General features: G+C 41.5%; 1 protein-coding gene across 1 annotated transcript; it reads right to left on the bottom strand.

Moving 5' to 3' along the window:
• Positions 1 to 17,936: 17,936 nt before the first annotated feature.
• On the bottom strand, positions 17,937 to 83,571 carry cacng3 (calcium voltage-gated channel auxiliary subunit gamma 3). Its single transcript, XM_004071908.4, has 4 exons — positions 81,897 to 83,571; positions 48,818 to 48,901; positions 25,717 to 25,857; positions 17,937 to 22,471 (listed from the first exon to the last, which is right to left on the bottom strand). Exons 1-4 carry the CDS (start codon positions 82,111 to 82,113, stop codon positions 21,966 to 21,968), a joined length of 948 nt encoding a protein of 315 aa, XP_004071956.1. The 5' UTR covers positions 82,114 to 83,571; the 3' UTR covers positions 17,937 to 21,965.
• Between the last annotated feature and the right edge of the window lie 46,979 nt (positions 83,572 to 130,550).

The raw sequence follows: 130,550 nt of genomic DNA, 5'->3' as shown, positions 1-130,550 counted from the left end.
GTGGCTAAACGCTCTACCTCCAACCGTACTTTTACTAATTCTAGGAACCACAAGCAGTCCTGCATTTTGCGAGCGAAGTGTTCTCATTGGATGGTAAGGGACTATGAGGTCCTTAATATAGGATGGGGCCATTCCATGTAAGGCCTTATAGGTTAACAGGAGGATCTTGAACTTGATTCTGGAATCAACTGGGAGCCAATGGAGCGAAACTAACACAGGAGTGATGCGATCTCTTCTGCTAATTCCTGCTAACAATCTTGCTGCTGCGTTCTGAACAAGCTGGAGACTTCTTAAGGAACTCTTAGGACACGCTGCTAACAAGGAATAGCAAATATTCCGCAGGTGAAAAAAGGCAGTTCTACACGCCTGAGATATGTGAGCCTTAAATGATAAATCCTGGTCAAATAAATCCCCAAGGTTTCTAACTGTGGAATTGGGGGCTATACTTATGCCATCCAGGGAGACTATCTGAGAAGACAGAACCTCTCTTTTGTTTTTAGGACCTAGTATAATGACCTCAGTTTTTTCTGGGTTCAAGAGGAGGTAATTAATTGTCATCCAGGTCTTGATGTCACTGATGCAGGCATTCAGTTTCTCTATCTGGTCATTCTGGTCAGGCTTCATGGATAAATACAACTGGGTATCGACGGCATAACAATGAAAATTAATGCTGTGTTTCTTGATTATGTTTCCTGGGGGTAGCATATAAAGCGTAAACAGGATCGGTCCCAAGACTGAGCCCTGTGGGACTCCATTGTTGACTCGAGTGCACTGAGAGGAATGGCCATTTACATTACAAACTGATACCAATTGGACAGATAGGATTTAAACCACTGGAGAGCAGATCCTCTGATCCCTATGTCTTGCTCTGGTCTATGGAGTAAAATACCGTGGTCGATAGTGTCAAAGGCTGCACTGAGGTCCAACAGGACCAGAATAGAAAGTAGACCCTTTTTCTGAGGCCAATAACAAGTCATTAGAGACTCTAACTAGTGCAGTTTCCGTACTGTGGTGAGGTCTAAACCCCGACTGAAAGTCTTCAAAGTGGCTGTTGTCCTGTAGGTGGCAGTAAAGCTGCTTAACTACAACTCTTTCTAGGATTTTAGAAATAAAGGGGAGGTTTTATATCGTTCTATAGTTGGCCAAGATGCTAGGATCCAAACTGGGCTTTTTCAGAAGAGGTTTAACAACTGCATGTTTAAAAGACTGTGACACGTAACCCGTTTCCAGAGAGGCATTTATCATTGTTAATATGGTGATCATTAATTAGGGGAAAAGTTTCTTTAAAAAGTCTAGTGGGAATTGGGTCTAACAGACACGTTGAGGATTTGGAGGACGTAATAATTGATGTTATTTCCGCTTGATCCACAGCAGTGAAGCAGTCTAATGTTACGGAGGTTTCTATGGATGCCTCCATTTCTACCGCTTCAGCCTGTTCTGGGCTGATAGTAGGAATAACTTGATTTAACTTATGTCTAATATTTGAGATTTTACTATCGAAAAATGTAAGAAAATCATCAGAGCTGAGAGAAACAGGAACATGTGGTTCTACTGAGCTCTGACTGCGAGTTAATTTAGCAATAGTGCTAAAAAGAAATCTTGGGTTGTTTCCATTCTCTGATATTAAGGTTGAATAGTACTGGCTTCTAGCTCTACGCAGAGCTTTTTTATAATTTAATAGGCTATGTTTCCAGATATCCAGAGACTGCTCTGAACCGGAGCGGCGCCATTCTCTTTCCAACTTACGGGTTTCTTGTTTAAGAGAACGAGTTTCAGCGTTAAACCATGGTGCTACTCGGTTTTGTCTGAAGAACTTGGGTTTCAAGGGGGCAACAACATCGAGTGTACTCCTGAGGGCTTGTAAGGCATCATTAACAAAGCGGTCATTTATACTAGGACTGATGCTATGGGAGCTGGACTCAGAGTATTTTCTCAGAATATCACTAAGTACTGGCTGAACTGTGTGTTTAAACTCAGACACAGAACGGTCAGTTAAGGTTCTTCTAAGCTGTTTCTTATTCACTGGGGCAGAAGGATGTTCCAGTGTAAACTGGAAGGTAATCATAAAGTGATCAGAAATGATGGGGTTAAGAGGAAAGACACTCAGCTGGCTGATCTCTATACCATGGGTTAGAACAAGGTCCAGGGTGTGCTTATGACAGTGAGTGGGTTCATTCACACTTTGGGTGAAACCAACATCATCTAATAAAGCTGCAAAAGCCTTTCCTAGGCAGTCACTGGGGTCATCAACATGAATATTAAAATCCCCTAATATTATAATTTGATCAGAATCTAAGACAATAGTCGATATGCTTCCCTTTCGGCTTTTCCCATCAGGGGTCGCCACAGCGATCAAGTCGCACGGTAAACTTGGCAATGTTTTATGCCGGATGCCCTTCCTGACGCAACCCTCTCAAAGCGACCGGGCTTGGGACCGGCACAGAAGTAGAGAAGGGAACAGGGAGCAGCCCGGAGTTGAACCCTGGTTTCACGGACGGAAGGCACCGCAAACCAGCACGAGCTAAACCAGCTCCGCTAGAAAGAAGAGCGGCACCGTCCCGAGTGGGATGGACGCAGTCTCTCCGCATGAGACCGGGCTTCCCCCAAAACGCGCTCCAGTTATCCACAAAACCAACGCCGTTTTCAGGGCACCATCTAGAAAGCCAGCGGTTAAATGATGAAAAGCGGCTGTACATTTCATCACTGACTAAGTTCGGCAGGGGACCAGAGAAAATTACAGTGTCGGACATCGTCTTAGCCAGTTTACACACCGAAGTTACGTTTAACTTAACCACCTCTGATTGTCTCCGTCGGGCATCATTACCGCCTGCGTGAATCACGACTCGACGGAACCTGGACTTACTCTGAGCTAACATCCTAAGGTTCCCCTCGATGTCACCAACTCTGGCCCCCGGATAACACCTGACTGTAGCCGCTGGGAGCTCCACGTTTCTAACTTCAGAAGAGCCTATAACCAGAGTTGAGGGTTCAGCGGGTGTGTCGCTGAGGGAGGAGAACCTATTACTAACGTGGAGTCTCGGGTGCTCTAAATCTTTGCGTTTAGCACTATGTTTCCTCCCAACCGGTACAAACCCCTGACTGTCTCCCGGCTGTTGGGAGGGCGCTGGCGTGCTAACTAAGTTAGCCCTGGTAGCGCGCCCCGCGCTACGATTAACGACCTGCTTAGCCAGCTTAGCTTCCACTGTGCGGAGCCGCGCTTCCAACTGCTCCAGCCTGGCCTCCAAGTCTAACACAAGACTACACTTAACACACCTACCGCTATCTTCACTAAAGGAGGCAGGATCATCACTAAACATATGGCACATGGGGCAGGAGAGAGGAGGAGAGGCGGAAAGAGTGGTGGCCATGCTAGGTTCTAAGCTAAGGCTAGCGGTGTTTAGGTAAAGAGAAGTGGTTTATTTAGCAAAAATAGAAAGTGAACAGCAAGCGGTTTAACAGTGGTGTATTCGCTAATAAAAGGTACTAGATGTGAATATTAACCCAGATAACCCTTAGAGTAAGCAATAGTAGTCAGGCTAATGCCAAACAAGAGGACAGCAGTCAGACACGACTAGTACTGGGAATAGCTCACCCGGAAATGACGTCACAGCATTAAGTATTATTATTAAGTATTAAGTAGCATTACATTAAGTAGAGAGACGAACGGAAGACTGTGTTTAATACACCCTTAGGTCATTTTGAATACCTGGTTTTGCCGTTTGGGCAAACTAATGTTCCAGCTGTCTTCCGACATATGGTTAACAACATGCTCAGAGACTTTCTTAACCACTTTGTTTTTATCTAGACAACATCTTAATCTATCCTCATGATCCAGCCCAACATGAAACACATGTTCGTCGCGTTCTGGTACGGTTATTGGAAAATCAACAATCGGTCCAGCATAATCTCCAACGGTGCAGACGCTTCTTGTGTCAGACCAGGCAGGGCTGGTCTCCTTCAGACTAAGGAGAGCAATCGCTGAATTGTAGTCTTACACAGGGTTGTGGCACCTACCTATCAACCCGGACAAAGGTTTTGGCTCTCGTCACGGAATTTCGCCCTCCAGTCCTCATCCCATAAACTTGCTCCTCGATTCATCTGCCCACATGTCATCGATAAGTTCATCAATCCCTCCTATGTTTGCTTCCGCCTGCTGGCAGCCCTTTGTATCCACCCTTCATTCCATGTCTCCCAGATCAAGCCGGTCAAGGAAAGCCCTCTCTGCACGCAGTCTCCTGCACCCCCTCCCGCCCACATCGTAGATGGCGCCCCCACCTTAACTGATAGCCGGGTATTGGTAGTCCGGTGTCGTGGTTGGGGATGTCAGTTCCTGGGGGAGTTGGAGGGGTATGCCCCTGAGGAGCGGTCTTGGATCTCCCATTTCCTCATCTTGGACCCTTACCTGATCATGAACTTCTACTGACAGGCGTCAGAATGGGCCCAGTCTCTCTCTCAATGAAGATCACTACCAGTCTAAATCCGATTCGTATCCGATTTACTTCCACATATGAGTGAGGCCTGAATCCGATCTGAGAAAATAGGAATCCATGCGGTTTTTTGCTGCTTACACGTTCACCGGTCATATCCGATCTGTGCAACATGAGAGGAAAAAATCGGAATTGGGTCACTTAAACCAGTGTTTTTCATCTAGTGTGCCGTGGGAGATGGACAAGTGTGCCATGAAAAATTGCCCTCATAAACTGATCTAAAAACATTTCCCATCTCCAGGACATCAGCTCTGTGTTCATCCAAACAGACCCTAAAAACACTGAGAAATTAGGAATATGAAAGATCGTAAAATACTTTTTTCTTTGTGTTTATTTGATTCTATTAAAGACATTTTGATAAGAATGACGGTACCGCGAGCTAGCTGCAACTAAAGCAGTTTGTGGAAAAGTCCCGCGCCTTAAACTGTCTCCGCCAATCATTCTTGAAGGCTTAATCACATGTCATCAGTCTGACCAATCAGAAGTGGTTAAAGTTTTAACTTCCTTGTTCAGATTCTGCTCAAAGAGTCGCTCAGTTCTTACAAAAATATGAGCCAAAGCTCGTCTTTAGCGGTGTAGCTTTCCACAGAATCTGGTCTCAGACCGTGGAACAAGTGAACAAAACCATGAAGCTCAGAGACGCTAGTCTTTCTGCCTTTTTGGGGCAGTTATCACACTACATCTCCCATGATGCATTGGGTTAAAATGACAGCGCCACAGCGTACAGAGTTGTCCTTGTTAAACGCCTTGAAACCATGACGAACACACAGTTTGTAAATCTTCTAACTTAACTTTTATTACATCTTTTAGAAAAAACAGCTGCAAATTCCGGCTTTTCTGCCACAATTATCACAAAATTTTTTTTGTTTTTCTTAGACGGGTTTGCCGCGGGATTTTTGTCAAGGTTAAGGTTCTAGTTAATGATTAAAGTGTGCCGTGGCTCAAAAAAAGTTGAAAAACACTGACTTAAACCATGCAGTGTAAATGCTGCCTTAGGGAGATAAAACTGCCACAGCCAAAAAAGGTTTTGCATGCGTTGTGTGTCATCTCACTTTTTTTCTATCTTTGATTTTGCTGACATTAGTTTCAGTTTAGCGTGACAAGGCTGCCATCAAACAGAAACACGCAATTAAAGCCGTATTATTTTCCATAACACACTCCTCTCCCTACAATACAACAGCAAGTATTGTACTTGTGTTTATTTCAAGGAAAGTGTCCACCCTTAATACACACATCAAATGCAGCTTAGCCAGAGTTTACAGAGTTAACCCTGGAGGTCAGATATCCCCTCCACACACACAGGCAGCTCTCTCTCATCTCACACACACACACACACACACTATCTGTCTATCTCACTCTTTTCTCTGCCTCTCTCTGATACACACAGATAAGATAAAAGATAAATTTTATCTGCTGACATTACATTAACAGGCCTGTGTGTGATCTGTGAATCCTGCGGAGCAAATTATTGGTAAAAAGTTTGATTTTCTTTAAGATCTGTTTGTTAAAACAAAACAATAAAAGATTTAAAACATATTATTTTATGCTGCTCAAGTGTTTGGGATTAGATTAACAGCAATAATAAGAAAAAGAATAATGGCTCACCAAGGTAGACTTGATGTATTTAGCAGAAGAAGCATTTTTAACTTTTATGTTAATTTTCACAGTGTCTTATGTTTAAGAACTCGTGAGCGTTTGTCCAAAGTTAAAAAAAAATTCTCATGAAAAAAATTCTATTTTCTCTTAATATAATATAATTGATTAAAATTTTATAAGGGGTGGCCGTGGAGCAGCGGTAGGGCGGTTGACCCATGATCAAAGGTTTACAGGTTCGATTCCAGCCTTGCAGGCCCATGAGTCAATGTGTCCTTGGGCAAGACACACAACCCCACCTTGCCTCTGGGGGAGGTTGGCGCCAGTGTTCCACAGCGGACCCACCACCAGTGTGTGAAAGTATATGTGACTGGGTGAATGGGTCTGTGACTGCAAAGCGCTTTGGGAGTTGAAGGTAGAAAACCGCTATGTAAGAATACACAATAGTATTAATAAACAATAAAACAATAGTTGAGATAAAAATCTTAAAAAAGTGTTACTTCCGGCTGGACGGAATCGGAGCTCAGACGTTTTAAACACGCTGGTCACTATACTGACATAAATAAATACAAAACTCGTCTTATTTTAGCTGCTTTGCTGCTCCTTCTGGGTTTTACTCTGAGAGAAACGGCCAGGATGGTTGAAAACGGAGGAATCCCGTACGAATAGAACTGACACAAAGTCCATGCCTGCCTCCAAGCACTGTCAATATGAAACAGAGACACCCGATTGGTTAGAATCCAGACCAGGGGTGGCAAACAAGTTTGACACAGAGAGGTGAATGTTTTCACTGTGAGAGTCAAAGAGCCACACCACACATGACCTGCCAAGACGTACACCCACAAACACAAACACGCAATTAAAGCCGTATTATTTTCCATAACACACTCCTCTCCCTACAATACAACAGCAAGTATTGTACTTGTGTTTATTTCAAGGAAAGTGTCCACCCTTAATACACACATCAAATGCAGCTTAGGCAGAGTTTACAGAGTTAACCCTGGAGGTCAGATACCCCCTCCACACACACAGGCAGCTCTCTCTCATCTCACACACACACACACACACACACTATCTGTCTATCTCACTCTTTTCTCCGCCTCTCTCTGATACACACAACTACTCAGTGACGTGCGGTGAGATTGATGGCTGGTGAGTCTGAAGTCCGATTTATGATTATAAAAACGGAATATTTCACTATTCATCCAATAGCATTTAACTGGTAATTTCTTTGTATCTCAACATTCCTCTTTTAATGACCCTTGCACCAACAAATACTCAAACATCTGGACAGAGCATCCTTCTGGTGTCTAAGTAATTCATATTCACAATAAACACAGTAAATACATTACATTTCAGATGTGTGTAGCATCGATTTAATTTTGATCTTCAGTAAAAATGTTTTACTTTTCTAACTTTTCTTTCTTTCTTATTATAAACTAATGATTAAAGTGTGCCGTGGCTCAAAAAAAGTTGAAAAACACTGACTTAAACCATGCAGTGTAAATGCTGCCTTAGGGAGATAAAACTGCCACAGCCAAAAAAGGTTTTGCATGCGTTGTGTGTCATCTCACTTTTTTTCTATCTTTGATTTTGCTGACATTAGTTTCAGTTTAGCGTGACAAGGCTGCCATCAAACAGCTGCTGATTGGTCCAGATTCTAACCAATTAAATTGCCACATTTATCTAACATGGTGTCTGCTACCGAGGCTCAGAAGCTGAACCAGCTCTTTTTATCCTCAATTTTGTCTCTTTGGATAAAGACATTTTTATTTTTTATCATTTTAACAATAGTTCATACTTTTTATTTCTTTTTTAGCATTGATTAATTTTTATTAAGTCAGATTTGTGAATTTATGGCTGGTCAGATACTGAAACTGTAAAATAAAAGATAAATTTTATCTGCTGACATTACATTAACAGGCCTGTGTGTGATCTGTGAATCCTGCGGAGCAAATTATTGGTAAAAAGTTTGATTTTCTTTAAGATCTGTTTGTTAAAACAAAACAATAAAAGATTTAAAACATATTATTTTATGCTGCTCAAGTGTTTGGGATTAGATTAACAGCAATAATAAGAAAAAGAATAATGGCTCACCAAGGTAGACTTGATGTATTTAGCAGAAGAAGCATTTTTAACTTTTATGTTAATTTTCACAGTGTCTTATGTTTAAGAACTCGTGAGCGTTTGTCCAAAGTTAAAAAAAAATTCTGCTCTGTCCAGATGTTTAAGTAATTCATATTCGCAATAAACACAGTAAATACATTACATTTCAGATGTGTGTAGCATCGATTTAATTTTGATCTTCAGTAAAAATGTTTTACTTTTCTAACTTTTCTTTCTTTCTTTTTATAAACTAATGATTGCCTTTTGGCATGAAAAATTGATCATTGATGGAATATTAAACTATTCACACAAGCATGCTCAGTCAGGTGTGTTTTCCAAACTACATCTCAGAATTTCTTACCTTGCTGGAGTGATGGGATAATGATCTCAGTGGGATTTCTCTTGTTTCTAGTAATCCTCTGCAGATCAGGTTCATATTCAGTCGTAGCCTCTCTGCTCAGTTCCTTTACGTGTGTGTCGGTCAGAATGGACCGATGCCTTGATTTCACATGTTTTAAGGTAATATACAGGGACTCTCAAACATATATTGAGGAGAACATCGACAGCAGCTTGAGAGTGGCTCTTTTACACATGGGTATTTTTCCGTTCTCCAAAACGTAACAGGGCCTTCTTTCAAAAGAGACTTCAGCTCAATCATCTCCGGTTCGCCTGCTGCCTCATCAGTGACAAGCGGGGATCTCAGGCAGTCAGTCTCTGCATTAAGGGATCGATGAGAAAAGTGATCTGCGGTCGTTTCTGCTGCAGGTCCTCAAACCGCAAAGTAAAGTTTCCGTCCAGGAAGCAGTGTCACGTTCTGTGCTATATTCATTTGGATTGCAGCCTTCTGCTGTGAGCTCCGCAAAGAAGGAAAGTGGGACAGATTGCCGTTTTGAATGTGCACTTTGAAAAGCTTCAACTTGTTAATACAGGAGACAATTTATGTCAGATCAGGAAGAGTTTTTAATTTTCCCCGTTTTGTTCTTTTCTGCCATGAACAATTTTACTGCTTCCAAAAGCTCATAATAATAAACATAGTGACTTGCCATTCCATTCATTAAAAAAGTAAGAATCTTCCCATTTTTCCAGAAACGTCCTGTGTTTATCTTTATACTCTGAATTTCGCCATTTTGACCAAGAGCCGCATGCTTATTGGGCGAGAACCGTACGCAGCTCGAGAGCCGCGTGTTTGCCACCTCTGATCTAGACCAATCAGCAGCTGTTTGATGGCAGCTTTGTCACGCTAAACTGATGTCAGCAAAATCAAAGATAGGAAAAAAGTGAGATGTGAAACAACGCATGCGAATATGTGTTTTGCAAACGTAAAAAAAGTTTTTGAAAGCAAAAAGAAATAATTGAAAATCAAATATTTAATATTTTCATTTGTAACTTAGAAAGTTTTGTGTGCAACGTAGTGGCAGAAATATCACTCCATAACAGTCTTGTGCTGAAAGAGCTGGTCAGTCCCTCTACAGTTTTACCGATTAACTGGCGGGGTGCACTTGACTTGCTATCACTAATTTTATTACTCTTTAGCCGTGGTGTCACACTCTCTTGGATCACCATCGCCCCCTTCCTTGAGGCACGCATACTGCGACTAAATGGGTCACAAAGAGGCACCAATGTAATCAGATAGTTGGCGAGAAATAAAAAAAGGAAATGATTACAAATAAAGCATCTTTATTGATGATAAAAAACCGAAACGGTAAAAAGCATACGTCAGCTGCAGCTCTGTCACAAGAACAGGCAGGTGGCTGGATCCAAATGCAGCCGGTAAATTAGTCCAGCTAAAAGTCCACAAAGCTAAATCAGGTTCAGGCAGACAGGAGTCGATAATGGGCATTAGAGGAGAGACGGGGTGGTCAAAATCCAGGCGAGAGTCGGGGCAGGCAAACAGAGTCAGAAACAGGGTCAAGGCCCAAATATAATGCTCTGTAAGGAAGGCAGAATGGCACAAACAATACTTTGCACTAAGGCCGCATTTACACTGCATGGTTCAAGTGACCCAATTCCAATTTTTTCCTCTCATGTGGCACAGATCGGATATGACCGGTGAACGTGTAAGCAGGAAAAAAGCGCATGGATTCCGTTTTTCTCAGATCGGATTCAGGCCTCACTCATATGTGGAAATGAATCAGATACGAATCTGATACATGGATTTGCGTGTGCCGTGTAAGCACACATATTCCCCAGTAAATGCGAGTCGTACGTCAGTGACGTCAACTCAGGACACCACCAACTGAGATCACATGACTTATTAAGGTGCTTTTGTGCGCTGATTTTCCTTGTGGAGGACAGCTGGAGCCCCATCAGCGTGTTACCCTTATCCTCAGGCTTCAGACCGTAGTCGGAAACCGCTGTTATTTCCTGTCCGGTCCCGGTCGGGACACAAACGGTAACTAATCAAGCGGGACACTGTTCCTCTGGAACAGGCTAGAAGCCGTTTATTCCTTTGCTTGGATCAAACTGTTAGGACAGCACAACATCTGCAAACATTTCCTCATACAAAACTCATAAACCGGCCGAGCAACCCTTCTTTTTCCTCTCCCACGCATCCCCTCAGGAGCGCCAAAGGCAACGCCTCCTTCCATCGCTACGTAGCTTCCATGACGACCGCAGTCACACAAAAGTCAGAAGGAGGTCCACGGATGGCGGAAATGCTGCTACGTAGTCCTCAGAACGTCTACGCTTGATAGTTTCAGCATTGTATAGTGTAAATGCAAAAATCGGATACGGGTCACTTTTAAAAGATGATGTAAGCGGGCCGTCAAAAAAAATCGGATATAGTCAGAAAATCGGATTTGGGCATCAAAACCTGCAGTGTAAATGCAGCTTAAGTGTGGTTCAGTGGAGTGCTTAAGTAGACTGCAAGTTATTGAGTTGAATGAGAGTCATGCTGGGGGTTGCTGGGAGATGAAGTGCATTCAGGACTCTGGAGATGGTTCCCGCTGGTTAAAAGAGGGGGAGATAGAGTTCTGACTTCTGACAAGCTCAGTCACTGTGTGCGGCGCAGTCTGGACGCAGGAGACTGCTTTGTTGTGCATTTAAACAGAAAAATGTGCAAATTCGCGACTATTTTTTTACCAAAAAAACGTTGAAGATCGACAGAAAAAAATAATCATAGAACAGTCATGTTTAAAAATTTATATTTGATTGTTATTTTTACTTTCAAAAAGTATAGTCATTTCATTTAATGTATGTGTGTTTTGTTGGTATGGCATAGCCTCACCTCCCTTACCTGACTGCATATCACTGGTATAGTCATAAGTCAAAATTTCAAAAGAATATAGCCATAAAATAATGAGAAAAAAGTCAAAATTTAAGAGAAAACTGTCGTACAATTATTATTGTTGTTACATTGTACCTTTCTCCATGTTTAAAATCATTAACCAGGTTGCTGTTAAGTTGGAGATTACTTCCACCCCTGTTTCATGTCAGCAAACTCAAACTGCCTTCCAGATGAGGAGTTCAATATGTGGTTGACTGGAAGGGATCGCCAATGGGTGCCTGAACACCACAAAAGCTTAATTGATCAGTTCCACCGTGCTTTCACTGATCTGCCTTAATCTCCCTCTGGTAGCCGGACCTTGTGAGGGGGGTAATGTGGTGATTTGCTGGTTTGGTTTTTATAATTGCTCATTTTTCTTTTCTTTTGTTTCTGTAAAGGCAGGCTGACTCCACCCATTCTCCCGGTGACTCCTGGAGTAGTCACAGCTGCCTGCAATTTGTAAATCAGCCCTGTCTGCATTTAAGAAACTCTCTTTGAGCCCTTGGTGTTGGCTTGTCTTGTGTGGTTTCCAGACTTTGCTTTAATGTGCTTGTGGTTTGTCCCTGCAGCTGGGTTTCCTCCTGCTTGCTTAAATGTGACAGGAACAGGATTGCTTTAAATGAACAATTTATATTTTAATGGGGGGACATTCAATTGAAAGAAAAAGTCTGTTGAATGATTCATTTTAATTGAAAAAAAAACAGTCTGTATTTGCACAACACATCATACACAACCACAAAGCACAATGAAGCACACAAGAAATTAATCACAGTGGATTTTAAAAGGGGATTCTTTATTTTCTAGTTATTATACTGTATATAATACTCTCCATAAATGTCATCATATTCATACCATGTAAGGAAAAGTGTGCTTTTGTTCACAGCATGTTGTCCATGTCAGACTGCCGTTGTTCTGAGTTTTACATCACAAAGTGTACAGTGAAACTGGCTGGCAGTTATCTGTGTGTGTTTGTGTGCATGAAGTGCAGTTGGTGTTCACGTGGACAGAAGAGACATGTCTACATGCAAGCATATGCATTCGGAGATGGTACTGAGGGTGGAGGAGGACGTAAAAGCTGCAACCACTCGTCAACCACGCTTTCAACTGAAGCATTCTTTCACCCACACTTGGGGGGGTTGGTTGGGCGTGTAAGTGTCTGTGTGTGTGTTTGTGGGGGGGGGTTCTCAAGAAAAAAGTTCAAGAAAGTCCATATTAGACTGGAGGCGCTCGTTTTTTACTTTCAATCCTCGGGCAACACAATCCCCAATGTGGCGACACCCAGAGCAACGTCTGTTTCCTGTTAGTCTCATTTCCCATTGAAGAGTTTTATCTTTAAGCGAAACTGCTACAATGCCTGCTGGACACGTTCCCTTGAAAAAAACGCTACTAGGCCAATGCTACATGTGCAACGCACCTCATAGTATTTTAAATTGTTGCAAAACACCAAACAACTGGCCAACCGAGGAATACAAATGCAAGTGACTCGTCTCCTGAGTTTGTTTGTTTTCTAACAGTCCTCAAATCGTATTCGAATGGACAAAGTCAGTTTTCAGTCGTATGCCACTGAAGTACTAAACTTGAGATGTTTGTTAGGTGGCTAAGCCTCTCATACGCAGGGCAGCCCTGATTTTCCATGTAGTCCATAGGTGAGAACACCAAGGTCAGATACAAAAAAGTTTAATGTGGTGATCACTCATCCAGAAATCTGACCAGGAAAGTTTAGGATAAATTGGTATGAAAATTCAGCTTCGGGAAAGTGTGTACTCAGTTGCTTGCCCTGACCTTATGTTCGTTTTTAGACACAGATAAAATCTGCAACGTGGGAGCAAGCAAAGTACTAAGATTTCCTCCTGAATTTTTTCAACAAATTTCCTTTTGTGTCTCACAGGGAGCCCCTCCTGTTGAGTTACATGACCATCCGACCACAAAGGTTACTGCTAAATCAGGTGATTCAACAATGTGTCTTTACCACTTTGATGCACAGCAACTCCAAACTGCCATAAATTGTCCAAAACATCTGGAATGTGATGAAACAATAAGATTGGATCTTCAAGATTAACATTACCCATCCAGATGGATGACTTTTGAATCCCGTTAATGAAGGAAGACACATTTCGACCCCGTTCGGAAACACATTTCTGTACGATAGATTTAAATCTGTAAAAAGAAATTTCTCCAAAGCTTCCTTTTTGTATTCCATTATTCTTTCTTCTTCAACCATGAAACAGCTACTTTGGTTTCACCTCAAACAATAAATAGAATGGATGTTTTTTTGGTAAATCCATTGACTAATCAGAGAGGTTTTAAGTTTTAAATGTATCATTAGACTTGTAATGCATATGTGGATTTCTTAAAACTTAACTTAACTTAAATAAATGGCAATGGATAATTATGCATATTTTCTCATATTGACTCATAGAAAAATAATTATAATTCACTGAAAACACAGAATAATGTATTTTCCAAAATTGTATTTGTTCTGATTTCTATGCAAATATGCACAACATTTCACCCGATCTTTTTTCTAAATGATTCACTTAAGATTTCAAGATTCCAGCTGCTGATGCTTTAAATTATGCAAGGTATACGTTGCCAAATCTCACCATTTGGTGGATTTTTGATGTTTATGTTAAAATATACACAGAAAAAGCTTAAATGTAGAAATTAGCACCGAATTTGGAATGAAATACAAGTAACCAATATTTCATAGCTGAAATAATTACAGAATTACTTGCTACCTTTAGTTGTTCATATATAGATGTTTTTATGTATCTTAAAGTTTTATTCAATATTTATTCATTTTATTTTACTTTACTAATATTTTTTTAAATACCTTCTTTGCCACACTCATATCAAGTACTCTCAAGGCACACTTTAAAGCCTTGATATAATTGTGTTTATCTTTTTCTGAAGTTATCTGAGAGGTACACAATGCTCTGTCAACATGTCTGACTTTTTCTTACGAGTTTCAAACAAATTTGGGTGTTTATGTAAATATGCTAACACGACAAATGTATGGCGGTGTGGGGCTGGGCATTTTTTCCTTGTTATCATCTAGGTTAGGACTTTGTAAATATGTTAAAATGGCTAATGTGTTGTAGTGTCAGGCTGTTTTTTTCTACGTAGTACCAACAAGGTTAGGAGATTTTGTAATTGTTGTAACCCTTGTGCTATCCTAGGCAGTTTAACATTGGTAGTTGGGTCATCTAGACCCGCTAGACAGTGCGCTAAACCTTTTTTCTTCAATGATTTGTGATCTTCACTGGTGTCGATGGATTACAGGAAATCTGTCCACCTTTGTCATGGTAGGGAGAACACATCAATGTAAGGGTGGGGTCATCTAAGATAGCACAAGGGTTAAAGCAGTCTTGGACTTCAGTGCACCATGTATGACATAGGTTTTAAAACAGACCATTCATTGACGGTGTGCCATATAGGGCGGAAAATAGGTAATATGTTTAAACAGTTCTGTAAATGTTTTGGAAAAAAGAAGGAAAATACATGCTGAGCATACATTTTTACATTAAAAACATTATAAAAGAACAAATTCTGCAAAACTAGCTAAAGAAAAAGAGTTGTGTAACTTTGTTTGGCTGTTTTCTGCTGAGGGAATGGTTGAGACGATTAGTTCTAAAACTTATCCCAATGTAACCGCCTCAGGTTGTGGGAATGCAGCGGAGATTTTTCCAGGAGGCCTCATGGCTGATCTTGGAACTGTCTGAAGGACAGGCACTTAGGGGCATGGGTGAGGAGATACCAGCTGTACACACCACACACAGACATGTAAACACGCACAAACATGCTAGCACGAGTATCCTTCCTCACACAGTAGCCATTTATGTCTCGGCTCGGTTGACTAAAATTCAATTTCTGCTGATCGTCCGTGTATGATTGGCTGGCTCAGGATATTTCCCAATGAGGATCAAAACAACCGGGACATGTTTTAGTCTTTTTTACACAGTGATTTCTTTCCTTCTGGCACAACAAAGGGCACCGTTGAGGTTGTGAGCATGTGCTTGTATATGCATGTTTGACCATTCATGCAAAAATAATCTTCCCTGTTATTGTTTTCGTGTCTATATTTCACAATTCAAATCAAAATTCCCAGCGACCTTGTTGTGTCATTGTGTGTTTCCTAGCGGTGACTGTCCTGCCTCTTGCACCGGTTGGATGTTTTTTTTCCACGAGAGATCCCCTGTCTCTGCGATGTGTTCCTCCGCACAGAGGCTTCCAGTGTGATCTAAACAACCTAACAACTACATCAAAGTAGATGATAAAACTAGAATCATAAATGGGAAACACGAGCAGTCCTGCATCTCATCTCTGCTCGTGATCAGTCCCGTATTCCAGAAGAATACAGTCATAAGTATAATATGGCAGAGTTTGTCTCTCCACAATGGCACCTTTAGAATACTAATACTACAATATTTGTTGATATTTGAGTATCAAAGGTCATTGGTGGACATCCCTAAAGAGCACCCTGCTCTTTAAGAGTAAACATCAAAACAGCTCAGGCTTAGGATCCCAACAAACCTGTAAGGCGTCTTTAATGTGCCAGTCCCTATGAGTCATAGAGATGCGGGTGCTTTTTAAGAGCTGATTTGAGATATATTGCAGCTGCTGGAAGCAAATGAATGTGGCATGCATGGATTTAATGGTTAAAGCTGGCATGGCACATGGATGGCAGTTCTGACCCTAAGGGCCTAATGGACCTGTGTAGCTAAAAAAAGAAGAAAAACCTACATTTGAGTATGTGAATGTGCAATTTAATAAGGAAGCTAACCTTTCCAATATAATTAATTTTTTAATAACTCTTTCTTTGCACATAATGCAATTTTTTAAAATATCTAATTAATCTAAATTTAAGTGATCTAGTCTGAGGCAAACAGAAGAGCGCAGGTTAGGTCAACCTCCTAGTCCTTTCCACATCCCTTTCGCATCTCAGCTCTTGGCTTTATAAAACAGTTGTTTCCGTGCAAAAGTTTCTTCCCTCCCTCCAACATTACACCTTCTTAACGACATTGCCGGAGTGTTGAGCATGAAAAGCCCTTGTGTGCTCCCGCTCTTTAAAAATTAAAAGCCCTGGCTCGCGAGAGAAAATGCACCCCCTTTTTCGTCCTTCTTGCTTCGCTTCACAGCTTTACAGATGCGCATGCAGTAGTTAGCTTACAGAGTTAATATTTACAGATTGAACACAGCACAAGCAAGTCCATAGAGATACCAGCTGTCCTTTTAGGTTCCTGCTTTTGGTGGAAAAACTACAGGAGTTAAAAGAGCAGCATCCTATAAGAAGCAGTTTTGCTCAGACTGAGATCATTTCTTATTTATCAACAGTCATGAATGTCAAAACAAGGCAAGAAGGTATCAGCTCGGCATTGTTTTTCTTTTTAAACGTTTGTTTCTTTTTTCAAAAAGAATTCGCTGGTGGCTTTGTGAGAAAACAAAAAAGTATCTTCACCTTCTTTGGGTTTCACTCGTTCAATGTCCGAGAAAAACGATTATGGGAAGAATGATGTGAAACTTTCTAGTAATGTTCTTCAACCAGCTCCTCTTCTTTGCATTTTCATGGATTTTTCTCATTATATCACAGCTCCCACCTTCATATGAGGGCTATGAAAAACAAAAAACAATCTCAGTTTATTTCAAAAGCTTGAATTTGAGTTAATTTAGCTCCAACAACAGGAAGTTAAATTGGATTTTAATTAAAATATTATTTATAACAAAAAAGAAACTAAAATATATTTATTTAATGTGATGAATGTTTGAATATCAACAGGCTGCTTTTTTATTTTGTTAAAATAATTGCCTTTTACATTTATAGAAATTAGACATTTTTGTTCTAGATTGGGAGCCGGTTTAGCTCGTGCTGGTTTGCGGCGCCTTCCGTCCGTGAAACCAGGGATCGACTCCGGGCTGCTCCCTGTTCCCTTCTCTACCTCTGCCGGTTCCAAGCCCGGTTTGAGAAGGTTGCGTCAGGAAGGGCATCCGGCGTAAAAAAAAACATTGCCAAATCTACCATGCGACTCGTTCGCTGTGGCGACCCCTGATGGGAGAAGCTGAAAGTGGAAGAAGAGACATTTTTGTTCTAGAATAGGACATTTTAAATAAATTCCCAATTGTTATTTGAAATGTAAACATGTTTTACTGTTAAAAGGACAAACACAACTTTTTTTTACAATTTAGAAAAAGTTTTTAGCAAAAGAAAATTACTGGGCAGTTGGCAATATTTTGGGGAAAAAAACAAACCTTTTTTTTCTGTTGTGGTTCCAACCAATGGATTCTCATTTTTAAAATAAAATTCCTAAAAAGTCACTGTTTTTTATGTCGAAATAAACCAACTTAGTTGGTTGTTTTTCATTCAAACTAAAGAATTAAGAAAAATTATTGTTGATTTATTTTTTTGACTAGTTATTTTTTTCGTGTTTTTCACTGCAGTTTTTTTTCTTAGAGGTTTACTGGTTATCACAAAACAGGCAGACAGCTAGTTCCAATGGCAGAATGTTTATTAGCTCAGCTTAAAGTCCACAAAGCCAAATCAGGGTCTGGCAGCAGGGGTCAATTATGAGCATGGGAGCATCAGAGACAGGACTGGTGTAGTCAATATCCAGGCGAGATTCGGGGCAGGTGGCAGGCAAACACAGTCAGAGACAAAATAGGGTCAGGAAATCAGAAGATCAGGTCTGGTTAGTGATGGGTCTGGCAACACCGATGCGTCGGCTCACGTGTCAAGCTCATAAAGTGAAACCCCGTGTGAGTGCGCGTATCACTTCGGGGGAAGTCACATGACCAAAACAGCCACTGTGTCGGTGTGTCACAGATGAGCCAAACAAAGAAGCGCATCTACCAGCAGTGTTGCCAGATTATGCGGTTTTCCACCCAATTGAGTGGGTTTGATTTTTATTTTGATGAGAAAATTTGTTTTGGGAGGTTTTCGCGTCAATTTAGTGGGTTTTATCCCGTTTTATTATGAGTCTCTAAGCTATCTTTTATTTTGAAAAATTAACGGCTCTTCTTGGCTACATTACTGTCACTTGGTTGCTAAATTAGTCCAGCGGTGAGTTTAACAGTGTAGGGGGAAAAAGAAAATGTTTTATGCCTCGGAAGCGCGCCCAGCTCCCAGCTGTCCAACGATTCTCGCGCTCGTGCGCCCCGTTTTCCCCACCACCTTTGTTTGACGTTTCATTTTACTGAGTCTTTCCCAAAGGTGTGGAATGTGGTGTTTTTATTGAGGTTTCTGGAATTGTTTAATAGTTTTAATAGTGTTTTTGGCTTTTTGTTTCTCCTATTCCTCTCGGTTTCCCGCTTAATCTAGCAGAAAACAATTCCATTTCAATCTGACTCTTATTTGAAATTAATCATTTTATGTTTTGCAGGTTCAACGTCGCATTCTTTCAGCAGAACTGTCAAACTTAAAAGCACCTCTTCAATGCTGGGGCATTATAGAGCAAGACATGGGAATGAGGAAGTACATTGACAAATATTGTGTTTAGATGAAATGTAATAAGTATATCAGCAGAGGTTCTTAACTTGGTGTGCTGAAATGATGCCCCATCACTAGTTCTGGATATAACACTCAGTAATCCAGGCAGTTGCACAAACAGTACTTTGCACAGAGTGAGGCTCATCGCAGTGCATAAGTATACTGTGAGTGATTGCAAATGAAAGTCAGGTGTGTGGCATCCAGAAACTGTGTCCTGGGGTTGCTGGGTGATGTAGTGTGTTTAGAACTCTGGAGATGGTTCCCGCCATTGACTGCATTCTGACTTCTGAAACTTGTGTTGGTGGATGTTAAATTATTTCAGTTCAAATTTGAAAAAATATTTGATGATTATTGATCTGCTAAGGTTCACTTTTTCAATTTTTACAATTAAAACTTTTCATCTTTTGCTCATAATATTGCAATTTATAATCTTTTATTATACTTAACGAAAAAATTAAATGGAAAATTTTCAAATAAGTCAGAGTTCATCAGTATTTCTTAATTTAGCTTTAAAGTTTGCAGAGCCCTGCTTCATATACTTGTGCACACTTATATGCACGATAGCCAGTTTTGGTAAAAAAGAAAAAAAACAAAAAAAGTAATTTTTGCCTTTTTTTAAATATAATCTTTAATTGTGCATCTTCTAATTTTCAAAATTTTACATAGCGGTGAAATAAAATTTGAAAATCCTGTGAAAGTTGTAGCAGTTATGTAATGACATATTTATCTCACTGCTCTGTATGACTACTGAAGGAAACTATTCTACATTTTCCGCACCATTTAATAGTACATTTTCCAGTGTACCACACAAAAAATGCACGTTGCCAAGATTATTGCAGGAATTCTCTGCACCTGCATAGAACACCTTAAGAAATAGATGCTGCGACATGAGCCAATCAAATAGGAGCCTAACTATCTGAGTGTCACCTTCTGTTCAGGCTCATGCTCTGCATGTGTGTTAATATTTCTGCAGAGACAGTATAGATGATAGGTGGAGCAAATGCTTTGAATGTTGTTAATGTATTTTTCCACTCCACTTTCCACTTATCTTTCAACTGTGTGACAAGGTCAAACGGATAGTTGCAGAGATGTGCTCTTAGACTGGAGTGAGCATTTTTGTCCATTTTATTTCTGCAGCCTAACGTTTGACAGTCATTCTGACAAGCAAAGACAACTTTGTATTAAATTCATCTAAAACATAATCATCAAGAGGTAGTGGGCAAACAGGAATAGTCCACCTTCTAGATTTTGTTGAGTGTATTTTCTTTTTTTGGCACCACCTTTCACAGTACAGTATTCACAGGTAAGCGGTCTCTCCTCCGTACCCTAAACCATCATCACAGCTTAGCGGTCACTTCTCCATACCCTAAACCTTCAGGAAACCTTGGTCTTGAAGTGACACCAATGGAAGACAGGACCTAAATCTGGCTGGTTATCCAATGGGGGGTGGGGTGGAAGGATGAGCGAAGGTGTGGGGGTGGGTGCAGGATGAGATGAAGCCACAGACGTGGAAGGCGAAAGGTGATTCGTGAAAGCTGAAAGCTATATAGATCATCCTCTCAAGTTTCAGATAAAAAGTAACAGAATCTGGAAAAAGAGACCCCCCCCCCCAGTTTTAAGGAAGCACCAATGCATCAGACATTACTGCCTCAAAGTGATTGATCAGTTTTGCCTTGTCTCATGTTAAGTCAGAACCTCCACCAGGTCAAGTCTAAAGCGGGATACACATCAGCCGTTTGACACGAGAACAAGAACGCACTGTGTACACGCTGGAAAAGCCTTATTATTCTTTTTCTACTGTTTGCAACCACATGTCAGCCACTTATAACTGAAAGAGGCTCGGAGCGATATGTTAAAGTGGTGTAAATCTTTCAATGGAAACAGTTCAGGTCATTGCTTGCGTCTTTGCAATGGTGGATATGGATTACCAATATTTTAGAAGAATGACCTCTTTATTTGAGAAAAAAACAACAACAACACAGATATCGTCAGCCTCGTTGGTGTGTCTGCGTTCACCAGGTAAACCAAATCCATACCTCACCACCAAATCTAAATCCCTGATTGGTCAAAGTTTGACCTTTTGATCTGGTTTAACTTTCATTGGCCAAGCGTTTTGTACACTGAGCCTGAAAACAGTCATTATAATGTGCGTAGCTATGCATAAACAGGAGACTATTGAGCCTGAAATGCTCGTTTAAGCATGTTTACATATACTTTTCATTGGAAGTTGGCGTTGGATTGCGTGTTGCAGAGGGCGATGTGAGCCTAGCTTGAGGTTTGACAGGTGGAGGTAAAATCTTATAAGGAATGAGCTTCATTTTCAGTTCAGAGATGAAAATCAGCATGAAAGCCAACTATATATACAACAAATATTGGAAAAATGATAACTAGTGCCCCAAACTTGATAAATTCCTCACCATAGTGGCTCCTAACCTATGTTAAGGTGGTTAACTTCCTCACTTTTAAAAAGTATTGTAATCAGAGAGTCAGCATGAAGATCTAAGGCTGTTACCTTCATTGATCAAACTCTGCTGCTAGCAAAAAAAAGTCAATAGTAGAGAAGTCAAAAGACCACAAATCACACAAAATATGCCGTCTCTCTTGTCTTCTCCTCACATTTTTTCTTTTTTTTTCTTTTTTAGAAGAAGTTGACCCAACGACAAACCACTCACAATATGCTCTTTTTAAATTTATTTTTTTGGTTAGTCTTTTTGCTCCTTATGAAAAAGTCATAAATATTAATTTTTACACCTAATGTGCCATCTTACATAGGGAGTTACGGCTACAGCTACAGTAATATGTGATAGTGGAGTTGGGAACAACTTCTCCTTCAAAGCAAAGCCTGCAACACACACTTAAACTCACACAGGGCTCAGGATTCACAGTTCAAAGGCTAAAAGTTCACAGTTGTGGTTTGTCAGACGTCTTCCCGCACCCCATAACCCTGCCCCAATTTTTAATTGCATCCCCACAGATTTTTCCTTCATCTTCATCTTTGCTACTCTAACTGGGTGATATCTACAGCCAGAACCTCTCAGACGGGTGTGGTCCTCCGGTTGGGGTCCTTGTTGTAGTCTTTGGCAAGTGTGCTGCTCTGAAGGAACTCCCGCTCAGAGTTGAGCAGCCCTCCCATGCACGCTTTGGTGCCTGCGTTACCAGCTTCCCGTGGGTTCAGCGTGTACATTGGCATCTCCGAGGCAGCCGGCCCCGTGTAGCCCCCTTTGCCCAGTGGTGACACATCTCGGCTGGGGGCCTCAGAGGAGCGGAAACTGGAGCGGCGCCGGAAGCGGTAGCGATAGGAAGGAATGCGGCTAAAGGCAGACTTCTTGATGAGCTCAGTACGGGACTTGGCCCGCAGTTTGCGGTGCTTCTCTATGAACATGTGCACAGCCAGAACGCCCACCATTTCTGCCATAATGAATGAGAGGGCCCCAAAGTAGAAAGACCAGCCATAGGAGTAGGACTTCTTACTGTCACTTTGACCTGGATCCCCGGAATTTGCTGAGATGTAGACAATAATTCCAATAATGTTGCTAAGGCCTAGAAAAGAGAAGCAGAAAACAAATCAAACAGAAAACTCCCATACGTGGTTCATAGGAAGTTAATTTTTCTGAATGTTTTCTTTTTTGCACACTATTTTGAAGACTTCAAGAAAGTTTTCAAATGTATTTGACTGCATTTAATCCCTATTTCCCAGTTTGTCTCAAGTCAACAACTACAGCAGCTGAACAGCATTGTCAACCAGATTGATGCTGCTTGTTCCATATTGTTGGTGTAGAACAGGGGTCGGGAACCTTTTTGGCCAAGAGAGCCATAAACGCCACATATTTTTAAATGTAATTTCGAAAGAGCCATACAATAATGTTGTGTCCCTTTCCCACACTGAGGCACGGAGACTTAACCTCTTTTAAGGTTCTTTATTCTGGTGACTGCAGACCGCAACAAACGCCGTACAATTAATTCAGCAACTCCTGAATCTCTCCCGCCGAGACGAGAGAGCTTCTCCCAACTTTATATTCTCTCACTGCCGCATCAGCCCTCCTATTTCCTTATTCGGCCCATAGCTGAACCCCATTGGTCCAAACTCCCTAACAACAGGCTGAGCGACAGAACTGATGGCCAATCAGATCTCTGCTTGATGCGTTCCATGAACTCCAGAACTTTTAACGCGGCTTAGTCACCCAGTCCAAGTCAGACCGCGACAATATGTTTAAAACTAAATATACAAGTGAATGTGTGCATTTGATGTAATTTCAACATTTTTAAAGTACAATAAGTCTGGGGATTCTTTTTAATAACATCATTATGCTGTTGTTAATAAATGATGAGTATTTCTCGTGGTAGTTTTGCTGATGGTCTAGTCTGGTTGATACGTGGTGAGTTTCTGCTTTACGCAGGTGTTGAGACTTTAAACGTGATCTTAGGTCGGAATGTTCTTTAGATGTGAGACAGACATGGAACCAAACACACACTCACACGCTGCAGTGAGTGACGGACAGCGGGTTTTTTACTATCCCTGCGCGATTCACCTGTTGCCTGTCCCCCCACCCCCACCCTCTGCTTTCTTCCTCACACATCCCGTCCCCGAAACTGCGCGCTCTTCCTCAAAGACGGGAGCGCGCAGTTTTAGGCACGGCAATTCACAGGTTTCCGGCTGGTACAAACTCTGTGAAATAATAGATAATAGTAAACTGATAGTTTTCTCTCCAAGCACCGCTACTACTCCGCGCCTCTGGCATCGCATCGCGCCCGGGAAGGACTGGTCTAATGAAAAAAAAAAAAAAAGTATAATTAAGGATTTGTCTGCAAGCCACATGTGGCCATCAAAAGAGCCATATATGGCTCGCGAGCCATAGGTTCCCGACCCCTGGTGTAGAATAAGGAGTTATGCAGGGTGGTAGAATTCACACACAAAAAAACGTTTTCAAAACAAATTAGTGTCTGATTATTGAGGCAAACAATTACCAATTTGGTCACATCTCAGTTATTAGCAATTATAATAATATAATGTTGGTAACCTTCGTGTCAGCATTCATGAGATTTATTATGCACGAGCACTAAGCCTCACTGTCTTTACTAGTCAATTTACTGCATTTTTATTGAAGAATTCATTATTTTATCCTTGTGCTATCTTATGCAGTCCAGATGACCCCACCCTCACATTGACGTGTTATCCTGAACATGACAAAGGTGGATAAAGTTGAAGAGGATTTCATGTAACCCATGGACACCAGTGAAGATCACAAATCATTGAAGAAAAAAGGTTCATCACACTATCTTGTGGGGTCCAGATGACCCCACTCCCAATGTTAAAGTACCTTGAATAGGACAAGGGTTATTACGGAGCCCGTGTCCTGACATTAAAAAATTAAAACATATCTCGTTTCCAAAGATTATTATCTTGTTCACACAAATTAATATCTTGTTCGCACGAAATACTATTCTGTTCCCACAAGATGATATTGCGTTCCCTCAAATGATTAACTCATGCAAACGAAATAATTAATTTGTGCGAACGCAATTATTATTCACGTCATAAGTAATTCATAAAAACGGATATGGTCTCCGCAAAAGCCGCTTTCAGCGGTAACTTCGATCATTCTTGCTTTTATTTTTACCCCTATTGAATGCTCACAGAAACACGGAAGCAGCGGCAAAAAGCAAGATGCAGCAAGATGGACGGAGAGTGTACCAGGATGTGAATGACGTGATTACCGATGCTTTTTGCTTTTTAAAATAAATAAATCTGATCTCTAAACATCCTCCATGTCTTCAATGCAATGTAATAAGACACACACAGACAGAAATGTGAAGGTATCTGCTGTAAATCTATGACGTAAATAACAGGATGAATGATCAGCTAGTTAGTTAGCATGTTGCCTACTAGCCTTCGAATATAAAATGACTGCTAAAGAGTATGTTAATAAAAGACAAGTCCTGAATATTATTATTCCTATTCAACCCTGCTGGCTGTGTCTACCGGCCAGTCAGCTGCCTGAATGCCGGCATGACAAGCAAAAGAGCTCCGAGGAGGAGCTATAGGAGCTATGTCCGGTGAATCGTATGGCAAAGCAGCAAGCCTAGGTATCATAAATCTTATGATATTTTCTTATAGTCTTTGAGACAATAATAAATTTATCATTCTTGTTTTTCTTTTTCCTTTCTTGAATGAATGTGGGTCACAGAGACACGGAAGTTACCGCTGAAAGCGGCTTTTGCGGCCGAACGGAGACCATATCCGTTTTTATGAATGACTTATGACGTGAATAATTATTGCGTTTGCACGAATTAAATATTTCTTTCGCACGAGTTAATCATTTTGAGGGAACGCAATATTAGCTTGTGGGAACGGAATATAATCTTGTGGGAAGGAAATAGTATTTTGTGCGAACAAGATATTAATTTGTGGGAACAAGATATCAATCTGCAGGGAACAAGATATATTTTAACTTTTTAATGTCAGGAAACAGGCTTCGTAGGTTATTGAGTTCCTATTCCAAAATGTTTTCAACCAGACTACAAATAGATCTAAAACACATTGTGTGCTCATAAACGTTAAATTAAATCCTGACAATCAGACATATCTTAGTATGTTTTCTTTCTGAAAGTAAATTATTTTGTTTTCTTAAATACACTAAATATATGACATTAAAGCAAAACGATCGCTCGCAAAAGAAAACATGGGGAAATATCGTCCAACAAATGACTTTTTGATGCAAAAGAGAGACAACAGTGCTGTTCCTTGACTCAAGAGAGAAGAGAATTAACTCAAAGCAATGACTAACCTGCAGATACAAAGAAGATTCCTGCACTAAGGATGACATTGTGTCTGCTCCTGTAAAACTCACTGGCAGCCACACAGAGCCCCCCCAGAAAGAGCAGGCCCACACTCATGATGGGAAAGATGCTGGAGGCACGCACCGCACCTAGTTTAGGAGGAAAAAAAAGCAGAAAAAGTGCATTTTCAATCCACATTTTAAGTGTTGTTTTGCTTCTCAGTTCAAGCAACATGTCAGTTTTTAGGAAATTTTTGGAAGCAGCTGACATTTTTCCTTAAACAATATTTTAACTCTTTATCTCCAAATTTAAATTCTAAAAAGAGAAACTAAAAGTGAAAGGATTAGTTCACATTAACACACAGATGATATGTCCTGGCCTGGGTGGGCACTGTGGCACTGATGGCCAGCTGACTCCTGGTATGAAGAGTTTCCTAACATACTTTTTCTTTACAGCAGAACCAAGCTTTAAGTCTCTTTTACAAGTTACTTTTATTAGAAGTATTCATTGTGTGAAGGGTTATTGTATGTAAGTGTTAACGGATGGGGGGGGGGGGGGGGGGGTAAAGTGTTGATTGTTTTATTTGAATTTCTCTCTGTTCTTGTTTTCAATTGTAAAGCACTTCGAGCTGCGTAAAGTATGACAAACGCTTTTTGATTTAAAAACGTTAGATTTATTTTGATTTAACAAGCTTCTCTTTCTGCAAGTCCAGGCTGGAAAATGTGTTTTTGTCCTTTATCTCCACTTTTCGATTTTGTTATGGTCTGCCGCAGTCTTGAACTGCAAGGGCCATATTTTTTACACAATCCTTCTTTCTTATTACGCCTTTTGGTGGAGGGGCTCGCGCAGCTACAACCTACTTCCGGTGGCTAACCTGACTCCCGGATATTAAATGAAGCTGCTTTAACCATAGGCTATAGCAGGCAAATACAATATGCTAATGTCATCAGCCGTTTTATTCAAGCTTACGTGCGCTTTTTATCAACGTGGCACAACAAAAAGGCGCTTCGAACGTGCAGTTTTTATGCGCTAGAACGTTGTTTTGGACGTATGGTTGTATGCAATAAAATGCTTTTCAAACCAGGCTGGGGACAACACAAGCCGGCTTCATTGGCATGCTACTTTTGAAACATGCGTAAAGAGTGCAGTTTTTGATGGACCTTGTTAAAGGTCCTTGTAGCAAATGGTTTCATCTGTTTATTTATTTATTTTTTTAACTTGTCCTGTCCAACAGCTGGACAGGCAGATGAGAACTGAGGGCCTCTTGTGTTGGACATATTTTACTTTAACAATAGGGGTTATTAATCTTCAGACAAACCAAAGGTATGTCTGAATAAACCGCTTTTGTAATTGAGGCCAAACTTTATTAATTTCAATCATGTTTGAAAATCTTTGGTGTTGGACCGGACGGAAAAGGAAAGAAGGGAAGAAGAGAGAGGGATGTTAGAGGGGGGGGTAAGACCATGAAGCAGCATTGAGCAGCAGGTTTACTGGTTGTTTATCGTTATGGTACAGTTCAAATGTAGTACAAAAAGGGCGGGGCCTGTCCACACACTCACTCAAATGTTATCAACACACCTGCTGGCTGAAAAAATGCCCACATGTCAACATGTACACAAAACCGATAGTGTTCACACACGCATACTTATGCCTTTAAACCAACTAGTGTGAAATATTTCATTCATTCAATCATGCAAACTATTAATGCAAAGGTGAGCTAACACCTGTGCTCAGGTGAGTGTTTATGTTTTCCTAAAATGGACGGTGGAATGTGAAAAGAAGGAAGGAGAGTGCCCAGCCATCCCCACCCCAAGACCCCCGCCGCAGCAGCAGCGGCAGCCGGAACCCCCCAACGCCACACGGCAGCAGGCAGGGAACAACCGCCCCCCGGGTGACCAAATCTGCCACCCAGGCCAGGGGCAGCAGGACCGCCGCGAGGCCCCCAGAGCCAGAGAGCAGGGAGGCACGGGGGGTGAGAGAGCGCCGCCCCAGCCCAACCAGGAGAGCGGCCCCCCCCGCCGTGGCGGGAGAGCCCAATGCAGGGCCCCACCCGAGAAGGGCGCCAACAGCCCCAGACGAGCAGCCCATCACCACCCAGGAGTTCTGGGCATCCCCCCGCCCCAACCCCAGGTACGAGCCAGGACCCCCCAAGGAAGACCCGCTCCGCACTCCAGGCAGCCACCCACCCGGCCCACGGTTGGTCCAGGGAGGAGCAAGGCAGGGGCCAGCCGCCCCCGCCCAGGAGGGGAGCACCCCGGGGAAAAAGGGGCCCACCAGGGGTGTTGTAAACTTGGCCCGACCAGGCTCAGCCACAGTTGGAGGCTTCATCTGTTTATAAGCTTGACAGCTTTCCTACGTGCATAATTTCAAACATTTGATTGAAAGGGCAAATACATTTTATTTCATATTGGTACATTTTATTTGTAATTTCAAGTTTTGGCAAATGCTATTTTGATTTACTACTGAAAGCTAGTAAATTGTTTATTTTTGATTAAGTTGCATCTTATAATATTATTACAGTTAAAGGTTGTGACATCACCACATTGAAATAAAATGAAATGAATGAATGAAATGTGCAAAGGAAAAAAAGTCAATTGCTCGAGGGGAGAACAAAGTGTAAAAAAAGAAAAAAAAAAGAAATGAAATGCTGTAAATACACTGCCTATAAATGAATATGCATGGCGTCACTATTGAAAGTATGTGTGATTGGGTAACATGGCAATGGGGAGGAGACCAAAAAAAGTTTTGAATGGAGCTGAATGAGAGGAGCTGGAGAAGAGATAAGGGGCGTTCTGGCGACAAACGCGGAAAGTCTACAGCAGCATCAGTTGTATATCTCTTTCATCACCTGCCTAATTTTGGAATGATAGTGGGAGACACATCGCTTGCTTCCTTCGGCCTGTCAGAACAGTTTCAGCAAGGACAGGATTTCCCAGAGGTTGTTCAGGACGCGAGGAGCGCACCTAAGGACACGTCATCGTCATAAAGCCTGGTAGCGGTTAGACCGACCCTAATTCTTTTTCTTTCTTGGTATATATTTTTGAAAGTCATGGTACTATGTGAAGATTGGGACTTCCTTTAATTTTTGCTGGATTTTAATTTTTTGGAACGGAATCCTATTTTTGTGGACATCAGCGGACTGTAAATATTATTGACTGCGGGACTCGGATTTTGGGAAAATGGGAAATTTTACGAGGTTGAATAATATGTTGTATTGCATTCTGACCAATAGAAAGGTTTTTTTCTTTTTCTTTCTCAAAGGTGAAATTCTGTTTTTTTCAGTTAAATAATACTAAGAGCATTCTGCTTCACCTGCAGGGATCGACTGTTGTGTGGTATTTTCTTGCATGAATGTTTTCTTTTGTTGTTTGGTTTTTGACATGGTGAGTAACGTCCTTTGGTAATGTAACAATTCAATTTTTTTTGAGCGTTACAAGGTAACATAGACGTTGCATGTAATTTAATTGTCTGGCTGTTAGATATCAAGGGCAGACATTTAGCCAACTGTTTTAGTGACAAGTTAATTTAATTAATCAACATTTAGTATGACTGAAAAAAGACTGATCCATGTTCAACCTGAGCCCAGTGCCGACTTTCAGATCAATTCTGATGAAGAACAAGTTACATATCCTGAAGCCCAACACCAACTTTTTTCTTAATTACGGAGAAGCAAAGAGGTCAAAACTCTTGCAGAGAAGAGCATTAATAGGTTTCAGCAGAAGTTCAACTACATTTTTTTAAAAATGGAAAACACATGCAAAAATCATCTAAGCAGTTACTGTCAAAATCAGAACCCTGAACTAAAGAACTGCTAAATAATGCTGCAGGCCTTTCTGCAGATGTTCAGCAAGCATACAATGACACGCCAGCTCACAGCTCCTGATCAAGAAACACGTCCCAAAGTGGATTTTTGTGTGGAGATCTCTAAGTTTATTGTATCCAAAGCAGGAAGTTACATGGAAGGAAAGGCCACAGATGAGGACCAAGAATGGCCAGATATAGGATCTCTCTTTAAGTCAACTATAAGTATGTCGCGCACCTCTTAACATTCCAGCAAATCATCTGTAAAACACCAAGAAGCACTGGCAAACGCAGCCGCAAACCAAGCTGTTTTAAGGGTTTAGGTAGGAATGAGAAATTGAACAAATAGAAATTGAAAGACTTGAAGTTGAAGTTAGGAAAAGAGCAGCAGAGCAAGAAGCCTTAGTCAGAAGATTTCATTTAGAAAAAGAAGCAGAAGAACTTAAACTGAGAATGCAAAGAGAAGAAGGTGGAACCAATCTTATAGCTAAACAAGAGCAAGAATATATAGCTGTCACGGTGCCTGTCAGTTCACCTCCCCCTCACACAGCTCTCCTGCTCTACTGATTGAAACCAGCTGACCTTCATCTCCTCATCACCCTGGCAGCCTTCATAAGGGAGCTTCTCACCAGTATCCAGCGCCAGTCCGTTATACTCACTCCGGTGGTTATGCCTGGCCTTTTAGTCTTTGCTCTAGTTACCAAGTTCATGTTACTTCCCTCGTCTTGTACTCACCTTCAGGTTTCATCCATTGGTCACGCTGGTTCCTCGCTCCACGCAGATTACGCCGTCCTCGGCGTCCACGCCCCGCCGTATGGAGTTATTTCAGTCTCAATAATCAGAAATGCACACAACCGGTTTTACAAATACACACGCTCCGATTCACAAATGTCATTTTATGCAAACGTGAAAAATAAATTCGGAAATACACACCCTGTGTTTCACAAACACACACATTGTGTTTCACAAATGCACACTAAATGTTTTACAAATGCACAATAAGTGTTTCTCACAAATGTGCACACTGTTTTTCACAAAAACATTTTAGAAATTCACAATAAATGTATCAGAAATGCACAGTAAGTGCTTCACAAACGTGATTTTTAGGTACACATGTGATGTGAACTCACAGATCATTCGAATTGCAGAATGTGCATTCAAAATCCCGTTCTCGTTTGTGAATCTCCCCGTGTGTGTGAGAGATTTTTCTACGGTGAATATTGAGACTCATCTGACGGAGCGGGTCGACTAATCTCACCATTGGCTAGTGAATCTGTCAATCAAACTCATCGGCAAAGCAGGCGGGTTCGCTTTTAGCCAATCGAATGGCCCCTTACACTTTCTCTACGCTTTCTGCAGGTGGCAAAAGCCCCGCCCATATTTGATTCTGTACCAGTCGGTCGTTAGCGTGTTAGCCTTAGCATGGCTTGTCGGTTTATTTGCCTTCGGTTGTCAAAAATTACTGGCTTGTGCAACTATTCAGTGGACCTGGGAGCAAGGCAACAGTGGTTGAATGCAGTTGACAGAATCCATCCAACTCCGTACTGGTCATGAGATTTACAATCGACGTTTCACTCGGGATTGTTTGTACGTTATTCTCTTAGCTTTCATGCTAGCCTCATTTCAACACTCAGACACGGTTCCCTTCGGTCTTGATCATCTGAAGGTGGAGGAGAAAAATCTTTAACTTCTACAGTATGTTCTGTGGAGAAACTGGCATCACTTTGCTCCGTACCACGCAGTGGGACTACATTACCTCAAGTTCATCTCACTGTCAATCACAGATACCCAACACACCTCCCCTGCTCAGCCCGAAGTCACTTTGCTGGACCTTAATTTTATTTTTTTAATAACTCAAATGTCAATGATTTTATATTGTAACCATATACATATACACCTCTTGGCCAGGTCACCCTTGCAAAAAAGATCCTCATCTTTCTGGGTTTTATAACTGGTTAAATACTACACAACAAAAGATGGTCATAGAACAACAAAGTGCAAACATTCACCCTTTATTGCAGAGTAAAATTCAGTGAAAACATGGACAGATTAAAACATCAAAATTTAAGCAAATGTGGGATCTCTACTGATTTGAATTTTATTTAAACTGGAACTAATTTTCATAACTTCCTTACATACAATGAAGTCCCTTGAACAATACAGCAGTATTGATTTGAACTTTGTCTTCCTCCCCTCAGTCTCTCTTCTTCTGTATGTAATTATGTCGCCTAAATTAAGTTCTAAACAAACGGGACAGTAAAGATGTAGGTCCACTCCCAAACGGTCTGAATTCCACAATGGATTGATGTCGTCTTGCAGTTCCAACATTTGTGGACCCAAAAGAGGACTGTCCCATACCGGGACATTGATCCCAGGATGAGGTTCAGCCATGGATCCACTCTCCTCCCATTCAATCTCTGGAACCAGCATACCCTGACAAAAAAAAAAAAAAGATACTGTTTATGAACAGCACTGTTTTTTTTAATGTTTTAGATTATGTAGGAACAGAGACCCACTAATAATGACTTATATTGTTTCTAGCAGGCAGACCTCATATCTCCATAACTGTTTTTAATTTGCAAATAAGTGACTCTTAAAGTAGTGACATTAGTACAGCTGATGGCTCATAATGCCATGCATTGTGATGCATTTTGAACTTGCAGATGTGCTATTCTTCCTACTTGATTTAAAAAACCACACAATTTAGGGAAATAGTTTGCACCACACAACAATACTTTTCATTCATTTTTGATGAAAATTCCTTGTAGTCATTGTGATTTCATCATACTGTTCTTGATACTTTCCACTTTAGTCGAACTGCACGCAAATCAGTTGTCCAGTACAGTGAGATTAAATAAAGCAGGGTTTTTCAACCAGTGTGTGTGCCGCGGCACACTAGTGTGCCGTGGGAGATGGTCAAGTGTGCCGTGGGGAATTGCCCTACTTCACTGATCTAAAAACATTTCCCACCTCCAGGAAATCAGCTCTTTGTTCATCCAAACAGGCACTGATAAAACACTGAGTAGTTAGGAATATGAAAGATCTTAAAATGACTTTTTCTTTGTGTTTATTTAATTCTATAAAATACATTTTGATAAGGTTGACAGTACCGTGATTTAGCTGCAGCTATAACCTTGTAAGGAACAGTCCCGCCCCTTTAACTGTCTCCGCCAATCATTCTTGAAGGCTTAATCACATGTCATCAGTCTGACCAATCAGAAGTGGTTAAAGTCTTCACTTCCTTGTTCTTAATTCTGCTGATAAAGTCGCTCAGTTATAATTCCGGTGTCAGATTCCAGTGTCAGACCGTGGAACAAGTGAACAAAGGTTGAAAAACACTGAAATAAAGCATTTACCCGGGGATCAGAAACAGGGTTCTGGGTCAAGCCCAACTGCCACAGCTGATTTGGTGTCATGCTTTGCTCCGTCCTGATTGGATCGGTGTCCCACGCGTCACTAAAGACATCCAAACTGGCCTGAATGCGTGGTAGGAAAATATAGTGGCAGCAGAACACGTGATGTTACTGATATTGAGCAAGTCTTGGTCCTCAGGAGAGTGCAGGATGTTGTAATATAAACCAGTAACAGTCATGAAGACATCACACCAGAGGGGCTCAATCCTGTATTTGGAAAAAAGCAAAAAGAAATATTATATTGTCAGATTTATTTTTAATACATCATTCACTTTTATGTATATATTAAAGCGTCTAAAACTAGGTTCAACTCACCGTTGATTGTGTGTACACTTTTGCTGCAATGAAGCTGTTTGTGTCAGTTCTACGTTCTGTGAGCATTAACTCGGCTATGCCCGCATGTTCTCCTCCGTGATCTCCTCTCACCCTGACAATAAAATGAAAATCATGTCTCAAACACATAATTACAAATGCATCGCCAATATGGTACACATCAATTTAAAATGTAATGTTCTTATGTATGATGCCAATAAGTAGAATTTCTAGGTTAGATAAATTGCAGGAGTGGGTTACATGTATCACTGGGGGAAAAAAATCGAGGCGTGAGAGACTGTTGAGGGGAGGTAAAATGTTATTCATGAGGGGAAAGAGTTTTAGAGTTGCCTTTGTTTTCAGAGGAGTCTAAAAAAAGTTATTTTATTTTTGTACAAATAACCAAGTACTTATACTGCCTGATATGTGAATGAAAGATTTCTTTATGAATAACATGAATACCTCAGAGGTAAGCCATAAACGTTCACAAGCGTCACTGAAGAAGGCCAAGTCTGCACAGTTGTTGTCTGCCATCTTCAGGTGCAGGATCTATGGAATACAAGTACAAATACTTTCAACTGACAGATATTTACAGGGGCAAAAATGCTAAATTCCCAATTGACAGGTAAAACAGTAATACAATAGGATGATAAAATATGAAATAGAATAGAATAGAAAGGTATTTAGGATGTCACGCTTCAGCAATTCCTAGAGAATAAATAAAAACACGACAAACATGGATTAGTTCATTTAGCTGTCTGAGATTAAATTACATAATTTTCAAATATTAGAAAGGGGAATTTTTAAAAACACTCTTGCTATGATAACTTGAGCTTGTAGTAAAGAACAGCTTTAAAAAAATCAGAGACAAGACTCTGATCACAGGAAGCCTGTGTGTAATACTTACAGTAACTTCTACTCTAATCACTGTTGACAGCAGATTTCTCCCGTCCGCCCTTTCTGTGACTACTTATCGACTACAAAACAGCCTAAAAACATAATGTTCGGGATTCTTGTCATTTCGTCATTGGAAGTAAAGATACGGGGAATTTAGTGGCTGTCACTCTGACACAATCTCACAGGGCTTTTCAGCACAATACGGGTTCTAACGTTAGAAACTTAATGAGGCTTCTTTCATTCAACAGTGGATTCATGTATGTTATATTTAAAAAATGCCGTTTTCATGAATGTCATATGAATTAACTTTGTTGCACATATCCACCCCGTCTTAAAGTCTGGGTTGTGAAAAGACTGTGTCTAACTTTAACCCGGATGGATCGTGTTTACATAAAGGCAGCACACGGAACAGCTAACTTACTAGCTAGTTAGCATAGCATCAGTTTTTAAACAAATCCCCGTCTCCAAATCAATACTTTTTATTAAACTTTCTGTGCTGCTGTAAATCCGGCATGTTTTTCCCCAGTTCCTTATGAATCATGTCAAGAACCTACAGATTGGCTGTATATCTAGCTTGAACCGACGCGCTAGCTTAAACTTCCCTCACACTCACAGGGCAGGCAGACACAATTTGAGTCGAAAGCCGGCTAGTTTCGAGGCCCCTGGTTGGCTGTAGTTACTCGTGTTGTGTGAAGAGCTGGTATGCCAAGTGTAAAACTTGACAAAACCATCATAAGTCCTCCCCCGCTTTCATAAAAAATATGACCGAACAGGCTAAGCTAAGCTAATTTTGCGGTGGGGGTACTCTGCAAACGACTCGGCTGAAATGTTCATAAAGCATTCACACATGTCACTTGGCTAAGGAGACCGCTTCAACTTAGTATTCAATAACATTACAGGACGTACAACGAGGGAATAATAATCAATTAAGTGCATTACTTACGGGCTGAGACTGATCCCGTTCGGAAGACCTCTCCGCCATGTTTGCCGCCCGCGTCCTCCCAACTGCTGTGCTGAACAGCTCCCTCCCTCGTCAGTTGAAAGTGAGGAGTGTAAGGGGCCATTCGATTGGCTAAAAGCAAACCCGCCTGCTTTGCCGATGAGTTTGATTGACAGATTCACTAGCCAATGGTGAGATTAGTCGACCCGCTCCGTCAGATGAGTCTCAATATTCACCGTAGAAAAATCTCTCACACACACGGGGAGATTCACAAACGAGAACAGGATTTTGAATGCACATTCTGCAATTCGAATGATCTGTGAGTTCACATCACATGTGTACCTAAAAATCACGTTTGTGAAGCACTTACTGTGCATTTCTGATACATTTATTGTGAATTCCTAAAATGTTTTTGTGAAAAACAGTGTGCACATTTGTGAGAAACACTTATTGTGCATTTGTAAAACATTTAGTGTGCATTTGTGAAACACAATGTGTGTGTTTGTGAAACACAGGGTGTGTATTTCCGAATTTATTTTTCACGTTTGAATAAAATGACATTTGTGAATCGGAGCGTGTGTATTTGTAAAACCGGTTGTGTGCATTTCTGATTATTGAGACTGAAATAACTCCATAGCGCCTCAAGCTGGTCCTGCCGTCCTCAGCGCCCACGCCTCGCTGCCTCTGGTTCCACGGTCCGACGCATCCTCGCGTCTCCTCTCTCTGGCTCAGCTGTCCTCAGCTATACCAGCTCTAAGGACTTCTGGATCACTCCACGAAGGAACTGACTATCACATTCAACTAATAACCTTATTTTACTTTGGTAAAATAAACCATTGTCAAGCACTTCCCTGTAGCGAGTAACTTCCGGGTTTCAGCATCTGGGTCTGCTACATCTACATCATGACAGAACGGACTGGCCATTATCCAGACCCAGCTGACCCGGAAGAACTCCGCTTTGCCGTAAACCAACACGGACTATTTTTAGAACTCCTGTATAGTACCATCTCTCGCGTCACCACCGTTCAAGAAGATCTGCTTTGCCGGCTGAACAGCATTTCCCAAGCCCTGGTTGAGCTAACCAGTCAGCAGCCGGCTAATGCTACTCCTCACCCCCCACCTTCCGGAGCCGGGAGTTCTAATCAGACCACCACCTCAGAAACTCAAGAGAACATTTGTTTACAACCTGAACCATTCCAAGGTGACATTAACTCATGCAGAGGGTTCCTCTTACAATGCCAATTAATTTTTCATCAGGCCCCGCGGTATTACCAAGCTGACCACTGTAAAATTACGCTTATTGTCAATTCCCTCAGGGGTAAAGCACTTCAATGGGCCCAGGCTTATCTGACTGCTAACCCTGTTTTTCAAGTTTCCTACGAATGCTTCATTGGGGAGTTTCGACTGGTTTTTGACCAGTCGAGTAGCGAGTTACTTCCGGGTTTCAGCATCTGGGTCTGCTACGTCTACATCATGACAATAGCCCTGCAAAGATCACTCGAGGAAAGGAAAAGAAAGTTGCAGTACTTAGAAAAGGTGAATGGTCTATGTGCAGCTCAAGCAAGAATGGAACTGTATGACCAAATTAGTGTTACGGAAGAAGAGCACAACACAGACAGTCACACAAGACAAAGCCTTCACACATTTAAGTTTTTCACCATTGCAAAAATATTCTACCTCAAATGTTGCAACCACACCTCCAAATGATGGTACAGCAGAACTTGTAAAAGCGTTAGCAGGTGCACTAAATGCTAGTTGTATACCTGTTTCTGAACCACCAATCTTTAGTGGAGATCCATTAATATATAGTGATCGGAAGCTCTCCTTTCACACATTATTGACCAAAAGAACATTCCAGATAAAGAGAAGATATTTCACCTTCGTAGATATGTAAGCGGCCAGCTAAGAGTGCACTGGATGGATACTTCTTGCACGGAGTTGTCAGCTTATGTTGCTGCATGGAAAGTATTTGATAAAAGATACAGGAACCCATTCACTATTGCAAAGGCCTATAGAGACAAGCTTCATGCGTGGACCAAAATTACATCGAGAGACAGCATTGAACTCAGAGACTATGCCGAATTCCTACGCAGTTGTGAAGAAGCCATGGTCCATATTAAGGCATTGGGATTCTTCAAGGACTGTAATGAGAACAGAAAGATCCTTTCCAAGTCACCAGGTTGGCTCACTGCAAGCTGGAACCGCAAGGTAATTGAAATTGAAGAAGAAACTAGCAAGTTTCCAACTTTTTGCCAGTTTGTCTCATTCCTAACAAGAGAAGCAAAGATTGCTTGTAATCCTGTTATGTCGTTGCAAGTCACAAAACCAAAGGGAGTCCGGCAGTTCAGAAAGATTGAAGACTACAAAACAAAGAAACATTGGCGCTAAAACATTGGCTACAGCAACTTTAACTTGTATGTTTTGCAAGAAACTCAAACATTCCAGAACTGCAGGAGCTTTCTGGAAAAGACTGTTGCAGACAAAGTCAAGTTCATTCAAACAGAAAAGCTGTGTTTTGGTTGCCTTAGGCCCGGCCATTAGTCAAAAGGCTGTTACTACAGAAGCATCTGGAAGAGGTGCAAAAGCTTCCTACTTGCCTACATGAAGATCACAGCAAGGAAGAACACAGACCACCGCAAGACGAGACAAACTCAAGTAATTAAAGGCCAAACCAGAAAAATCCAGCTCAAGCCCAAAAAATGACAACAATAGCTACAACAAACGTCAAGAAGGCAACATAAAAACAGCAGCAATGATTCCTCACAAAGATCACACTCCAAAAAATGAGATGGCAAGGGCTTGGCCACATCATAAACATCAAGCAGAAATTGCTCCTTTGCAGGAATGTGAAGTATGTCTGTTTATTGGGTATAAATGCTCTCAAGCACTACTCCAGAGAGAAATTGTGTCAGGTGAAGAAGATAAACCTTATGCTCAACGTACTGATCTTGGCTGGAGCATCGTTGACCAAAGCAATCCATGCTAGAATTGTGGAGATGACATTGGTGTCAGTCATCGCATTGTCGTGGGGAAGGTTATTCCAGATCCCAAACCTGGGGGGTATTCCAGGAAGCATGTTTAAACTAGCCTGACTTTAATCCTGAACTCTGGCTGAAATCCGCATGAACTTGCTTACTCTGGGTATGTCTGTTCCAGAAGACCGGATATGGGTTGGTGTAATTACGCTCGACTTGATAACCCTGGGTTAACGCACGTGCACAGCAGGTACGTAAAGACATTCTCAATGGATCGCCGATTTCTGGAGTCACCATGAAAACGCGTGGAGAAAAAAAAAGAAACCGCGACACTTGAGACGGAAGTGAGACGGAATCTGAGATTTTAATGACGGCGTATAAAGATTATACGTACATCAAAAAAGTAACACGGCTGCATCATCAAAAAAAAAAGAGTTTCTGCTTGGAGAAAAACAACAGACAAAGTAAACGCACAAGTTTCTGATCTTGTTTCCATTTTCCTTGTGATGCATAATTAAATATACAAATAATTTAGTTTAAAGTATTCAACCTAATTTCTTACGTCTATAAAACTCAATAATTGTTTATACAACTCATATTTACGTATTTATCTAACTAAATGTCACATTTCTCCAATAATCTATTTTCCATCTTAATTACTTATATTTCTTGAACTCTCATATGTCTAGGTTTGAGCCGGCAAATATGCTCATTTTTATAAAAATAAAAAGGATCACGGAGTGCAAAAATTTATTAAAGAATTTTCCATCATTGTCATTATAGTACAAACTGGTAGAGGTGCTATATAAACTCATCATCCTCTCCTTCACTCTCACTCATGGTGCAGAGACGTAAGCATAGTAGGACAAAAGAACTCGGCAAAACACATTAAAACAGCTAAACAACTAAACACATTCTATCAAAAAGCCACACTTAAACCCAAATCCGTCCAGACAGGCAAAGGGAATGATCCCTTGCGGTGCCGATCTAACAGCAGCACCAAAGTTACACCTACTTAATTGAATTAATTTGAATGAAAGGAAAACAACTGTCTGAAAACTACGTGTTATTTTTAAGGTGACCTAACAAAAAAAATTATTTATCTTAACTTAAGCAAATAATTAAGTTAAAGTAAAAAAGTTTATTTTTCCAACATCCATATGTGGTCTTATCACCTTCTCACGGTGGAAAAAGTATTATCTGAGCTTCTTCATACACTAAATGGACACGCCATGCTGCTTCACTTCACTGAAAACAAACTAAGCTTCAACTAAACCTGCTCCGGACCAGGTTATGTTCAGAGCAAGAGTTGCCATGGCAACTTGACCTACCCTGAAACATACCTCTGTTTCTGGAACCGAAAGCTGAGGTTAACAACTTCCTTAGCCTCAAACTTATCGTGGGAGCAAGCATAACCTGCTTCCTGGAATACCCCCCTGGTCTTCAGAGCAATGTCCACTTCATAAACAAAACCAAAGTAATAGATGTTACTTCTTCAGAGATTATTAAAGCACTGGAGTTAGATTTTCCTGAAAGGAAAATTGATGACAATCCTATGTCTCGAGATGATTTCTAGTTTCTCTCAAAACTCAAAGAAAGTAAAATAAATAAATAAAAAAAAAAAAAAAAAAAAAAAACTCAAAGAAAGGCATCCAACAGAATGAAAATGGTCACTATGAAATGCCACTGCCATTTCCTGATGAAAGAACCACGCAACTTGTGAATGTCTGAGAGCCAATAAATACTCTATTATTAACTGTTTTCTGTACAAAATTTACTTATAAAACTCTCATTCAAATAAAATAAAATATGTAAATAAAAAAATCAATAAGTACATAAATCAGTAATACATTTCTGTTTATTCAGTCTTATATATTTACTGTTTTCTGACTTAAACGTCCTTATTAACAAAGTTCTGTTAACGGTGTTGAATTATAACTATTAAACACAAAATAAGACTCCAATTTTACAGTTCTGTAACCTCTATCAATGGGTTCTTCTGAACACGGCTTTTCTTGTCTACTTCTTACTGCTGGACACTTGGCAGCACTTCCTCCTATACAGCTGAGACCCTTAGTGTGGTTGAAGATGCTTGTCAGTAAATCTGGACTGTATTTGGACTTATTGAAATTGAAGGTGGAGAAGTTGAGAGAGTATGTGCTCCCAATTTTGAGTCTGTGTTGAATGTTTTTGTTTTTAAGTTTACTCTTTAAACCACAAATAAGTAAAGGAGAAACAAAATTCAGCAACCATTTTTTGATTTTCTTTCTTATGACTTTTTGCACATTTAAACCGCGGTCACAAGTCATTGTAGAGCAGCCGGTCACCCACTCCTATATTTTCATAGTTGCGCTCAAACTGTGGTTCGTAAAAGAACTGGCGTTGTTCACTGGAGATCAGAACAATTGTTACTGATACCTGAGATAAGACAAAGGCTCCAAAACAGATGGAAATTCATGTTTGAGACAACAAATAGGTGTAGCAAAGATGCACAATAAGCGTGTTTGAGATCACCCAGGTGGACGCAATGCTGCGCAGATCACCTGGTGTGTTACATGTTTTTGCTCCAACATCACCTATCGATCATCACAAAAATATCACAAGAAAGGGGCGGGAGCAAGGCACCAACCTGCGCAAACGCAGCTGGAAATTTAGTACTGCACTGACTGAAAGCTGCCCCGATGACTACAAAACAATGCATAATGGGAAACGTGTCCTGAAGGTTTTTGTAGTTGAGTGATCAATTAAAATCATTTAAAATACTTATTGATAAAAAGAGGCTACATACATTACAAACATTAAAATAAATATAAAAGACATAATAACATAGATCATACTAAGCGGGACAGGCATATTACAACTAAATTGAATGGTAAGGACAACTCCAACTTCCTGTTCTCCTTCAGTCTCGCAGCAGCTCCGCCTTCATCTCAACCCCCCGCCTGCAGCCCCCCTGGTCTCCCCAACGATCCAGGCGTGGCGCTGGTTCATCTCAAACACGTCTATCTTTGCATTTTCCACACGTATTTTTAGTGTGTCTCAGACTAAATCTTGTTTTGATCGCATGTTTTTACTGTTAAAGCCCTGTTAGCTGTCACGCATGTAGGCGTGGGACATTCATTCTCCGCAGCGACCCATCTCCTGGGGGAGCGGTGGGCTGCAGTCACAGCCGCGCTTGGGAACCGCTTGTTTGGGGTTAATACCCTGCCGTGCGTAACCGTAACCGTAACCGTAACCGTAACCTCAACCTCAACCTCAACCTTCCTCCGGGTCTGTGCGACCCAGAAACAAGTTCAGCACGGGCTGCATGTATTTAGAAACTTACGAGCGAATAATTACATTCTAAAAAGGAAAGTAAGAAAGTCCTAAATGTGGGCGGGGAGGGGGCTGTCAGGTTTCCCTAAACATTAAACTTTCATATTAAGGCGGGGGCCACAAAATATCATCTTGGGGGCTGCAAATAGCCCGCTGGCCGCGAGTTTGAGGCCCCTGGCTTAAAGGGTCCGGAGAAGAGATTAAGAACGGGCAAAGCATACTATGGTGACTTCGTTCAGTTTATGGATGACATCATCTCTCGTGGTGATGCAGAAAAGGTCCCCTAAAGAAGAGTTGGGCAACAGTCCTGCATAGTAAATTACACATCACGGGGTACCAGGCAAAATCAGAGTGGTATTTGACTGTTCAGCCAAGTATCAAGACGCATCCCTTAACGACTAACTGTTATCAGGGCCTGACTTGACAAATAGATTGGTGGGCGTTCTCTGTCACTTTTGGAAGGGGTCGATTGCATTCATGTGTGATATCCAGCGAATGTTTCACCAACTCTATGTTAAAGGAGAAGACCAGGACTACCTGCGTTTCTTATGGTGAGAGTAAGAAATCCTGGACACAACACCGTCGGTTTATAGAATGAAAGTCTACTTGTTTGGCACCTTGCACAAGTTTGTCCTTGTACAAGGACAAACTCAGTTCGCCTATTCTGTAACATAATTAAGCAAAAATGCAAAGAAGGGATTGTAGAAGAAGAAGAAGGAAAAGAACTTTAAGTTAAGAAATGTTAAATGAAAATATGTAGAGCCCGAGCAGATCTTGACGTTACGTAGTTTGTCCAAGTGGGGTTACCATAGTGTGACGTCATCATTAGTGTCAGGCGCCGAACAGTTTTTGTACCTACACAGTCATCAAGGCGCAGCTTTAACAGCGGGAGCTGAAACAGAGAGTCTCTCTGGGATGATCTCATTAACTCAAAAATGGAAACATCATTACCATGTTGAACTCTTTAAAATAAATAAACCTGATCTATCAACATTCTCCGTGTCTTCCATGCATTGTAAGTGAGAAAAACACAGAAACCGCTCCATGTAGCATCAGGCTAAAAACATTAGCTGGTAGCTCCTCACACACACGGCCTGATACAACACTGTTTGTCGGTTGGGCTCACAACGCAGTACAAGAGTGAGCCCTGCGTCATCCCCCCTTGAAATGCTGACTGGGTTTGAATTATGCAACACTTTTTTCACTGTGTATGTGAAAATGAAAATGCAGTTCCCTCTTTGCATTTTTTTTAATTATGTCACAGAATGTGCAATGTTAAAGTAGAAAATGAAAAGCATTTTGAAGGATTGATTTTTAATTGTATTTTTGAGTCAATTGATGCATGTAGTTACATTGTGAAAATGAAAAAGCATTTCTATTAATCCATTTTAATTGTCAAATTAGATATTTCTAATTGAATTCTGCTTTACATTTACTAGAGAACATTTGAAAATGAAATGTCAAATGTAATTTTCTTTATCATTTTTATTAAGTGACAGAATGAGTGGTGTTGAAGAAGAAAAAAAAAAAGCGGTTTGGCGGATTGCTTTTCATTTTAATTTTAATTTTGATGTTTTATTTATTTATTTATTCAATTGATATTTGTGTCTCTATGTCAATCCCCCCCCCCCCCCCCCCACACACACACACACACACACTCCAAACTCCCAGGCTTCCTGGTGAAATGTTAGGTGTAAAAATGGATAGTGGTCATGCTCCAGCATGGACTGGTACCGTTGCTAGATTTTTTAAGTCATGAAAAAAAAAACTATGTACAAATGCTAAAGGAACACATGTTTGAGTCCACACCTGACTGTGGCTCAGAACGTGTTTAAGCCTTTTCTGCTGCAGAAAATAACAGACGAATGCAGAGAGAAATGTCCAAAAACCTGACAGTTGGAGAGTCACACTGACATATGTGGAGCAAAGATGACCAGAAAGCCCTCACGTGCTTACATAATGTGATAAGACATCTAAGGCTTGTTTTTTCCAGCAGACAGTCTTTCATGCAGCTGAGTTTTATCTTAAGTTACTCAGCTTTTTACAAATATTAAAAGAAATCAGCTGAAACTGAGTTTGCTTTTATTCACTGAATCATATTTCTGCCTATTCGGTTAGCTGGAGCCCCTCTGCACACAAGACCCGCCCCATGTGTCCAACATCCCTAGGCTGTATGGAATGCCGGTCACTAGGTTTCCTGCTCCCCATTGGCTGGTATGGCTTCCATCATGTGGTCTAACTGGCTGCCTTAGGGGAATGTTACTCTGTGCTTAGTGGAGCAACAACAACACAGGCGAAGTCTGAATCCATTTTCTCTTTTCCTCCATTGTTGTTGTCCCCCTCCTATTACATATTTACTGCTTTTTTACAGAACAAAATCAGAAAGAGCTTCTTTCTTCTGCTTTACAAGTGATTCCAGTATTTGCTGTTTTTGTTCTGGCCCATTTTAGCAAGCCTAAATGTGGTGTGTTTCAGATGAGAACAGGCTTGCAAGGTCAGACTGAATGATCCAGCAAAGGCAGGAGGCCCGGCACCCCACACTCCACCCCATCTTGGCTCATCTTCACTAAAGATAATAATGGTTAACACACAGTGAGGACATAGTGATAAGATCTCTCACAGTGATTGTAGTTTTTCTTTTCACAACTTGCCCCTGCTGTTCCACAACTTTGTTTATATGCAATTTTTTGTAATCTTATATAATCATTTTTGTGGACTTTTCTTAAGTGATAGAAAAGGTTTGTGTTGTTAGCATCAAGAACTTGCCTTCTTGCATTGTTTGCATATTGCCTTCTTCTGCTCCACGTCGAATGTCTTGAATACAAAATGCCGCCAAATCACAAATGCACCCCTCTTTTTGCTAAAGTGCTTTTTCTTGGGCTGCCTGCATGAGTGTATCTGTCTGTTTCGACTAGGAGCGTTGGGAAAAATTGTTTTAGCAATATATTGCTATAGTTCATTTGGCAATTCAAAATGCTGTCAGGACGACCTGCCTCGCCGGACAGCGCGGCCTCCCGGCTGTCCTCCAGACTCATTGTCTCGGCCGCGCCCCTGTGCTCGGCCCGGCCTCCATCGATTCTGTTGCCGGTCAAAGTTCGTCCTTGGTTGATTTTTGGAACCTTGGTGTGGTTCCTTAAGGGGGGGGGGGGGGGGGGGTACTGTCATTGTCTGGGTGTCTTTGCCTTAGTTTTTGCTTCTTTTTGTTTCTGTCATGTTTGAGTTCTATTTCCTGTTTTATTTTGAAAGGTTTCCTGTTATGTCATGGTTTTGATTTTTACTTCCCTGGTCCCAATCTCCCCTGATCATGAACATGTGTGTCTTGTCAGTCCTGTTTGTATTTAAGTCTTGTCTCTGCCTTCCTCTTGTGCTAGTCCATACCATCTCTTCCCTGACTGTCATCTGCCCTGTTTTCCTGTTTAGCCCACAGATAGTTTAGTTTTATTTCCCTGCTCTGCACTGCTTTTTGTTAGTTAATAAACACCTTGCCCTGGAACTGCGTGCATCCCGTCTATGCTTTTTGGGTCCTACATGCTCACCAGCCCTCCCTACCTGACACATAATCACACTTTATTGTTTCCGGAAAGAATTAATGTTTTGTTTTGTTTTCCCTTTATTTTTGAAGCACCGTTCCTGAACCATTTAAAAGTACTGGAGAAGCTACATTAAGCAATGTTGAAAATAAACAGCCCTTTATTTCCTCAATTATTCTTTTAGAACCTTATTGGTTAAAGCACATTTATTCCATCTTTTTTCTTATACTGGAATCTATTTTGTTGTGGAAATCAGACATTGTTGACCGTTCCCAATATATTTCAAGTTACCAAAGTAAAAGCAGTATGAATGAGTAAGTCATACTTTGAAAAAAAAAAGAAAATATCTTCCTATGCAATATCAGGATACGTATTGTATCGTGGGACGCGTATCGAGATAAGCATCGTATCCCCAGACTCTTGCCAATACACACTACTAGTTTCGACTCCTGAGATTCAGCTTCAAGTTGCTGCATGTCGGTGCAAGGGATACATTTTCTGAATCATCATGTCAGGGAGGTATTCCAGAAAGCTGGTTATGCTAGCTCCCAGGGTAAGTTTGAGGGTAAAGAAGTGTACAACCACCCTTTTCGGTTCCAAAAACAGAGGTATGTTTCAGGGTATGCTTAGTTCCCCTGCACCTCATGCTCTGAACATAACCTGGTCTGGAGTAGGTTTAGTTGAAGGTTAGTTTGTTTTCAGAGAGGTGAAGGAGCATGGCATGTCCATTTGAAGATGATTTAGTGGATGAAAAAGCTCAGATAATACTTTTTCCACCATGAGAGGGTGATAAGACCACGTTTGGATGTTGGAAAGATAAAACTTTTTACTTTGATCTAACTTCATTATTTGCTTTAGTTAAGATAAATCAATTCTTTTTAGTTAAGTCAGCTTAAAAATAACACGTAGTTATCAGACATTTATTTTACTTTCATTTACATTAATTCAATTAAGTAGGTGTAACTTTGGTGCTGCTGTTAGATCGGCACCGCAAGGAATTGTGGGATACCATTCCCTTTGCCAGAATGGACAGATTTGGGTTTAAGTGTGGGTTTTTGACCAAATGTGTTTAGTTGTTTAGATGTTTTACTGTGTTTTGCCGAGTTATTTGTCCTACTATGTTTAAATCTTTCTACACCATGAGTGAGAGGAAGGGAGAGGATGATGAGTTTATATAGCACCCCTACTGTGAGGTGGTGTAATAATAAATTCAGGGATATGGTATATGGTTACTTGACTCAAATCTGTTTTGTTTCATTCATTTTATTGTTATAAAAATGACTATATCTGCAGGCTCAAACTTAGACATATGAGAGTTCAAGAATTAAAATAAATTAAGATGGAAAAACTTTAATTGAATTGGAGTAATATTACATTTAGTTAGATAAATATGTAAATTTGAGTTGTAAAAAAATTATTGTTAGATCAGGGGTCGGGAACCTATGGCTCGCGAACCATATATGGCTCTTTTGATGGTCACATGTGGCTCGCAGACAAATCTTTAATTATACTTTTTTTTTTTTCATTAGACCAGTCCTTGTCTGGCGCGATGCAGTGCCAGAGGCGTTGGTTCTTGGAGAACAAAATCTACGCCAGCACTATCAGTTACTATTATCTATTATTTCACAGAGTTTGTACCAGCCGGAAACCTGTGAATTGACGTGCCTAGAACTGCGCGCTCCCGTCTCTGAGAAAGAGCGCGCAGTTGCGGGGACGGGATGTTAGAGGAAGAAAGCAGAGGGTGGGGGGGCACGGCCAGTAAGGTGAACCACGCAGGGATTGTAAAAATGTAAAACCCGCTGCCCGTCACTCACTGCAGCGTGTGAGTGTGTGTTTGGCTCCGTATCTGCATGTGAGCAGTCTTTGTCACATCCACAGAACATTCAGACCAACCCACGATCACGTTTAAAGTCTCAACGCCTGCATGAAGCAGAAACTCACCATGTATCAACCAGACTAGACCATCAGCAAAACCACCACGAGAAATACTCATCATTTATTAGCAACAGAATAACAATGTTATTAAAAAGAATCCACAGACTTATTGTACCTTAAAAATGTTGAAATTACATCAAATGCAAACATTCATTTGTATATTTAGTTTTAAACATATCGTTGCTTACTGACTTGGACTGGGTGGTTGGGCCGCGTTAAAATTTCTGGAGTTCATTAAACGCATCAAGCAGAGATCTGATTGGCTCTCAGTTCTGTCGCTCAGGCGGTTGTTAGGTAGTTTGGACCAATGGGGTTCAGCTATGGGCCGAATAAGGGAAATGGGAGGGCTGGAGCGGCAGTGAGCGAATATAAAGTTGGGAGAAGCGCTCTCGTCTCGGTGGGAGAGATTCAGGAGTTGCTAAATTAATTGTACGGCGTTCGTCTACAGTAACCAGAATGAAGAATCTTAAGAGAGGCTAAGTCTCAGTGCCTCAGTGTGGGAAAGGGACGCTACATTATTGTATGGCTCTTTCGAAATTACATTTAAAAATATGTGGCGTTTATGGCTCTCTTGGCCAAAAAGGTTCCCGACCCCTGAGTTAGATAGACGTAAGAAATTAGGTTGAATAAATTTAACTCAATTACTTGTTACCAACTGAATTAATTTAAGTTGGATAATTATATTTATATGTATATATTTATATTATATTATATTTATATGCTTCAAAATGAAAATAAGATCAGAAACTCATGCTTTTACTTTGTTAACGTTTACATGCGTTTACTTAATACGTTCTTTTTCTCCAAGCAGAAACTCTTTCTTTTGCTGATGCAGCCGTATTACTTATTTGATGGACGTATAATCTTTATACGCCGTCATTAAAATCTCTGACTCCGTCTCACTGAAGTATATCGCTCTCTTTTTATCTCCACGCGTTTCCATGGTGACTCCGCAAATCGGCCATCTATTGAGAATATTTATGTACTTGCTGTGCACGCGCATTAATCCAGGGTTGCCAAGTCGAGTGTAATTAGGCTAACTCATATTCGGTCTTTTGGAACCGACATACCCAGAGTACGCAAGTTCAGGCGGATTTCAGCCAGAGTTCAGGGTTAAAGTCAGGGTAGTTTAAAAATGCTTTGTTGCAGGGCCACACTCTCGCACACTAACATTCACACCTATGGGCAATTTAGAGTCACCCAATAATCTCTGAAGAATACGTTCAGGCTGTGGGAGAAAACTGAAGTGCCTGGAGAAAATGCACACACTCATAAGAAGGACATGTAATCTCCACACAAAAGGGAACCAGCTGAGTTTCTAACCAGGGCCTTCTCAATACATGGCAAGAGCCCTAATCACTACTCCACTGCGCAATCTAGCTTGAAAAACCAATTAAAAAAATTTATGTCATATATCAATTTTTTTCCCTTCTCCGCTTCTGTGCCGGTCCAAGCCCGGATAAATTGAGAGGGTTGCGTCAGGAAGGGTATTCGGCGTAAAACATTGCCAAGTTAACCATGCGACTCGTCCTCAAAGGAGAGGTTGTTTCGCTGTGGCGACCCCTTGATGGGAAAAGCCGAAAGAGACAGATGTAATATATCAATTTTCAATATGCCCCAAAATGACTAAACCAATGAGTCTTTTTGTTTCTTTTTTACCTTTGGGATGTTACAATAACAACATATGATGCAGATTATTTTTTAATTATTTTATATTTATTTAATAATACCTTGAAGAATGTGACATCAATTCAACTCAGCAATGATTTTTATTCTGTAACAATGGAGAAGTTTTCCTGAGATTGTAAAGTAAAAATTTTTACTCAAGGGAAATTAATTTGCTGATATTGAAATATTTAGATGGATAAATTGTGCTATACTGTGATTTTTGTCTGTAAAATCATATGTAGTCGTAAAAATCACAATTTTTTTGCTTGGCTGCAAAATTGGCATGAGAAGTCAGTAAAAACGCGAAAGGATAAGTGACTTACGGAGGAGATACTCTGCGGCATCTGCTTCATAGTCGGCATCTTCTGGAAAATGGTCAATCTTCTTACAAACGCCTCTGAAGGTTCCTGCAAAACAAAAGCATCAGTCGGTTACCATCATTCTTTCTCCATTACACCAAATTCATCTTAAAGGTTTCTTTGGCAACTTGCTGTTTTTTCGTAGGTTGTAATTCATTGTAATTCTATACCCATTTGAATAGACATTTAGCAATGAAGTCTACATGTAAATAGATGAGTATTTTTATCATTTTGTTCCCTTTTTTCCTTGGTAAAATAATGGAACAAAATTATAAAAATTTCGACTTTTTGATTTCACTGGTCAGCCCACTGACAGCATGAGTTTGAGCATAAATTTACTCAATTCCACGTAGTATGACAGTTAAAACGTAGGTAAGCCCAATATTTGCTAAATCCAATATTTTATATCTTTTATATTAATATTTTGTTTTTCTAAACTCCTCATGGAACCGTCTCTTTCCAATCTATACCAACGTTTTCATTTTTTCAACCTTAAATAGCTTTACAAATGTAAATCTTTTTGTGCATCTGTTTTTCTCAAAACATTTTAGTTTATCTCTGTCATATCTAAATAATGTCTTAATATGTAATTAAAGCAAAACAAGGCAGAACAGCCAAAAGGAGATCCAAGAAGGTTACATCCTCTGGGGAATTATTAAAATAAAATGCCTAACCTGAGCTCATTGCAACACACGGATACAATTATTTTAATCAGAAATGTAGTAAAAACTAATTTCAAATCAGTTATCGTGTTTAAGATGCTAATAGATATCTAACTAGAAAAGCCTATTTGGAAAATAAAATACGATTTCGATAGCTTGTAGCATATACATGTAGTAGGGCTGTCTGATTAGTTTCAATTTACAGTTAAAAGTTTGCGATTTATTTGATGTATGTTTATATCCTCTCATTTCCATTTAAATTTTTATTTTGTTGTTTGGTTATAGAAAACAAAATTTTACAAATTGTAAACATAAATTTGAAGTTAAAAAAAAGTCAATCTTTGAACGTCATTTATAAGGCGCACTGAACTATAAGGTGCATTGAGACGAAAAGGTCAGAGATGCTGTAAGTTCATTAGTCAGACTTTAATTGCATTCACCAAAATGGAAAAGATCCTTCTCAATTGCTTTGGCTCATTTGTTGAAGCAGACCGGACATTCTCAACACTCTTGGTGCTTTTGTCAAAATAATGTGGATGGTTCGGCACAACACCATGGTTCACCTGCAAAAGCTCATATCTCTCCCAAAACAATTCACTCATGTGTCAAAACTAAATTTCCTTCTCATTTAAACAGTCAGTGCCCCTAAAATACTTTGTCCCTTTGGCATTGTGTAAGCACTGCAAGTCAAAATGATTAGATGTTTTGTCACAATAGCAAAGGACCATTGAAATATCCCTCATGTCCACCTTTCAGTCTTAGCTCAGTCCTTCATTGACAATGGTAACTGTACTGTTTTTCTATAGCTAACAGAATACAATTTTGTATAAAACTGAAAAAAAGAAAAAAGATTTTAGAGTAAGAGTTGCCTCTTAGGTTTACAGTAACAGCACACATTGCACTCATACTGCCAAGGAAATTCTAACCATTATCATTCACACAAAAAAAGTAACTTTCATATATAAGAGTAAAAAAAAATGTATACAGCATAATATACTTTATAATTTAAACACAAACAAAAAACAATGAAAATTATCTGCAGCCTACAGTGCTGTAAATAATGCTTGAGTTTCACAACTAAGAGTTCTTCACTGGTCGCTGTCCTCACCCTCCTTCTCCTGGCCATCGTCCTCACCCTGCTGGCCATCACGCTGCTGTCTGTCTGGCCACAGATTCTCGTCCACATCACAGCGTATATTCTCCCTTGCGATTCAACGAGGGTTGAATCAACTGATCAACTGATCTCCTGTAATATCCTCACACGCAGCATCCATTGCAAGGAGCAGGGACTTCTGATCTTGAGCCCGATGCTCATACACTCTCCACCTCCAAGCGGAGAAAAACTCCTCAATAGGATTGAGAAAAGGAGAGTAAGGTGGTAGGAACCCTATAAACATTCTTGGATGAGTAGTGAACAAGCCCCTGATGAGCGGGCCACAGTGGAAATTCACATTGTCCCATACAATAACATATAGTGGTAGGTGAGACCCTACGAGATCTCTCTCAGTTTCAGGGATGAAATCCAAATGAAGGCGGTCTAAGAAGATGAGGAGCTTCTGTGTATTGTATTGCCAAGACTGGGGATGTGAGTGGCCACACCACGCTCAGATATGGCAGCACACATAGTTTTATTGCCCCCTCGCTGGCCTGGGACATCCTCCTTCCAGATTTTAAAGCGCACTGTTTTAAAAAAAAAAACTTATTAAGGCTTTCAAGTGTGCCATGTAGTTCAGAAAATACAGTATTACTATAACCACAGCTAAAGGAACAGCAAAAAGAAACAAGAGTGTGTGGCACAAGAGTGTTTTTGTATCTGTACATTATGTGACCTCATTAAATTTAATAGTGAAATGAGGACACTGAACAAGAATGTCTAATATATATGAGAACATGACAGCATATAAAATCCCCGCTAGAGTAGGGCTGCATGATATGAGGAAAACTTGCAATATGCGATATGAGTATGATATAATTCGCGGTATATAAACAAATAGCAAAACAATCAAAAACATAATTCCCATTTCATTGCAACAGTTTAAGAATTTCACTTCAAATGACCTTCGTTGACATAGGAGGGGAACATAAAAGGTCTCCATCTGATTGGTTAACAACGTTAAAGGGTCCATACGATTGGTCAAATGCATAAAGGGATTTATTTTATTAGTTAAATACTCCAAAAGATTGTTCAAACAGATTTAAGGTAACCATTTATTGCAATTTTTGCTGTCTTCTGCGATGTGCATACTGCAAGGCGTGATCTCGCGATAACGATAAATTTGTGGTATATTGTGCAGGCTAGAATGAGAGGGATGGGCTGTAAACATTCAAGTTTCATGTGGAAAACGTGAAACACATAGATGCTGCTGAAAGAACAGGCAGCCATTTAACCACACGCATCCCAAATTCAAATTGAATCCAGCCTATTCAAATGATACATGAATATCTTCAAACATGCATGTGTGTAGTCGCTTGTATTGACTAGGATGCAGTCTCTTACGATCATGCTGTGTGCCATGAAGAGTGACTCATCCTCATTTACGCACACACATTTCCCGGCGTGCCTGGCGTTCAAAGCTTTTCATGGCCTGTTTTGTGTGCCATGAGCATGTGTGACCAAGCCGAATGAAGCTTCCATCCCAATATTCTGTCCCATTCTGACTTAGTCATCACCATGGGGGCCATGAAAGAGAGCAGTATTGAGAGAGGGGGAGCTCAGAGAGGCAAACCAAGACGGAGAAAATGCTGGCTGAAAGAGGTTTGGGAGTTAAACTCCTGAGAGAATTAGAGAGCTTCATCAAGCTCATCTTAAATGGTAGCCTCCAGAATTCTGCCAACTTTTCGGGGGGAAATTTTGATTCAAAAAGTGATCATTTTATTGTGTTTCAACCAAGGTTATTATAGTTAACGAAAACGAACGAAAAAACTAAAACTAAAACTGAAAAAACATTTTCGTTAACTGAAATAAAAATAAAAACGAGAGTTTTTAAAAAAACGAAAACTAACTAAAACTGTTTGTTGTGTGTATAAAACGAACTGAAACTAACTAATATTAACCCCAAAAAATCCTTCGTTTTCGTCTTTGTTAATACATAAGTCTTTTGGGTTGAAATAAAATCTATACTTCACGCTGCTAGTTTTACTGTGTATTTGATCCCTACGGCATCACGTTGTCTGTGACGTCACATGATGTCTGTCAGACACTGCCGGCTAGCGTGGTCATAGACATTTACATGAGCGTGATGGCTGCATTAAAAGTTGGGAGAAAGCGGGAGAGTCCTATTTGGGACTTTTTTGACTATGACAGCGTCGAAAACAAAAGTAAGTGCCTTGTAGTCGAAGCAGGAGACAAAATTTGTGGAACGCTCCTCAAAGGGAAAAACCCTACAAATCTAAAAGTACATTTAAAAAGCCCACACAAAAACGCAAATCAACAGTACCTAGACAAGCTAGCCTGTTGCCCACCCTCCCCCGAAAAAGAAGCGAGAGCAGGTAACGTTAACACGAGAAAGGAACCTAATACGGCATCCATAATGGACTGTTTTTACCGCCGACCAAATAGCTGCTGGCTAGTAAATACGCATGAACATCAAAAACGAGAAGATGCTTTGGTCTTCTTTCTCTTTCGGCTTTTCCCATCAGGGGTCGCCACAGCGAATCATCCTTTTCCACCTCACTCTATCATGAACATCTTCTACCCTAACATTAGCCAACTTCATGTCCTCTGTCAAGACATCCATGTATCTCCTCTTTGGCCGTCCTCTTGCCCTCCTGCCAGGCAGCTCCATCTCCAACATCCTTCTACCAATATATCCACTATCCCTCCTCTGAACATGTCCAAACCATCTCAGTCTGGCTTCTCTGACTTTGTCCCTAACACAGGCAACATGAGCCGTCCCTCTGATGTACTCGTTCCTTATCCTGTCTAACCTGGTCACTCCTAAGGAGAACCTCAACATCTTCATCTCCGCTACCTCCATCTCAGCCTCTTGTCTCTGTCTCACTGCTACCGTCTCTAACCCATAGAGCAGAGCTGGTCTCACCACTGTCTTGTACACCTTTCCTTTGAGTCTTGCTGACACTCTTCTGTCACACAACACTCCTGACACTTTCCTCCACCCGCTCCAACCTGCCTGCACTTGCCTCTTCACCTCTTTTCCACACTCCCCATCACACTGAACTGTTGACCCCAAGTACTTAAACTCCTGCACCTTCTTCACCTCAGCCCCCTGTAACCTAACGCTTCTACCTTGATCCCTCTCGTTCAGACACATGTATTCTGTCTTACTATGACTGACCTTCATGCCTCTTCTTTCCAGAGCAAACCTCCACCTCTTAATTTTTAGAACAATGTAGGTCAGCAGTTTCTTAAGTGTTGTATAAAATAAAATGTATTCTTAAAAAAATGAGTTAAAATGTTAAAATAAAAAAAACTTTAAAAATATAAAATATATGCTTATTAGCAACAGTTATGCATTTGCTGAGGCATATTATCAAAGTCAGCTTTTACGAAATTGAAATTACGTTACTTTTAGACCCAGGGTGTATACAGCAGATAACAAAAACAACAAAAGGGATACAAATGTACAATAAATACAAATTGTTTTGGTAAAAGATTATAGTACAAACACTATACACAAATGACGGCACATAGTTCTTAGAGTTCAAATCAGCGTCATGCATTATGCTGCGTTTGCTGATTTTATATATATATATATATATATATATATATATATATATATATATATATATATATATATATATATATAGTTGTGAAATGTTTTACAACTTTTTGTGAAGCTTTATGATACATTATAAACATCCAAAACTAAATTATATAAAGTAAATAACAAATAATTATGTGAATTGTTGTTGGTAAAATAAAATCCAAAATAATTAACAAATGTATCAATATTAGGCTGATTTACCAATTATTTTAGTGCTTAAAAACTGCCGAAATTCACAGATATAAGCACAAAGGGACAGTTTTACTTGTAATTGTAAACTTGTTTTAAGATTACTTGTGCAGCCCTAGTAATCACTATGATTTGTAAAATGACCGTCCATTGTACTACACTTTTTTACTATACATTGTACTATTTGTACATTTTACAATTTATGTTTATATTAACTAATTATTTGTTTTCTCATCCTTCTTTGCAAAGAACTTGACCTGCCAGATGATGGGGAGAACAGGTTCCAGAGGATGCCATGCTTTGCCCACACCCTTCAACTCGCATTGAAAGATGCCATGAAGCACCCAAATGCTGATTCACTCATAACAAGAGCAAGACACCTTGTAAGTGCTGTAATGCTTCATTTGCCACTGATGATTTCCTCAATCAAAAAGTGTGGCAAAACTCTGGTCCGGGATTGTAGCACACGCTGGAACAGCACGTTTGATATGCTGAGAAGACTGCTGGAGATTAGAGCTGAACTAAATCAAGTACTTGAGGAGTTGAGCATTGACACCCTTCTCACAAGCGACTGGACTAAGCTTGAGAAATTGGTCAAGCTACTTGAGCCCTTTGCCATTCACACAGACCAACTTCAGAATGACAGCCAGTCACTCTCACAAGTAGTGCCATGTCTGCTCAACCTTGAGGCACACCTGATGACCACTACTACTGGAAAGCAGTTAGCACAAGTTCTGCTGAAGTCTTTGCGAGAACGTTTTTCTTCCATTCTTAGTCCTTTTTCCCCACAGTTTGATGCTACACCAGCAGCAGCCTGCCTAATGGATCCAAGCGTTTCACTGGTTCTTCAAATACCAGACACAGTGCCACTAGAGAGGGCAGCTCGGTCTTTTGTGCAAAAACTGGCTACTGCTCAGAATAACCCCACTGCTTCTCAGGATGATGTTGCCACTGCAACGGCCAGTCAAACAGCAACAAGATCCCCTCCGACTATCCTACAGAAATATCGCTTTCTTGCATCCAGGATGGAGGTAAATGCGTCATTGACAAATCAGCCTGATGTGACCAGTAGTCTGTTGACTGAAATAAATAAGTATGTTGAGGATGTCAAACACGGTGTCTTTAATGAGACACCAGCATCTTACACCCTGCAGTGCTGGATTGTTTCATGGACCTCTTTGCACAGCCTACACCTTGGGTCTTGTCTGGTGTGGTAGATCTGAGCCTCTATCGGCCTGGTGCTCAGGGCTTGCTCCTGAGCTGCCAGGATGAGTGCTTCAGTGCTGTCCTGTAGGCCAGCCCTTTCTAGCTATTGATAGGACTTCTTGACTTCAGCCACTTCAGTTATGGTCCGGTGGTACATCCCATGCAGAGACTTGACTTCCCATGAGGATCTGTCCTCCAGCACCATATCTTCTGCTCTCAACTGCCTGAGACATTCACTGAGCACACTGTCAGTAGGCTCCTTGAGCTTGATATGTTCATGGATCTTTGATGTTTCATCTTGTATAGTGGCTTCCACGCTCACTAGTCCTTGGCGTCCTTCCTGGCAGCTAGCATACAGTCTCAGGGTGCTGGATTTGGTATGGAACCCTCCATGTATGGTGAGGAGCTTTTGTGTTTTAACATCTGTGGTCTGTATCTCTTCCTTTGGCCATCTTATTATTCCTGAAGGGTATCTGATAACTGACAGTGCGTAGCTGTTTATTGCCTAGGTCATGTTCTTGCCATTGAGCTGGCTTCTCGGAACTTGCCTTACTCGTTGGAGGTATTTGGCTGTTGCAGCTTTCCTTGTTGCCTATTCCAGGTTGCCATTTGCCTGTGTAATTCCAAGGTACTTGTAACTGTCCTCAATGTCTGCTATTGTTCATTCTGGGAGTGAGACCCCTCCTGTGTGGACTACCTTGCCTCTCTTTGTCACTATCTGGCTCCATTTCTCAAGCCCGAATGACATCACGATATCAGTAATGTAGATCCTGGTGGTGAGGATCAGGGAGTCAATGTCACACTCGCTCTTAGCATGAAGCTTGATGTCATCCATGTAGAGGAGGTGACTGATGTTGGCCCCATTTTTGAGTCAGTATCCATTGCCAGTCTTGTTAATAATTTGGCTAAAGGGGTTCAGACCTAACAGCAGTGGGGACAGAGCGTCACCTTGGTATATCCCACAATTGATGGACACTTGTGCCAGTGGCTTGCCCTTGGCTGCAACAGTGGTTTTACACGTCTTTAAGGCTCATGTGTGGCATTGAGTCATAGGCTCTCTTGTAGTAAATCGAGGCTGTGCACAGGTTGGTATGTCGTGACTTACAGTCTTGAGCGACTGTTCTGTCGACCAGGAGTTGGTGTTTGGCTCCTCTGGAATCTCTACCAATGCCCTTCTGTGCGTGTCTCATGTATTGATCCAAATGCCTATTTATCTTGGTTGCAATGACACCTGACATGAGCCTCCATGTTGTAGCGAGACAGGTTATTGGCTGGTAGTTGGTTGGGACGGCACCCTTTGCGGGTTCCTTCTGGATTCAGGATTGTTCGCCCTTCCATTAACCTTTATGGGTGAGTCCCATCTCGTAGCAACTGGTTTACTTGTGCTGCCAGGCACTCGTGGAGTGCAGACAGTTTCTTTAGCCAGTAGCCAGTATCATTTCAGGGCCCAGTGCTGTCCAGTCCTTCATATCTGAGACTCTTTCTTGGATGTCTGCCATAGTGATGGTTACTGGGTTCTGTTCAGGGAGGTTGCTATGTTCTTTTCTCAGAGAGACCGGGCACTGGGCATTGCTGTTATATGCCGTCTCTTTCTCCCATGTACCTTTCCAGTACTGTTCAGTTTCCAGCCTTGGTGGGTCTGCTCGGCTATTTTGACCCTGCCACTGAGCGTACACTTTCGCAGGTTGCAGAGAATGTAAAGTAAATGGACAAAAAAATAAAATAGAATAAAATATATAGAGAAGTAAGAGCTCTGTCTCTTCCTCTGATCACAGGCAGGAGCCGTCCCCAGAGTTCTAGCCACTCTACAGCTCCCGGCAACCCCTTCCTGGATGGCGCACACCTGACTCTCACTTATTCAATCAACCACAGCGTACTTAGGCAATGCACTGAGTGAAGCTCAGTATGAAGAATTGTTTTAGCGACTCTGCCTTCATTACAGAGCTTTGTATTTGAACATGATCTTCTGTTTCCTGACCCTGTTTCTGACTCAGTTTCCTGCCCTGACTCTTGCCTGGATCTTGACTACCCCGTCTCGCCACTGATGCCTGCCTGACCCTGATTTAGCGTTGTGGTCTTTTAGCTGAGCTAATAAACCTGCTGCATTTGGATCCAGCCATCTGCCTGTTCTTGTAACATTATTAAGGATCAGTTGGTTTTTAAAAAAAACAGTTCTTGTGAATCCAATTTTTTTTTTTTTTTGCCTATTGATAAAACATTCAAAACTAAATCATATATCATCTGAGACTACTCCAGAAACTATTTTGGTGTTTTCCTAACTTTGTGCAACAGTAAAAATCCTTCTAAAACCTTTATACATTTTTAAACAAATTATCGTTTTTTTATACACAAATTAATAACTGTTTTCCTCACTTCATGGCTTTTCAGTACAGCTTTATGTCAGGTCTGAACACTAAATTAACGTTAGATAAGTGTGAAATATATTAACTATTAAATGGAAAGTGAGGACATATAAAAGAAGATGTCAACAATGTATTAAAAAAATATTTTTCTATTCGGGCGAATGCTCGATTCTGATTGGCTGCTGACATTTTGCTTTACCTCAAAAAAAAAAAAAAAAGCAACTTACACTCTGAAAAAAAAGGTAAAAACTTCCCTGTCTAATAACTAAATTAACTTCAAAAAAGTTATCCATTCAACTTTGTAGAAGTTAGATGGGTACAGTGCTGTGGGAAAGTATAAACTGAGTAAGAAATCAAGTATTTTTAGAAAATCTTCAAGGGAAATATCCCTGAAATCATATTTTTCTCTCGCAAACCACAGTCTGAAAACATGCTTCATAGGTTAATTTAACCCTTGTGCTATCTTAGATGACCCCTCCCTTACATTGACGTATTCTCCCTACCATGACAAAGGTGGATAAAGGTGGAAAGATTTTATGTAATCCATGGACACTAGTGAGGTTCACAAATCATTGAAGAAAAAAGGTTCAGCGCACCGTCTAATGGGTCTAGATGACCCAACTCCCAATGTTAAAGTGCCTAGGACAGCACAAGGGTTACAGAATTACAGCAAAGAGCCAACCAGGAGAACAGAGAGGCATACATTTAAACACACAAATAACATTTATCAGCAGTAATTTGCCTCATAAAGGACAGCATTGCCTGAGGGAAACTGTAGTTACCATCACAGCGAGGAATGAAGCAAATGGGGGCCAGAGTCCAGCATGCAAATTGTTGTTACATTGTATTTTTGTGAGCAGGCCTACTTCATGTGAGTCATGTGATTTACCATTTTGTTGTTGTTGATGTTTCTTTTTTTTTGGTCCTGTGTGCCACTTCTGTCACTTATGTTTGAATAATTCTGAACGTAAAGCATGACAAACCCTTTTTGGTTTTGTTTGGCGCATGAATGTTGTTCCCTTACAACAACACTGCTGGGGGGGGTTGCCTCAAAACAAGTTTAAAAAACAAACACAAACAACACTGTGGGCTCATGAGGGGCCATGAGAGGTTTGTCCTCGTTCGTGACTTTCAAACACATAGACACTATAAGCACCAGGACATCATCCTAACAGAATAAAGGAGGAAGAACAGGAAAACCAGTTACTGTAGAAACATAGAAGAAGCCTTTAGAGCAGTCATGAATTGCTCTTCTTGAAATGTCTAAACATAAGGTATGAAAAAACTCATTTGGAGCACGTCCAGTAAGGACCTTCTAGAGCTGAAATCAAAAGGGTATTCACATTGTTTGTTCAGCCTAAATCTTAAGTAGATAATGAAGAGATGAAATTCACCATCACATTTATAATGGATTATAAATGAATAAACGAACTTCTGGAACCAGATTGTAAATTAACCCTTTTACTACCAGAGATTTCACCAGCAACATGGAATAACACATGCTCTTTGAACTACCATAACTTTTCGACTGTTTGTCCAATTAGCGTAATTTAAATAGATTCAAAAGCAGAGGGAAGCAGCTATGCACTGATATGAAAAAAAAGTTTGTTTATCTTAATCGCTCAAACACTCTGCTCCTGTTCAAGTGTTGCATTTATGTGCAGCACTGCAAGTTTCTACAACATAAACCAGGTTGAACTGTGACCAATCAGGGACTCAGATTTGGTAGTGACGTATAGATGGCTTTCCTTTAAATTCATAAAAAGTACCAACTGTTTGAAATTTGATCATAGAAGACAAAATGAATAATTGTGGTTTGTGGCCAGCCTGAATTATATAAAATTAAATCAAACTTTATTTATATAGCACTATTCCTATGAAGGCACAACACCAAGTCTTACACTTATCTGAATTGAGCTGTGTAAGAAAAAGCTTAGAGCAATATTCGCAAGATTTTCACCACTTTGACATTTCGCACCAAGCATTTTCCAACTGTAGATGGCGGCTTGTGTTACTATCAAGTAGTGACAGTCTATTGTGAACATCATGGGGCAAATTTTCCAGAAAGTGCATTTAGCATCACATGTCCGTTGTGAACACCATAACACCTGAGCTTTAGTTCCAGTATTTACAATCTTTTAACTACCATTACTCTTCAACCATTTACACAACTAATGTAATTCCAGTAGATTTTAAAGCAAAGAAAAGCAGCCTTGCATTTATATGCAACACTTCAAACACGCATAATGGTGCAAAGCCGAAATAAAAAGTAGTTTTTCTCACTTCAGGATTAGCTGATTCACGTTGCGTTAACGGTTGAAAAGCTATCGTAGGCTTGGTTTACATCATCAAGTTGCTGTGAGTCTTATGCTATCTACCTGTATTCGTTATCTCCATGTACCTCCACCATTTGCTGCTGGACTTCAACTCGTTGTGATGAAACTACAACTCTACATAGTTCTAAAGTCCGATAAAAATTATTACTCTTCCTATGCTCCACCTTTCTGAGCCTTATCTGTACTGCCACCTTCAATAAATCTTTGTTAGCTATTCACTTAATACTGTGTTTTATGGGTTTTGGCGCTTACCAAGCGTTCAGTCACTACATGCTTATTTGATTTATTCTACAATCATATTGGTTTCTAATGCTAAAGAAAACACAAGCAACTGCTGTTGGTGTCTTATTTGGGAAGAGGAACACTTTCGTGTGGTTCAAGGGGTTAGGGTTATAAATGAGCAGTCAAACATTTTAAAACAAAATGGTTATACCTTCTGCATAACAAATGCAGGGAGAGTGAAGGGGCAGCAGAAAGGGAAGCTGAAAAAGCAGAGCAAATTGGAGAGCTTGTTTCTTCAGAGCACCTCTGACAGCTCTGTCTGAAGGACTGTGCTACTTCCTCTCTCCACGTCTTTCCCTCTTTCTCATATTACCTCTTTGCAAAAGGAGGAGAGAAAGAGAGCAAGGAGCTAGTTTCCACGGTGATGCCTGATGAAAGGAAACGAGGAAGGTTCTGCACGGATGCACACCTCTTCTCTTTGTCCCCCCCCCCCCCCCCCCCCTTCAAGCCAGTCCTCCCACACTTTCATCTCTGTGTTTTGATTAAACCTCCTTTTCTCCATCCAGGTCTTCCCAATACCGTCACAAAACATTAATTCAGTTCAGCTGTGAGAAGACACATGTCTGGACAGAGACATTACACATATGAGGTTTAGTTTTTGCCATCTATCCAACCCAGCTACTAGTTTTTGTCAAATTGAAATCTGTGAAAATTATTGTTCTTTTCTATAAATACATTTTAGTTTATTTTAAAAGCTCTCTGCCAAATATCTGAGGAGCCAGTGTAAATCCCTTTGAATCCCACTGAGGCCTCACTCAAAACTGGTGGATATGGGCAGCCTGGAGGTGAAATAATAGGCAAACCTGTACAAAGCACGCAGATGGAATGCCCCTGGAAATAATTAGGTCATAGACCACTCCTCCGTCGGTGCAAATGTTCATGGCCATTTTTTCTACAGGCAATGCAACAGGTTTTAGCAAACACAACATGCAAGTAAGGTGGAAGTAGGTGAGATCATTCATTTTTTTCAACACCTCCCAGGATCAAGGAGCCTATTAGTGCTGTTCAATGATAAGTATGCCCTCCTTGCGTGCAACCTGTCTGTTAGAATTTAGGAAATTAGACAATCTGAGTTTTTGTGGGCATCCTACAAGGGTCCCACAGACACTTAAACACCTTGTGCAGCATTTGTGCGGGGTCAGTAAAGGGCCAGCACTCGCACCATACTAACAACTACAGTGTGGCTGTACCACACAGTCACCCATACATCAAATATTTCAGAATACACTTACCACATGCACAACAATCGTGCGTTCCATTTTCAAATTTTCCTTTTAGGTGGTCGTACAAGCCTCAAGGGAACTTCAAGACACAGCTACACTCCCCTTAAGATGTATCTGCTTCTTTCTATGACCCTCCACAAGCCCGGACAACCCAAAAACCTGCATGTGGGTGTGTGCATATGGGTCAAGCCCCCTCCATGTGACTAAGGCTTTAAATGCAAAAACAGAAATCTGTTGTTTTTATGTTAAGGGTTTATTGTTGTATTTTATAGATTGAATGTATGATGCCTCAAATGAGAAACTAAATGGCCATTGTAGAATAAATAATGTGACATAATGGAGGATTTTAAACCCCATTACAATCAGTAAGAAAAAACTTAAAACATAAAAAGATTTTCCATCCATTCATTTTCTGAACCTGATTAACTCCCGCTGCAGCCTCATTACCTTAAAAGAGATTAAATACTGAATCACTCCCCAGGCGAGACCCTCCCCTGGCACCCCTCCCCCCCCACATTAGAGTCACAACTGAATTTTGTTGCACTGAACTGAATTAAACAGCCATGTTCAATTGCAATTAAAATTGAGAAGTGGATACAAAAGACATCTTAAACAATCAAACATATTAATCTTTACTTCAGAGAAGAAAAATCAGCACATGCTTGTTGTCTTTAATACTATGATTGGAACATTTTTAGCTATGACTGGTTAAATTATGTTTTTTTGGTTGTAGTAAATGGTAAATATTTATGTACCTACAAGTTTATGAAAATTCCATTGCCTAATTACCCGACATGATACACAAAACATTATTACAAAAACTATGTAAAGCTATTAAATGAATTAACTCAGTGGGGGGGGGGGGGGGGGGGGATTATACAAGCTCGCTTCTTCCATTTCAAGCAATAAATCAAGCTCTACTTGACTTTAGTTAATGATCACTATATTTAAATAAGCAAATGTGATTTTTTTTTTAATTTATTTTGTTTTTTTATCTATGCATTTCATCATTTCTGTAATGAGTTTGAGAAATCAGTGTAAATTCTTCATCGCTTTGACTATAATGCTTGAAATCAATCAATCAATCAATCAATCAATCAATCAATCAATCATTGATAATACTGAAGTGATTGGCTGGAGACAGAGAGCCGCTGTCTGCCACCGGACCGGCATAGCAATCTCAGGCAGCGGGACAAACTATGGCGGGCAGCAGAGCTTGTTTGATTGTTATGCCAGCATCCGGGCAGGTAGCTGGTTGGCAGACAGAGAATATGGGGAAGCAGCCAGCTCGGGCCTCCTGAATCCTATAATATTTTTCTTAATATCATCAGACAATAATAAATAGATCCCCTAGTTTGATTCTTGTTTTTATTTTTCCCCTCTTGAATTAATGTAAAGACACGGAAGTAGCGGCGGAAAGCTACTTTTGCGCCAGGACGTAGTGTGCACCGGGAGAGACTGTGAATGAAACCACACATGGAGACGGGATAACCGATGCTTTTGTAGAGCTTTTTAAAATAAATAAATCTGGTTTCTAAGCATCCTCTGTGTCTTGTCATAAGACATACACAGACAGAAATGTGAAGGTATCTGCTGTAAATCCAAGTATTGTTCACATCCGTGTTTATGAATGACTTCTCACGTAAATTATTTCGTGGGAACGAGTTAATGTATTTGTGGAAACCAAATATTACTACGTGAGAACAAATTAATTATTTTTTACCCATGTCAGGTCACAGGCTCCGTAGAGACAAATGATTATTAAAGTCATGACTAATCAGAAGTTTTTTGTCTCATTAGTAGATTGTAGAGGAATGCTGCATAACCACCACAGCTCATTCAACATTTATGAAGTAATTATACAATAAAACCTAAGTGAGTTATACATGAGTGATGACATACTAAGGGTTGCCACTAATGTTACATACAGCTGTTAGTGGTGCCCTCCTCCCCCGTTCATTCGTCACTTAATTTGGGAGAGGTTGAAGTGATTCCCTCCACCCCTCCCGTTTTTCTTCATACACCTTTCCAGCACTTTCTTGGTCGACAGGAGCACATGCAGCTACTGGGGGTGCCAAATCACTGGTTTCAGGCCGTTCCAAACACCGTGACAAGTGCAGGATTACAGGATTAAATCCAGAGCAAACTATGCGGACTCAGTCCGAATTTATTGAATTTTCAAGTATAAATACATCCCAACTTAATTAATTTAAAATGCTTTCAACATAATACAAAAACTTTCCATTGGATGCTACAAATTTTGCATTGAAAAGCAAACCATTTTAATCAAGACAACCATGCATTTTGAATTATTCAACCTGTGAGCCCCATTAAGGTGAGATTATGTTGTTGTCCAAACAGTCACCAGTTTTCAAACTACAAGTTTCATCCTTCATCCCAGCATACAGACCTCTGGCAGATTCTTATGGAACTATAGACTAAAGATTACAAATCTGGAATTGGTGTCTGCTGAACTAACATTAAAATATATCAAAAACAGACCAACTCTCCCTGATACACATATACTTCTTTCTCTTTCGGCTTTTCCCATCAGGGGTCGCCACAGCGAATCATCGTTTTCCACCTCACTCTGTCATGGACATCTTCTACCCTAACATTAGCCAACTTCATGTCCTCTGTTAAGACATCCATATATCTCCTCTTTGGCCGTCCTCTTGCCCTCCTGCCAGGCAGCTCCATCTCCAACATCCTTCTACCAATATATCCACTGTCCCTCCTCTGAACATGTCCAAACCATCTCAGTCTGGCTTCTCTGACTTTGTCCCTAACACAGGCAACATGAGCCGTCCCTCTGATGTACTCGTTCCTTATCCTGTCTAACCTGGTCACTCCTAAGGAGAACCTCAACATCTTCATCTCCGCTACCTCCATCTCAGCCTCTTGTCTCTGTCTCACTGCTACCGTCTCTAACCCATAGAGCAGAGCTGGTCTCACCACTGTCTTGTACACCTTTCCTTTGAGTCTTGCTGACACTCTTCTGTCACACAACACTCCTGACACTTTCCTCCAACCGCTCCAACCTGCCTGCACTCGCCTCTTCACCTCTTTTCCACACTCCCCATCACACTGAACTGTTGACCCCAAGTACTTAAACTCCTGCACCTTCTTCACCTCAGCCCCCTGTAACCTAACGCTTCTACCTTGATCCCTCTCGTTCAGACACATGTATTCTGTCTTACTACGACTGACCTTCATGCCTCTTCTTTCCAGAGCAAACCTCCACCTCTCTAGCTGTTCCTCCACCTGCTCTCTACTCTCACTGCAAATTACGATGTCATCCGCAAACATCATTGTCCAGGGAGATTCCTGTCTTACCTCGTCTGTCAGCCTGTCCATCAGCATAGCAAACAAAAAAGGACTCAAAGCTGATCCTTGGTGTAGTCCCACCTCCACCTTGAACTCCTCTGTCTGACCTACAGCACATCTCACCACCGTCATACTTCTCTCATACATGTCCTGAACTACTCTGACATACTTCTCTGCCACTCCAGACGACCTCATACAGTACCACAGCTCCTCCCTCGGCACCCTGTCATACGCCTTCTCTAAATCTACGAACACACAATGCAGCTCCTTCTGACCATCTCTGTACTTTTCCATCAACATTCTCAAAGCAAAAATGGCATCAGTGGTGCTCTTACGGGGCATGAAACCATACTGCTGCTCACAAATCTCCACCTCTTTCCTAAGCCTGGCTTCCACTACTCTTTCCCACCGCTTCATTGTGTGGCTCATCAACTTTATTCCTCTATAGTTGCTGCAGTTCTGCGTGTCACCCTTGTTCTTAAAGATCGGGACCAGAACGCTTCTCCTCCATTCCTCAGGCATCTTCTCACTCTCTAGAATCCTATTGAACAAACTCGTTAGAAATTCCACTGCTGTCTCTCCTAAGCACTTCCATACCTCCACAGGTAGGTCATCAGGACCAACGGCCTTTCCGCTCTTCATCCTTTTCAGAGCCTTTCTAACCTCATCCTTTCCAATCTCTGCTACTTCCTGCTCCACAACAACCACATCTTCCTCCCTTCTTTCCCTGTCATTTTCCTCGTTCGTCAGCTCCTCAAAATACTCCTTCCATCTTTTCTGTACACTCTCCTGGGTTGTTAGCACCTTTCCATCTCTGTCCTTAATCACCCTTATCTGTTGCACGTCCTTCCCATCTCTGTCTCTCTGTCTGGCTAGCCTGTACAAGTCCTTCTCTCCTTCCTTTGTGTCTAGCCTGTCATATAGCTCATCGTAAGCTTTCTGTTTGGCCTTTGCCACCTCTCTCTTCACTCTACGCTGCGCTTCCTTGTACTCCTGTCTACCTTCCTCAGTCCTTTCTACATCCCACTTCCTTTTAGCCAACCTCTTCCTCTGGACGCATTCCTGTACTTCCTCATTCCACCACCAAGTCTCTTTACCATCTTTCCTCTTTCCAGATGACACACCTAGCACCTTCCTACCTGTTTCCCTTATAATCTCTGCTGTAGTTTCCCAGTCATCTGGAAGCTCATCCTGACCACCCAGGACCTGTCTCAACTTCTGCCTAAATTCCTCACAAGTTTCTTCATTCTGTAGCTTCCACCACTTGGTCTTCTTTTCTGTTTTCCCTCTCTTTTTCTTCCTGACCTCCAGAGTCATCTTACACACCACCATGCGGTGCTGTCTGGCTACACTCTCTCCTACCACCACTTTCCAGTCAATAGCCTCTCTCAAATGACCTCGTCTGCATAGGATCTAGTCCACCTGAGTACTCCTACCTCCACTTCTGTATGTCACTCTATGTTCCTCTCTCTTCTGGAAGTAAGTGTTGACTACCGCCATTTCCATCCTCTTTGCAAAGTCCACCACCATCTGTCCCTCCAGATTCCTTTCCTTCACACCAAACCTGCCCATCACCTCCTCATCACCTCTGTTGCCCTCACCAACATGCCCATTAAAGTCTGCTCCAATAACAACTCTCTCTCCTCTGGGGATGCTCTCTATGACCTCATCCAACTCACTCCAGAATCTCTCCTTCACTTCTAACTCACAGCCAACCTGTGGCGCATACCCACTGACTACATTCACCATCACCCCTTCAATTTCTAACTTTAGGCTCATCATCCTGTCTGAGACTCTTTTCACCTCTAGAACACTGTTTACAAACTCCCCCTTCAGAATCACTCCTACCCCATTTCTCTTCCTATCAACACCATGATAGAACAGTTTGTATCCTCCTCCAATACTACGTGCCTTGCTGCCCTTCCACCTTGTCTCCTGCACACACAGTACATCTACCTTCCTTCTCTCCATCATGTCTGCCAGCTCTCTGCCTTTCCCTGTCATTGTGCCAACGTTAAGAGTCCCTATTCTCAAACCTATGTTCCTGCCTTTTCCCTTCTCTCTCTGGCCACGGACCCTTCTGCCTCCCCTCTTTCTTCGACCAACAGTAGTCAAATTTCCACCGACACCCTGTAGGTTAACAGCATCGGTGGCGGTCGTTGTTAACCCGGGCCTCGACCGATCCGGTATGTCTAAAGTGTTGTGGATGATTCGCATGGTTATTTTGGCAATTTTTTACGCCGGATGCCCTTCCTGACGCAACCCTCTCTATTTATCCGGGCTTGGGACCGGCACAGAAGTAACTGGCTTGCAACCCCTGTGGCTAGATTCCCTGATACACATATACAACTAGGCTAAATTATTGAACTCTTTGAAGTCGTTTCCTCAGTCATTGGAGGAAAAAGACGATTTGCTTTAAATAAGCTTTTTCTCCCCTTTAAACCCTAAAGCAGTACAAGACTACTGGCATGACGATCCGTCTGTACCAGTGACGTGCAGTCAGGAGAGGCAGGTGAGGCTGTGCCTCACCTGTCATTATGGGAAGAAAAGAGAAAAAATAAATTCAATTATTATATTTAATCAGTAATTTGTGCTTTGCAGTCATTTCCCATTTAAATGTACCATTTTTGGGTGTTTTTTCTTTTCAAAATCGCTGAATTTCCGCATTTGCCGTTCAGATACTAAAAAGTGACGTGCGATGAGGCACCAGCCCGCTGAGCCTCACCTTGGATTGCGCAATACCTTTCAATCACCGGTTCAATCACTTGTACTATATGAGCTGAGTTTACATAATTTAGCAGATGTATATGATGTACAGTGTTTGTTTTTATAAATAACTGTATGTGAGGGACGTGTTTCTTGTGCTGAGCGCTAAACGCCGGCGAAAAAGCCGCTGGGTGAGGCCAGACATTCTCGTGCCTCATGTTAGGGGGCGCCGGTGAGCCCTGAGATTATGACGCTAAAAAATACTAGAAGAAGTGATAGCAAGCGGCAAGTCATTTTCTTCAGAAGGAGCGGCGTATGGACTTTATTTACAAGTAAAGGTAAGACGATAATAACGTTTGTGCTTTTTTCTATGCTGCAGTTTGTATAGGGAAAAAAACATGTTGAAATGATATTTTAAACAAAACACATTAATTGTTGTCAATCAAATAAGTTACTCAGTATGGTTCATATGTTTGTAAATCTGACTGATGACGTCAGTGCCTCACCAGCCATTAACCTCACCGCACGTCACTGGTCTGTACATAATTCAAACTATTTAAATTGAATTCTGACACACTGTGGCATTGCTACTATCCTGCTAAGATTAATTTATGTCCATAAATCCTAATAGTGCAGATGGGAGTGCTTCTGAAGGCCAACGTCCCAAACTATTTAGAAGGAACGTGCCTTTGCACAATTAGCAGTGCATGTTACGCTGCTACTTGTCGAATTTTAAATAACTTTAATATCTCCACACAGGGAAAGATATTAATTTTTGAGACACCAGCCAAGTCAGCTGTTTGATAAAGAAAAATCTATCAGCCAAAAATATTTTTTACCAGACAAATTGTAACACTATTTTCACACACAAAATACCTTGGCTATTTTACTTTTTGAACTTTTTTCCTGATTTGATAATGAAATTGCATTAAAGTAATTTATAAATGGTGTGAAAATCTCTTTATTGTCATCTAACTGTAAAATAAAATTCAAACATGACAGAATGAATCTAGATGTCCTAATTCTGCCTCCAGGTGATCACATTTTATATTACTGTAAATCAGGGGTGCTCATTACGTAAATTGCGATCTACCGTTGATCTTCAAGGACATAAGGGTAGATCGCTGGCCAGCAAAGATAAATAACCAAAAAAAAATACTTCTAAAAAATCCATTAGCGTTTTAAAATCCCCAACAAGAAGTACATGACTTGACTGATATGCGGAACGGGCAATCGAACATTTATTGAGGCCCGAATCGTCCTGCGTGCCTCCGCAGTTCCCACCTGATGAATCCAAGCCCACTAGGCCAGCAGTGTTTTCCTGTAGCACACGCTTCCCATGGAGCAAGCCGCGCTTTAGAAATGCCATGCTACCCCCATTGCACGGTTTACAGCAGAGCATGAAATACGATAGTCACAGCATTTTAAAAAATAAATATTTTAAAATGCTGTTTTAAAATAATGAACAGGTTATTAAAGCAAAATGAAATATGTTTAGTAAAATAATGGCTAATTTAAAATCTGTGTGCAGGTTTTTCCCAATTTCATGATCTTTTTCTTTATTTATGAGAGGTTTATTGGTTGATTGTGTGATTGCAAAATTATTTATTTATTTTTTTAAATTATGAACAATTTGGGACTCCATAGCTTTCAGCCAATCCTGTATCATTTTTTCATCCGTTTTTCAAATTAAAATCAACAATAAAAACACAGCAAAAACAAACTGCTTTCTTTAATGAAACATTTCTTAACCTCCAAGAAAAAACAAATGATGAAATGATTATTATGTTCACACTTATGTATCACATTTAAAAAAGAGGCCACTTTTTTGTGCCACTGGTTGTAGGTCTCCAACTTCACTGATTAAGATCTAGATGACAAAAATAAAAATTATAAACTTAGACAAGTCAGCAAAACCTGTGGTAAATAAATTATATGAATCCTGCATAATGACATGATGAAAAGATAAAAACATACCTGACGAAAGTTCTGGTCATAGTGCTTCAGGCTGTGATGCAGGCTGCGCTGACAGGTGTGCTGCTGGGTGGTGCCATGGTGGTTATCCCTGCCAGAATTTGTTTTCCTGTCGTAGGAATACAAATTCTGGCCGACATAGCTGGTTTGTGTCAGAAAGCTTAAAAAGGAGGTTCCTTGTGTTTTTTCCAGGGCTACTAAGGGTTTAAACTTCATGTCTGTCATTATTGTTTGCAGTTTTTTCACATCTTCAATGTTGTAAAGGAAATTGTTTCATTATTATCATTGTTTAAATGTATTTGTTTAAATGTATGTTTAAATTTTAACTCAGATTGACCTTTTTACCTTTTTAGAAAACAGTTGTGTGTTTGTTCATCTGCTTCTCATCCCAGCAAGGATGAGGGGGTTTTACGACACACTGTAAAGGAATACTGTTTGAACTCAGAATACACCAAATGGGTCATTATACGACACCCCCTACTGAACTTTTGTCTGTGTCTTGAAATTGTAACCTCCCACTTGAATTCTTAATAAAAGCAGCACGAGGAGATGCAGAACCTTTGAGAAGAGAAGTGTGGTGGATGTTTTCTGACACACTGGCTTCTTCTCCCTTGTGCATGTGAAACTTGATTCTTGTTGTGGTCTGTTGTTTCTAAATGTGTTTTTCTTTAATGTCTAGATGCATTTATCTGACAAATGTTAACAATGACAGCAGTCTGTGTAAGGAAAAGCATGGCGATTTGTTTAATTTAGCGTTTAAAAATTGTGATATATATAAAACTGGTGTTGTGGAAAAATTTGCCAACGGACAATTAATAATTATTTTCTAAAGTATTTGAACAAGCCTATTGTGTTTAGTAGCTACAACTTTGTATACAGAGCAGAATACTGGACAGCTGTGGGAGTCCTCTTATACATAAAGCATTAACTTCTCCCTGTATCCTTTCACACTCCTTTAATTTCTCCAAATAATAATGAAATATGATTTAACAATGATGTGCTGTGTTTTCTTTTCCTTGTGTTTGTTTAGATGTTACGGTGGCCCTGAAGTGCAAAGCATTCAACAAATCACTCGATACAAAAACATTTTTAAGATCACAACAATTAAAAAAAAAAAATTTTTTTTAAAAAAGCAGCATTACATTTTAGAAAACAAAACAAAATTTCAGAAACCAAAACTTGAAAAACAAAAATGACAAAAAAAAAAACATTTCAGAAAACAAAATTAATTTCCAGGAAAAAAAAGAAATATTAAAAAATGAAAATATTTCAGAAAAAAAATCCAGAAAAAAAATGAAATATTAAAAAATGAAAAACATTTCAGAAAAGAAAAAAAAATTCAAGAAAAAAAATGAAATATTAAAAAATGAAAAACATTTCAGAACACAGAATGAATTTCCAGAAAACAAAACGAAATCTTCAAAAATGAAAAACATTTCCAAACCGGAAGAAGTAGGTACTATGGGACAACGCTGATTGGATGATGATTTTTGTCAATCATTTGAACTGAAAAGTATTTTAAATGAAGCGATGCCGGATTTTATCGTCCAAACAACAATGTACTATAATAATCCACGTATTTCCCATTTATATATCAAATAAAAAATGCAGCAAACTGTTAATGAACTTTAAAATTATTTTTTTAACATTTCGCCTGACACACGGTCACCCGGAAGTAGTTTGTGAGCACTTTTACTTTGAACGCTGTGCGCTAATGTCTACGGCTGCGAGGTTCACGCTGTCAATCATCTTTAGGTAAGAATCAATTCTGTGATCTTTTCTTTTGTCAGTCACATGTCTCTAAGGATGTTAATTTTAGGATGTTAAAGTGCTGCTTTGAGAAGATAATTTCTTTTTATCTTGCGCATGCGCAAAAGGAACCCGATGAGACGAACCGTCTGATAGCCGTGATAGCCGTTCCCGTTTTCGGTGACAACATGAGAGAAAAAGCTCCGAGCCAGCCTGATTCTGTGATTTATACAGTAATTACAGTAATTATATGGCATCAGTGTTGCTAAAAATCGACTTTAAGACTGAAATCAGTAAACAAGTTCTTATGGGAAATAATATTTAAGTGCATTGTATATTTTTGAACCATGCATATACACATATACTGAAACTTAAAATGAACTTTAAAGTTTATAAAATACTTAATTGAATTAACATGTGATATTTCTGCAGGGGAAGTTTCTCAAAGCGAAGTTCCAGAAAGGTTTGTGCTGCAGAAGAACAGATGGCAGCTCTACATGGGAATACAAGAAGACTAAAGTCATTGATATCATTGTGCAGTGTACAGGCAAGTCACCATGATTTATGTGAAATGTAATCAATAAATATTATTTAACCTTAATATCTATTTTTTTTTTTTTTTAAATTGCAGGTCCTTTAAAAAAAAGTCTTTAACCTGCTGCATAAGCCTGATTAGTTGTAAATGATGCAGTGGGGAGTGAAAGACGAAGCACAATTCCTGGCTTTAGCGTCGGGCTGATGATCTGGAAATCACATCTATGAGGAATCGCATCAAACACTTGTACAACTCCAAACAACTTAATGTTCCTTTAAGCAAAACTCCAGTTTAAAATGTTCATATTAGACTTGCTTCATTTAGGAGTTTTTCCATGTTTACCATTTTAGGTTTTAAAGCTTTATTAACAAAGATGATGTTTGATTTTCAAAGCTGTTGTTTAGAAATGTTTCTTTGTCAATGAAAAAACTGAATGCTGATGTGGTAATAATGGATATGAAAATAAACAAATTTGTTTCATAGCAATGCAGTATATTTATTGAAAACTTAATATGAATACGTTATTCAGTAACAGAAACAAAGAAACAGTTGTGGATTTTCCTTTATGGGCTTCTTCATGCAGTCAATCAAATGTTGCGCTTACAATCAGCATTTACTCAGCGTACCTGTCAGTCACATTTATTAGAGGAAAAAATGCATCTGGGAAAGTCTGTTTGTGCTTAACAACTATATCAAAAAGAGTCATGTCAGGGAAGTTTATTCCACATTGCTGCTCAGCATCACATCCAGAGGAAGATGCACAGGTAAGGGACCCCAGTTCCTGCTCGTACATGCTTGCAGCTTCCTCTGCACTGGACTCCAGCTCCATTGAAATCCCTGACAGAGATAAATTAAAAATCCCTGACAGAAAAACATCGGCTGCCGTTCATCTTTCATTCAGGAAAAAGTTGAGTTCATCAAAATGAGGAGAAAATGGGTTAAACCAGAAATTCATTAGGAAGGGGTCAAAACACCAAACTCAGAATAAAATACATTATTTCAGTCTTATAAAAAATACATTCTAAAACAATTTGGTATTCCTCCTCTGCCTGAAAGACTAAAACGTTTTTTTTAAAGATTTATTTTACACTACAGACTTTGCCACCTTTAGTTACACACCTGGACGTGTCTGATGATGTGCACATCCAGTCATTTACTGTCATGTTTCTGTGCACTGACACACTCTAAAGTCAGAGATCTTAATAGTGTGAATAAGAAGCATTCATAAATGTTATTCTGAGACACAAACTGCTGCAGTTTACCTGACAGCTTTGCTGATTTATGCGGCTGGTACACCTGTCTGAGAATCCTGCCCACGTGACCCCCCCTCTCCAGCTGATGAGGTAACCTGTCATTAACGTATGACTGAAGGATCTTGGATCTGTCTGTAAACACCCACCTAGAAATCACGTTTAACGCTACATTTATTACATCAAACAAATGTGCCTCCATACCTTATCTGTGGATGGCGGGACTGCATTTCCTGATGATGTGCGCCGTCTTTAACACCCGTTTCTTCACAGCTGCTGCTTTAGACAGAATCCTCTCACGACATTTTGAAACATTTGTAAACCTGGTTGGTGTTGATATTTCTGCGTGCGTTCTGTCATCACATCCGCTAAATATTCAAAGATTAACGTTTATGTTAACGTTTTACCGTCCCTTTCTTTGTTTACCTGCAGAACGGACGTCATCCACACAAACTACTTCCGGGTGACCGTTCTACTTCAGACGAAATATTCAAAAAATAATTTAAACCTTCATTATCTGTTTGCTGCATTTTTGATTTAATATGTAAATGGGAAATACGTGGATTATTATAGTACATTGTTGTTTGGACGATAAAATCCGGTATCGCTTCATTTAAAATACTTTTCAGTTCAAATGATTGACAAACATCATCATCCAATCAGCGTTGTCCCATAGTACCTACTTCTTCCGGTTTGGAAATGTTTTTCATTTTTGAAGATTTCGTTTTGTTTTCTGGAAATTCATTCTGTGTTCTGAAATGTTTTTCATTTTTTAATATTTCATTTTTTTCTGAAATGTTTTTCATTTTTTAATATTTCATTTTGTTTTTCTGAAATGTTTTCATTTTTTTTATTTCATTTTGTTTTCTGGAAATTAATTGTTTTTCTGAAATGTTTTCATTTTGTAATATTTCTTTTTTTTCTGGAAATTAATTTTGTTTTCTGAAATCTTTTTTTCTTTTTTTTCTTTTTTCTTTTTTATGTTTTGGTTTCTGAAATTTTGTTTTGTTTTCTAAAATGTAATACGCTTTTTAAATTGTTGCTGTGATCTTAAAAATGTTTTTGTATCGAGTGATTTGTTGAATGGTTTGCACTTCAGGGCCACCGTAAGATGTACTGTAAATTCCGGACTACAAAGCGCACCCGATTACAAGCCGCACCCACCCATTTTCACGTGTTTGACTGCTTTTATACATACACAAGCCGTGTCAGAGTACAAGCCGCGCATGTGTTAGCCGATATTGTCATCCTGACAGATCACGCCCAGCATCCCAGAGTGAGTGCAATTTATTAGCACATTGTGGGTGGTGCCAGTTTTGCCTGGGTCACGTATTTGGGTGTATCGACATCTGTCAAACAGCATGGACCTATATTCTGTTCACAAGTCCCTCAGTTATGGTGTTTTTATTTCATTTTTTTTTACTTATTGACAATCTAGGTATCTAACATAAAATTACAAACAGTAACATATAATCAACATTACATCCCTCAGTTATAATGAGGAAATTTACATCCGCGATTCCACATTTCCCATGAGTCTTAGGGGCTAAAGGCGGGGCCAACGCCCGGCTCGCCATTCTGTTGTACGTGTTTAAGAATGAGCAAGTAGCAGCAGTGCATGGAGGGGTAAACGGGAAAAGCTCTCCTTCCGCTTGTGTCGCAGCAGCGTTATGGGAGTAACAGGACTGGTTAGAAAACACAACGGTAAAATAAAGCAGCGGCGACTGAAAAGCGCGCGCCTCAGCGCGATACGCGCGCCTCAGTGCGGCGCGTGCGTCAGAATTCAGAAGCCTCTGCACTCCGCGGACGCCTCTGCGCTCCGCTCCCGCCCCGCGCTTCTTGTCTCCCCTTCCTATCTACTCCGACACCTCTGGCCAGGGCAGCTTCAAGGAGGAGCACTTCGTCCCCGTTGGGCCGGTGGATGGAGCAAATCGTTTCTGTGCAAAGCAATCGGACTTAATACTGTACGTTTTGCGTATGAGGGGCGGATGCGTTGTTACGTGTGGGAGCCATCAGACTGCCATCGGCCCCGCAGCTCAATCAGCAGGAGAAAATGTCTCCAGCTCACACGGAGGCTGTGAGCTTTTCAAAGCAAAATTCCGCTTTTACGGTTTCCTTAGAAACCGTAAATGGAGTGTAAATTCACTCCATGCGCTGTTCTCTCCGTCACGCTGCAAACCGGCTTTTCCAAACCCGTTGGTGACGGTGGACTTTTTTACGCTGCTTTTAACGATTGCTTTTAATTTGAAAGCTTCATCATAATGTAGCGGCGATCACGTGCACGTTGGGTCTAATGGCACCAAAGGATTCTGGGATGCGGCCGGGCATGCGTGTTTCATTTTGTTGAACCATGACTGAAGTGTCTAAGACCTGAAGTCAAGTCCATGCTGTTTGGCTGCTTAGAGGTGTGTTGAATATAAATGCCTCGTGCTTGGTGTTAGATAGAGAATTCAAACTATTCACTGAGTTCGAAAGTACGTACATGGCGGCCGCCAATTAAATCCATAAATTAGCCGCGTCACTGAATAAGCCGCAGGGCTGTAAGCGCAGAAAAAAAGTAGCGGCTTGTAGTCCGGAAATTACGGTAGTTAAATAATACAATTTGTGGCAGTGAGCATTCCCCCTTCCCTTTGTTAATTAACGATGAATATGTGAAAAAAAAAATGCAAACAACAATGACAAACATGAAAGATACACCCTCACCAGCCCCAGAGGAAAAAACACTGGGAACATCCATCTGCTTTTAATGCTTTCTGACAAAAAACAGCTTTATTCCACAACAGGGACAGAAATTCTGGTCTTGGACCGGCCTCGGTGAGGCAGCGGCCCAAGCTTTTTGTGTCATGTTTCCACCCGAGACTTCGTGACAGGAACAGTTAATTGTGTCCAAACAGTTCAATTCCCAATCAGATCATCCATTAGACACTATCCTTTTTTTGCCTGCGTCAGTTTGGGATATCATCGGTTATCAGGTCAAAGTAGCACAATTAACATCTAACATCGTCAAAGGCATGTGACTGAAAAATTATTAGAATTGATTCATACCTGGAAAATGATGGAAGTATTTTCAGTTGTCATATCTTCAGACCTCAGAGTTATCACTTTACTGTTGCAAAATAAACACAAAAAAGTATCTATTCCCTTATGACAGATAACTAAACGAACACAAGCAGCGAACCATTCACAATAAAACTTAACACCAAACAACTGCTGGGTGAAATTTGTTTCTCAGATGAAAACACAAAAGACTTAGGTTAAACTTTCACAATATTTCAAATCGTAAATTTGAAAAAAAATTAATATATATTTTTTTTCTGTTGTTCAGAAATTAATCATTAAATAAAGCAGTTTTTTTGCTGCTTTTTATCATTGGTTTTAATTTGAAAAATGGATGAAAGAATGATACAAAGATTCATAGGATTGTATGGAGCCCGCCGGGTGCCAGTGGTTAAAATGAAAAAAAATCTGATAAACCGTGTGCACAGATTAGTAAACCGTGAGCACGCATTTATATACGGTGCGCACAGATTAATTAATTATTGTGCTCTTGCTGTTGCGCAATCGTGCGTGCACGTACATTGCATGTGCACGTCTCTGAGCAGAGCAGATAGACTTTGAGCTCTGTGTTTGCATGCATGTGAGGATGCTTTATCACATTGTGTGCAACAGAGGAGACTTCGGACCCAGTCCGTTTCCATGTTCTGCATGAGCGGGCTGCGGGACTCAGAAGAACCGTGTCTCCTGGGAGATTTGTATCTCTCCAGACTAGGGGTGGGCTTTGGGACAGGGGGGGCAGCTTTTGAAAGAACAGCCCTGAAAAACCGTGCAAAAAAAAATAAATCATGTGAATTTGTGTTACCAGTCGGGTCCAGACAAAATAAAGGCTGATGGTTATTCAAGTTTAAGTTGATCCACAGCTAAATGTGTTTTTAGCACGGCTAAAGTTGTTAGCACGTATGTATTAACTTATTCCTAACCCGTCTTGCGTTTCAGTTCGGCCAAAAACAAGCACTGTGTGCACGGATTAAAAAAACTCTAAGCGAACATGCACTTAGTAATAATCATAACAAGAATAAAATCTTGTTTAGAAGATCATCTCCCTGTGTCTATCGGAGCTTAGTTTGTTTACATCAGGACTTCTCTTCCTCTATGGATTTATCCAGACCAATCACTATCGTACACGCCATCGGACCAACGTACAGCCAATCAAATACTGTGACGTCATCATTAGTCGCTGGCTGTGTTCGGTGGTCTGCGACTAATGATGACGTCACACTATTTGATTGGCTGTCCGTTGGTCCGATGACGTGTATGATAGTGATTCCAGTGATTCCTAACGGAAGAACCTGGAAGTTCCTATGTAAACAAACAAAGGTCGGACACATGGAGATAATCTTCTAAACATACTTTTATTATTGTTATGATTATTACTAAGTGCATGTTCGCTTATAGTTTTTTATTTAATCCGTGCGCACAGTTTTTTTTTTTGGCCGAACTGTCACCGAAGAAGGGTTTGGATTAGGTTAATACATACGTGCTAACAACATTAGCCGTGCTAAATAACAGACAGCCGTGGATCAACTTAAACTGGAATAACCATCAGCCTTTATTTTGTCTGGACCCGACTGGTAACACAAATTCACATGATTGTGTGCACGATTGTGTCCCAAAGCCTTTTCTCTGTCTGGAGATACAAATCTACATGGTTCTTCTGAGTCCGGGCGGCAGCCCGCTCACGCAGAACAAGGACTGCGGTCCGAAGTCTCCTCGGTTGTGCACACTTTACCAAACAACCCTCACATCCCCGCAATCATGAAGCCAAGAGCCATCTGCTCTGCTCAGAGACAGGCACATGCAATGTGCGTGCGGGCACTTTAGAAGAGTCTCACAATTCACTGCAGGCATTTCTCTCACAAATATAGAGGGATTCACAAATAAGAAGCGTTTTGCAGATGCATATTCTGTGATTCGTAAAGTGTACCTAAAATTATATTTGTGAAACACGTGCGCATTTCTGAAACTGTTATTGTGGATTTATGAATTTATACCACATGGTTGCATAAATATATATTTGTGAACCGTGTGAGCGTCTGTATTTGTGAAACAGTTTATGTGCACTTCCTAATTATGAAACTGAATTATCTCTATATAACAAAAGACCTTGGTTGCCAAGGAAATAAAAAAATTGACATTTGCCAATTCTTCTAAAAAGTTACATAGACCTGTTTTTTCAACCCTATGGTGACCAAAAAATAAAATGGTTGCTATGGAGGTAAAACCAATAGAAAAGCTGCCATTTTAATGAATTTGTCACATCCAGCTCTGACCAGAGTTGGCAGGGGCAAATAGATGGAGCAAGGGGTGTGTAGCAGCCACTAAGACAATAAGAACGGATCATAAGGGGACACCGATGCTGGGGAGAGTAGCACTTGCAGGCCATACAACGCTGCTGGCAGCTTTGATTTTGTTAAAGGTTTTCCATGTTTTTTTTTCCACTTTGAAAGTTAGAGAAGGGATTCAGCATTGTATATTGGCATTTTTAAGCTTGGTTCCTAAGACACACTGGTTACTAGAACCACCTTATGAAGATAAGTAAAGATACAGATAATAGGGGTTTCCCATAGAAGTAAAAAAAAAACTGTTTACATCTTCAAGATGCAAATTGAAGAAAAATACCAAGTAGGAAGGAAACTAAACATTAACTTTCAAGGTTATAGTTGGAAAAAAGTTCTATTTTAGTAAAAAAAAAAAAAAAAAAAAAGATAATCAGCATTAGAAAGATAACCCTAAAATCCAAAAATTGTGTTTGTCACAGCATTTAAACCAAGAGGCAAGTTTTTCCAAATGTTAAAAAGAAACCAAAAGTGGATTTTCTTCCAAAAAAAAAACAAATTTGCACCTTCTTAACTGATGATAAAAGGTACAGTCTTTGCTTGAAAAGCGACTGATGTTAAACATACGCGTAATGCTGTATGGCATAAAACAAATACAGCAATTAGACTCCAACCGTCAGCTATTTTACTTTCAAAATAAATGTAATTGAGTATTAGATTTCTATATCAGCATGACTTGACCTGGCCAATAGGTCCACAGCACCTTTTAGAAGAACAGGTAAAAAAAAGATCTAGAAGAGTATACACCATTTTCAACAAGAATTATGAACTTTCACGCAACGGCAATAGATTTTCAAAAACGTGTTTACCACAGGCATCATCATATGTTTCCATGGAGTCTGTCCCTCAGGAAAGAACAAAATCAGACTTTCAGTTTGTCCACAAAGAATTCCATACTTTTGGCGAAGTTGAAAAGCTCTTTTTTTTTTCTAAAATATTAATTACTTAGGATAATTAAACCCACAGATTGTGCTCGGAGTTAAGGGATATACAGTGGTGGACAAAATTGTTGGTACCCCTCAGTTAAAGAAAGAAAGTCCACAATGCTCACTGAAATGACTTGAAACGTTCAAAAGTAATAAATTAAAATGTATTGAAAATTAAATAATCAAAATCAGCCATTACTTTTGAGTTGTTGATTAACAGAATTATTTAAAAAAACAAACTAATGAAATAGGGTTGGACAAAAATGATGGTACCCATAACTTAATATTTTGTTGCACAACCTTATGAGGCAATCACTGCAATTAAATGGTTTCTGTATTTGTCAATGAGCCTTCTGCACCTGTCGACAGATATTTTGGCCCACTCCTCATGAGCAAACTGCTCCAGTTGTCTCAGGTTTGACGGGTGTCTTCTCCAAATGGCATGTTTCAGCTCCTTCCACAGATGTTCAATGGGATTCAGATCTGGGCTCATAGAAAGCCACTTCAGAATAGTCCAACGCTTTTCTCTATAGTCATTCTTGGGGGTTTTTGGCTGTGTGTTTTGGATCGTTGTCCTGTTGGAAGACCCATGACCTGCGACTAAGACCAAGCTTTCTGACACTAGGCAGCAAATTTCTATCTAGAATGCCTTGATAATCTTGAAATTTCATTTAACTTTGCACAATTTCAAGACACCCTGTGCCAGATGCAGCAAAGCAGCCCCAAAACAGAACTGAGTCTCCTCCATGTTTCACAGTAGGGACAGTGTTATTTTGTTGTATGCTTCATTTTTTGAGCTGATGTGTCTTACCAAGAAGTTCCTGTTTTGTCTCATCTGTCCAAAGGAAATTTTCCCAGAAGCTTTGTGGCTTGTCAACATGCATTTTTGCAAATTCCAGTCTCTTTTTTATGATTTCCTTTCAACAGTGGTGTCCTCCTTGGTCGTCTCCAATGAAGTCCACTCTGGCTGAAAACAATGACGAATTATGAGATCTGACACTGATGTACCTTGATCTAAGAGTTCACCTTTAATGTCTTTGGAGGTTGTTCTGGGCTCTTTGAATACAGTTCCAACTATCTGTCTCCTCAATTTGTCATCAGTTTTCCTCTTCCGGCCACGTCCAGGGAGGTGGGCTACTGTCCCGTGGGTCTTTAACTTGTGAATAATATGTGCCACTGTCCTCACAGGAACTTCAAGCTGCTTAGAGATGGTTTTATAGTCTTTACCTTTACGATGTTTGTCTATAATTTTGTTTCTAATGTCCTGGGACAATTATTTCCTTCGCTTGCTGTTGTCCATGTTCAGTGTGGTACACACCTTTTCACCAAACAGCAACATGACTATTTAGCTCCCCTTAAATAGGCAGACTGACTGATTATGGGTTTGAAAACAGCTGTGATGTCAATTAAAGGACATACCTGAGTTCATCATGACCCCCTGGGCAATTAGTTCTCAGTCTTTTATGGAGGTACCATCAGTTTTGTCCAGCCCTATTTCATTAGTTTTTTTTAAATACTTCTAGTAATCAACTACTAAAAAAGTAATGGCTGATTTTGATGTATATTTTCAATAAATTTTAATTTAATGTTTCTTTTGAACGTTTCAAGTCATTTCAGTGAGCATTGTGGACTTTCTTTAACTGAGGTGATGGACAATTTTGTTCATCACTGTAATGGCCTCTGCCTTTATGCATGAACAAGCAGCAGAAAAAAATTGCAAGAAGTTTGAAAAGCCCTCAAAAATTAAATAAATTTCAAGGAATTCCTGGAGGTGGACATAAATTCAGTGAGTTGGGATAAAAAGGCACGTAAACATGCATCAACAAGTGTTGATTGAATAACAAACTCTTGTGGCCCTCAGTGGATCATTCAAATGCGTAATTGTTACAGCAATGATCTCTGCAGGAAACCTGCAAACATCCGCTTCTGTTTTATGCAGTGATGTTTGCGAAATTTGGCTTGTTTTAACACAATGATGTGGTCAGGTGACCTCAAGGGAAGATTATTGATCTGTTGTCACACAAACAAACAAACAAACAAACAAACAAACAAACAAACAAACAAACAAACAAATAAATAAATAAAAACCACAAGAGGTTCCTTTGCTAGGGTGGGGAACAGAGAAAGGAGTTTCCACGCGCGCATCTGCTTCCCTCCAGTCAGCTGTGGCAGTGAGACAGGTCAGACTGATCACGTACCTTCCAGACAGCAGGTTCGCCAGAGGCCGGAGTGCGTCATCACCTCTTCGTTCTTGCGGCTCGTGTCATTGTCGCCGCTGCTCTTCACGCGGCAGACCCCGCGCGAGTACAGCCAATAGTCCGTGCCGACGGCGATGGTCATGAGGCTGAAGGCGGCGAACGCACCCACCGTCGTCACGAGCATCTGGATGCCGCGGTCACACATCAGCATCTTCATATAGGCGGCTCCTGGGTCCCTTAATCTCTTTTCTTTTTGCCTCTTCTTTTGCTTTTTGAGATTCACCCTTTATTTCCTTAATATCCCGCGAGACTTGGAGAGATCGTGGAGTTGAGCAGCCAAGCATAAAAAACGCATAGAACACAAATCTAGATGCAGATTATTTGCGTGATTATGAAAAAGGGGAACATTTTTTGGGATCTGCGGTTCGCTTAGTTGAGGCTCAAAGCAATGGGCGGCAAGGTGGGAAAGCTGGCAGATCACTTTCTATTTCACGCATCAAAAATCGGTTCTCACCATTCCTGCCCACGCTCCGTCAGCGCAGGGTGACGGCGGTGCCACATTGCGCCTCAGCTCTGCGCGTCTCCAGCCGCTCGTGTCTCCCTGAAATGACAGCTACGTTGCGTTCCAGCTGCGCTAATCCCCCCTTCTTTGGTCCTAACGTCCTGCTGTGTTTCCTTCTCCTAAAAAAAGATTCTCTATGTTTAGCAGCCAGGGTGCGGAAACACCATCATCAAAACGTCCATAATGGCTGGCTCTCTGAATATGTTTAATTAAAGCCAGCCACCTAAAAAAATTATATATAAAATATAAAGCTCCAAAATATGTTAGAGCCAGCTCTTATTATTCGAATTATTCAAGGAACGCATCGGTTTGCTGTGAGGAAGGCGGTCTGTTTGTTTTTAGCTCCAGCTGTTGACTCACTGATTTTATTTTTTATTTTTTTGCTTCCTCCCGCCTCGACGTACGAAATCTGCTTTGGGTTACAGAAAATGACTCCAAATCGTGTTTCGATCACCGGTACTCCAGTGGCAGGAGCTGTTTGCTTAATTCTGACGACTTATTAATTAGAGATTTCTTTTTAGTTAAAGATGACCTGCTCTGCCTCTACCAATGGAAAAATGATATAATTTCTTTTTATTTTTTATAAAATTTCTTATAATTTTTTATAATTTCTTTTTATAATTTCTTTTTATAATGACGGCATCATTGCTTCTGGTTGTTTTCCCACGGTTTTTCTTCATTCAAACAGCACACACACAAACTGACAAAAAACTGAAATTCCACCGGGAGGGGGGGGGGGGGGGGCGTTCAAGCTGCTCTACTGGGCTATAGGCAGAAACGTGCAATGTATCTGGATCCACCCACTCTGCAAAGAGACGAGAAGCACGGAATCATAGGAACTCCTGGTATATATTTAGAGGAGAATCTTCTGAAAACCCCAGGAAATCACAAAAGATGAAAAGCAAAGACGATGTGATGAAATCCACAGTAAAGCTTGGCTCCTTCAGGTAGTCTAAAGTCCCCATCCCAGTCTGTCTACAAACATCTCTGGTTTGGCCTAGTTTCCCTGCTCAGAGCTGTCCATGGTGCTGAATCCAGTGCTGTCCTTGGTGCCGTGTAAATGCTGTGCTCCTTCTCATTTCCTTTCTCCTGCGCCTGTGAGGCGCCAGAATCTCCTGCAGATAAGTAAGGCGCGCACGCGTTGGGGGGGGGGGGGGGGGGGTCATGTGTGTAGAATCCAGCCCGCGAGAGAAGCAGACGAGAAGCTTAAAGAGCCACTGACCTACTTTTATTATGATGATTCCACTTCAGCCTATGGTCTATGGCTTACTCTGTCCACAATAAAAAGAGTGCGCACAGATGGACAATTGTAAATATAGGGGTATGTATCTAAAAACTGACCAATAAAGAAAAAGGAACACATTGTCTTTTTTTGGACTGACATGACATTTTGCAATAAAACAACACAAAACTACAAGAATATTTGTGTTCGGTCTCTGTCTTTAAGTCTTTGTTAAACCTTGTTTAGAAACTATGGCCTAGAGGTGCAAGACACGTTTACATTTAAGATACATTAACAACAAATTACAATACAAATGAACAAATACTGAAACACAACAGCAAATCCCAGAGCAAATTACGAGTCCTGAAACACAACAGCATATCCCGAAACACAACGGCAAATCACAAAACAAATTACGAGTCCTGAAACACAAAAGCAAATCTGAATGAATGACCAAATACCATTTTTAACAAGCAACCCCGTTAAAAATGAGCAAATCCAGAAGCACAGAATTGAAAGCAGAGACACAGCTTCTAACAGAAGGGACGTAATGTAAAACCAATTGTGTATGGGTCTTTAAAGTTATTTATTACTGTTTTCTTTATGTGGACGTTATAAATACACGAAACAGTCCAAAAGCATTTTGTCTATTGTATTACTACAATAAAAATTATCGCAATGTTTAGCAAGGTAAAGTTTTGTGTCACTTCCGGTAAGGGTATTCCCTTTCAGTTAAGCAGCCGGCCGGAGAGTGCAAAACCCAACAACAGAAGATGGAAAAAAAGTTAATGCAAGCGAGCAGCTGCTTAACGAAGGGTGCCTTGCAAGTCGGAATAAACGAGCAATGGCCGGCACTGAAGGAGCAGCTGAGTCAGGAGTCAGACAGTGGTCGGAGGGGGAAGCAACGTTGGAACCCAGAGAGGTGTGGTTGTGACCTGCCAGTCTTCGAGCGTAGTACCCCTCTGTTGTTTTTATCTTTGTTTTTGGTTAACCCAGAGACAATTTTTGTGTAGTTGCCAGAGCTGCTTTCTAAAAATTGCATATGTAATTATTATTTTACGAATTGTGTGTTTTGTAGTGGTTTTACTGAGCCTGGTGTTTTAGTCTCATGAACTTCTTGGGTATTTCTGTTTTTTGACAGAGGCTCCTGACTCCAACAAACGGACAGACCAAAGACTCTACTAACATCGCTCAATACAATAAATTCTTCTTGCTCCCTTTTCAAACTGTGGTCCTGGGTGTCCTGTCTCCGCACACATCCAAATCCAAGTTTTTGCGTGGCTACATAAACATGGCCCAACCAGGCTTACCCTCTGTTGGAATTTTGGAGAGGCCAAGCACTCAAGAGCAAGGACCAGAACCTGGACCACAGGGACACGGACACCCTCAGGTTTAGATGTGATCTCAAGCTTGTGCTCTTTCAAGGGGACTCAGGGAGTCCTCTGCCTGCATAGAGAGAGGGCCACTGGGCCCAGAAAGCCAGCAGCCACGGGACACGGCCGCCATTGCCGAGGGCCTAGTTCCTGGGGTAGGTGACAAAAGATCAGATCCCACCTTCGTTGTCTGATGTATGTGTGTGCGTGTGTGTTGTGTTGGAGTGCATATTGTTGTGGGGTAAAGGGTGTGTGTACTAAAGGGTGCAGTTAAAATGATCCGGTAGGGCACTAAGAGGATATCTCTTGATTGCCTACAGTGATGTCCAAGCACCCTCTCACCAAGGGGCCCTAAATGTCTGAGATGCAGTTAAAATTGATGAGTAGGGCACTGAGAGGACGTCTCCTGCTTGCTGGCAGTGATGTTCAATGACCCCCGCCCAAACCAAGGGTCCTACATGTCAAAGGTGCAATTTAAATTGAGAGGGGAACGGCCTGAAGAAGAAGGGTAGGTCGGGGACAGCTGTCAGACTGACCCCCGATTGGTGAAGTAACCATCCTCCAGCCTCCACTTGAAGAGCCGACCCTCCAGGCCCCACATCCCTGAGGGCCATTAATCAAAACCCACGATCGAGTCAGACAAGAATCTAAAAATAGGTCCCAATGCCTTCCTGTTTGACACTCAGCATTAAGGGGTTGGATAGGGGGGGTTGAACTACCAAATGTCTCCCCGAACACGGCTGTGTCTGCAGGTCACTGCTCCCCAAATGGATTGTGTCAAATGCAGAGAACAAGTTTCAAATACCAGATAGTTTGGCGCAAATTAAATTGACCGAGATGTGATTGTGGCCATTCGACAGACCGCGTCCTTTCCCAACAGTGGCTGGGTTAGACTCTGGCAGCCCTGTGACCATCTGCATGGTCCGGTACCATGGATAAAAAATGCATAAACTAACTTTGATCATTTTAGTTTTGTTTGTTTTCTGTTTTATTTTGGAAATCTACCGGATTCTGTTCACCAAATCCGTCTGTCTTGACGCGTTATGTGACTTTAAGCAGCTGCTCGTGTTGTTCAGTTAGTAGCCCAAAGCAAAAAAACTAAAGACGAACAAACAAAATGAAAAGTTTCTTTGGGGAGAAAAGAGGCAGCGAGGAACATAAATGAGCATCTTCAACTTCAAAGAAACTTAAAGCGGCTTTTTACAGACTAAACCAATACTTTTCCTCAAATTATGGATTTATTCAATAGATTGAGATAGTTATTCTCACATATAACTATGTCACTAAGAATCTCACTGATTCTCAAATGTTTCGCAAACACAGATAATAAAGGCTCAGAAACGGTGGATTCCCCTTCATTATTATATTTGGAAAATACCAGTTTTTACGACGGTTGTTTAATTTAATTTAGCTTTATTTATGCATCACACCTAAAAGTGGATTGCAGGTAAAATTAGCATTTTTCAGGAATGAAGATTCAGTCAAATAAAGTGTCCAATCTGCTGAAGATTTTTCTGATCTGAGGAAACTTGTAAAAGGGAGAATGGGGGGAATTAGGCAGGCAGCCTGGGTTGAGTTCTCAATGTTATAATAGCACTCTATGAAAGAAAAAAAAATCAGAGTACAAGACTCAGAATACCAACCCGCTATATACCTGTTGATGATGGATGGGTCCGCTGCATTGCCATGGTGCACCAAGCTGGGGTTAATTTGGACATCATTCCCTTTTTTTTACGGTGAAAATGAAGTCATAGTTTTCACAAAGTGAAAATTTAATTGATATGAGCTTTTTGCGAGGATCTTTTCTTAATCCACTGTGTTCTGAAGATAAAAATGTCAATGTTTTGTTAAAAATAAAAATTAACTTGCTTCAAGCCTCGCTTGGATTTTGACCAACCTGTTTCACCTCTGATGATCTCATGCCTTTTATCGACTCCTGCCTACCTAGCCCTGATTTAGCCTTGTGGACTTTCAGCTGAGTAAATAAACCTGCTTCATTTAGATCCTGCTGTCTGCCTGTTCTTGTGACACATACATGTTTGACTGTCTACAAAGTGTGGAATGTATAAGTGGTCTGTAATGGAATAACACCATCAATCCTGACATTTATCATTTACAGTTTAGTGCATATAATTTGCCATATTTGTTGGCATTTAAAATAATGTTTTCATTAGTCAGTGCATCTTAAGATTTAGAGTTGAAAATGAAGATGAATTAACATTTATATGAAGTTTCTAATTTTAACAAATGCTGTAGGGGACATGCAGTACAGACAAACCGTTTGGACAGACCTTCTCATTCAAAGATTTTTCTTTATTTTCATGACTATCAAAATTGTAAATTCACACTGAAGGCATTAAAACTATGAATTAACACATGTGGAATTATACACATAACAAAAAAGTGTGAAACAACTGAAAATATGTCATATTCTAGGTTCTTCAAAGTAGCCATCTTTTGATTTGATTACTGCTTTGCACACTCTTGGCATTCTCTTGATGAGCTTCAAGAGGCAGTCACCTTGAATGCTCTTCCAACAGTCTTGAAGGAGTTCCCAGAGATAATTAGCACTTGTTGGCCCTTTTGCCTTCACTCTGCGGTCCAGCTCACCCCAAAACCATCTCGATTGGAGTCAGGTCCAGTGACTTTGGAGGCCGGGTCATCTGGCGCAGCACCCCATCACTCTCCTTCTTGGTCAAAGAGCCCTTACAATTAAACGGAAACCGCATGGAATATCATGCCGCTGCAAGATGCTGTGGTAGCCATGGTGGTTCAGTATGCCTTCAATTTTGAATAAATCCCAAGAGTCACCAGCAAAGCATTCCCACACCTCACACCTCCTCCTCCATGCTTTACGGTGGGAACCAGGCATGTAGAGTCCATCCGTTCTTCTTTTCTGCGTTGCACAAAGACACAGTGGTTGGAACCAAAAATCTCAAATTTGGACTCATCAGATCAAAGCACAGTTTTCCACTGGTCAAATGTCCATTCTTTGTGTTCTTTACCCCAAAAAAGTCTCTTCTGCTTGTTGCCTTTCTTTAGCAGTGGTTTCCTAGCCGATATCCAACCATGAAGGTCTGATTCACACAGTCTCCTTTTAACAGTTGTTGTAGAGATGTGCTGACCATGCAGAAAAGACTGAATATACTTGATACTCATACTTGGAACATATTTTTGTAGCTTGTCCTATCATGGAAATATAGAAGAGGATTAGGGCCATGAAGAAGGGGAAAAAAAGGGCATAAAAATACCGACATTAATCTCAAAATTCTGACTTTTTTCTCAGAATTCCAACTTTTTTCTCAGAGTTCTGACTTTAATCTCAGAATTCTGACTTTAATCTCAAAACTACGGAGGCCTGTGAGCTACTCCCTTCAGTTATGCTAGCATTTCGTAACTGTTACCAAACGTAAAACGTCTTTTAAAATGTACTTATGCTGTTGAAATATCAGGGTGAACTTCTGTAAATAACAAACAATCTCACGCAGTTTCAAACTGTGCATTTCTACACACTTTCTGTGTAGAAATGCACAGTTTGCTTGCAGCCCATTTACATTTATATACCTGATCATCTCATTTCTGGAGATTTAAAGATGTTTACGCTTCTGGGAATACTACTGGACTTATTTCTATCCGACAGATTGTGTTGTTTTCTAACTACGCGTGATTGTAAATAACGGCCACCGATGCTTATGTAGAATTTATTACAACATTTAGCTCTCAGGCTTCCTGTCACGTCACTTGTTATATCTTACTATTGTCTTATCGGCCAACAAACAGCACATGACGGTGCCCCATTTATAAATTATCTATTTTTATCAAATTTATTACCAGACCACACAGATTTGCTACCTTTACATTTGCATTAGTGTAAATGAGAAGCAGATCGCGGAAGTCACATGACACATGGGAGTAGCGCTGCGTATCCAAAGCAACCGTCATCTCTTCCTGGGAGAGTACAGACAGAAAAAAAATAGCCAAGTGTTGATTTTTTTAAATACATATAAACACCCACATTTGCAAAGCTAATGCCATGTCTGTCACTGCTGCTAATGTGTTTACAGAGAACAGAGAATATGTTTTTATTTTTTTGAGAGGTGTAGTTTTGAGAGTTAGGGACAATTTCAATGTAATGTCATTAGGTAGTTCTCCAAAATAAATCAGATAATGGACTTAATGTAGACCTGGGGGGTATTCCAGGAAGCATGTTTAAACTAGCCAGACTTTGAGCCTGAACTCTGGCTGAAATCCGCCTGAACTTGCTTACTCTGGGCATGTCGGTTCCAAAAGACCGGATATGAGTTGGCGTAATTACGCTCAACTTGGTAACCCTGGGTTAATGGGCGTGCACAGCAAGTATAAAGACATTCTCAATGGATCGCCGATTTCTGGAGTCACCATGGAAACGCGTGGTGAAAAAAAAAGAAAACGCTATACTTCAGTGAGACGGAGTCTGAGATTTTAATGACGGCGTATGAAGATTACACGTCCATCAAAAAAGTAACATGGCTGCATCATCAAAAGAAAGAGTTTCATATTACAAACTAAACAGTTAATGCTTAAAAGATTAAGGGAAAAAAAACGTATTTAATCCCACCCCTATTTTAATATGCATAAATTAACAATGATACATGGTTGCGATGTTATCAATTATAACCTCAATTGTTTCTATAGAAATCTATAAATAACATTTTTTGTTATTTTTGTTTTTGTATGAATTTATTTCAACCATAACACCTTTTATACCATATGAGTGAGTTTAAACAGGAGTTGTAAATAAAACAAGGGAAGAACTAACACATGCATTGCAAGTGACTGAATATTTGAAAAGGATACAAAAATAAATCAAATAATGAAAATGTAGTTGATTTAATACCTTTGATCTTAGGTTACTATCATTTGATGCATTTTTTATGCAAACACTGAAAATTAAAAGTAAGCAACTAAATAATATTAAAGCTACAAGTAGCATTTAGCGGGCCCGAGCACGTGCGACCGCCTGGCACGAGCGACCGCCCCGTGAGCAACGCCCTGCTCGAGCAATTCTCGTCGTTTTTTCTTGTCCATTCTGGAGCTCCAAGCTATTGTTAATACGACAGCAGCCTGGGGGGGGGGGGGGGGGGGGGGGGGGCTGTAATCTGTTGCCTTAAGGGACAAAGACTTTTGCATATAGCATGAAAAAAATTCAAGCAATGATGATAATTGCTATCACTGTCCCTAAGGATGAGAACAATAGAACTCATTCAATTTCCACTACAATGTCTAGATGAGTGTCAGCTATGTCTGATAACTTGGCCAATTAGCTGGACCGGGATCTTGCAAAGTGCAGGTGGTTAACGTCCAGCGTGATGAGTCTGTGGACGGCAACAGTACAGCATAGCTTTTGGTTTCCACAAGAGAAGAACTACTGACACATCTGCCCTAACAGACAACTACAAGAGGAGTTGAAATGTATAACACGGTGAAGGAGTTTTTGTGCAGAAAAAGGTACAATTAGAAAAGCTGGTAGCAGTGACTGCAGATGGGACTCCTGCTATGATCAATAGACAAACAGGTTTCATCACTCACTGTAAAGCTGACCCAGACTTTCCAAAATGTCTGCATTACTGCTGCGTCATTCACCAGCAGGCCTTATGTGCAGAAGTGATTGGCTCTGGACATATAATGACTCTTATTCTGAAAATCGTAAACAACCTCAGCTGCAAAGGTTTACATAGCAGGGGTCCAGGCTGAGAGAGGCTTTGACATGTAAGATGTTAGATGTTAGAATGCCAGATGTTAGAATGACCAGTTCATTTTATATCTATGAAAATATTCAGGTAGCTATGGGACATGTTTAGCTATAGGTCTGTGAAAATTGGTGTCGATTGTTGAAACATAAGTTACCATAAAAAAATGTTTGTTTGGAGTCTAGACAGATTTAACACAGGTTTTTGGATGAAAAAGGATTTTTTATAAATCATCTGTTACACTTTTAAGTCTGAAAAAAATATGGAAGGCAGCAAACACAGATCCCTACCGTTTTTAATTTTTTTGTGCTGATATTTGAAAGATAAGTTATGCAAAAAAATAGGTGTTTGCAGTTTTGCCTAAAAAGACGTTTTCGGACCTTTTTGGATGAAATGTTGAATAAAAGTTCACCTGTAACTTCAATAATTCTGAATTTTTTTAGGAAGCAGTAGAACATAAATGCCTATGAAAGTTGAATTCTTGGTGCTGATAACCTAAACATAATTTATGCTAAAAATCTTTGTTCAGTCCAAAATTTCATTAAAAAAATCAAGTGATGAAGTTTCTCGTAGACCCTATAGTGTTACATATCAAAGCTGGAGGTTATTAAAGGCATCTAATTCTGAAATCTCAGCTTCCTGAGACAAACGGCTGATTTATAATAAATTTCTATTATTTGGGTGCACATAATCGACCACTTCCTGTTACGCAGGCACCGTCAGGTGTACACCCATGAAACTTTACATGATGAGAGAAGACCCTTCTGAGTATCTCCAGTTTTAATTTCATGCACATCGGACAAAGCAAAGAGAAAATACAGGGCAGAATGTGCCCCATGCAATAACTAGGTGGCGCTATAGAGCTCGTCCAAGATTGTCATATCCATGGGTTCAGAATAGAAGCTTCATCATATCCATTGAATTTCAGTGAGATTGGCCAAGGAATGTGCACGTGAGAGCAACTTTTGTGTGCATAGCGAGATGCCCAACTTTGCCGCTCTGTCACGACCACACCCCCGCATTGAAAGTTATGGTTTTTTGTCAGAGTAAACTTCAATGGCTTTTCAACAGGTGGACGTCATTTTCAGGTGTGTCGGCTCATCCTACTCGGAGTAGTGATGCTCCAAGTAAAACATGTCATTTCCTCTTGCCAGCAGGTGGCGCTACACTTTTTCCAGTTTTTTTCACTGCAGATGTGTTCAGAGTCAGACTACAATCATGTATATCAATTTTGGATCAGATTGGATTTTGCATGGCTGAGTAATGGCCATTTTTCTTTTCATGGCGTGTTTTCGAAACGACCTCCAATTTTGACGCGCCGCCATGGTCACAAACATCCATAAAAACTTAAAAGCTTCGCAATTTAACATCGGACATGTGTCTAGTTTACACAACCAAAGTTTGAAGTCATTACTCCAAAATCTCTAGGAGGAGTTTGTTCTAGAGCGAGGCCTGCAAATGTCCAAAATGAAGCAAAAATGACATATTGACCTCAATATATCAGACTTCCTGTGCGAGTGACAGGTGGGTCCTTTCAGACTTTTTTGTAAGTCTCCATCTGAAGAACATGCCCTGTAAAAATCAAGCTTGTACGTTAAAGCGTATGCGGGGCGTCGGGACAAAAGTCACTGTAGGTGGCGCTATCGAGCCGTTTTTGTGCGCCCATGCCAATCTCCTATAAAATACGAAATTTTTCGCGACTCCTGATGTGTGTGCCAAATTTGGTGAGTTTTGGGGTATGTTAAAGGCCTCAAAAAGGCGACTCTTCCGGTAGAATAATAATAATAATAATAATAATTAAAGCTACAAGTAGCATTTAGCGGGCCCGAGCACGTGCCACCGCCTGGCACGAGCGACCGCCCCGTGAGCAACGCCCTGCTCGAGCCATTCTCGTCGTTTTTTCTTGTCCATTCTGGAGCTCCAAGCTAATGTTAATATGACAGCAGCCTGTGGGGGGGGGGGGGGGGGGGACTATAATCTGTTGCCTTAAGGGACAAAGACTTATGCATATAGCATTAAAAAAAAATTCTTAAATCTAAGCCTCGTTTAGACCTGCTCATTTTCTCATCAAGTAGAAGAAGGTTTTTATCAGATTAAGAAACAAGCAATGATGATAATTGCTATCACTGTCCCTAAGGATGAGAACAATAGAACTCATTCAATTTTCACTACAATGTCTAGATGAGTGTCAGCTATGTCTGATAACTTGGCCAATTAGCTGGACCGGGATCTTACAAAGTGCAGGTGGTTTAACGTCCAGTGTGATGAGTCTGTGGACGGCAACAGTACAGCATAGCTTTTGGTTTCCACAAGAGAAGAATTCCTGACACATCTGCCCTAACAGACAACAACAAGAGGAGTTGAAATGTATAACACGGTGAAGGAGTTTTTGTGCAGAAAAAGGTACCATTAGAAAAGCTGGTAGCCATACCTGCAGACGGGGCTCCTGCTATGATTGACCGACAAACAGGTTTCATCACTCACTGTAAAGCTGACCAAGACTTTCCAAAATGTCTGCATTACTGCTGCTTCTTTCACCAGTAGGCCTTATGTGCAGAAGTGATTGGCTCTGGACATATAATGACTCCTATTGGGAAAATCATAAAAAACCTCAGCTGCAAAGCAAAACAGAACAGGATTTTTAAGGTGCTATTGGTGGAGATATCTGCTGAATATGGTGAATATGAATATGGTGAATCTGAACTTGTATTCTTGACTGACATTACTGGAAAACTAAACCACTTGATCTGCGAGCTGCAAGACATTGGCAAAACTATATTTTTTTATTGACCAGCCTGCCTGAGCCAGTGTTTTTCTTGTGGGGATCTTTTCTGCCAGGGCTTGCCAGCTTGGTCAGTGGATGTTGCTGCAGTTGTCTCCCTTGCTGGGACAGCTGGAGTTAAACACAGCAGCTCACGGCTGTGAAGTGGACCCCGTTGCTGTCCCAGTCTGGATGGGCACTGTGGTGATGTTCCAATGTTCAGGCTGGCTCCTGGTATGAAGAGATTCCCAAGTACCATTTCCTAACCGCAGAGCCAAGGATGTGTTTACATGTTTAGGTCAAAAATGTGATGAACAGCTTCATGTTGTCTATTGATGTAAGTTTAAACCTAAACATGTTTCCCTGTTACTAATCCAGTTGATGTGGTTCTCCATCTGTGTCTAGGTGATAGAAAAGCATTTTTTTATATTTAGAGCTCCAAGCAAACAAACAGTTGTCTATATAAGAGCTTTTACAATTGTGGACTTTTAGCCGGTCTCTGAATACATGTGACCAATGTATGGTGGATTTTCACAGACTTTGTTTAAAACTGAAGGTGACAGAGACTTTGGAGAAGTGGCTACATTGCTCTGGACTTCTTTGTTTCATCCACAGAAGAGTAAAATATGTGATTGATTTTGAAAAGCTGCTGAAAAATGTATCTTTTTAAAATTGCAATTTCTAATTTGGGTTTTACATTTTGTGTTCCATTTTTTGTGATTGTATTAGAAAGATTTGTTATTTATTTGGTGTTTAAAGGTGGTACATATTGTATATACACAATCTTCTTAGAGACATTTGCTATATGTTGTGTTTGTTGTCGTTGTAGTTTAATTTCTTTGGATGTATTGAAAGGAAATGAAAAGAAGTTGCAGCATTGATTAAAAAAGCATAAAAGAGACATTTACTGTCTGATGTTACATCTGTAGGAGTGTACTGAGGCTGGGTTTTGTTTTGGAGCACATTCATATATTTTGTTTGTAAAAAAAAAAAAGATAAAATATAAAGTTAATTGTATTTTGGATGAATAAAAAAGCAATGATTAGTGCTAAGGATGTATAAAAGACAAACAAAACAAAGGAAATTGCTGTAATTTAGTGTTGAACTAGGCTTTCTAACTGTTCTACTTTCTGTCTGCCACTCCTGGCTAATTTACATGTGAGCACACAGCCGGGGGTTGGGGGGGGGGGGGGCTAACTCCACTCCTGCAGCAGGGGAGACTGATGAAAAGCTTGAGGATGTAAGATTGAATAAATAAAATCCTAGAGTTGACCAGTTCATTTTATAAATGTAAATATTTTTTATTTTGGTGCTGATAAACTAAACAGAAGTTATGATAAAAATATTTGCTTGAGTCAAAATGTCCAAAAATTTGCTTTCAGCACAATAGGGGATTAAGGTGGTTAAATGTTTCTCGTACGTATAGTGCTGCTTTTCAAACGTGGAGCTTTGTAAGACGCATCTAATTCTGAAATCTCAGCTTCCTGAGACAAACGGCTGATTTCCTATGAAGCTTGATTATATGATCATGCTTCATGATCATTTATGAACATATATAGCTCGTCCAAAATTGTCATATCCATGGGTTCAGAATGGAAGTTTCATCAAATCTATTTAATTTCAGTGAGATCAGACAAGGAATGTGAACGTGAGAGCAACATTTGTGCATGGCGAGATACCCAACTTCGCCGCTCTGTCACGACCACACCCCCGCGTTGAAAGATTTGTTTTTCATCAGAGTAAACTTCAATGGTTTTTCAACAGGTGGACGTCATTTTGAGGTGTGTTTGCTCATCCTACTTGGAGCAGTGATGCTCCAAGTAAAACATGTCATTTCCTGTTGCCAACAGGTGGCGCTACACCTGTTTCGGATTTTTCGACTGCAGATGTGTTCAAAGTCAGACTACAATCATGCACAACAAATTTGGATCAGATTAGATTATTTATGGCTGAGTAATGGCCATTTTTCTTTTCATGGCGTGATTTCGAAACGACCTCAAATTTTGACGCGCCGCCACGGTCACAAACACCGTAAAAACTTAAAAGCTTCGCAATTTAAGATCGGACATGTGTTTAGTTTACAAAACCAAAGTTTGGAGTCATTGTTCAAAAATCTCTAGGAGGAGTTCGTTCTAGAACGAGGCCTGCAAATGACCAAAATACAGCAAAAATGACATATTGACACCAATATAGCAGACTTCCTGTGCGACTGACAGCTTGGTCCCAAGAGACTTTTTTGTAGGTTTCTATCTGATGAACATGTCCTGTAAAAATCAAGCTTGTATGTTAAAGAACATGCGGGGCTCTCAAAAACAAACATGGTAGGTGGCGCTATTGAGCCGTTTTTTGTTCACCCTTGCAAGTGCTGTGTATCTAAGTTGGAGATATGTAAGAGGCCTCTCATTCTGAAATCTCAGCCTCGTGATACAAACGGCTGATTTTTTATGAATTTTTAATTATCTGACTGCAACGCAATCAACCACTTCCTGTTTGGCACTGGCTTGCGCAGGCACCGTCAGGTGTACACCCATGAAACTTTAGACGATGAGAGAAGACCCTTATGAGTATCTCCTGTTGTAATTTTATGAATGTCGGACAAAGCACAGAGAAAAGATAGGTCAGAATGTGACATAAAATGTATTTGTTAATATCTAGGTGGCGCTATGGAGCTCGTCCAAAATTGTCATATCCATTGGTTCAGAATGGAAGCCTCATCACCTCTATTGAATTTCAGTGAGATTGGACAAGGAATGTGCACGTGAGAGCAACTTTTGTGTGCATGGCGAGACGCCCAACTTCGCCGCTCTGTCACGACCACACCCCCGCATTGAAAGTTATGGCTTTTTATCAGAGTAAACATCAATGGCTTTTCAACAGGTGGACATCATTTTGAGGTGTGTCGGCTCATCCTACTTGGAGCAGTGATGCTCCAAGTAAAACATGTCATTTCCTTTTACCAGCAGGTGGCGCTACACCTGTTCTGGATTTTTCCACTTCTGATGTGGTCAGGGTCAGACTACAATCATGCATATCAATTTTGGATCAGATTGGATTTTGCATGGCTGAGTAATGGCCATTTTTCTTTTCATGGCGTGTTTTCAAAATGACCTCCATTTTCGACGCGCCGCCACGGTCACAAACATCCGTAAAAACTTAAAAGCTTCGCAATTTAACATCGGACATGTGTTTAGTTTACAAAACCAAAGTTTGGAGTCATTATTCACAAATCTCTAGGAGGAGTTCGTTCTAGAGCGAGGCCTGCAAATGTCCAAAATGGAGCAAAAATGACATATTGACCTCAATATATCAGACTTCCTGTGCGAGTGACAGGTGGGTCCTTTCAGACTTTTTTGTGGGTCTCCATCTGAAGAACATGCCCTGTAAAAATCAAGCTTGTACGTTAAAGCGTATGCGGGGCGTCGGGACAAAAGTCACTGTAGGTGGCGCTATCGAGCCATTTTTCTGCGCCCATGCCAATCTCCTATAAAATACGAAATTTTTCGCGACTCCTGATGTGTGTGCCAAATTTGGTGAGTTTTGGGGTATGTTAAAGGCCTCAAAAAGGCGACTCTTCCGGTAGAATAATAATAATAATAATAATTAAAGCTACAAGTAGCATTTAGCGGGCCCGAGCACGTGCGACCGCATGGCACGAGCGACCGCCCCTTGAGCAACGCCCTGCTCGAGCCATTCTCGTCGTTTTTTCTTGTCCATTCTGGAGCTCCAAGCTAATGTTAATACGACAGCAGCCTGGGGGGGGGGGGCTGTAATCTGTTGCCTTAAGGGACAAAGACTTTTGCATATAGCATGAAAAAAATTCAAGCAATGATGATAATTGCTATCACTGTCCCTAAGGATGAGAACAATAGAACTCATTCAATTTCCACTACAATGTCTAGATGAGTGTCAGCTATGTCTGATAACTTGGCCAATTAGCTGGACCGGGATCTTGCAAAGTGCAGGTGGTTAACGTCCAGTGTGATGAGTCTGTGGACGGCAACAGTACAGCATAGCTTTTGGTTTCCACAAGAGAAGAACTCCTGACACATCTGCCCTAACAGACAACTACAAGAGGAGTTGAAATGTATAACACGGTGAAGGAGTTTTTGTGCAGAAAAAGGTACAATTAGAAAAGCTGGTAGCAGTGACTGCAGATGGGACTCCTGCTATGATCAATAGACAAACAGGTTTCATCACTCACTGTAAAGCTGACCCAGACTTTCCAAAATGTCTGCATTACTGCTGCGTCATTCACCAGCAGGCCTTATGTGCAGAAGTGATTGGCTCTGGACATATAATGACTCTTATTCTGAAAATCGTAAACAACCTCAGCTGCAAAGCAAAACAGCACAGGATTTTTAAGGTGCTATTGGAGGAGATGTCTGTTGAATATGGTGAATATGAACATTGTGAATCTGAACTTGCATTCTTGACTGACATTACTGGAAAACTAAACCACTTGATCTGCGAGCTGCAAGACAATGGCAAAACTATTTTTTTTTGACCAGCCTGCCTGAGCCAGTGTTTTTCTTGTGGGGATCTTTTCTGCCAGGGCTTGTCAGCTTGGTCAGTGGATGTTGCTGCAGTTGTCTCCCTTGCTGGGACAGCTGGAGTTAAACACAGCAGCTCACGGCTCTGAAGTGGACCCCGTTGCTGTCCCAGTCTGGATGGGCACTGTGGCGATGTTCCAATGGCCAGGCTGGCTCCTGGTATAAAGAGATTCCCAAATGCCATTTCCTAACCGCAGAGCCAAGGATGTGTTTACATGTTTAGGTCAAAAATGTGATGGACAGCTTCATGTTGTCTATTGATGTAAGTTTAAACCTAAACATGCCACCCTGTTATTAATCCAGTTGATATGGTTCTCCATCTGTGTCTAGGTGATAGAAAAGCATTTTTTTTATATTTAGAGCTCTAAGCAAACAAACAGTTGTCTATATAAAAGAGCTTTTACAATTGTGCACTTTTAGCAGGTCTCTGAGTTCATGTGACCAATGTATGGTGGATTTTCACAGACCTTGTTTAAAACTGAAGGTGAGAGAGACTTAGAGAAATGGCTTCATTGTTCTGGAGTTCTTTGTTTCATCCACAGAAGAGTAGAATTGGTGATTGATTTTGAAAAGCTGCTGAAAAAAGTATCTTTTTCAAATTGCAATTTCTAACTTGGGTTTTACATTTTGTGTTCCATTTTTTGTGCTTTATTTGGGAAGCATTTGTTATTTGTTTGGTGTTTTTAAGGTTCTGCAAATATACACATCATTTTTTAGAGACATTTGTTATCAGTTGTGTTTGTTGATTTGTAGTTTAATTTCATTGGATGTATAGATGTCGTGTGGGGGGGAGGCTCAGAGCAGGTAGGACCCAGGCGCAGAGACGGGAGGCAAACGGGTTCAGGGCAAGTGGGTTTATTTAACTAACAAAAAGCGCTGCAGAGCAGGATGACAAAACTAAAAACAAAAACTTACTGTGGCATGGCAAGGGACATGGACGCCAGACAAGAAGACGTGATCAACATGAGCAGAAGTTAATGGACCAGCACAGGAGGAAGGCAGAGACAAGACTTATATACAGACAGGGCAGACAAGACACAGGTGAACACGATTAGGGCAGATGGGGACCAAAGGAAGTAAAACTCAAGAAACATGACAAGACAGGAAACCTTTCAAAATAAAACAGGAAACAGAACCAAACAAGACAGAACAAGAACTAAAGCGAAAAACAAGACAACAAACTGAAACCATGACAATAGAAAGGAAAAGAAGTTCGAACATTGATTATAAAAAAAGGATATAAGAGATAAAAAAAAAAGAAAAAAGGAAAAAAGGAAAAGAAAAAAGATGGGATGGTGGGGCCTGTAAGTGGCACCGACAGTCCTTTGGTGGGCGGGGGGGAGGGTCACCTGGGGGAGTTGGGGTACTGTTCAGCAGGCTGACTGCAGTGGGGAAGAAGCTGTTCTTGTGGCGCGAGGTCCTGGTCCTGATGGACCGGAGCCTCTTGCCAGAAGGGAGGGGCCGAAAGAGATTATGTCCTGGATGAGAGGGGTTGGCTACAATCCTGGCTGCCCGCCTCCAGGTCCTGGAGATGTGCAGCTCCTGGAGAGACGGGAGGTGGCAGCCGATCACCTTCTCTGCTGAGTGGATGACGCGTTGCAGCTTGGCCTTGTCTCTGGCCGTGGCCGCAGCGAACCAGACTGTGATGGAGGACGTGAGGGTGGATTCGATGATGGCGGTGTAAAAGTCTACCAGCATCTTTTCAGGGAGGTGAAACTTCTTCAGCTGCCTCAGGAAGTACATCCTCTGCTGGACCTTCTTAGTGATGGAGCTGATGTTCTGCTCCCACTTGAGGTCCTGGCTGATGATGGTTCCCAGGAAGCAGAAGGACTCCACAGAGGTCACCGGGGAGTCACAGAGGATGACAGGGGGGAGGGGGGCTGGGGCCTTCCTGAAGTCCACTGTCATCTCCACTGTCTTCAGAGCATTAAGCTCCAGGTTGTTAGCGCTGCACTATGACACCAGCCTGGCTATTTCACTCCTGTAGGCCGACTCATCTCCGTCAGAGATGAGGCCGATGAGTGTGGTGTCGTCAGCAAACTTCAGGAGTTTGACAGACAGGTGACCAGCTGTGCAGCTGTTTGTGTACAGGGAGAGTAACAGGGGTGAAAGGACACAGCCCTGGGGGGATCCGGTGCTTGTGGTCCGAGTATCTGAGACGAGCTTCCCCAGCCTCACATACTGCTGTCTGTCCGTCAGGAAGTCTGTGATCCACCTGCAGGTGGAGTCAGGCACATTCATCTGGAGAGTTTTTAATACTAAAGATGTATGAAAGACATACCGAAAAATATGTCTTTCAGTGTTTAACTGGCTGTCTTTGGATTATGCATGCCTGAGTAATGGCCATTCTTACTCCTCATCTCTCTGTTCACTGCTTGCTAATTTACATAGAGGGGTCCAGCAGGAGGGGCGGGGTTGTAACACGACTCCTTCAGCAGAGCCAGGCTGAGAGAGGCTTTGACATGTAAGATGTTAGATGTTAGAATGCTAGATGTTAAATGACCAGTTCATTTTATATCTATGAAAATATTCAGGAGCTATGGACATGTTCAGCTATAGGTTGTGAAATTGGTGTCGATTGTTGAAACATAAGTTACCATAAAAAAATGTTTGTTTGGAGTCTAGACAGATTTAACACAGGTTTTTGGATGAAAAAGGATTTTTATAAATCATCTGTTACACTTTTAAGTCTGAAAAAAATATGGAAGGCAGCAAACACAGATCCCTACCGTTTTTAATTTTTTTGTGCTGATATTTGAAAGATAAGTTATGCAAAAAAATAGGTGTTTGCAGTTTTGCCTAAAAAGACGTTTTCGGACCTTTTTGGATCAAATGTTGTCTAAAAGTTCACCTGTAACTTCAATCATTCTGAATTTTTTTAGGAAAACTAAACCACTTCAACTGTGATCTGCAAGGCAATGGTAAAACTATATTTTTTATGGAACAGCCTGCAGTGTTTCTTGTGGGGATCTTTTCTGCCAGGGCTTGCCGGCTTGGTCGGTGGTTGTTGCTGTTACCAATCCAGTTGATATGGTTCTCCATCTGTGTCTAAGTGATATAATCAGAATCAGAATCGTTTATTGTCATTGTACATGGGGATACAATGAAATTGCAGCAGCCTTGGAGTGAAGGAGTTACATAAAATAAAAATAAAAATAGAATAGAAAAAGAAATACTGTATTTACAACTCTTAACAAAAAATGAACAATATGGACAGAAACTGTTAAATATTAAATATTTGTGAATAAAATAGAATGGAATTACATGAGTTGCTGTGAGCACAGCTTAATAAATATCAAGTTATTGCACAGTGACCCGGTTAGACAGTCAGGATATTGCACGCATTGTAGTAAAATTAGAGTGAGGTGTGGTTGGTGGACGTATGTGCATTCCGTATGATAATTGCCTGTGGAAAAAAGCTGTTTCTTAGTCTGTTTGTCCTGGTTCTGATGGACCTGTACCTCCTTCCAGAGGGCAGCAGTTCAAACAGAGGGAAAGCAGAATGGGTGGAGTTAGTGGTGATGCTAGTCACTCTGCTGAGGCAGCGAGACTGGTAAATGTCCTTCAGTGAGGGGAGGGGGCAGCCGATGATCCTCTGCGCTGTCTTTACCACTCTCTGGAGACTCTGCCGTTCTGCTTCAGTGCAGTGGGAAAACCACACTGTGATGCCATAGGACAGAATGCTCTCAATGGTTGAGCGGTAGAACGTTACCAGCAGCTCCTGGCTGACGTCGTTCCTCCTAAGTTTTCTCAGGAAGTGCAGGCGTTGCTGGGCCTTCCTGATGACAGTCATGGTGTTGTTAGACCATGTGAGGTCAGCAGAGATGGTGGTGCCCAGGAGGGTGAAGCTGTGGACCCTCTCCACACAGTTTCCATCGATGTAGAGTGGGGGTGGATCTGTTCTGTTTTTTCTGAAGTCCAGGATGATCTCCTTGGTCTTGGTGGTGTTCAGGATGAGGTTATTAGCCTGACACCACCTTGAGAGTTTCAGGACTTCGTCTCTGTAGGCCGTCTCGTCGTCCCCAGAGATCAGCCCCACCACAGTAGTGTCGTCTGCAAACTTCACCACGGTGTTGCTGGTGTGGGCTGGTCTGCAGTCTGCTGTGTATACAGCAGAGGACTCAGCACACATCCCTGTGTGGAGCCTGTGCTCAGCGTCCGGGTGGAGGAGAGGTGGGGGTCAAGTTTGACTGTCTGTGGTCTGTTTGTCAGGAAGTCCTTGATCCACGAGCAGGTGAGTGGGTGGAGTCCTAGTTCAGACAGTTTGTTGACCAGAATGTCAGGAATGATTGTGTTAAAGGCTGAGCTATAGTCCACAAAGAGCATCCTGGCGTAGGTGTCTCTGTGTTCCAGGTGGCTCAGCGCAGTGTGGAGGGTGATGGAAATGGCATCATCCGTTGATCTGTTTGCTTTGTAAGCAAACTGGTGGGGGACGAAGATTGGAGGGAGGGAGTCTTTGATGTGTCCCAGGAGCAGCCGCTCCAGACACTTTGTGATGACAGCAGTGAGTGCAACTGGGCGGAAGTCCGTGAGGAAGGCTGTGGATGAGGACTTTTTGGGTATCGGGATGATAGTGGATGACTTCAGGCAAGCAGGGATGAAAGCCTGAGCTAGCGACAGGTTGAAGATTTTTGTGAAGACCTGGGAGAGTTGATCGGCGCAGGCCCGCAGAACCTTTCCGGGAACTCCATCAGGTCCCGCCGCTTTCCTGGGGTTTACCCTGCTGAACATCCGTGCCATCCGTGCCACGTCCATAAAGGCATTGTTTTTATATTTAGAGCTCTAAGCAACCAAACAGTTGTCTATATAAAAGAGCTTTTACAATTGTGCACTTTTAGCAGGCTGAAAAAATTATCTTTTTAAAATTGCCATTTCAAATTTGGGTTTTAAATTTTGTGTTCCATTTTTCTGTGCTTGTATTGGAAGGATTTGTTATTATTTTGTTTAAAAGTGCTACATATTGTATATACACATAATTTATTTAGAGAAATTTGCTATACGTTGTGTTTTTTGGTTTTGTAGTTTAATTTCATTGGATTTATATTAAGGAAAAGAAGTTGCAGCATTGATTAAAAAAGGATAAAAGAGACATTTACTGTCTAAGTCTTATGTTACATCTGTAGAACTGTACTGAGAGTTGGGTTTTGTTTTGGAGCACATTCATATGTTTTGTTTGTAAAAAAAAAAGATAAAATATTAAGTTAATTGCATTTTACATGACTAGAAAAGCAATGATTATTCATAAAAATCTATGAAAGACATACAAAACAAATGAAAAAGCAGTCTGCCCTCCCTCTTGTGTCTAAACTCTTGTCACCTCACTTCTGGGTTAGTTAGCATATGAACTAGGCAGCTGGTGTGTGTGTGTGTGGGGGGGGGGGGGGGGGTGAAATTTGACTCCAGCAACAGGGAGATTGAGGAGCAGGCTGCAGCATGAGGAAAAGACTGAAGCATGTAAGAGGAAATGACATCCTACAGTTGACCAGTTCATTTTATATCTGTAAAGAATATTCAAGAAGCATTTAGACATGTTCAGCTATATGCGTGTGAAACTTGGTGTGGATATTTGAAGCATAAGTAATTTTAAAACACACTTGTTTGGAGTCCAGACGGAAAAAGCACAGGTTTTGGGATGAATCAGGATTTTTTTAAAATCATCTGTTTCACCTGGACTTCTGAAAAAAATATGGAAGGCAGCAAACACAGATCCCTACATTTAAAAAAATAAATGGTGTTGATATATGATGATTAAGTTATGAAAAAAAATAGGTGTTTGTAGTTTTGCCTAAAAAGACGTTTTCGGACCTTTTTGGATGTAATGCTCTCTAAGATGTCACCTGTAACTTCAATCATTCTGAATTTTTTTAGGAAGCAGTAGCACATAAATGCCTATGAAAGTTGAATTCTTGGTGCTGATAACCTAAACAGAATTTATGCTAAAAATCTTTGTTCAGTCCAAAATTTCATTAAAAAAATCAAGTGATGAAGTTTCTCGTAGACCCTATAGTGTTACATATCAAAGCTGGAGGTTATTAAAGGCATCTAATTCTGAAATCTCAGCTTCCTGAGACAAACGGCTGATTTATAATAAATTTCTATTATTTGGGTGCACATAATCGACCACTTCCTGTTACGCAGGCACCGTCAGGTGTACACCCATGAAACTTTACATGATGAGAGAGGACCCTTCTGAGTATCTCCAGTTTTAATTTCATGCACATCGGACAAAGCAAAGAGAAAATACAGGGCAGAATGTGCCCAATGCAATAACTAGGTGGCGCTATAGAGCTCGTCCAAGATTGTCATATCCATGGGTTCAGAATAGAAGCTTCATCATATCCATTGAATTTCAGTGAGATTGGACAAGGAATGTGCACGTGAGAGCAACTTTTGTGTGCATAGCGAGATGCCCAACTTTGCCGCTCTGTCACGACCACACCCCCGCATTGAAAGTTATGGTTTTTTGTCAGAGTAAACTTCAATGGCTTTTCAACAGGTGGACGTCATTTTCAGGTGTGTCGGCTCATCCTACTCGGAGCAGTGATGCTCCAAGTAAAACATGTCATTTCCTCTTGCCAGCAGGTGGCGCTACACTTTTTCCAGATTTTTTCACTGCAGATGTGTTCAGAGTCAGACTACAATCATGCACATCAATTTTGGATCAGATTGGATTATGCATGGCTGAGTAATGGCCATTTTTCTTTTCATGGCGTGTTTTCGAAACGACCTCCAATTTTGACGCGCCGCCACGGTCACAAACATCCATAAAAACTTAAAAGCTTTGCAATTTAACATCGGACATGTGTCTAGTTTACAAAACCAAAGTTTGGAGTCATTATCTCAAATCTCTAGGAGGAGTTCGTTCTAGAGGAGGCCTGCAAATGTCCAAAATAGAGCAAAAATGACATATTGACATCAATATAGCAGACTTCCTGTGCGACTGACAGCTTGGTCCCAAGAGACTTTTTTGTAGGTTTCTATCTGATGAACATGCCCTGTAAAAATCAAGCTTGTATCTTAAAGCATATGCGGGGCTCGGGACAAATTTTGAGGTGGCGCTGTCGAGCCATTTTTGTTTACCCATGCCATTCTCCTATAAAATACGAAATTTTTCGCGACTCCTGATGTGTGTGCAAATTTGGTGAGTTTTGGGGTATGTTAAAGGCCTCAAAAAGGCGACTCTTCCGTCGGAAGAAAAATAATAATAATAATTAAAGCTACAAGTAGCATTTAGCGGGCCCGAGCACGTGCGACCGCATGGCACGAGCGACCGCCCCGTGAGCAACGCCCTGCTCGAGCCATTCTCGTCGTTTTTTCTTGTCCATTCTGGAGCTCCAAGCTATTGTTAATACGACAGCAGCCTGGGGGGGGGGGGGGGGGGGGCTGTAATCTGTTGCCTTAAGGGACAAAGACTTTTGCATATAGCATGAAAAAAATTCAAGCAATGATGATAATTGCTATCACTGTCCCTAAGGATGAGAACAATAGAACTCATTCAATTTCCACTACAATGTCTAGATGAGTGTCAGCTATGTCTGATAACTTGGCCAATTAGCTGGACCGGGATCTTGCAAAGTGCAGGTGGTTAACGTCCAGTGTGATGAGTCTGTGGACGGCAACAGTACAGCATAGCTTTTGGTTTCCACAAGAGAAGAACTCCTGACACATCTGCCCTAACAGACAACTACAAGAGGAGTTGAAATGTATAACACGGTGAAGGAGTTTTTGTGCAGAAAAAGGTACAATTAGAAAAGCTGGTAGCAGTGACTGCAGATGGGACTCCTGCTATGATCAATAGACAAACAGGTTTCATCACTCACTGTAAAGCTGACCCAGACTTTCCAAAATGTCTGCATTACTGCTGCGTCATTCACCAGCAGGCCTTATGTGCAGAAGTGATTGGCTCTGGACATATAATGACTCTTATTCTGAAAATCGTAAACAACCTCAGCTGCAAAGCAAAACAGCACAGGATTTTTAAGGTGCTATTGGAGGAGATGTCTGTTGAATATGGTGAATATGAACATTGTGAATCTGAACTTGCATTCTTGACTGACATTACTGGAAAACTAAACCACTTGATCTGCGAGCTGCAAGACAATGGCAAAACTATTTTTTTTTGACCAGCCTGCCTGAGCCAGTGTTTTTCTTGTGGGGATCTTTTCTGCCAGGGCTTGTCAGCTTGGTCAGTGGATGTTGCTGCAGTTGTCTCCCTTGCTGGGACAGCTGGAGTTAAACACAGCAGCTCACGGCTCTGAAGTGGACCCCGTTGCTGTCCCAGTCTGGATGGGCACTGTGGCGATGTTCCAATGGCCAGGCTGGCTCCTGGTATAAAGAGATTCCCAAATACCATTTCCTAACCGCAGAGCCAAGGATGTGTTTACATGTTTAGGTCAAAAATGTGATGGACAGCTTCATGTTGTCTAAACATGCCACCCTGTTATTAATCCAGTTGATATGGTTCTCCATCTGTGTCTAGGTGATAGAAAAGCATTTTTTTTTATATTTAGAGCTCTAAGCAAACAAACAGTTGTCTATATAAAAGAGCTTTTACAATTGTGCACTTTTAGCAGGTCTCTGAGTTCATGTGACCAATGTATGGTGGATTTTCACAGACCTTGTTTAAAACTGAAGGTGAGAGAGACTTAGAGAAATGGCTTCATTGTTCTGGAGTTCTTTGTTTCATCCACAGAAGAGTAGAATTGGTGATTGATTTTGAAAAGCTGCTGAAAAAAGTATCTTTTTCAAATTGCAATTTCTAACTTGGGTTTTACATTTTGTGTTCCATTTTTTGTGCTTTAATTGGGAAGCATTTGTTATTTGTTTGGTGTTTTTAAGGTTCTGCAAATATACACATCATTTTTTAGAGACATTTGTTATCAGTTGTGTTTGTTGATTTGTAGTTTAATTTCATTGGATGTATAGATGTCGTGTGGGGGGGAGGCTCGAGAGCAGGTAGGACCCAGGCGCAGAGACGGGAGGCAAACGGGTTCAGGGCAAGTGGGTTTATTTAACTAACAAAAAGCGCTGCAGAGCAGGATGACAAAACTAAAAACAAAAACTTACTGTGGCATGGCAAGGGACATGGACGCCAGACAAGAAGACGTGATCAACATGAGCAGAAGTTAATGGACCAGCACAGGAGGAAGGCAGAGACAAGACTTATATACAGACAGGGCAGACAAGACACAGGTGAACACGATTAGGGCAGATGGGGACCAAAGGAAGTAAAACTCAAGAAACATGACAAGACAGGAAACCTTTCAAAATAAAACAGGAAACAGAACCAAACAAGACAGAACAAGAACTAAAGCGAAAAAAAAGACAACAAACTGAAACCATGACAATAGAAAGGAAAAGAAGTTCAAACATTGATTATAAAAAAGGATATAAGAGATAAAAAAAAAGAAAAAGGAAAAGAAAAAAGATAAAATATTGATTTAATTGCATTTTGAATGAATAAAAAACAATGATTAATAGAATCAGAATCAGAATCAGAATCAGAAAAAGTTTTATTGCCAGGTTCAGTAGAGCGCACTTTACAAAACGAGGAATTTGACTTGGTGTATAGTGCAATTAAGAATAAGTTAAAAATTAAGTTAACAACAACAACACACTATATACAGTAGAGTAAGGTGAATTAAAGTGGGAGCACAGATGGGCTGGGATGGTGGGGCCTGTAAGTGGCACCGACAGTCCTTTGGTGGGCGGGGGGGGAGGGGGGGTCACCTGGGGGAGTTGGGGTTCTGTTCAGCAGGCTGGCTGCAGTGGGGAAGAAGCTGTTCTTGTGGCGCGAGGTCCTGGTCCTGATGGACCGGAGCCTCTTGCCAGAAGGGAGGGGCCGAAAGAGATTATGTCCTGGATGAGAGGGGTTGGCTACAATCCTGGCTGCCCGCCTCCAGGTCCTGGAGATGTGCAGCTCCTGGAGAGACGGGAGGTGGCAGCCGATCACCTTCTCTGCTGAGTGGATGACGCGTTGCAGCTTGGCCTTGTCTCTGGCCGTGGCCGCAGCGAACCAGACTGTGATGGAGGACGTGAGGGTGGATTCGATGATGGCGGTGTAAAAGTCTACCAGCATCTTTTCAGGGAGGTGAAACTTCTTCAGCTGCCTCAGGAAGTACATCCTCTGCTGGACCTTCTTAGTGATGGAGCTGATGTTCTGCTCCCACTTGAGGTCCTGGCTGATGATGGTTCCCAGGAAGCAGAAGGACTCCACAGAGGTCACCGGGGAGTCACAGAGGATGACAGGGGGGAGGGGGGCTGGGGCCTTCCTGAAGTCCACTGTCATCTCCACTGTCTTCAGAGCATTAAGCTCCAGGTTGTTAGCGCTGCACTATGACACCAGCCTGGCTATTTCACTCCTGTAGGCCGACTCATCTCCGTCAGAGATGAGGCCGATGAGTGTGGTGTCGTCAGCAAACTTCAGGAGTTTGACAGACAGGTGACCAGCTGTGCAGCTGTTTGTGTACAGGGAGAGTAACAGGGGTGAAAGGACACAGCCCTGGGGGGATCCGGTGCTTGTGGTCCGAGTATCTGAGACGAGCTTCCCCAGCCTCACATACTGCTGTCTGTCCGTCAGGAAGTCTGTGATCCACCTGCAGGTGGAGTCAGGCACATTCATCTTGGAGAGTTTTTAATACTAAAGATGTATGAAAGACATACCGAAAAAATATGTCTTTCAGTGTTTAACTGGCTGTCTTTGGATTATGCATGCCTGAGTAATGACCATTCTTACTCCTCATCTCTCTGTTCACTGCTTGCTAATTTACATAGCAGGGGTCCCAGCAGGAGGGGGCGGGGTTGTAACACGACTCCTTCAGCAGAGCCAGGCTGAGAGAGGCTTTGACATGTAAGATGTTAGATGTTAGAATGCCAGATGTTAGAATGACCAGTTCATTTTATATCTATGAAAATATTCAGGTAGCTATGGGACATGTTCAGCTTTAGGTCTGTGAAAATTGGTGTCGATTGTTGAAACATAAGTTACCATAAAAAAATGTTTGTTTGGAGTCTAGACAGATTTAACACAGGTTTTTGGATGAAAAGGATTTTTTATAAATCATCTGTTACACTTTTAAGTCTGAAAAAAATATGGAAGGCAGCAAACACAGATCCCTACCGTTTTTAATTTTTTTGTGCTGATATTTGAAAGATAAGTTATGCAAAAAAATAGGTGTTTGCAGTTTTGCCTAAAAAGACGTTTTCGGACCTTTTTGGATGTAATGCTCTCTAAGATGTCACCTGTAACTTCAATCATTCTGAATTTTTTTAGGAAGCAGTAGCACATAAATGCCTATGAAAGTTGAATTCTTGGTGCTGATAACCTAAACAGAATTTATGCTAAAAATCTTTGTTCAGTCCAAAATTTCATTAAAAAAATCAAGTGATGAAGTTTCTCGTAGACCCTATAGTGTTACATATCAAAGCTGGAGGTTATTAAAGGCATCTAATTCTGAAATCTCAGCTTCCTGAGACAAACGGCTGATTTATAATAAATTTCTATTATTTGGGTGCACATAATCGACCACTTCCTGTTACGCAGGCACCGTCAGGTGTACACCCATGAAACTTTACATGATGAGAGAGGACCCTTCTGAGTATCTCCAGTTTTAATTTCATGCACATCGGACAAAGCAAAGAGAAAATACAGGGCAGAATGTGCCCAATGCAATAACTAGGTGGCGCTATAGAGCTCGTCCAAGATTGTCATATCCATGGGTTCAGAATAGAAGCTTCATCATATCCATTGAATTTCAGTGAGATTGGACAAGGAATGTGCACGTGAGAGCAACTTTTGTGTGCATAGCGAGATGCCCAACTTTGCCGCTCTGTCACGACCACACCCCCGCATTGAAAGTTATGGTTTTTTGTCAGAGTAAACTTCAATGGCTTTTCAACAGGTGGACGTCATTTTCAGGTGTGTCGGCTCATCCTACTCGGAGCAGTGATGCTCCAAGTCAAACATGTCATTTCCTCTTGCCAGCAGGTGGCGCTACACTTTTTCCAGATTCTTTCACTGCAGATGTGTTCAGAGTCAGACTACAATCATGCATATCAATTTTTGATCAGATTGGATTATGCATGGCTGAGTAATGGCCATTTTTCTTTTCATGGCGTGTTTTCGAAACAACGTCGAATTTCTACGCGCCGCCACGGTCACAAACTTCTGTAAAAACTTAAAAGCTTTGCAATTTAACATCGGACATGTGTCTAGTTTACAAAACCAAAGTTTGGAGTCATTATTCACAAATCTCTAGGAGGAGTTCGTTCTAGAAGGAGGCCTGCAAATGTCCAAAATAGAGCAAAAATGACATATTGACATCAATATAGCAGACTTCCTGTGCGACTGACAGCTTGGTACCTACAGACTTTTTTGTAGGTCTCCATCTGATGAACATGCCCTGAAAAAATCAAGCTTGTACGTTAAAGCGTATGCGGGGCGTCGGGACAAAAGTCAGTGTAGGTGGCGCTGTCGAGCCATTTTTGCGCACCCATGCCAATTTCTCATAAAATACGAAATTTTTCGCGACCCCTGATGTGTGTGCCAAATTTGGTGAGTTTTGGGGTATGTTAAAGGCCTCAAAAATGCGATTCTTCCGGCAGAAGAAAAATAATAATAATAATAATAAACCTAACAGATACAATAGGGTCCTTGCACTCCGTGCTCGGGCCCTAATAACTCTTACAGATACAATAGGGTCCTTGCACTCCGTGCTCGGGCCCTAATAATAACTCTTACAGATACAATAGGGTCCTTGCACTCCGTGCTCGGGCCCTAATAATAATAAACATTCGAATTACAATAGGGTCCTTGCACTCCGTGCTCGGGCCCTAATAAACATTCGAATTACAATAGGGTCCTTGCACTCCGTGCTCGGGCCCTAAAAAGAAATGTGTTTAATTATCTATATTCCTTTAAATTTCACAGAAGGAATAGGAGACCGGGATAGGTTCCGGCAGCCCCATGACCACAAAAGGGACAACATGGTTTAGAAGATGAATGAAAAATGAGAAGAAATGAAGTCAAATTAGAAAGAAAAAGGTGTTAGTTATCTGCAGGTATTCTCAAATACGTCCGATCGCACATATAAATAAGAAAAAAGAGAGAAAAAAAATCAAGATTACTTAACAGCAGGGATAGCAACAGACAAAAAAAATTAAAGTCAAATAAAATGTATAAAATGGAACAGAATGAAATAAAACTTGATTGATTCCATAACGGCTAAATTATCTTGTTGCCATAGCTCCATTTGAAACGGCCGATAAATTAAAAAAAAAAAACGAACATAAACGTGCTTAAAATATTAACAAGAACAAGTGTCTAAGAGGCAATGTAGAGTCATCTGAGCATCTGATAGTAATACAAATCAGCCAAACACTTCTTTTCTGCAATGACGTGTTTCAGACTCATTTAGAAGGGATGTGAAGTGCCAATTCTGCATCCTCCAAAGCACAGACTTCACTGTCAATCTGCACAAAAGAAAACTCAAATAGTTTAAAAAGTAGTTAATGAGTGAAGGAATTTATATTTTTGGTCATTTCATTAGGGTTTTCAGTCTTACTTTTTATTACATTGTAGTTTAGTCATGTGTGTGTACTTTAACGTCCTTTGAACTTTGAAGAAGCTTCCTTAAGTTGCATATGTGAGAAGGTTTTGACTTCAGCTCCAAGCTCACCCCCCTGCAGGGGCACTTCTAAGGCCATTTGGAAGGCTGGGCTGTAGGTCTGACATGTACCATAAATTACCATCTCTGGGACTGATTGTAGCTATGGGAACTTCTCCAGGCGTGAGTTCACGTGTGGAGAACAAAGCTCTAGGATAGACTCCCTGCGGTGAAAGTTCCTGACACCTGTGGAGGACCAAATGGGAAGCAGAGACCAGATGCTGTGATTCCAAGTATGGACTGAAGGAAGTGGGCGGGCTCCTCTGTCAGCCAATCCGAGCGGCCAGAAGTGGAGATTCGGCAACCATCTTGCTTCCGGGGGAAGAGATTCTGACCACATGTTTAAAAGTCTGCACTCAAGGAAGTTTATTTGTCCCCAGACAAGCTGCATGTAAATTCAAATGTAACTTCTTACGTTTTGCAGGCATTGGATTCGGCCAGATTGATCTGTTTTATTTTGTTTAGAGCTCTTTGTTAGGGACAATAAAAACTCTTAATTTTATTCCGTTCGCATTTTCTGGTCATTCTCCCGACTTAAGAACACGCATGGAAGAAATCTCAAAGCAACAGATTTCTCTTTCCTTCATGAGTTTAATTTGATGTCACAGTAAACATATAGGAAAAAAAAAGTCTAGTAATATTTTCAAAAGCGAAATTAAAAAAGTAATAACTGGGGCTTCTTTATTTGCTGTGTGCAAACATTTGACATATATGTACTTGTTGCCCATTTAAATGCCCACTAAAACTGGACAACTGTGGTTAATCAGGTGAATCCGAACTGACCATGAAAATGCAGCTGAGAGAAAATAGTAGACTACAAAGAGTCAATCATCTGATTCTGCAGAACTATGTATGTCAGGGGTCTCAAACTCACGGCCCGCAGGCTATTTGCGGCCCCCAAGATGATATTTTGCTATCCCAGCCTTCATGTGAAAATATAATGTTAATGCGGCCCTCCAGTCTGTATGAATGACACTTTTTCATTTTTTTTTCCATGCGCGGAGCTGACCAACCAGTGGGGTATATGACTCTTGGGGGCATGACATTGAAAGCAGGGGAACATTTAAGGCAGGAAACCTGACAGCCCCCTCCCTGGACCATAAATGAGGATAATTGATTAGTTTCAAGCATTACAGTCAAAGCAATAAAGAATTCACAGAGATGTATCAAACTCATTACAGAAATGATTAAATAAGTAAAATATATTTTGTAGTTCATAAAAGTCTTTATGCGTTTTATGTACATTTGAGCTCATATTGTGACTTTTCTTGCAGTTACAAACCCTAAAGAAGTCCTGCACCGTTACCAAACTCTGCTGAAGGAATTTTGACGGACAAAATAATCTGTTCTTTGGAATGCTCCTTTTTACTGTTTTGTACTTAAAACAAATGTCATTGTGATGAAACTTTTGTATGCTGCAGAAGTGTATCATTAAAGATTGTTGTTTTCACTGCTGTCTTGTTTCTCTTTATATTTGCCACATGTTACAAGAAGTAATCAGGCCAGAATATGTTTTTACAATTCAGTTACTTTACCTTTACCAACAAGTTAGCATTGTCTCATTTGGTGAGGTCAGAAGACCAAGTGTGTATGTACACTGTACGGGAAGGTAATACGTGAACATACCCAGCATTTACTACTGAAAGTACCATGTAATAGAGTGCAAATAGGGCTGACTTTCTTTTACAGTACAGTTTCATTGTACCTAAGGGCTAAGTACCAAGTAATATTCAAGTGAACATACCCAGTATTTAGTAATGAAAGTACCATGTAGTTGAGTCGAAATAGGGCTGACTTTCTTTTACAGTCGAGTTTCAGTGTACTTAAAGGGTAGTTTCTGTGGTGAATACATGGTAAATACTTTGAAACATACGAGTGCAGACTTAAATTCAAGATACTTTATTTGTACTTACCTTGTTCATACATGTGGAAAATACCACCAAAGACACCTATGAACAACATGTAAATACCCAGTAAGAATATTATAAAGACCCAGTATGTACCACATAGGTATGAACCAAATAGTACCACATAAATACACCGTAAGTACCATGTAAGTACAGAGTAGACACAAAAAAGTACCATTTAAGTACCCCGTAAGTCCCATAAAAGGTACCATCTAAACACCCTGTAAGTACCCAGTAAATTTCATAAAAAGTACCACGTAAATACCCTGTAAGTACCCAGTCATTACACAATAAGTACCATGTAAATACCACTTAAGTACACTGTATGTACTGTACTGTAAAAGAAAGCGTTACCCTTTCTTTTTTAGAACGTATTTATTGGCTCCTAATTTTCTAAATACATGCATGTCCCACACCTACATGCGTGATAGCTAACTTTTGTCTTAGACACACTGAAAATACGCGGGGAAAATGCAACGATAGACGTGTTTGAGATGAAGCAGCGCCGCACCTGGATCGTTAGGGAGACCGGGGGGGGGGGGGGGGGGGTAGATGACGGTGAAGCTGCAGCGAGACTGAAGGACAAGAGAAAGTTAGAGTTGTCCTTAATATTCAATTTAGTTTTAATCTGCCTCTCCCCCTTAGTATGATCTGTGATATTATTTCTTTTTTATTTATTTTAATTATTTTAATGTTTTGTAATTATGTAGCCTTTTTTAATCAATTGGTATTTTTAATTATTTTAATTGATCACTCAACTACAAAAACCCATCAGGACACATGTCCCATAATGCATTGTTTTGTAGTCAATTGGCGGCTTGCAGTCAGTGCAGTATTACATTTCCAGCTGCGTTCGCTCAGGTTGGCGCCTTGCTCCCGCCCCTTTCTGGTGATATTTTTGTGATGATTGACAGGTGATGTTTGACCAAAAGCAAAAATATACGTCTCACACCAGGTGATCTGCGCAGCGTTTCATCCACTTGGGTTATCTCAAACATGCTTTTTGTGCATCTTGGCTGCACTTATTTGGTGTCACCAAGATGAACTTCCATCCGTTTTTTATAAAAAATATGGGAGTGGGTGACCGGCTGCTCTACAATAACTTGTGATCTGGGTTTAAATGTGCAAAAGTCATAAGAAAGAAAATCCAAAAATGGTTACTGAATTTTGTTTCTCCTTTACTGATTTGTGTATTAAAAAGTAAACTTAAAAAAAGAAATTCAACACAGACTCAAAATTGGGAGCACATCCTCTCTGACGTCTCCACCTTCAATTTCAATAAGTCCAAGTCCAGTCCAGATTTACTGTCAATCATTTTCATCCACACTGAGGGTCTCAGCTGTTTGGGAGGAAGTGCTGCCAAGTGTCCATCAGTGAGAAGTAAACCAGATGAGCCGTGTTCAGAACAACCCATTGATAGAGGTTACAGAACTGTAGAATTGGAGTCTTCTTTTGTGTTTAATAGTTATAATTCAACAGATATAGAAGACTAATTAAACAGAAATGTGTTACTGATTTATTTACTTATTGATTTTTTTTATTTGCGATTTTATTTGAATGAGAGTTTTATGAGTACATTTTGTACAGAAAACAGTTAATAATAGAGTATAGTAATAGTATAGTACATGTTCCAGATGTATTGGCTCTCAGACACTCACAAGTTGCGTGCGCGTGTGTGTGTGCGTTGAAGTTGCGGCCCTCCCTCAGCTAGACCCTGCTTTCAGTGGCCCCCAGGTAAACTGAGTTTGAGACCCCTGATGTATGTTATGGCGCAACGGTCAAACTTCCCGGTACTTCTAAAACCCCTGTCCTGTAAAAAAAAGAAACTTAATGTGCTAATACGCTTTGAAAATAGTCACATGTTGCTGCGGTTCTTTGTTCCACGAAGAAGAAATGCCGGTTGCCGTGGATACGCAACGCTACTCTGATGTGTCACGTGACTTCCACCTCCTGAGATTTATTTAAACTCGCGCAAATGGAGATCAAGATCAGTTATTGTGGGCAGAACTGTTGCATTTCTGAGAGATGATGGGTGGCTGCCCATCAAAGTGATTAATCCTTTTGAAAAACCTTTCACTATAAAAAGAAATGCTAAGTTAGTGGATGTATATTCTTGTGGCGCATTGGAACGTTTCAGTGAGCCCAAAGTGATCAATCCCCCTCAGTCTGTCATCAAGCAGAATGTGCAAGTACCAACAAGAGCATCAAACTGTTGCCAAGTCGCGCAGTTTGGTCACTGATGTGTCCAGCCTTCCTGATCATCAGCAGCTTGAAGAGTCAAGTAGTCAGATTGACCCACTGCATTCCCCCACTGTACAACTTGGGACCGTCAGACATTGACATTGACTCATGTGAGGTGTCGCTGGCTTCTAAAGAGAGACTTGTTAACCTTATTGTTGAGCACCAGTCCATCTTTTCAAGGGACAAGTTGGACTGTGGGAAATCTTTAGGCTGCCTCCATCGAATAAGAGTTGTGGATGCGAGTCCCTTTCGACTGCCATGCAGGCGCATACCTCCCACTCAATATGACAAATTACGGAAAGTTTTGAATGAGATGGAGGAAAAGGACATCATAAGAAAATCCAGCAGTGAGTTTGCATCTCCCTTGGTGTTGGTTTGGAAGAAGTCAGGAGACTTGAAGTTCTGCAATGATTTCTCACTTCCACATCCATCTGATGCTCTGGCTTTCTTTTCCACAATGGACCTCATGTCAGGCTATTATAATGTTGAAGTGCATGAAGACGATAGGAAGTACACAGCATTTATATCACCGTTTGGACTCTATGAATACAACAGGATGCCACAGGGGCTATGCAATAGTCCAGCATCATTTATGAGAATGATGTTGAGAGTGTTCGGTGACCAAAATTTCTTCAGCCTTCTTTGTTATTTAGAAGATGTCCTAGTGTTTGCCCCCACAGAATCTTTGGCTCTAGAACGGTTGGAAATGGAGTTTCAGCGACTCAAAGCAAACGATCTGAAGTTAGCACCAAGGAAATGCCATTTCTTATGGCGATCTGTGAAAATTTTAGCGCACATTATTGATTCAGATGGCATTCGTTCTGACCCAGAAATGATTGCTGCCATTACATCTCTGACAGAATCTGACCTCTTGGAGGATTGCACGGAGGTGCCTTCTCAGTGGAAGATACGATCGTTGCTGGGCATGGTTGGATTTTACCAGCATGCCATTGAAGGGTGTTCTTCCATAGCCAAATCCCTGTTTGGGCTTGTGTCAGGCAAGAAAGGTCCTCGTGGTGTGAAAAAGAAACAGAAACAAGTGCAAGTTAAACTAAAATCTGGTGACTAGAGAGATGAATGTAAAGGTGCTTTTTGTCAGCTAAAGCAAATGCTGTTGGATGAAGTTCTTCTAGCCCATCCTGATTTTGGCAGACCCTTTCTACTTTCAGTAGATGCATCCACCAGTGGTCTGGGCGCAGTCTTGTCACAGGTTCCCAAAGGTGAGTCAATTGCTAGGCCGATAGCTTTTGTGAGTAAGTCCTTCAGCTATGCACAGTCCAGATATCCAGCACACCGGTTGGAATTCTTTGCTTTGAAATGGGCTGTGTGTGATAAATTCCATCATTGGTTGAGGGGTCACAAGTTCACGGTTTAGACTGACTACAACCCTTTAACGTACATACTGTCTAAAGCTCGCCTTGATGCATGTGAAGAGGTGGATTGCCAAGTTAGCACCCTTCCGATTTGACATCAAATACATACCAGGACCTAAAAATGTTGTTGCTGATGCAATGAGTCGCGAACCATTCACCGCAGCACATCTAAGCGTTTAACCAGAATCGCAGATGAGGATCTTCTGGCAGAAGCAGCTGCTGTTTGTGCACATGGGATCCAAGAGGCTTTTCGCTGCTCTGCCCATCCAGGTGACAGAGATCCACAAAGAGATCAGTCAATGGGTTTCTATTGTGCCCCTTCTGTGAAGGCTGGGACTTTGACAGCAGATGAGATTACTGCAGTATTTCAGGCACATGACCTCAATGAAAACAGAATATCCTCCCAGGCTCTCCTGCTTCCACATTTTCCCCAAGCTGTTTCATCTCCAGATTAAGTATGCTTCCTCATGAGGTGCTGATTGAAAATCAGTGTGCTGACACTACACTCAGCAGAGTGATTTTGTATGTAAAAAGAGGACACAGACCATCAAGACGGGAGCGAGAAAAAGAAACCAAAGGAGGCAATTAGCTGTTGAAAGACTGGGATAAGTTGGCTTTGAAGGATGGTGTGTTGTATCGGGTGACAATGAATGTTGTAACTAAAAGAAAGTCTTACCTTTTTGTTGTTCCATCTTCTTTGCGCACCAAATTCCTTAAAGGTATCCATGATGAGGCAGGTCACCAGGGGCAGCAGCGAACTTTGTATCTGGCTAGACAAAGATTTCATTGGTTGGGCCTCAATAAAGATGTTGTGGAGAATGTGAGATGCTGCAGGAGGTGTGTCGTGAGCAAGTCCCCAGAACCTGAAGCTAGGGCACCCTTGGAAAACATCAGTACATCTGAGCCTCTTGAGCTGGTGTGTGTGGACCTTTGGAGTGCAGAGGACTCTGCTAATGTGAGGTTCAGGGGCCAGGGTGGGTTAGTTTGTTTCGCATTCTTGATTGGTTGTGGGGTTTCCGGGTTCTTTGGGCCTTCATTTTGGTTACTTCCGGGTTTTCCCATTTGTGTTGTCTCCACCTTTACTTCTGTTTATGAATTGCACCTGTTCGCACACCTGTTGTTCATCATTGCTGTGTATTTAAGTTCCTCTACCCAGTGTCTGTCACGGGATCGTTTTGCATTCTTTGTACTTCGAGTGTCTGCTTTGAGATTAAAGGGAAGATAGAAAAACTTTGATTCAACGTACCTCTGTGTTCCTGCTTTTGCATCCACGCGTCGAGCCTGACATAACGATCCCGTCAATCATGGATGCAGCGGGAGCAGAGGGTCCGCTTTCTGATTCCAACGCCCAGGAGTGGGTCTTCCGCCAGCAAGAGGAACAGCTAAACTTCCTTCGGAGGGGTATGCTGGAGATGTCCGCCCGCCAAGAGCAACAATTGTCTGCGATCGGGGATCGGCTTGATCAGCTGGCAGGAGAGATCCGATCGTCTTCGCCATCCCATCCGCCTCAGCCGTCTTCCTCGGCGTCCATACCTTTGGCTCCGGCGCTCCTCACTCCTGCAGTTCCGCTGGCCCGACCTGAAAGGTTTTCCGGTGCTTCGGGGGACTGTCGGGCATTCATTACGCAATGCGAACTGCATTTTGAGCTCCAGGCAGCCACGTACCCTACGGATCGCGCCAAGGTGGCGTTCATCATCTACCACCTTACGGACAGGGCCGGAGCATGGGCTACGGCAGAGTGGCAACGTGGGGCCGCCATCTGTGATTCCCTCCCGGTTTTCCTAGAAGCCTTTACACAGGTCTTCCAGCATACGAGACCAGGCCGGGAGGCTGCTCGAGCGCTGATGCGGCTGCGTCAGGGAGGACGCCGAGTGGCGGATTACGCAATCGACTTCCGGACTCTCGCTTCAGAGAGCACATGGAACCCCGCAGCGCTTACAGATGCCTTCCTGGAGGGTCTTTCAGATGAGCTGAAGGATCAGCTGGCACCGCTGGAGATGCCCTCATCGCGCTGGCAATCCGAATTGATAACCGGCTGCAGGATCGCCGGCGAGAGCGACGCGTGGACTCATTCTTCCCAGCAGGGGGAGTAGCACCACAATCTCCTCATCACTATCCTGTTTCCACAGACACCCCAGCTCCTTCTACTGAGGAACCGATGTTATTGGGTCGAGGGTCCCTCACCACCTCCGAACGCAGACGACGGATGACGGCTGGTGAGTGCCTTTACTGCGGGAAGTGGGGTCATTTCTGCCGGGACTGCCCAAAAGCCACCGCTCGTCACTAAGAGTGGGCACACTGACGAGCGGCGGAGAGACGCCCACTAGAGCTATTTCCAATGCTTGCTTTTTGGAGGGGCACCTAGTTTCTCAGAAAGGGGGGGTAACCATCAGGGCTTTGTTAGACTCAGGTTCTGAGCAGAATCTCATGGATGCCGAGCTGGCCACACAGGCCGGGTTCGTAACCAGGTTGCTTCCCCGTCCATTACAGGTTGTTTCGCTTAACGGCGAGGTCATTGCAACCATTTCCAAGGTGACTGACCCCGTCCACCTAATTTTATCTGGTAATCATCATGAGTACACCCGTTTTTTTCTGTTTTCATCTCCGCAGAACCCGGTGGTGTTGGGGTTCCCCTGGTTATTGAAACATAATCCGGTCATTGATTGGTCCGCTAGTTGTATTACTAGTTGGAGTAACCACTGCCATGAGACCTGTTTGCGCTCAGCTCGACATCCAGAGCCTGGCCCCGCAGCCTCAGTTTGGCAGCCGCCCTTGCCAGACCTCTCCGCGGTGCCACCGGAGTACCATGAGGTCTTTTCAAAGTCTCAGGCTCTTTCTCTGCCACCCCACAGACCTTATGACTGTTCCATTAACTTGCAGCCCGGAGCTCCATTACCTAAGAGCCACCTGTATAATCTGTCTAGGTCTGAGGGAGAGGCTATTGAACAGTACGTTGCTGATTCACTGAGGGCCGGCCTCATTAGACCCTCCTCGTCTCCTTTGGGGGCTGGCTTCTTTTTTGTGGGGAAGAAGGATGGTTCCTTACGGCCGTGTATAGACTATCGGGGTTTGAACGCCATCACTGTAAAGAACCGGTATCCTCTTCCCCTAATGAACTCTGCGTTTGAGTCATTGCAGGAAGCTAGAATCTTCACCAAGCTGGACCTGCGGAACGCTTATCATCTGGTGCGCATCAAGGCTGGGGACGAGTGGAAGACGGCGTTCAACACGCCGCTAGGACATTACGAGTACTTGGTCATGCCTTTTGGCTTGGCTAATGCTCCTGCGGTATTTCAGGGGTTAATCAATGATGTACTCCGGGATTGCCTCCAGCATTTTGTTTTTGTGTACTTAGATGATATCCTTATTTTTTCCAGGGATCCCAGCGAACATAGGCGGCATGTTCGTCTGGTCCTCCAGCGGTTGTTGGAGAACAGATTATTTGTTAAAGCGGAGAAATGTATGTTTCATTCTCCTTGTGTTTCCTTTTTGGGGTTTGTTATCGCAGGGGGGGAGTTGCGGCCTGATCCGGCCAAGGTGAGTGCAGTGGTTAATTGGCCTGCCCCTAACAACAGAAAACAGCTCCAGCGTTTTCTGGGGTTTGCCAATTTTCTACGGCGTTTCATCCGTAACTACAGCTCCGTCGCTGAGCCTCTCACAGGTCTAACCTCCACCTCCACGCCCTTTTGTTGGACAGAGGCGGCTGACTCAGCGTTTAAGAAGCTCAAGCGGTTGTTCACCACTGCTCCTGTCTTGGCTCAACCTGATCCTTCCAATCAGTTTGTGGTAGAAGTTGATGCTTCTGATACGGGGGTGGGAGCGGTGCTGTCTCAACGGTCTGGTGAAGGTAATAAGCTTCATCCCTGCGCTTTTTTTTCCAGAAGGCTTACACCAGCTGAGGCCAGGTATGACGTGGGGGATAAGGAACTCCTGGCTATAAAACTAGCTCTGGAGGAATGGAGGCACTGGTTAGAGGGGGCGGTTCAGCCGTTTGTGGTTTGGACTGACCACAAGAACCTGTCATATATCCGGACCGCTAAACGGCTGAACCCAAGACAGGCAAGGTGGTCTTTATTCTTTAATCATTTCGATTTTGTCGTCTCGTACCGCCCTGGCTCCAAGAACACCAAGCCAGATGCCCTCTCTCGGCAACACGATCCGGTCATGGGGGACCAGACACCCACGACGGTAATTCCTGTGTCTCGTGTCCTGGGTGCCCTCACCTGGAGGCTGGAGAAGGACATCAGGGAGGCCCAGGTCCAGGAGCCCAACAGACTTTTTGTTCCTAGGACCTGTAGGAGTCAGGTTCTTCAGTGGGCCCATGCGACACGTCTGACCTGCCACCCCGGTGTTTGCAGGACTATCACCTTCCTGCGGCGGCGGTTCTGGTGGCCCAGTCTGGCGCGGGACGCTCAAGAGTTTGTCGCTGCCTGTACTGTCAGTGCCCAGAACAAGGTCAGTAACCAACCGCCTTCTGGGCTCCTACATCCTCTGCCAGTTCCGAGTCGTCCTTGGTCCCACATCGCCTTAGATTTTGTGACCGGCCTGCCTCTCTCCGCCGGCAAGACCGTGATCATGAACGTGGTGGACAGGTTTTCCAAGGCCGCTCACTTCGTGGCCCTCAAGAAACTGCCTTCTGCCGCTTGTTTCCCGAGCAGGAGAGAAATGGCAGCGGTTCCGTCCGTCCAGCACCTGTTCCGCCGCTGTAGACGTATCTGGAGGGAGGCACGGGCCGCGCTTCAACGCTCGTCCGCTGGCAACAAGAGACTGGCTGACCGGCATCGCCGTCCGGCTCCTACCTATGCGCCAGGTCAGTCGGTTCTGCTCTCTACAACCAACATCAAGCTGCGGACAGAGTCTAGGAAGCCCTCCCCCAGGTTCATTGGCCCCTTCGTGGTGGAGAGGGTGATCAACCCCGTTGCTGTCAGGCTACGCCTACCTCGGACAATGCGTGTCCACCCGGTCTTCCACGTTTCCCAACTGAAGCCTCATGTCACGAGTCCCCTTCACCCATCTCCCTCACCACCTCCGCCGCTTCGCATCATTGACGGAAAACCTGCGTGGATCGTGCGGCGCATCATGGACAGCAGACGGCGGGGACAAGGTTTTCAGTATCTGGTTGATTGGCGGGGTCATGGCCCTGAGGAGCGGTCCTGGGAACCTTCTTCCCGGATCCTGGATAAGGACATGATCAGGGAGTACCATCAGCGGCACCCTCACCTGCCCGGCGGTGCGCCCAGAGGCGCCCCTTGAGGGGAGGGTACTGTGAGGTTCAGGGGCCAGGGTGGGTTAGTTTGTTTCGCATTCTAGATTGGTTGTAGGGTTTCCGGGTTCTTTGGGCCTTTATTTTGGTTACTTCCGGGTTTTCCCGTTTGTGTTGTCTCCACCTTTACTTCTGTTTATGAATTGCACCTGTTCGCACACCTGTTGTTCATCATTGCTGTGTATTTAAGTTCCTCTATCCAGTGTCTGTCACGGGATTGTTTTGCGTTCTTTGTACTTCGAGTGTCTGCTTCGAGATTAAAGGGAAGATAGAAAAACTTTGATTCAACGTACCTCTGTGTTCCTGCTTTTGCATCCACGCGTCGAGCCTGACAGCTAATAGGTCTTTGGATGTTCTTGTGGTCACGATCACTTCACCAAAATGGCTCAAGCCTTTTTGTGCCCAAACCAATCAGCAAAAGCAGTTGCACATCAACTGTGGCATAATTACTTCTGCGTCTATGGTTTACCCCTAAAAGACTGCATTCAGACCAAGGGGCCAATTTTGAGACTGTTTTGATTGCTGCGCTGTTGGTAGTGGCTGGTGTTCAGAAATCCCACACGACACCCTACCATCCAATGGGAAATGGCTCTTGTGAGAGGATAAACAGGACAATGGGGAATTTGATTCGTGCTAAGCACAATTGGCCTGCAGCTTTGGAGTCTCTCACTTTTGCATACAACTGCACAGTTCATGAAACAACGGGTTATGCGGCTTTTCTCCTAATGTTTGGGAGGGTGCCAAGGTTGCCTATTGACCTCATATTTGGTTCAGTGCTTGAAGTGACGCAATACAATCAGTATGTCCAGTCATTAAGGAAGGACTTGAAGGAAGCCGTTGACATTGCACAAAATATGTCCGCCAAACAACTGCGGCATTACGCTGACCTTTATAACAGAAAAGTCAGGGGAGCACCTGTGGAAGAAGGTAACCGTGTGTTACTGGCTAACAAGGGAGAGCGCGGAGAGAGGAAGCTTGCTGATCGCTAGGAAAGTGTCATTCATGTTGTGATTGAGAAAAATGAAGACAGCCACACTTTCAAAATCCAGAATACCTCCACGGGTCGAGACAAAGTGGTGCATCGGAACTTGCTAATGCCAGTGAACTTCCTCCCCTTGGGTGACCCTACAGCAGATGTAGGGACTGGACTGTTCCTCGGTATCGAACTCCACAGAACTCAGTGGATGCTTCTGAGGACTCCACCATTGTGTGTAACTTAGTTGCTGAGAAGGAACCAGTCCCTTCTTCTCTTACAAATGCTTTAGCACGTACCACTGTCCATACCATTGTGACCACTGCAGAGGCAAGAGAAGTCATGAGTCGTGTTAGATCAAGGGCTGAAAGATTGCTAAAACCAGTTAATAGACTAATTGAAATGATGCATCAGAAAACAGAGCTGACATCATAGTTTAAGGGGGAAAAAAACGAGTTCTATGTTACATTTTGGTGTGACAATTAATATATATATATTCCTTTTTATTTCAATTACAGGGCCTCGAAAGAGGCCTTGATTTGTTTTTTTTCATCACTACCTCCCCGAGTCGGGAGTGGGTAATTTGCATGCCTGCTTCCTTCCTTGGGTTGTAGCCGTTTCTCAGGCTCCTTCTCCGGAATCGAACCCTGATTCCCCGTTACCCGTTGTCACCATGGTAGGCACAAAAAGTACCATCGAAACTTGATAGGGCAGACATTCGAAATAGACGTCGCCGCCACGGGGGGCCAGCGATCGGCTCCAGGTTATCTAGAGTGACCAAAGCGGTCGGGGCACCCCCGGAGGAGCAGCCCCGATGGATTTTGGGTCTGATAAATGCATGCATCCCCGCAAGGGTCAGCGCCCGTTTGCATGTATTAGCTCCAGAATTGCCACAGTTATCCAAGCAACGTTTGAGCCATCAAAGGAACCATAACTGATTTAATGAGCCATTCGCAGTTTCACTGACCTGGCCGTGTGTACTTATACTTGCATGGCTTAATCTTTGAGACAAGCATATGCCACTGGCAGGATAAACCAGGTAGCCCCGAGGAGCTGAAGTGAGCGAGCGGGAGAGCAGCTGCGGCGCGCGGCAGGGGACAGGGCCCGCAGCTTGCTCTCCCTTGAAACGTGCCAGGGCAGAGGCCTGCCAGGGTCCGGGCGGGGGACAGGGACGGACGACGGGCCGAGGCAGGCTCCGAGGACCGTTTGAAGTCTCTTCTGCAGGATGTTGTGCTACCACAGGGCTGTGTTTTCCTAATGTATGATGAGATCTTGCCTTTCACAGGAACGTGGACAGGATGCCTGTTAATCTAAACGGTGCATAGAACTGTTTTTTTGTTTTTTTCTAATTTTTATATTCAATTTGTATTTTTACTTTTAATTTATCTAGTTTTATATCTATGGAAGGTTGGAAATATATATATTTCCAACCTTCCGTTCATTTCAAAAATTCTTGAAAAAATAGGATCTGGTCAACTTCATGCTCATCTTTCCTCCAATAATCTGCATGAACTATTCCAATCTGGTTTCTGTCCCCTTCATAGTACTGCAACCACTCTTCTAAAAATCACTAATGACCCTCTCCTCTCTACTGACTATGGTTTATTACCGATCCTCCTTTTGCTTGATCTCAGTTCAGCTTTTGACACCATGTCTCATTCCATCATCCTGAACAGACTCCTCTCTTCCATTGGCAACTCTGGCACCGTCCTCTCCTGGTTTCATTCCTACCTGTCTGACCGTACTCAGTATTTTCAACTGAAATCTTTCACTTCTCATTCTGTCCCTATCACAACTGGTGTTCCTCTGGGTTCTGTCCTCGGTCCACTACTCTTTATCATCTACCTTCTCCCGCTTAGTCATATTTTCCAAAAACACCACATCTATTTCCATTGCTATGCCGATGACACCCAGCTCTATCTTTCTAGCCAACCCAACTCCACACTGCCTCCATTAGCGCTGGTTGACTGCATCAATGAAGCCAAATACTGGTTCACATTAAATGTTTTAAAACTCAATAGCAATAAAACTGAACTTCTTCTAATAGGCACCAAATCCACACTGAGCAAGACCAATCATTCCTCTCTTTCCATTGAGGGCTCCACCATCTCTCCCTCCCCTCAGGTAAAGAGTTTGGGTGTCATCCTGGACAGTAGTCTCTCTTTCACTTCTCACATAAACAACATCACCCGCTCAGCCTACTTCCATCTACAACGTCTCTGGCCCTCCCTCACCCCTCAGTCCACTGTTGGACTCGTACACAGCCTTGTTACTTCCCACCTGGACTACTGTAACTCAACCCTCCATAAACTTCAACCGGTTCAAAATTCAGCTACTCGTATCATTGCACGCAATCCCTCCATCAACCACATCATGCCCATCCTTCAACAGCTTCACTGGCTCCCCATTCCATACTGCATTTAATCCAAAATCTTGCTTTACACATTCAAAGCCTTTCAGTACCTTGTATCTCCATATCTCTCTGACCTCATTCATATCGCCATACCTGCTCGCTCTCTCCGCTCCTCCTCTATCCAGTTTTCTGTCCCTTTCGCCTGTCTTGTCACCATGGGGAGCAGGGCATTTAGTTGCTCTGCTCCCCAGCTGTGGAACTCACTCTACCCTAACCTCCACAACACTAACACAGTCCCACATTTCAAATCAAAGCTTAAAACTCATCTTTTCCAAATGGCCTATTCACTGTAAAAGTAACTTTTTTATGTTTTTAAATCACATGTGTCAGACTGGCGGCCCGCGGGCAACATCCGGCCCGGCCAACAATTATATACGGCCCGCAAGATCATTTTATATGTCTTTTTTTAATGGCCCGGCGAAATGAAGGGCCAAGAGAGACAGCAGGCTCTTTGCAGCTGCCACGGCAACTCTGATTACCGCGGCAGCTGCCGGGCAATTTTCTGGTGCGCAAATTTAACGTGGGGGCGGCGGTGACAGCGGCTCAGTGCTTGGAAAAAAACCTGCGCCTCTATTCGGTTCCTATTCTCTGTTAAATCACAGAGTTTACAGCCTGAAACAGTGAAATTCCGTCCCTGCAGGCTCGCCTCCCGTCTCCTGTCACCAGTGGCGGTTCTACACTGACTTACTCCCTGGGCGAGTAACCCCTACAAAATTTGACAACATCCTGTTGTGTTCCCTATCTTCTATTTAGCTATTTTACACAAAAAATGCATGACTTTTCTAGACTCGTATTACAGGGGGGTCAAACTCAGTCACACAGGGGGCCTAAGTTAAAAACACGCTTAAGGTTTTGGGCCGAAGAAGATAAACATTTACTGAACACACTAAAGCTAAACTTTTAAACCTTTTAAACTGAACTTTTTGAACATAAATATGAATAAAAACAGGAACACAAGTTAAACCTTAAATAATATTTTGCTCCCCATAGAAATATATTCTGTCAAAATTATACAAATATGAACATGCTGCAGAACAAAACAAAGAAAGCCTGGAAATATTAATAAGAAATTACAAATCAAATAATTCCATTTTTTTTGCTCTTTTATCATTTTTTAGAGCATTTTTTTATAGCCGGACTCCTGCTTCATTTTTAGCAATAATTTCTTAATGTGTGACGCCCTGTGTGTGTCTTTGTGAAACATAGAGGGATTAGATCTAAAAAAAAACTTATTGTGATTAATATGTTTAGGTCTTATAAAACATTAAAGACTAAATCATAAAACTCGTCAGTGGGATTACTCCAAAAATATTTGGCATTTCCCTAAATTTGTGCAACACCAACAGCAGAAATCCACCAAAAAAACTCAATCCATAAAAAATGGTCTGCGCTCATCCCCCCTCCCCCTCCCCTTCCCTCTGCACCTCCCGTCTCTATGACGGGAGGTGCAGCTGCGGCCCAGAGTTGATTGTCAGATAGAAAAAGACTCCCAATCCCCTGTTAGTGTGATTCAGCCAGCCACCGGCGAGTTGCGCCCCCCTCTCGAGTTTTTTGACTAATGTTCCAAAGACTACCGCAAAGAGGTGTGGCCGCAAGCGTCTTGCAGCAGAGGGCGGTGGTCACGTGCGTGTCGGGTCTGCCATGTCAGCGCAAAGAATTGTGGGAAATAATCCCCATTGCCTGCTTTTGTCGAAATTGAGTTGAGCACGGGTGTTTGTTCTGCCCAATTCCTTTTCATGTGCCTGTTTTACGTTGTTTCACTCTGAGTTATTTCATCTAATTTTTTTTTTGTTTTTTTTTTTGCACCATAAGTGTGAAGAGCAAATAGGATGAAGACATTCTTAACAGTCTGATGTGTCAATGTAAAAGTGCTAAGTGTCGGCAGATGAAGCAATTTCAAATCAAAAGCTGCAAGCTTCCTCTTTGAATATCGTAGCACAATGTGTAGCACAATATGAGTAACGCACGCATCGGGCACGGCAAATGCCGCCCCCTATGAAAGTGCCGCCCTGGGCGACCGCCCACATCGCCCATATCTAAAACCGCCACTGCCTGTCACACGCGGCTGCGTGGGTGAGAACGAAAGGGGGGGGTGGTGTGGGCTCTGGTTGCCAGGTGGAACAGGGCACGCGTAAGGGCACCGTAATAGCGGTGGATTACGGGACTTTTATTGAACGAGCTAGCTTCGATTAGCTACGTCAGATGAACTTGATCTCTAACTAATTAACTAAAATCAAAGCTAGCCCATAACAATGGCCAAGAGAAAAATTGATTCTGAAAACAGAGCCTTTCAAAACTGATGGGAAAATACGTATATGTTTACTGACATTACCGGTAAACCCGTGTGTCTCATTTGCGGCGTTAATGTGGCTGTATTTAAAGAATATAACTGTGAAGGAATTTGTTTTATTATTATCATTGCTTAAATGTATTTGGTTAAATGTATGTTTAAATGTTAACTTAGATTGACCTTTTTACCTCTTCTGAAAACAGTTGTGTGTTTGTTCATCTGCTTCTCATCCCAGCAAGGAAGAGAGGGGGGTTTACGACACACTGTCCTGAGCTGATAAGGGATACTGTTTGAAGTTAGAATCCACCAAATGGGTCATTATACAACACCCCCTAATGAACTTTTCCTCTTTGTTTTGAAACTGTTACCTCCTTCTTGTGTTCTTAATAAAAGCAGCACAGGGAGGAGCAGACCTTTGAGAAGAGAAACGTGGTGGACCTTTTCCAACACATTTGCTCCTCTCCCTCGTGCATGAGAAACTTGATTCTTGTTGTGGTTTGTTGTTTATAATTGTGTTTTTCTTTAATGTCTAGATGCATTTATCTGACATTCTTTGGTCCTTCGAGCCGGATGACAACATATCTGCGTCCTTGGGGGAGGACCATGCCGATTAAAGTCTGTGCACAGCCCGTGAGACCAGGTCTCCGGAGGAAAGTCCGTCGTAGTGAATTCTACGCCGGCCAATCGACTGGTCTGATCCCTGGGTCCGGATTGACGTTATTCGTTAACCAGTCAGACCACAACGACAAGGCAAGTAAAGCGCTTTTTCAGGGGTTCAAGTCCCCGAAGTGGCCCAGAATTCTGAGGGACAGGTTCAAGTCCTGTTGCCTGAAACACGTGTGGGTTTGGAGTCCCGGAAAAGTCCAGAATTCTGAATAAAGGTGTAGGTTCGAGTCCTGCAGCCTAAAACGCGTAAGAGGGTTCAAGTCCCTAAAAGGCCTAGAATAACAACAAAAATAAAATAAAAAAGTTTTTTTTTGGTGTGAATGTGTGTGCGTGTGTGAAAGGAGTGAACTTGTTCGAAGCAGTGAGCAGCTGGAAACCTTGCGGTGTTAACACAAGGCTGCTTGTTGGAGTAGAACAAGATTTCATCTCATTAGGCTTTAGGTGAAAAGAACTCAGAGTCTAAAACGGGTTTTGCTCCTGGGAGGACCCTAAACGTGTGACCGGATCAGACAATAGGTCTGACCTAGAAGCTTGTTGCACGGGAGTGAAATTCGGTCCTGAGAGAAATTCTCTGTTGGTTCTAATCACACTCTGTGACTAACGTAAATAAAATAAAAATTGGAAAAATTAAAAAATGGGGGAATTCAAATAAAAAAGTTGAATTGACATGAGATTAAAAATATATGGAAAGAGGTTCATCCAGGTTCAACTACATTCTTGGTAAAATGGGATAAAACTAGGATTTTAAGGGGAATGTACTGAATTAGTTCAAAGGTTACAAATTAAAAACAAAATAAAAAATACAAAAGAAACAAAAAAATAGTGAAGAATTAATTTGTGCAAAACTGTGCTTAAATGAAGCAACGAAAAATAAAGAATGGCATTCAGAAAAGTAAAACTAGAGAAGCATGTCTGATTCCTAAAAAAGAAGAGGATAAATCAGTTGTGAGACTCAGACCCCTGCAACAGCAGGCTGCAGCGGGCTGCAGACCGAGCAGGGGCGGGATGAAAGGGGGAGAGAGCAGAAACCAGCTGATTTCTCACCTCCTCCCTACCAGGGGACAAATGCTCCTCTGTTGACGGGTTTTTACCCACCAGTGACTGATTTAAATAAACCAGAAAAAGGAAAAGTAATGTTAGGAGGCAAAGGGAAAAACTTGTTTGGAGTAATACTTTGGGGGTTGGTTTGGAAGAAGCTGGAGAGTCATCTAAAGTTGCAGAGACATTTCCAATCATTGAAGTGCCCAATCCCAGAGCTGGAGAAGATGGCCAGAGGCCTACACTTCTTGTGTTTAGGACCTGGACATTAGAGGATGTTAGGAAGGCAGTGAGGGGAGTTATCTCTCACGGGTAAATGATGGAAGTTCAGAGAGCTTATCATCTGAATGGCATTGAATGTCAGCAAGCATGTATGACTGCTATGAAAGCAGACTGCGCAAAAGTAAAGGGAAAAAGGAATCCTATGAATGATGACGATCCACCCAGACCTCTTCCGCATAACATTCTAAGAGTTGATTCAAAGTCTTACACTTTTAGGACAAAGAATTAGAGAAGCCTTTCCAATGAGAACTGATTAGGGAAAGATTGGTCAAAATAACCAAAAAGATGGAGAGTTAGTGTATGATTTTAGAGTCAAATTTGAAGAAGTTTTAAAGCTAATAGTGGAC

The sequence above is a fragment of the Oryzias latipes genome, chromosome 8, assembly GCF_002234675.1.
Source record: "Oryzias latipes chromosome 8, ASM223467v1".
NCBI lineage: Eukaryota > Metazoa > Chordata > Actinopteri > Beloniformes > Adrianichthyidae > Oryzias > Oryzias latipes.
The sequence above is the reverse complement of the archived record's forward strand: the minus strand, read 5'-3'. Positions and strand labels throughout refer to the sequence as shown.

Coding starts and splice junctions, on each gene's coding strand:
- cacng3 (XM_004071908.4), bottom strand. CDS start 82,113: ATGAAGATGCTGATGTGTGACCGCGGCATCCAGATGCTCGTGACGACG. Junction 48,902..81,896: donor GCGAACCTGCTGTCTGGAAG/GTACGTGATCAG, acceptor TTTGTTTTGCAG/GAACCTTCAGAGGCGTTTGT. Junction 22,472..25,716: donor AATCTTCTTTGTATCTGCAG/GTTAGTCATTGC, acceptor TCTCTTTTCTAG/GCCTTAGCAACATTATTGGA.